Source organism: Mytilus edulis, chromosome 2, assembly GCF_963676685.1.
Source record: "Mytilus edulis chromosome 2, xbMytEdul2.2, whole genome shotgun sequence".
NCBI classification, from domain to species: Eukaryota; Metazoa; Mollusca; class Bivalvia; order Mytilida; family Mytilidae; genus Mytilus; species Mytilus edulis.
In genome coordinates, this window is record NC_092345.1 from 63632960 (window position 1) to 63749986 (window position 117027).

Below are 117027 nucleotides of genomic sequence, written 5' to 3' on the forward strand. Positions count from 1 at the left end.
CTTTAACAGAATAAACAACATGAAAAGTCAGGTAATCTTATTTTTTGAAACTTTAGAATACATGATAGCATTTTGCACATAACACAATTATTAGTACTGATTGAAAACTATTAAAATTTTAGGTCAAGAAGATCCCGAACAAGATCCAGAACACCAGACAGAAGGTACAGACTTATCACAATAACACCAAAATGTTTAACAGTATTATGTAATAACAACACATAAACATAAAAGTGGATAACAGAAACGTCCAATAATATTACACAATAGAACAGACCACATAAACCAGCTACTCCCAACTCGATAATAAATGGACAGGGAAAGACAAACAACACATGTTCTAGATAGATTGACTTGGGACAGGCACAAAATGTTGGGTTAAACCAGTTGTACAAGCACACACAACAGAATAAATTATAATTTTAACATGTTACAGTAAAGGAAAACATACTGCTATTTATGGATACTTGGGAATATATTGGTTACAATTCTGGGTTATATTCTCTATTGTGAATAAGGATGTTATATAACTGTGCTACTAGGTTTTTGTCGAGCCTGCAACTTTTGTTGCAGAAAGCTCGACAAAGGGATAGTGATCCGGCGGCGGCTACGGCGGCGGCTACGGCGGCGGCGGCGGTGTTAGCTCACTTCTTAAAAGCTCTATATTTCAGAAGGTGGAAGACCTGGATGCTTCATACTTTGTATATAGATGCTTCATGTTACAAAGTTTCCGTCAGTCACATGTCCAATGTCCTTGACCTCATTTTCATGGTTCAGTGACCACTTGAAAAAAAAGTTCAAATTTTTTGTAATGTTGAATTCTCTCTTATTATAAGTAAAAGGATAACTATATTTGGTATGGGCGTACCTTGCAAGGTCCTCATGTCTGTCAGACAGTTTTCACTTGACCTCGACCTCATTTCATGGATCAGTGATCAAGGTTAAGTTTTGGTGGTCAAGTCCATATCTCAGATACTATAAGCAATAGGGCTAGTATATTCGGTGTATGGAAGGAATGTAAGGTGTACATGTCCAACTGGCAGGTGTCATCTGACCTTGACCTCATTTTCATGGTTCAGTGGTTATAGTTAAATTTTTGTGTTTTGGTCTGTTTTTCTCATACTATATGCAATAGGTCTACTATATTTATTGTATGGAATGATGGTAAGGTGTACATGACTAGCGGGCAGATATCATGTGACCTTGACCTCATTTTCATGGTTCAGTGGTCAAAGTTAAGTTTTTGAGTTTTGGTCTTTTTATCTAATACTGTATGCCATAGGTCAACTATATTTGGTGTATGGAAATATTTTATGATCTTCATGTCAGTCGCGCAGGTTTTATTTGACGGTGACCTCATTTTCACGGTTCATTGCACAGTGTTAAGTTTTTGTGTTTTGGTCTATTTTTCTTAAACTATAAGTAGTGGGTCAACTATATATGTTGTATGGAAGCATTGTTAGCTGTACATGTCTGCCTGGCATGGTTCATCTGACCTTAACCTCATTTTCAAGGTTCATTGGTCTTTGTGTAGTTATCTTGGTTAAAGTTAAGTTTATGAGACAGTTGTAATAAAACTAAGCTTTATACTTAGGACTATCAACATAATATCAGTGATTAGTATAGAAGGCGAGACATTTCAGCGTGTGCACTCTTGTTGATTATACAGAGAATATGTAAATTAAGATTTAATATAGATCACTAAAATCTGGAGAATCCAATTAAACAACAAGAAATATTAATTTTAACAGCTCTGTACATATTTCTGTATTAGATAGCAAGTATGTTGGCATTTAACATTAGTGGATCATTATATATATAATGTAAAATGACATACAAATGTTCGTGCATGCAGAAATTCGTTCTTGGACCAAAAAATACAGTATACAGTACATTTCTAACTAGTCTATTTATTTTATTTCCAGAAGATCAAGATCAAGATCTTATGACAGAAGGTAAGTTATATATACATCATTCTAAAAATTAGTTATCTATACAAACAATACTGATACAACTGTACTTGTAAAAAAACAATAAACAATAAAGCTTCATTTAGAAACTTGCAGTAGTTCCAGATTATATTTCTACAACAATTTCCTGTCCTACATGTAATATATGTATAAACGATAGTATATAATGTATAATACCACATAGCATGGATTCATTGATTTTCGTGGATTGAGGAAAAGTTGCACTTTCATGGATATTTGATTTTATAGTTTTGCCAATCTTTGAATACAAAGCCTATAGAAAATTTGTAATTCGTTAAACAGGTATATTCATGGTTCACTTTACCAACGAAACCAACGAAAATTGGTATTTAACGAATAATAATGAATTCACTATGTTTTTGTCGAGCCTTCGACTTTAGTCGAAAAAGCGAGACTAAGCGATCATAAATTCCGTCGTCGTTGGCGGCGGCGTCCACAAATATTCACTCTGTGGTTAAAGTTTTTGAAATTTTAATAACTTTCTTAAACTATACTGAATTTCTACCAAACTTAGACAGAAGCTTGTTTATGATCATAAGAAAGTATCCAGAAGTAAGTTTTGTAAAAATAAAATTCCATTTTTTCCGTATTTTACTTATAAATGGACTTAGTTTTTTTGCCAGAAACAAAACATTCACTCTGTGGTTTAAGTTTTTAAAATTTTTATAATGTTCTTAAACTATCCTGGATTTCTACCAAACTTAGACAAAAGCTTGTTTCTGATCATAAGATATTATTCAGAAGTAAATTGTAAAAAAAAATTCACTTTTTCCGTATTTTACTTATAAATGGACTTAGTTTTTCTTCCAGTTAACATTACATACAGTCTGCAGTTAAAGTTTATAAAACATTTATTAGATTCATAAACTATCCTGGATTTTTTACCAAACTTGGAAGCTTCTTTCAATCAAAAGACAGTATCGAGAGGGAAATTTTTATTGATGTCTTTCCTCATTTTTGTTGAGTCTGCGATTAACAGCAAAAGTAGGCGAGACACTGGGTTCCGTGGAACCCTTACGAATTTTATTAGATAAAAGTCAAAGTGGTCCTTTTCATCAAACTGGATATAAAAAAAACTAATTTACTGCATTGAACTAAGATTGTGTAAATGTATACTTTGAAATTACAAAATGATTTCTGACCTTAATAACTTTTTATTTTTATCTAGCAGGAGGTCAAGGAGCAGAAGTTACAAAAGGTAAATATCAATACTTTATAAATTTACTAAAAAGTACTTCATCTTTTTATCAAATGCAGATAAAAAAATAAGATGCATTAAAAAGATATCTCAAATGAAAGAATGCTGCTATACAAGGATTTCCGGAAATTTTTTCACCTAATTTCGGTCATTTTGAGATAACTTAAAAGTTAGTGCCTTTTTTCAAAAAAAGATTGTCAACATCACATTACTGACTTATGCTCATATTGGTAGCCTCGACGATCTTGCTGTTGCTTGCATCACATTTTCTTAATGAATTTTCCTACCATTTCCCTAAAATCGTTCAAGAGCAATAAAAGTAAAGGCAACAGTTTAAAAATTAAATTATAATGACTCAAAACGATAATTTTCTCAGACAAGGCTTCCGTTTCTTCCAATTCTGAAGACAAAATTGAAACCGGATGTTTTGGGAAATTCTAAATCAAGCAATTACAGACTCATTTCCGAGTTTAGTCTTGTTTATCAAATTCACAGGAAATCATCAGCTTTTTATTTTTTTACCTTTGATAGCGTTTGAATATAACTTAATTGATAATACTTGCACTTGCTTTATTGAGCATGAAATCATTTTGAATTTACGATTTAGTGTCTAATCTGCAGAAGAGGATTTCGACATGCGTATTACATAGTAAACAAAGCATGTGTGTTAGTCAATAGTGACAAAATACTTCTATCTACGTAAATTAAATCATGTTTAATTTAATTTTAAATTAGAATTGACAATTGTCTTAGCTCAAAAGTAATTTAATAATGAAGACAGTTGTTATGGATTTTAATTTCTAAACAAAATAAGTTCTGAGCTTGTAATCAATAGCCAGGTGTGAATTAAAATCACAGGTAAAGAGATTAACGATCATTAGCCAATACTTTCTCAAGGCATTAATATAGTTATTAGGAGGGCCCACAGGATTACAACACTTTACTGGAGTGGCAGTTTTATTACAGGAAAGAGATAACAAAACAAAAAAAAGTTCAAAATGGCGATTTAGAAACTCTATCTCAATGAAATGACCGAAATTATTCCTGATGAAAAATAAAATTTGTCCTAAATCTAAATTCCATGTTTAGGACAAACACTTTCAGTTTAGGACATGACTGACAAATATGACTGTTTCCAGACCCTTGCTGCTATACATGTTTTAGCTACATAGTAGCTGCACTTTGGTGAATGTTTATTTAAGAATGCCATCAGTGTATATAAAGGATCAAGATTTTAGTGAATTGGATAAGGTTAAGGTCTAAAATATAGATCAAATACTAAGACAATTTATTCTAATCCATATATTTTTGAATAGTTCCTTTTAAAAAATGTACTTATGAGGGGGGGGGGGGGTTAGAAGGGGTCCTGATCCCAAAATCCCAGGCTTAAAAACACAAAATCCTGAGATCCGGAATTAATAAAAATTTAAATCCTGACATCCCGAAGTTGAAAAAAAAAGATACCGGATCCTGAAAGGGTCAATCCCGAAATCCAGAGCTTAAAAACACCTGATCCTGGGGTCCCGATAAAGGTCCTATCCCCCCTCACTTATTACATCACAGTGTTTTCATAAAGATGATTGGTGATCTTGATCTTTGCCATATTTTTATAATGCAGTCTAAAAAAGAAATATTTTGAACTCTTATTTTAAAGTCCATCTACTTTTTGCAGGAGGTCATACAGTAGGTCAAAGAGCAGGTCATATGACAGACAGAGAAGTAGAGACAGGTTTGTTGAGGATATTTGTTAGTTTGATAATTAACAGCTTCTGTAGATTTCAGTCGGAAATGATTTTCAATTTATCTTAATATTTGTGAGAAAATCGTAAATTTAAAAAAAAATCTTTGAAACTACCATGGAAAATGGTACCGAACTTCACCTAAATGTGTCTTAATTGTATCTGTTGATTTGATCTATTCACAAAAGGCTGCTACAACTAAAAATAGAACATCCAGGGAATTTTTTAAAAATAAATTATACAAAACCAGACAAATTAGAAAATATAAGTTCTACACAGTAATATGTCCAGATTTTTCTGTAGTCTTTATTGATGGTACTAGAACACACCCAGGCCATTCATTAGGAGGCGGTACCCGGTACTTTTACCCTCCTATGCTATTGACAAGTACCGCCTAAATGTAGGAATTTTTATATAAGATATTCATGGAATAAATTGAAAAGTACCACCTAGAAACGTGGAAAGTACCAGTCAACATGGAAGATAATGAAACCCGTGCACACCCGTGATATCGCGGGTCCGTGACTGAATTAAAGTATATAACTATGCGCAAGCCTTATTTTAGTATTAGTATTGTCATCTGATAAAGTCATGCCGATTATAAGATGCACAGTTTTCTCTGCTTTCAAATCTTTCTGTTTGAACCCGTCGAACTGGAACTTACCAATTATTGGTAATATTAATTATTTGGAAAACAAAAGGTCCAGGAATGGAGTATTTTTTAATCAACAGCATTGTCCTATATTAGTTATAAATGAAGTTGAATTCTTTGATTCGCTGTTTTACGTCATGCCCGCTAACAAATTGAAAACTGTACCTATACGCCTTATTTTTAGTCCAGATTTTTAGTATTCGTATTGTTATTACTGTCTTACTGATTAAAATACTACAGTATTAAGGTAACAATTTGACAATTTAGTAGTGTCAATCCTGTGATTATGACCCGTGTATTTAGCATATTAATCCTGAATACACCGTTTGGTGGTGTGCCTGTCAGATGCGGAATGTACAGATAAGGTAATATGTAACAGGGGAATATACTATTGGTATTGGTATCGGACTCGACTCGGAACTTCTTACTTATTGGCAATATTAATTACGTGGAAAACAAAAGGGCCTTGAGTGGTGTAATTTTTAATCTACACCTTTGTACTATATTAGTTATATATAAAGTTGAATTCTTTGATTCGTCGTTATTACGTGATGACGGCTGACAAATTGGACCTCGTAATTTTAGTATTATAGATGTATTGCTTTTTTACAGATCACGTTCATACAGTCGATCACCATCACCAAGGGAGAATGGAGCACCATGAATATTTAATGGACATTATAATCATCTTGGATACATGACATTTCATTGTTATATAAGAGGAGAACAAGTTCAAAATGTATAGAATAAGAACATAGACAAGAAGCCAAAAGTTGTTTTATTTTATGTTTTACATGTACATGTTTTATGTTAGGTTTCATCAAAGAAAGAATATCTTTGGACAATTTTTACATGAACAGCTTATTGAGAATTAAATTTTGATGGGTAAAACATTTACAATAAAGCTGTACAGTTAAGTGACTTACAAAGTTTATGTTTTATGTTGACTATATTAGAGAGCTGCTCACGATAAAATGAGATGTGATTGCCAATCAGACAACTATAAAACTAAGTATAAATGGAGCAGATTTTACAAAACTATATTTCACTGTATATTATTCAAAAATTGAGCAAAACCCAAACAGTATAGACAGCTATAGGGATGTACTGAGGTAAAATTAAAAAAAATCTAGAAATTAAGATTGATATTGTAAGTTGGAAAAGCATTAGTTAAGGAGCAAATTAAGCTAAAAATTATTGATAGTTTGTTGCGCCCCTTTTGAGATATTTAATTTGAATTAAATGGCAGGAAAAGGCTGATTTGACTTTAACTTCTTATTTGCATCGGTTTTATTTGGGTTTCAAATCAAAAGAGAAGAAATCAAAATCTGCTTTAATTTTAGTAAATAACCTTAATGAGGTAATGAAGTCTTATATGAAAAGAAAAATGGGTGTTATGAGGCAAGATATTTTACCCAGTATGATAGGAAAATAACTACAGTCTGGTGTAACAGCATAACATCAGAACAAACTAAATTCTTTTGGAAATTGCTGAAATCTTTAGATGACTAGGATTCAGGGGGAAAAAAGCATACAAGCAAGAGACACAAAATACCTATCTAAGAGTACTCCCAGCTACTGAAATCTAGTCAACGAATACATAAATCATGTTCCAAAGTAATCAGTACAAATGATCCAATAGGTATACTGTAAAGACATCATAAACAGTCTGTGAACAGCATAATTGATTGCAATACAATAATCAGTATAAGCACATAATATGAACAAGATTTAGGATCATAGGTGTATTGCAATACATATTCTGCTATGTTTTAAATTATCGTAAACAAAATCAATATTAGAACCTTTAAAAGATCTCACCAGTTTTAAATTGAGTTGTTTCTATGACAATTTGGGAATAATCTTCTGTTAATGGTTGGAGTAGTAGTTTGTATACACAGAAAAATTTCATTGATAATCATACATAATAAAGCATATTCAGGACATTGATTTCTAAAGGTCAACTGTGTCAATAAGCCTTGCAACTTTACTGTAAACCATGAAATGAAGATAAACTGAATCATTGTAATGAAATCTGCCATTAGACTGCAATCACCTAACTTTTATCAGTCAACTAAATTTTATACATGAATTAATTGTAGTGTGTACATACTAGTTCGGCATAGTTCATCTGAGCTTGATCTCATGTTCTTCGTCCTTGGTCAATAATAAGTTTTTGTGATATATGTCTATTGTTCATATAATTAAATTCTTTAATCATTGGATCAATTTTAGATGCTGTATAAAATGATTATGTCAACATGTCTGTCTTTATTTGACCTTAAGGCTTTACATCATTTTAATGGTTGGTCAACATTGAGTTTTCAGGATGGGTCCATTCACATGCCATAACTATTTTTTGTGTACACAATTATTTTACAGTGTACATGTCTCTCTATCTTAAGTTTGTTTAATATCTTTCCCAGAAACAAGCAGGTCAACGAAATTGGATGTATATTGCCTGGCTTTGATATATTTTAACCCTCACAAGACACAACATACTGTAAGCAATTTGAGTGCAATTCAGATCTTTTAAATGATACTGGTACTTATTATAGATGCCTTCCACAAGCGGATGTGTTGCTAATAAGTTTGGAATGTCTGTCTGCAAGGTGAAGATCACATAATTTATGTCAACTTTGCATGACCCCCAATTCTCTAACATACAAAGTTGTATCTGACAGAACTTTTAGAAGCCTGGAAGTATAACAATTATGCTTGAATTCTTGTTGCCCATGTACCTTAAAAGGGTACTTTGTTAATAAAATTGAAAATTGTATTTGCAGGGTCATGTTAATACTTTGCACATTACGATGAATAGAAGGCACATTGTGTATTAACTTGTGATCTTTGCTGGAAGTATATGATGCTTTTAATGTTTATCCTTATTTGCTCACTTTGGGAAAAATCGTAAGCTGGCATCTGTCTTTTGTCATCCTACTTCAACTAGAAAAATGGGGAATGTGTATCTCACTTGCATATAACCACATAAGGGGACATCACTCAAGAATTGGTACTTGTTCTGAATTTTGTGGTGATAAGCTTTAATTATAAGTTTCACAACATTTGGTAGCAGCAAAAATGAAGAAAGAGAATGCAAACAGAAAATTTAGAATTTTTATGCCCCACCTACGATAATAGAGGGGCAATATGTTTTCTGGTCTGTGCCTCAGTTCGTCTAGCCGTTCGTTCGTTCGTCCCGCTTCAGGTTAAAATTTTTGGTCAAGGTAGTTTTTGATGAAGTTGAAGTCAAATCAACTTGATACTTATTACACATGTTCCCCATGATATGATCTTTTTAATTTTAATGCCAAATTATAGTTTTGACCCCAATTTCATGGTCCACTGAACATAGAAAATGTGTCAGAAACCTATGTTGTGTCAACTATTTAATCACAATCCAAATTCAGAGCTGTATCAAATTTAAATGTTGTGTCCATACTTGCCCCAACTGTTCAGGGTTTGACCTCTGCAGTCGTATAAAGCTGCGCCCTGCAGAACTAGAGTCTTTATATATAATAGTATGTGTTGCTCAATTAGGTCAATGTATATTTTTAACAATGGACTCTCTCCAACATTGTAGACTAGAATGTAATTAATGAATAAAATTGCTGATCATAACATGATACATGTAGTAAGGTAATGCAGTCCTTAAACCATTTCACTGATATCATTACAGAATCTTCTGTAGAAAAGAATAAACACATACACTTGTGTAGTACAAAATATTTAATGATACATCTTTTCATTTCATATCTTATTTGAGAATAAATTATATATTCATTAAAATACAATTCATAAATTGTCTGTTGCCCTGAGAAATGAATTGATAAAAATACAATAATGAATTTACAGCAATATAAAAATCTATTGCAAAGTTTAACCAGATGTGGATCCACGATTTTGAAAAAGGGGGATCCACTTTTCATAAGGAACCCCCCATAATCTGCCCCTGGGAACAACATGAATGTCCCTTTCTGTTCACTTCATCAAGAATTATTGACTGTTAAAAAAACTTTATGAAACTCGATTTGAAAGGGTAAAATATCCTTATGGGTAAGCTCATATCTATCTGTGCAAAAACTATGTGTAAAACCCCAATTTGAAGGTCAATTATGTAAATTACCAGTATATCAATTTAGACATGCTTATGACTAATGCTAATGACTTCCAAGTGACGTCACAAATGAAATTTATGTACTAAAATATGCAAGTAATATCATTTGTATTCATTATTAATAAATTACTTTATGTCTGTCATGCTTTTCTAAAATCCTTTACCTTTACCTTCATGCTTGGTTAAATCACTAGTATACAAAACTTATAAAAAATATTTGTCTACTACATTTGAATAAAGAACATGTTTTCTTTTAATCAAATCCTTCTAGTATTGTTATTTAAATTCATCATTTTAATTCACATAATTATAACACTAAAAACAAATTGGGAATGTTTTTTGTCTAATTCTTTTTTACAAACTTATACTATAAGGTGCATGTATCTCTCCTATTTTAAGATTAATTAGACAATGAATTCCCTGAGTATATAAAAGAGAAAACAATGTACAGAGGAGGACTGTAAAAATCAAATATACCCTAAACTTATATGAGGTACTAAAAATTTATATGAAATAGAAACTTGTTCTCATTATTGATGATACATTTGCTGCTAGGGGACTACATGGATTAGGAATTTTATAGAAGTCTATTACCACTATGGTAAGGTTCAAGAAATGCCCTGGTCATTTGTAGAAAGGAAAGAGTTCATTCTCTAACTTGAATTGCAATACTGTGGATTCATTATCATTTGTTGGATACTAATTTTCGTGGTATCGTGGGTACAGGTGAACCACGAATTCAAATGTTAAAGGAACAACATATTTTCAATAGGCTTTGTATACATTGCAATACCACGAAACCAAATATCCTCAAATATGTAATTTTTTTTCACAATCCCCCTCTGAACCAGTAAGCCAGTACATGGATAGAATGTTACAAGCATTATATACAAAAGGCCCTTAAAAATAAAATGTTTAGACTTTATTTCTTCTTTTGTGGTTTTGGAAGAATGTCCATGTATTTACATATAATGGATAGCATAACTTCATCTGCACCTCCTCCTATAGATAACAAACGAAAATCTCTGAAACAAAAACAAAAAAAATTATGGTATATAGTATATTCAACTAATATGTTAAACATGAGAAGTATCAATATGTGACTGCTAATATCTCTATACCTTTGTAATTTTGTTTGTGAGAATAAAGATATGTATCATCATATTCCTATCAAGATCATAAACGAATATTTCAAAACCTTTTTTTACAGGGAAATGTTTATAAATTATTGTTTGACATCTGAACATTTCTTTGTGTGCTGGTATTTTTCAATATTACAATGTCCTGCCATTTTTCAATATCACAAGGACCATAACTCCTGAATGGTGAAAGTAAATATCGTCAATATCAAACTTCACCTCCATTTTGTCATTAGTAACAAAATATTGAAATTTGAAAAGCTTTGGTGAAACAATTCATGAGTTACAGCATGGACACAACTGGAAACACCATTTTTCAATCTTTCAAGTTTAATTACTTCAGAAAAGTGGAAGTGAAAATCATCAATATCAAACTAGACTTCCAATTTTTCATCAGTAACAACATATTTAAATTTGAAATTCTTTGGTTGAATGGTTCATGAGTACATGCATGGACATTGTTTGGCAGCCGCCTGCCTCGATGATTGCCCACCTGCCCACCCACTGTACATCCCTTAATCAATTACCGATTTTGACTTTGTAAATCCAGTAAAAAAACTAGCAAAATTACTGAATTTAAGGTAAATGCAATTAGTTGTAACAGCTACAAATGGGTCAAAAGTGACGCTTACACACAAACTAAACAAGATTGAAGTTAACTGTAAACTTCACATTTGTATTTATACAATGTCATGTTTTTTTTTATTACTATCAAGTATATAATAACCAAGTGATAAAATGTTTAAAATCTTACCTGTATAATCTACTGACTAATACTTCATTTGTAAAGCCCATTCCTCCCCAGAACTGTAGACAGTTATCTGTAGTCTGACGACTTAATCTACCAGCCTTTAGCTTACACATTGATGCCAACATTGTAACATCATGTCCTTGTATATACTGACCTAAGATCAAAGTTTTAAAATTATTAAAAATCTGGCACTAATTATATCAAGCATTTCACTTCAGTTAGTATTATTCAAAACTCGTAGAAGACAATAAATGATAAAAAATTGAAATTTGAAATTCATACTTTCAAGCTACTATATAAATAACACATAGCTTAGAGGTTGATAGAATAGATTGGTACCCAGAGAAAACATTGTTTACCACAGGGAAGCCAAGGTTCACAATGCCTTTTCAAGGGATACCAACCTACTCTATCTACCTCTCAAATTATAAACATGATAAAGGTATTGCAGATCATCATGAATATATTAGTGCACAAGCATTGGTAAAAAACATTGCATCATATAAAAGTGACAAGTAGTACTTGTCAGTGCATTGCCTTTACCAGATGAACGACTCATCTGTTTTGGTCACATAACTGTGATTTGTTGTTTAATAAATCATGTTCAACAATTAGTAGCCATATATATGAATAACATAAACAAAACTTTAAAAAGGATGGTGAAAACAAGAGGGAAATTTTCATGTTTAAAAAAAACCAGAGCTTTTTCCCTTAATAACATACTTTCTATCAAGTTTTTACTATCAATGAAAATGACTTACCGGTACTCAATTATTTTTTAATCTTTACTGCTAGAAAGAAGGATTAAAATGTCATTAATAATTTCAGATGTCTATATAATTATAATACTGCTTGCTAGTAGAGTAGTAGCTTATAACTACAATTAGCTTACCTACAGCTCTGTACAACATGGACCTCAGACTTTCAACTTCTGTAGCAAGCTCTGCTAGTGTGAAGTGAACAACTTGATTGTCTAAAATAGACTGACCAAAGGCTTTTCTATCTCTTGCATAGTCTGCAGTTAGTTTGATTAGAGTATCCAAAGGAACTAAAGCTGAAATTTAATTAGCAAGAGTTGCATTATAAAATGGTTAGGTTACATTATGAATGCAATAAAATTTGTGCAGGTAAGTTACAGTAATAAATTGACATATATCAATACTTATAACCAATGCAAACTTAGTCAGAAGCCTCTAATTCAGTGGTTGATGTTTGTTGCTAAGTTATTATATATTTGTTTTTTTCGTTCATTATTTTGTACAAAAACTAAGGCCTAAAATTTTTCATTTGTATTGTTTAACATTTGTTATTTTGCGGCCTTTTATAGCTGACTATATGGTATGGGCTTTACTCATTGCTGAAAGCTGTATTGTGACCTATAGTTGTTAATTTCTGTGTCATTTGGTCTCCTGTGAAGACTTGTCTCATTGTTTGCTTTCAAGATAAATTGTAAGGATAAAAATCATATTTTTAACTAGATGTGTCAAAGCAACACGAATGGCACCGTCTCCAAAAATTGAAAATCTGCAATTTCAATAACACATGTGGACACAAACATGATGGATGTCTCACAAAAATCAGCTCAAAATCTGGAGGCGTATAAAAAAAATTCCATATAACATTGTATAACTGGAATTTTCAACAATTTTCAAATTTGTAAACCCTTAATTTTGGCAAAAAACCGCAGAGTGGAACTAATAAAATTGAGAATGGAAATGGGAACTTACACTTGATCTGTAACTCATTAAAGTTAACTCACATACCAAAAATCAGCCCAATATCTAAAGGCGTTTAGCAATAAAAATCTGTATAACTGTGATTTTCAACAATTTATCAAAGTCTAAGGCCCGTAATTTCGGCAAAAATTAACGGAGCGGAACCAAATTTAAACTTGATCTGTAACTTATCATGGTCAACTGACATACCAAAAATCAGCCCAATATCAGTAGGCATTTAGACAAAAAAATCTGTATAACTGTGATTATCAACAATTTATCAAAGCCTGTAATTTCAGCAAAAACTAGCGGAGCAGAACAAAACTTAAACTTAATCTGAAACTCATCATGGTTAACTTGCATACCAAAAATCAGCCCAATATCTGAAGGCGTTTAGAAAAAAAGTCTGTATAATTATTTGTTGTGGAATGACGGACAAGGGTAAAACAATATGACACCAACAACTTTGTTGTGGGGTAAAAAAAAGTCGTCAATCAAAAGAAATCAAAATTTTGATGTAACTATGTCATGGATGTATATGTTTTGTACAAGATGTAAGTTTGTACAAATTGTAATTTGTACAGGGTTTTTGTACAAGTTATAAGTTTTTTTGACAACTACCTTCTTGCAACAGTTAATAAAAATGTATTTTTTAAAATGAATCAGTTTAACCCTTTACCCCCAATCCCGCCTGTAGGCGTGATGGCGACAACCATTCTTTGATGGCCTGTATGACCCTCCATACCTTTTTTGAACTGCCATGAGAGCAGGGACTTCAACCAAGCAGTTCATGGTCCATAACCTCTTCTCAGACGTCTGTTTATGAAAATATGGCACTTTGAAAGCCGTTTAAGAGTTCAAAATCGGAAAAACGTGAAAAGTAGCCAAAATCAGGTGGGGGTGGGCATCTTTTGATGGCCACTACGTAACTGGTAGTCATTGTAGGTATAAACTATTATCGTAAATTCATGCATAGGTGGTATAGGAACACAAAGAGGTATCATATGGCCAATAGGAAACTAGTCTGTAAAATCTAGGTCACCATTTTGTCAAAAATCCGTAAAAACAGACATTTAGGCAGACCTGACTTAACAATATTAATTCGCCAGCAAGACACTTAAGTCCCATAAACTCCCAGTTAGCATGAATGGACTGCTGTATCTATAGGGGAAGACTTGAATGACAAAGAAACAAAGTCTAGTCAATGTTCACCTCTCAAGGTCGTTTTAAAATCGGAAAATAGATGGAAAATGACCATTTTTCAGTGGGGGTGGGTTCAAACCCACGAGAAAATCTTCCATCTCCCGACCCACCCCCGACCCATTCCATCCGCCCCCAAATCTCAATATATAGTTTAATAGATGAGCATCAGTTACTGCATCAAGAGTCTGCTAATTTGCATATAATTTGCATATGATTGCAAATTTTCGAAAACGCCTTATTTTCCAGAACCCTTAGGGGCGAATGAGTTAATGTCTTAAATTCAAATCTAAACTTCAACTTAACATTTAGTGCCATTCTCATTGTCCACAAACTGTAAATGATGATAGGTGAATGGTTTTAATTATGTTTTTATTTTTCTGCTTAGGTATACTGAAATTATATCCATAAAAAGTCTTGTATGTTCTTAGAATGTTTTTTATATCAATGCTAAGTATTAGAATGTATCATGTAGTTATGGAAAAATTACAGAAATAGTCAAACAAAAGACTGTGCTTGCATCATCCATTTATGTTAAGCGGGTCATAAAACTCTAATAACTTGTACAAAAAATCTATACAAATTATAATATGTACAACATTACAACTTGTACACAACATATACTTTAACCAGGTGCTCCGCAGGGCGCAGCTTTATACGACCGCAGAGGTCGAACCCTGAACAGTTGGGGCAAGTATGGACAAAACATTCAAGCGTGATACAGCTCTGAATTTGGATTGTGATCAAATTTTTGACATTACATGGGTTTTTTTTACACAAAACAAATGTCAAGATTTTACAAATCAATTAAAGATTTCTTCTTCAAACTTTTTAAATCTAAAATTAAATAGTTGACACAGCATAGGTTTCTGACACAGAATGAATGTGGTCTAATGAACTTAAAAGTTTTTTTTTGCCTTTGAGCAATTCACTATGCTGTTGAATATTAATCCTCTCAAAAAAATGTTTGAAGAAATTTTCTTTTTATTTATGAAATCTGAAATGATAAAAATTTAACCCCCCCCCTTTTTTTTCACATCCCCGTTTCCCTTTCTCCAAAACTGATATCAATTCAAATTTCTAATGGAGTTTGCAACAATAACTACTCTTTTAAATACATCATAAAATATTAAAATGTAAAATAAAGTGCTTGTTATCACTGAATGGTAAAGATTGGTTGGTAGTAAAAGTGAATATACATTGTTTATTGTATAAAACAATAAAAAAAACTTCATCAGCAACATTTTATAATGGCAAATTTCCAATGAAGTTATTTACATAAAGTTATTGGCAAATAAAAATAGAAAATGACATCATAGTCATGTCTGGCAAATGTCCAACATACATTATCTAAAAACATTTTAGATAAGATAAGGAAACTAGAGGGTCCAAGGACCCTGTGTCGCTCACCTGATATTTTTATTTACAATTGTTGCATGATAAATGCAACTGTTGTACTTTTGTTTAGTTTCAGAGATATAATACTAAAGAGTGCATTTGAAACCTATGTTTTATTTCAGCCATGTGGGCAGGCAGGGTCATCATACACAGTGGTCCCTGGATATCCTAGTGGTGATTTAAACCAAGTTTGTTTAAATCCGACAGTTGTTCAGGGGAGAATTTTTGTAAAATTTATCTAACAAGAAATGCAAAGTAATGAGAAAGTTGTGAAGTAGTTTTGTTGTTGCGCAACCCCCCCCGCCTTTGCCAAAAAAAACAAAAAGGTAATAAAAAATTATCATATATGGGCAATCTATCCTATAAATGATTTCTGCAAAATTCAGTTGATTGTGCAACGGTTGTATAGCCAGCTGAGGTCGTTAAAAACTCTCTTTCTTTTGTTGTTGCAGATAGATCTTGACCTGATAAACAATTTTACCACATGTCAGATTTGCTCTAAATGCTTTGGTTTTTGAGTGATAAGCCAAAACTGCATTTTACCCCTATGTTCTATTTTTAGCCATGGCGGCCATCTTGGTTGGTTGGCCGGGTCACCGGACACAATTTTTAAACTAGATACCCTAATAATGATTTTGGCCATGTTTGGTTAAATCTGGTCCAGTAGTTTCAGAGGAGAAGATTTTTGTAAAAGATAACTAAGATCTACGAAAAATGGTTAAAAATTGACTATAAAGGGCAATAACTCCTAAAGGGGTCAACAGATCATTTTGGTCATGTTGACTTATTTGTAGATCATACTTAACTGAACATTTTTGCTGTTTACAGTTTATCTCTATCTATAATAATATTCAAGATAACAACCAAAAACAGCAAAATTTCCTTAAAATTACCAATTCAGGGGCAGCAACCTATCAACGAGTTGTCCGATACATCTCAAAATTTCAGGGCAGATAGATCTTGACCTGATACACAATTTTACTACATGTCAGATTTGCTCTATATGCTTCGGTTTTTGAGTTATAAGCCAAAAACTGCATTTTACCCCTATGTTCTATTTTTAGCCATGGCAGCCATCTTGGTTGGTTGGCCGGATCACCGGACACAATTTTTAAACTAGATACCCGAATGATGATTGTGGCCAAGTTTGGTTTAATTTGGCCCAGTAGTTTCAGAGGAGAAGATTTTTGTAAAAGATAATTAAGATTTACGAAAAATGGTTAAAAATTGACTATAAAGGGCAATAACTTCTAAAGGGGTCAACAGACCATTTTGGTCATGTTGACTTATTTGTAGATCTTACTTTGCTGAACATTTTTGCTGTTTACAGTTTATCTATATCTATAATAATATTCAAGATAATAACCAAAAACAGCAAAATTTTCTCAAAATTACCAATTCAGGGGCAGCAACCTATAAACGGGTTGTTCGATTCATCTGAAAATTTCAGGGCAGATAGATCTTGACCTGATAAACAATTTTACCCCATGTCAGATTTGCTCTAAATGCTTTGGTTTTTGAGTTATAAGCCAAAAACTGCATTTTACCCCTATGTTCTATTTTTAGCCATGGCGGCCATCTTGGTTGGTTGGCCGTGTCACCGGACACAATTTTTAAACTAGATACCCTAATAATGATTTTGGCCATGTTTGGTTAAATTTGGCCCAGCAGTTTCAGAGGAGAAGATTTTTGTAAAAGTTAACGACGACGGACGCAGGACGCCGGACGCCGGACGCCAAGTGATGAGAAAAGCTCACTTGGCCCTTCGGGCCAGGTGAGCTAAAAAAGCTTCATCAGCAACATTTTATATTGGCAAATTTCCAATGAAGTTATTTACATAAAGTTATTGGCAAATAAAAATAGAAAATGACATCATAGTCATGTCTGGCAAATTTCCAACATATATTATCAACTACTATTCTATACAAAGAAAGATAACTCCAATTGAAAATTAATTGCTATTGCACAATATTGTGCAATTAGATATTTCTTGCTATTGTACAATACTGTGCAATTGAAAATTTCTTGCTATTGCACAATACTTGATATGGAATCCTGATTTGGACCAACTTGAAAACTGGGCCCATAATCAAAAATCAAAGTACATATTTAGATAAAGCATATCAAATAAGCCCAAGAATTTAATTTTTGTTAAAATCAAACTTAGTTTAATTTTGGACCCTTTGGACCTTAATGTAGACCAATTTGAAAACTGGACCAAAAATTAAGAATCTACATACACAGTTAGATTTGGCATATCAAAGAACCCATTTATTCAATTTTTGATGAAATCAAACAAAGTTTAATTTTGGACCCCCATTTGGACCAACTTGAAAACTAGGCCAATAATTAAAAATCTAAGGACATTTTAAAATTCAGCATATCAAAGAACCCCAAGGATTCAATTTTTGTTAAAATCAAACTAAGTTTAATTTTGGACCCTTTGGAACTTAATGTAGACCAATTTGAAAACGGGACCAAAAATTAAGAATCTACATACATAGTTAGATTCGGCATATCAAAGAACCCCAATTATTCAATTTTTGATGAAATCACACAAAGTTCAATTTTGGACCCTTTGGGCCCCTTATTCCTAAACTGTTAGGACCAATACTCCCAAAATCAAACCCAACCTTCCTTTTATGGTCATAAACCTTGTATTTAAATTTCATAGATTTCTATTTACTTATACTAAAGTTATGGTGCAAAAACCAAAAATAATGCTTATTTGGGCCCCTTTTTGGCCCCTAATTCATAAACTGTTGTGACCTCAACTCCAAAAATCAATCCCAACCTTCCTTTTGTGGTCATAAACCTTGTGTTAAAATTTCATTGATTTCTATTTACTTATACTAAAGTTATTGTGCGAAAACCAAGAATAATGCTTATTTGGGCCCTTTTTTGGCCCTTAATTCCTAAACTGTTGGAACCAAAACTCCCAAAATCAATCCCAACCTTCCTTTTGTGGTCATAAACCTTGTGTCAAAATTTCATAGATTTCTATTCACTTAAACTAAAGTTATAGTGCGAAAACCAAGAAAATGCATATTTGGGCCCTTTTTGGCCCCTAATTCCTAAAATATTGGGACCAAAACTCCCAAAATCAATCCCAACCTTCCTTTTGTGGTCATAAACCTTGTGTTAAAATTTCATTGATTTCTATTCACTTTTACTAAAGTTAGAGTGCGAAAACTAAAAGTATTCGGACGACGACGATGACGACGCCGCCGCCGCCGCCGCCGCCGACGACGACGACGCCAACGTGATAGCAATATATGACGAAAAATTTTTCAAATTTTGCGGTCGTATAAAAAAAGCATATTGATGAAAAGAACAGGCTAATCAATCTATTTCAGGACCACTTATAAACAATCAGTTTGTTTCAAAATGATATTATCTAATCTGAAGATGGAAGCAAAGAGCTCTTGTAAACTGCTATTTGTACTATAAATTTCAGGGAAGCAGAAAATTTGAGACCAATATGGGAGTTACAAAATTTTATATCAGACCTCAATGTTAAGGAGATTGGCACCACACAACCATTGTCAATTTGCTAAATAGACATACCAGCAGCAGTTGCAAAAATTCTCTCTTCTTGAAATTGTAACATCTGATATGTAAAACCCATCCCTTCATCTCCAATAATATGACTTGCTGGAACTCGAACATCTTCAAAGAATATCTGTGCTGTGTCTGAACTTCTCATTCCCAATTTGTCTATCGTTTTTGCAATAGTTATGCCTTCAATGTAAAATAATTATCTTTTATAAGAAAATATGAATAAAGAACAGTTCAAATGAAAGAAGGTAACAAATATAAACTACAAAAAGAATACAACAAATAAGTGTATGTCTCTGAGATATATATGTAGGACTCGGAACGGCAATGGTACTTCGAACTGCGATGATCAAGCTGAAGTGCAATGGTCCACGCTGAAGTGCGACGGTGACATTGTGACGTTAACTTGTTGATATCTACGCTGAAGTGTGATGGTGGTTGAGCTGTAGTGCAATGGTCTTCCTGTCACATTGAGTCAAAAGCAAAATGTACATGAGCTGTTAAAATGAAATCACATAATTAAGATTTGAAAAAAAGTAGCTGCTAGCTTGGCATTTGGAAGATCTTTAAATTTCTGTTCAAGTCAAACCAAAGACTTTAAATTTTGATTTTTTTAATGTAATTTTAAATTTGCCAATTCTGCCATTAGCATGCAGTATTATAGAGTCAGATATAGGGTGTTCAAAGGCGAAATGAAAACAAATATTCAGCGTGTATATCTATATGATAAACTAAGCAGGGTTCATTTCAGTATATCAAATGTGATGATAAAACTTAGAAATTGATCAAAACAATTATTTCTATTTATTATTTTAGGAAGTACACGTAGGGAGCAGTCATGTAAATTTCGGCCTACTATGATGCAGACAATTAACACTATAACTGCAATAAAATAAGACTAGCGCCACAATGTTCTTACAAATCAGTATTTATCTCGGGATTAAACAACCGCATTAACTTGATTAACAAAAACATTGCTAATACTCTCAACTATTATTTTTTCTTTTAAATTGTCCACATAAAATCCTGTGAAGCTTACTTAAAGATAAATCAATAAATCAATATAACTATTTTAAATTATATCAGTATACTTTATTTCAGTGCAATAAGTTTACGGCATAATTCCAAAAATTGTATAGTCCATTTTCTGACCAAGTTCATCAAGTTTCACTTGCCTGTTTCAGCCTAAGTGCTCTTTCTAATTTGCTGCCTGAATGGTTAAAAATATTCTGTTCGGGACTTGAATCGTTCGTTTTTGTTATCGATCGTTTTTTTTCTCCTTCATACTCTTCGAGCATGAAACCTTCATCTACAAAACCTCCGACTTACAAATCAATACTGTATTTAAACGTTATATTGGAAAACGTCACAATACTTGAACATCATGCAAAACCATCACACTTCAGAGAAAGGACCATCATACTTAGGCGTGGACCATTGCACTTCAGCGTGACCATCGTACTTTCGCGTCTCCATCGCACCTCAAAGTCTTACATATATACCACTTTATAAAGCATAAAACCATTATATGTAGTCAGAAAAATAATGTTAGTGTTCATGTTTCAATGTTTAGCAAAATATTGTCCTATCAAATATTGTTCCGGAAGACTTTGACCTTATATCATGACATCTCGTCCCATTTTGATTCCATTAGAAATTTTTCCATATACAGACAATATTTCATAAATGGACAGTATGAAATTTTGTTTGGTTAAAGAGAGGTAATCAAAACTCAAAATAAATTTTGTATATTGAGACAATATATCATAGATGGATAGTCCTGAAATTTGTCTCAAAAAAAACTCTCATGAAAGGGAGGTAATAAACATTATTTGATATTTTGGATAATAAGATCATTTAGGTGTTTTATTTGAATAATATCAACAAATAAACCTGTATAATTAATTTATGCAGCAATTTATGGTTATAAACATCCTTTTTATGAAATATTCCATAAATGCTCACAATTTCATGGCCTCCTATATCTGTGGCAAGATATAATTTAAATGACAAGAAAAAAAAACATAGACAGAATTTCACAGTGAAATATTGTCCAAAAGGAGGTGACAAAAATTTCATGGACAGATTTTGTAATGAAATATTGTCCTGGACAGTATTTCATTAAGAAATAGTGTCTGCAGGCAATATTTGATATGAAATTATGTCCAATGGACCACATTTCATGGCAGACATAATTTATGTTATATCAGTGCTGTGTGTTATATGACATTACAATGGTTACTTAGCCAACGCCTTATTAGTATCTGATGTCAGACTTAAGTATCTGGAGCTACAATAGTCTCCTAAAATCCAGAAAATCAAATCTCCTACCAACTTAATTGCCAGTTTCATTCTTCTTTTTTTCAGATAATTTTTGTTGTCTGAGGTTGTTATCTCATATTTGATTCCTGTATCTCCTCCTTCCATTCATATTCTATTTTCATGAGAAAATCTACATAACTTTTCTTGTTCGACCCCACTTAAATTAATACAGTAAACATTTAGACAAATCTTAGTTCACCTGGTAAATTCATTGGTAAACAAATCAGAGACTTATTTTGATGAGGTTTGCCTTCTGATGTATTAGCTAGTAGACACATCCAGTCTGCTTGTGTTCCATTTGTTGTCCACATTTTACCACCATTTATAATAAGATCACCATCCTTCTTCACAGCAGTTGTTTTAAGGCCTATTATTTGAAGAAATAATAATTTAGCTTTTTGTAGATGATTAGAGACTTTTTTTATACATTTCTATGATGCCTTATACAAAGTAGAATCAAAGTAAATATAGGAATACTGCCTTCCAGGAATCTTGTTCACAAATCAATACATAACTCTGCTAATAATTCATCCATCCACTTAATAAAATAAAGACCACCAGCTTCTAAAACTTACTTTAATTAAACCTCAACTTGTGTCATTTTTGTTTTAATTTGCTGGTGCTTTAAAAAGTAAAGAAATCAGAAGCAATTAAGTCTATGCAATTTCAGGTAAAAATGTATAAACTTATATTTTGAATTTGAACTACATTCTGTTCAACCTATTTTGGCTTTTTTAAAACTAAAATATTTTGTTTTAGACAAGAAATTTATATGATCATATGTGAGACTATTCAGATTTCAGCATCTTGTAATTTTGTTCTCTGAACTGGAAAAACAAATTAACATTAATGTTTTCTTGAGTTTTCAAATTCATTTTAATGTATGCTACAGATTTGATTTTTCCAGTCTAATTTATAACAATAAGTTATCTTAATCAACTTTACAGCAACTTTTAATGAGACCTTTTTGTCTATATGATTATAAATGCCTAGATTTACAATGGATTGTTATTTCTGTGTATCACTGTATATCCAATCCACCTTTATTATTTTCCAATTATCTGATATTGATCTGATTACCCTTTTCTATTTTCTATAAAAATGTCCAAACCTAAAATATCATATCCTTATTACTTTACAATCCTAACAAACCTTGGCAAAATTAAACTTACTTGCTACATCTGATCCTGAGCTAACTTCACTAACTCCAAGACATGCAACTAAATCACCACTAATAGAGGGTGCAAGATATTCTTTCTTTAATTTATCACTTCCAAATCTGTAATGGATATAAATTTTGTATTTTATCTTCAATCAACATTGCTTTAAATCCACTTGAAATATACAACATGTGCAATGTGCTTTTGATAAATGTACCAGGAACGGTCTTTTTTTTATTTTGAAAAGCAAATACTCATATATAAAATCCATTAAAAATGTTAAATAAATTTGAACAGTGGCGATTATAAACATGCCTCAACTACCATGTAAGGCTAGCATAAAAGGATTTCAAGAAGTCAGCAATGCATTTTTTGAGATGTTTTTTTCAAACTGATATTGATAATAAAATTTAATATCAACCATTTCTCTTCATACACAACAATATGTACCTCATCACTTTCTTTTTATACTCATAAATTTATGAATGTTACAGCTAATTTCCTACTGCTTGTAGAGTAAAACTTTGGTAGGCTTGCTTGCTCTGTTTGTATAATGGTTTATGCAAGCTTCATAATTAACATTGACATCTTTAAACAATATATATAGGCATAATTAAACTATATATTATATTTGAATTTGGTTGGACCTTATTCCAAATACAATTGTACATTATACAAACAAAGCAAGCAAGCTAACCAAAGCCTTGTTTTACATGCATTAGGATATTAGCTGTAACTAGTTCATATTTTTTGTCTTGACATGTGATCTCTGTCTTTTATATACCAGGATATGCATTGAAGAATAGTGAATGTTAGTCAATAAATATTATTAGTGTTTTATAAGTAATTTTACCACAAAACTGCAAAAGTGACAACATGATTAATAACCTACTCACCTAGCCAAAGCAGGAGTTGCCATATCACTTTGAACACCTATGGCCATGGGTAAAGCCCCACAGTTGATGGTACCTAATTCTTCTGCCATAGCACAGCTGTAAGAATAATCCAAACCCAGACCTCCATATTCTTAAAAATATATTATAAAGCAACTATATGGACACTTGAAACTGTTATGCATAATAACAAGTTGTGTCTTAAATATATTAGTTTGTCTGCAGTCAATGTATAGTTTATCAGAAATGCAGTTAATTAATTTTAAAATGATTTTTTTGACAGGTTTAAGAGAATGTATTGCTTTTACACACTCAAAAGACACCTTAATGAAGACTTTCACTGTCTATACATGTATGTGCTCATATTGCAAGTTTTACATGTATAAAGTATTTCAGACCTTTTTTTTTCAATCAGTACTTAAAAGTTTATCTTATTGAAATCTTATAGAGATACATTGCTCCTTGTTCACTTACAATCTTCAAAGTAAACACTAAAGGCTTCCTCATGCCTATTTAATTGATATTCATGTAAAATCATTTAAAAATCAAAATAATTCTATTGAATCTTTTGATGGCAATACTAAGTAGCTTATCATCATATGAAAAAAATTTAATTCATGCTAGTATTTTATATACCACAGATCATTTGAACACAGAACCTCTCCATATTATGCTTGAACTGTTGACAATGAATTATTGTGTTTTCTTTCTTCAGTAAAATTGGTCATCCATTTGGAATTGGGAGTTTGGAATTACACTGGAACTTATCATTTTAAAAAAATGTATGTCCTGTTCTATAATTATCTTGTACTTCATGGTAGCCCTTGCATGAAGGATGTCATAAATTACATCTATGGGCAGGTCCAACCAAAATGTACTGCTAACTTAGACATTAAAATGCTGTTAATGCACATTGTGGCAAGATTTATACACATATATATATATCTAGTTAGTCATACCTGTTGGTTTTGATACACCTAAAATACCAGCATTTCCAAGTGTCTTGAAGACTTTGTGTGCTGGAAAAATTCCCTCAGCTTCCCATTCATCTACATAAGGATTGATGTCTTTATCAATAATCTGAAGGAAAAATATAGAATATAAAATTGTTCATTTTAAAATATTTGAATCACTGAGGAAACTGCTTTCACTAATTATATTACAGGTGTGGTTGATTTCCACCCTACATGGTGTGAGTGGTAATAGAAAGTGCACCATCAAGTAGATTTTGTTTTTGTTGATATGTCTTGTCAGTTAAGTTAAGCCATTTCAATTGATATTTTATAGTGAATGTGTCTTTAGTTCTAAGCTGTAATGTTGTACACTACTATTTTAAGTTAGGATGAAGGTAATTCACTAGGAGCCTGTTAAAACGTTTAAACCCATTAGCATGATCATCATGATAAGTGACATGCAAGTATTAATAACTCAATGCATTTGTTTGCACATCTTCTAATTGAAGAACCTGATGTTCAGGGGTTGTCGTTTGTTGATGTGGTTCATAATTGTGTTTCTTGTTTTTCATATAGATGATAGATGGTTTTTCAGTTTGAATTGTTTTACACTTGTATGACTAGATAGGGACCCTTATATATATAGCTAAGCTGCTTGCTGCGATGTGAACCATGCAAGGCTTTGTATTGAAGGCTGTACTTTATTTGATCTATAATTGTTTACTTTAAAACATTGTGACTTGGATGGAGAGTTGTCTCATTGGCACTCTTACACCAAATCTTCTCATTTATTTCTATACTGTTAAAACTGCTTTAATAAGGTATCCGATCGTTCCGGCCCCAAACTGATGGGCCCCAAGTCGATCCGGCCCAAAGTCGATCCGGCCCCAAGTCGATCCGGCCCCATAATAAAAAATGAATAAACTATATTCACTTTATATATTTGTCACAAATTTGAACAGTATAAACGGAATTTGCAAAAAAGTGTCGATGATAGACGACAACAGATATATAAGTGAAGTATTGGAGTACCAGTTAAAGAACTATTTTAAATCGATACGAAACTGAGTGTTATTGTGTCTGTGTGTATAGCAGTTCAAGAAATATTTTAAAATGTGAAGATATTTTCCATGTTGACTTTGAATGTCATGGCGATTTTTTTTTATTTACTTCTCACACAGAGTAGCTATAAATAAATATTTACAGTCCAATGAAACCGTTCAAATTTAACTCATCATAATGTCTTGTTTAACCAAATCATTAGTCTATAATTGGTTTGTTAATTCAACAATTGCCTGATGATTGTGAACTAAGGTAATGCCACTGGTAATCACTTAATTCAATCAAAGCCTGATTAATTAAAGGTACGTAATCAACAAGGTCTTTAAAGTTTGATCTTTTGTTTGGTTTCCGCCCAATAGTGTCCCATATATGCTCGATATGGTTCAAATCCGGGCGACGATCCGGCCAAGGAAAATGAACCGAATTCCAATGGAACAATGCATCTTCCTCCACAATGCTAATTTCCAACTTTAGCGAGATCTGCACTACATTGGATACGGAAAACTGTGTGTCTGTTCGTAAGCAAAGGTCTCCGAAATGGTCTTATCGCACGATAACCAGTAGCGATGAGTCGCTCTCGAACAGTTCTTGTTAAAAGGCTCCTGTATGCCCACCACTCTCTTTTTAGGATTGTATTGTATGCAATGGGTTTCCTTCTGACCAACCTTCATTATGCTTGATTTTCCCTAGCAAATGGTTTAGGGGGTCTTCTTTATCTCGGAAGGTCTTTAACATCGTTTAGTGCCTGATTTTTATTCTCAAAACGACTTATAGTGGAATGGTGATGACCAACAATATGTGTAGTTGTTACAGTGACATCTCTGCTTCTCTCATGCTGATAATCTGCCATCTTGCTGCAGTTTAGAGTTGTCGAGAACCCATTACAAGGTGTCAATTACATAACTTTAAAAACTTGGTTATTTAAAGTGTTGAAAACAATGAGGATAAAAACATCTGTTTTGCTGTTTACGGGTACAGTAGCTGCATGTGCAGATAAAAACTTATCTAGTCGATATTTATTTATTAAACTCAGGTGATACTTAAATAATGTTTAAGTTGTTCTATTTTACCAAATTATATCACAAAAAAATAAAAAGTGTTTTTTTAATTTCAATTTTAATTTGGTGTTGCAATACTTTTTTCCATGTGTATAGTTGTTTTATACTCATCTAAAGAAAATATTTTTCAAAGGCCTTTTTTTATTTTTTTTTAACGTACACCTTTTACATTATAATAACCAGATGCTCCGCAGGGTGCAGCTTTATACGACCGCAGAGGTTGAACCCTGAACGGTTGGGGCAAGTATGGACACAACATTCAAGCTGGATTCAGCTCTAAATTTGGATTGTGATTAAATAGTTGACACAGCATAGGTTTCTGACACAGAATGAATGTGGTCTAATGAACTTGAAATATTTTTTGCCTTTGAGCAATTCACTATGCTGTTGAATATTAATCCTCTCAAAAAAATGTTTGAAGAAATTTTCTTTTTATTTATGAAATCTGAAATGAGAAAAATTTAACCCCCCACCCCCATTTGTTTTCACATCCCCCTTTCCCTTTTTCCAAAACTGATCTCAATTCAAATTTCTAATGGAGTTTGCAACAATAACTACTCATTTGAAAACATCATAAAATATTAAAATGTAAAATAAAGTGCTTGTTATCACTGAATGGTAAAGATTGTTTTAATTTATCAGTTGGTAGAAAAAGTGAATATACATTGTATATTGTATAAAACAATGATTTAAGTTGATTCAAATACTATTCTGGACAAAGAAAGATAACTCCAATTGAAATATTAATTATATATCTGTATTGTATAAAACAAAGATTTAAGTTGATTCAACTACTATTCTGGACAAAGAAAGATAACTCCAATTGAAATTGCAATTAGATATTTCTTGCTATTGCGCAATACTGAGTAATTGAAAATATTTGCTATTGCACAATACTGTGCAATTGAAGATTTCTTGCTATTGCGCAATACTGTGCAATTGAAAATTTCTTGCTATTGCACAATACTGTGCAATTGAAGATTTCTTGCTATTGGTGAATACTGTGCAATTGAAAATTTCTTGCTATTGCACAAAACTAAATATAATAATTTTGGATCCTGATTTGAACCAACTTGAAAACTGGGCCCATAATCAAAAATCTAAGTACATGTTTAGATTCAGCATATCAAAAAATCCTAAGAATTCAATTTTTGTTAAAATCAAACTTAGTTTAATTTTGGACCCTTTGGACTTTAATGTAGACCAATTTGATAACGGGACCAAAAATTAAGAATCTACATACACAGTTAGATTTGGCATATCAAAAAACCCCAATTATTCAATTTTTGATGAAATCATACAAAGTTTAATTTTGGACCCCGATTTGGACCAACTTGAAAACTGGGCCAATAATTAAAAATCTGAGTACATTTTTAGATTCAGCATATCAAAGAACCCCAAGGATTCAATTTTTGTTAAAATCAAACTAAGTTTAATTTTGGACCCTTTGGACCTTAATGTAGACCAATTTGAAAACGGGACCAAAAATTAAGAATCTACATACACAGTTAGATTCGGCATATAAAAGAACCCCAATTATTCAATTTTTGATGAAATCAAACAAAGTTCAATTTTGGACCCTTTGGGCCCCTTATTCCTAAACTGTTGGGACCCAAACTCCCAAAATCAAACCCAACCTTCCCTTTATGGTCATAAACCTTGTGTTTAAATTTCATAGATTTCTATTTACTTATACTAAAGTTATTGTGCGAAAACCAAGAATAATGCTTATTTGTGCCCTTTTTTGGCCCCTAATTCCTAAACTGTAGGAACCAAAACTCCCAAAATCAATCCCAACCTTCCTTGTGTGGTCATAAACCTTGTGTCAAAATTTCATAGATTTCTATTCACTTAAACTAAAGTTATAGTGCGAAAAACCAAGAAAATGCTTATTTGGGCCCTTTTTGGCCCCTAATTCCTAAAATGTTGGGACCAAAACTCCCAAAATCAATCCCAACCTTCCTTTTGTGGTCATAAACCTTGTGTTAAAATTTCATTGATTTCTATTCACTTTTACTAAAGTTAGAGTGCAAAAACTAAAAGTATTCGGACGACGACGACGCCGGACGATGATGCCAACGTGACAGCAATATACGACGAAAAATTAAAATTTTTGCGGTCGTATAAAAATCATAAACATTAATGAATTACAATTAATGTATATCTTTATTTTTATTCCTTATAAATATTTTTTTTATTGGGGGCCGGATCGACTTTACATATGGGCCGGATTGACGTGGGGCCAGATGGACGTGGGACGGATCGACTTGGGCCGGATCGACGTGGGGCCGGATCGACCCGAAAGCTTTTAATAATAAGTGATACATTGATTCACAAATTCTGCATGACAACATGCACTGAATAATGCAGTATAAATATTTTGAAAGTTCTGTTATATCATGAAAGTATTTTAATTGCATTGGAAACATTGTAATTTATTTCTGAGCATTTTTGTGTTTATATAAATGTAAACAACTTCACTGGGGTAAAGCTGATGACCGTAACTGCATTCACGGTCATCTCAAGATGTCGGATGAAAAATTAGGTCAGTTTCTGTATTGTCTGTTTAAGTGTTTCTATATCATTTTCTTTACAAATCATACATTGAAACGATGTAAATTTATAAAAGAATCACTCGAAAATCACTAATTACTTCCGAGAAATGTGCATGAAACGGGAAATTCGATTTGAAAAAATCGTTAAGATGACCGTAAATCATAATCAAAATATTTTCAAGATGACCGTAACATAAAACAAGGATGACCGTGATTGGTAAAAAGATGACCGTAACTTGTAAAGGATGGCCGTAATTTGTAAAGACTGACTGTAATTTATATACCTAGACGACCGTAACTTTTATAGGATGACCATCAATTCTAAGAAATATCCGTATTGTATTCAAAGCTTTTTTGTTGAGTTTGTCGATCTCAATAGGGGCACGGTAAGCGGATATAAATATGTTTCATAAATTTCTTTTTTTAAACTATAATATAATTGGCCACATTTAGGATTTATAACAATGATAGTAAATTGCATGTTTCTCGTAAACAATGAAATATTTATTGATATCGACGTTAAAATTTTAACACTAATTGACAGCGATACGACGAAAATTTGAAGAAACATGAATGTGTCCCTAGTACACGGATGCCTCATCTACACTATCATTTTCTATGTTTAGTGGACTATGAAAATGGGATAAAACTGTAATTTGGCATTAGAATTAAAAAGATCATACTATAGGGAAAATGTGTACTAAGTTTCAATTTTATTTAACTTGAAGCTGGACAAACAAACAGACGAACGGACGAACGTACGCACAGACCAGAAAAACATAATGCCAATAAATGGAGCATTAAAAACATTAATAATACATACGAATATTTGGTAATCGAGCCCATGTGTATGGTTCCAGAGGAAGCAGATTAACATCTTAATTTGTCTTGGTATATGCAGGCGGAAACTTTTTTGAAATAGAACAAAAGAATCGAAGCTCTGTGTGTATCGAGAAAGCGATAAATATTAACTGCAATGTTTGATATAGTAACAAAATTCTAAAAAGTTAATAGAAACAAATAAAACGACTATTTTCTTATTTCAAAAACACCATTTGCATAAGTTTTCAATGTATCTATTACATAGTAATGCAAAACAATAAGATATCAAGTCGACGACATGGTTCTTATCGGGGCCTTTTATAGCTGACTATGCGGTATGGGCTTTGCTCATTGTTGAAGGCCTTACGGTTACCTATAATTGTCAATGTTTGTGTCATTTTGGTCTTTTCTGGATAGTTGTCTCATTGGCAATAATACCACATCTTCTTTTTTATATATAGTATCTATAAGTTGGATGTAGAAAATGCATAACCTCCGATTTTTTTTATCACGGACGGAGAACATATCAATATTATAGTTCAGGAATTTTCGTGTCTGCCCTTCCATTATGTGAATCAAGAAAAAATTCCCCAAAACAGGTAACGATTGTATCGAAAAGAGAAAAATCGAGTGCACCTTTTTATGTTAGGGCATGTTTGGGTGTATATTTTGTCTTTAAAACGTACAAAGCAAGAGTATTTTATATAGCATCTCGCTTCAGATTCTATCATTATTATATATCAAAGCTACAGGTTGACTTTATAACGTAAAAAAATGACAGTACGACAAGATGAAATATATGGGTCAAGTGAGATACTTATCTAATGAATCACAAAAACAGAGTAGGTGTGTTCGAATAGCTATTTTTTTCTAAAAGTACTTGACGACAGTCTTTTAATTTGGATGATGAAAATGGATATCTTCGAAAAAATATGATTTTCCTGTGTGTGATAACTAGGGTTTATAATCTTCAACCACTAAAATTGTTTAGTCTGCCCTTCCACGAAATATTTAATTAGAATTTTTTTAAATGCCTAAGAATTTTCAAAAATTCCATCTGACATCCGAACATCTAAAGAAAATATTTTTCAAAGGCCTTTTTTTATTTTTTTTTAACGTACACCTTTTACATTATAATAACCAGATGCTCCGCAGGGTGCAGCTTTATACGACCGCAGAGGTTGAACCCTGAACGGTTGGGGCAAGTATGGACACAACATTCAAGCTGGATTCAGCTCTAAATTTGGATTGTGATTAAATAGTTGACACAGCATAGGTTTCTGACACAGAATGAATGTGGTCTAATGAACTTGAAATATTTTTTGCCTTTGAGCAATTCACTATGCTGTTGAATATTAATCCTCTCAAAAAAATGTTTGAAGAAATTTTCTTTTTATTTATGAAATCTGAAATGAGAAAAATTTAACCCCCCACCCCCATTTGTTTTCACATCCCCCTTTCCCTTTTTCCAAAACTGATCTCAATTAAAATTTCTAATGGAGTTTGCAACAATAACTACTCATTTGAAAACATCATAAAATATTAAAATGTAAAATAAAGTGCTTGTTATCACTGAATGGTAAAGATTGTTTTAATTTATCAGTTGGTAGAAAAAGTGAATATACATTGTATATTGTATAAAACAATGATTTAAGTTGATTCAAATACTATTCTGGACAAAGAAAGATAACTCCAATTGAAATATTAATTATATATCTGTATTGTATAAAACAAAGATTTAAGTTGATTCAACTACTATTCTGGACAAAGAAAGATAACTCCAATTGAAATTGCAATTAGATATTTCTTGCTATTGCGCAATACTGAGTAATTGAAAATATTTGCTATTGCACAATACTGTGCAATTGAAGATTTCTTGCTATTGCGCAATACTGTGCAATTGAAAATTTCTTGCTATTGCACAATACTGTGCAATTGAAGATTTCTTGCTATTGGTGAATACTGTGCAATTGAAAATTTCTTGCTATTGCACAAAACTAAATATAATAATTTTGGATCCTGATTTGAACCAACTTGAAAACTGGGCCCATAATCAAAAATCTAAGTACATGTTTAGATTCAGCATATCAAAAAATCCTAAGAATTCAATTTTTGTTAAAATCAAACTTAGTTTAATTTTGGACCCTTTGGACTTTAATGTAGACCAATTTGATAACGGGACCAAAAATTAAGAATCTACATACACAGTTAGATTTGGCATATCAAAAAACCCCAATTATTCAATTTTTGATGAAATCATACAAAGTTTAATTTTGGACCCCGATTTGGACCAACTTGAAAACTGGGCCAATAATTAAAAATCTGAGTACATTTTTAGATTCAGCATATCAAAGAACCCCAAGGATTCAATTTTTGTTAAAATCAAACTAAGTTTAATTTTGGACCCTTTGGACCTTAATGTAGACCAATTTGAAAACGGGACCAAAAATTAAGAATCTACATACACAGTTAGATTCGGCATATAAAAGAACCCCAATTATTCAATTTTTGATGAAATCAAACAAAGTTCAATTTTGGACCCTTTGGGCCCCTTATTCCTAAACTGTTGGGACCCAAACTCCCAAAATCAAACCCAACCTTCCCTTTATGGTCATAAACCTTGTGTTTAAATTTCATAGATTTCTATTTACTTATACTAAAGTTATTGTGCGAAAACCAAGAATAATGCTTATTTGTGCCCTTTTTTGGCCCCTAATTCCTAAACTGTAGGAACCAAAACTCCCAAAATCAATCCCAACCTTCCTTGTGTGGTCATAAACCTTGTGTCAAAATTTCATAGATTTCTATTCACTTAAACTAAAGTTATAGTGCGAAAAACCAAGAAAATGCTTATTTGGGCCCTTTTTGGCCCCTAATTCCTAAAATGTTGGGACCAAAACTCCCAAAATCAATCCCAACCTTCCTTTTGTGGTCATAAACCTTGTGTTAAAATTTCATTGATTTCTATTCACTTTTACTAAAGTTAGAGTGCAAAAACTAAAAGTATTCGGACGACGACGACGCCGGACGATGATGCCAACGTGACAGCAATATACGACGAAAAATTAAAATTTTTGCGGTCGTATAAAAATCATAAACATTAATGAATTACAATTAATGTATATCTTTATTTTTATTCCTTATAAATATTTTTTTTATTGGGGGCCGGATCGACTTTACATATGGGCCGGATTGACGTGGGGCCAGATGGACGTGGGACGGATCGACTTGGGCCGGATCGACGTGGGGCCGGATCGACCCGAAAGCTTTTAATAATAAGTGATACATTGATTCACAAATTCTGCATGACAACATGCACTGAATAATGCAGTATAAATATTTTGAAAGTTCTGTTATATCATGAAAGTATTTTAATTGCATTGGAAACATTGTAATTTATTTCTGAGCATTTTTGTGTTTATATAAATGTAAACAACTTCACTGGGGTAAAGCTGATGACCGTAACTGCATTCACGGTCATCTCAAGATGTCGGATGAAAAATTAGGTCAGTTTCTGTATTGTCTGTTTAAGTGTTTCTATATCATTTTCTTTACAAATCATACATTGAAACGATGTAAATTTATAAAAGAATCACTCGAAAATCACTAATTACTACCGAGAAATGTGCATGAAACGGGAAATTCGATTTGAAAAAATCATTAAGATGACCGTAAATCATAATCAAAATATTTTCAAGATGACCGTAGCATAAAACAAGGATGACCGTGATTGGTAAAAAGATGACCGTAACTTGTAAAGGATGGCCGTAATTTGTAAAGACTGACTGTAATTTATATACCTAGACGACCGTAACTTTTATAGGATGACCATCAATTCTAAGAAATATCCGTATTGTATTCAAAGCTTTTTTGTTGAGTTTGTCGATCTCAATAGGGGCACGGTTAGCGGATATACGTGTAAATATGTTTCATAAATTTCTTTTTTTAAACTATAATATAATTGGCCACATTTAGGATTTATAACAATGATAGTAAATTGCATGTTTCTCGTAAACAATGAAATATTTATTGATATCGACGTTAAAATTTTAACACTAATTGACAGCGATACGACGAAAATTTGAAGAAACATGAATGTGTCCCTAGTACACGGATGCCTCATCTACACTATCATTTTCTATGTTTAGTGGACTATGAAAATGGGATAAAACTGTAATTTGGCATTAGAATTAAAAAGATCATACTATAGGGAAAATGTGTACTAAGTTTCAATTTTATTTAACTTGAAGCTGGACAAACAAACAGACGAACGGACGAACGTACGCACAGACCAGAAAAACATAATGCCAATAAATGGAGCATTAAAAACATTAATAATACATACGAATATTTGGTAATCGAGCCCATGTGTATGGTTCCAGAGGAAGCAGATTAACATCTTAATTTCATGAATTTGTCTTGGTATATGCAGGCGGAAACTTTTTTGAAATAGAACAAAAGAATCGAAGCTCTGTGTGTATCGAGAAAGCGATAAATATTAACTGCAATGTTTGATATAGTAACAAAATTCTAAAAAGTTAATAGAAACAAATAAAACGACTATTTTCTTATTTCAAAAACACCATTTGCATAAGTTTTCAATGTATCTATTACATAGTAATGCAAAACAATAAGATATCAAGTCGACGACATGGTTCTTATCGGGGCCTTTTATAGCTGACTATGCGGTATGGGCTTTGCTCATTGTTGAAGGCCTTACGGTTACCTATAATTGTCAATGTTTGTGTCATTTTGGTCTTTTCTGGATAGTTGTCTCATTGGCAATAATACCACATCTTCTTTTTTATATATAGTATCTATAAGTTGGATGTAGAAAATGCATAACCTCCGATTTTTTTTATCACGGACGGAGAACATATCAATATTATAGTTCAGGAATTTTCGTGTCTGCCCTTCCATTATGTGAATCAAGAAAAAATTCCCCAAAACAGGTAACGATTGTATCGAAAAGAGAAAAATCGAGTGCACCTTTTTATGTTAGGGCATGTTTGGGTGTATATTTTGTCTTTAAAACGTACAAAGCAAGAGTATTTTATATAGCATCTCGCTTCAGATTCTATCATTATTATATATCAAAGCTACAGGTTGACTTTATAACGTAAAAAAATGACAGTACGACAAGATGAAATATATGGGTCAAGTGAGATACTTATCTAATGAATCACAAAAACAGAGTAGGTGTGTTCGAATAGCTATTTTTTTCTAAAAGTACTTGACGACAGTCTTTTAATTTGGATGATGAAAATGGATATCTTCGAAAAAATATGATTTTCCTGTGTGTGATAACTAGGGTTTATAATCTTCAACCACTAAAATTGTTTAGTCTGCCCTTCCACGAAATATTTAATTAGAATTTTTTTAAATGCCTAAGAATTTTCAAAAATTCCATCTGACATCCGAACAGACAATATTTTTAAGTTGAATCAATGCAGACAAGATCATTAACTAATGCTCATTAGCTAGTAGATACATTTGTCTTTTAAAATATAACTGACATATAACGATCGATCGTAATGGTGCTATGTGGATAAATTTATCAGTTTTCAAGAGCAAATTGGCAGAGCGTCATTCCTACAATGGCTTCCATTTCTACGATTGTGAGCATGAACTGGCGTAATGGGGAGATAATTTTGATTAAGTAGAATCCTGACTGTATGAATAACATTTCTGTATACATTGTATATACAAATTGACAACGTTCCGCCTTGTGATACGCTTTTCGTACAATACTATTTCAAGGATCTACTTTGCTGGAGCTCACCTTCACTAGTTTATTCGAATGATATTTTCAAAATATTTCTGTTATTTTATTTGCACGACAAAATGAAAGACGATATAATATCAATGGGTGTACATGCATTTTTTTTTTGGCATTTTTAAAAATGTGTATTTATTATATGTCATTAAAAGGAATCCCAGAAACAAAAAAAAAATCTTATGTCGAGCAGTTGAACTGTGCACCGCATTTTTTTCATTATGCTTGTAAGGTGTCATTTTATCGCGCTTTTGTAGCATGTTTTCCCTTCCTGTTCATTTGCATGTCTTTTGGCAAATTCATTTTAAAAATTAAACACTCTACCGTAAAAAAAAGATACATATGGTAATCTTTGCATTTGAAGCACGTCTTATTTTCTTCTACCTATAGGATAAAACTCTCATATTAATATGTGTATACCAACACGATTAATCATTTGATACAAAAAGATAGTTATATAAATACGGATATTTCTTAGAATTGAGGGTCATCCTTTAAAAGTTACGGTCATCATTTACAAATTACGGTCATCTTAAAAGCAGTTACGGTCAGCCTTGTTATGAATCGCTGATTCCGTTACGGTCATCTCGATTGTGATTTACGGTCATCTTGGCGATTTTTTCAAATCGAATTTCCCGTTTCATGCACATTTCTCAGAAGTAATTAGTGATTTCCGAGTGATTCTTTTATAAATTTACATCGTTTCAATGTATGATTTGTAAAGAAAATGATACAGAAACACTTGAACAGACAATACAGAAACTGACCTAATTTTTCATCCGACATCTTGGGATGACCGTGAATGCAGTTACGGTCATCAGCTTTACCCCAGTGAACTTGTCTATATATGACCAAAGTCCAAATTTATTTTGAAGTCAGTTTCTGTTACCTTTCTTAACGTAGCTCGAAGTTCATCGTGTTCAGAAGTGTATATGTGCTCCTTATTATCAAAGCATCTGGGACTTGAGGCAAAATTTCTAGACGATGGGTTTAAGGCCAATCTTTGTCCAAGACCAGAACAAATCCGTCTGCACACATTGGCCATTTTTGTTTACATGTTTACATCGTCTGCACTAAATATTAGTGTATTCGTCATTTGAAGTAATTTCTATAATTAATAACATATGCGTTTTTCCTGCGAATTTACTGAATGTTGCTAATGTACTTGGTAATTTTTTTTTCTTTCTTAAAATTCCACCTGGGCAGCTGATCAAAGAAGGTCAAGGAGACGGATGCAGATGTGAGGTCAAAAATTAGGATGTCAAGCTGCACATGGCCTAAGGTTCTTCTTTTTGGTGATTCATTGACCCAGGTAAACACCAAACGGGGTATTAGTAGTATATATTCGAGTATGTCGGCACGCTGACTTTACTTAACGTTGCAATTTTGATATATGACGTCACAGACAAGCAGGTGCCCGTATTTCACTATAAATTTAATTATTTGTGACGTTTTTTGTTGTTGGCATGTTGTATAAATTACAAAACGTTACAAATAAAGGACTGATAGTCGTTATACGAACATTGACAACAAAACGATAACCCTGGGACTATATAATAACTTAGTATGATCACCCCGTATAACCCCGATACAAATGAAACCGGACGTTGACGCGTTCGAAGCGATAATCAGGACAATATTTAGGATGACAACAATTTGGAATGCCTCTCTAGAACTTATTTGAGTATATATAAATATGTCAATGTGCATGCTAGTTTATTTATTCAATTATACAATTGTTGTTAGTTTTAGATATTGCATAGAACGTTTGATAAAACTGCCAGATGCAAAACGCACAGACATGGTGCAATTTCATACGTTTTATGAGATAAACAATGCTGAATATCTTTTCGTGCATACACCTTTGCGTATTAATACCTTAAGCAATAACAAATAACTATACTTTGAATTACTACGTGCCTTCAAATGTTCCCTAGAACTAAGAATAAACGCAATATCATAGTAAATAAGTTTTCTCTTACTGTATTGTTCGTTCGACTAAATGTGTCGCGTTCGTTGTGCGTTTTATAAAAATCACTGTACAGTTCGTTGACAAAAATCGTCACAAATCACTTTCTTGTCAAGGTATTCGAGATGATGTCGGCGACCCTTTTTTCTGTATTTTATTGTAAATGTTTATCCGTTAAATTAGTCAAAATAGTTGAACTTAAATCACCAGTCACCCAAAGCCAAAATTGCAGTGTTTAACCAGCGTACATCTGATAGGAATGTTTCTATTGAAAATTGGGACTTTCAACGTTATTCCAGATGAAATGAACAGTTAATAAATATATTCCAGAGGAAATAAAGTTTCAAAAAGTATAGAACAGTCATTAAAACATTAATGACTTCCTTTTCACAATTTGAGGCTCTTCAAAATGCTGATGTTGGTCCAAATTCGCATAGACGAAAGCAGACATAGGAGCTCGTTGAACTTAGTTTGCCGAATGCCTTAGATGGCATTCCAACTGCTTTATCTATGGTTGGTTTTTTTTTGTGTTTTTTTTTTTTTATAATACAACTTTCCACCAAAGTTTAAATGAAGTGGGTGAATAAAGCAATTATTATAGTCCAATGTACAACATTTAACAGTGAGGAAAACCTATACCATACAGTCGGCTATAAAAGACACCAATATAAAAAAAACTTTTTGAGAGGTCCATAAATGGCCTGTTGAAAGGCAACATTTGTGTCCTTATTCAATATACCTCATTTTATCCAGTGGCAGTCCAAACTTCCCTGACGCAATTCCGGAGGGCCTCCTTCCAGGACCTACATGTAGTATGTGTTGCTACTTTGTGCTTATCTTGAACGTTAAGCAGCCAACAATCATATATTTTACGTACGCGTGTCATTAACAAATAAAGGGGTCCAGAAATTGTTAAGTATCAACTGTGAAACGTTTCAATTTTTTATTGATAACTATATATTAATTAAGACATGATAAAAGAAACAAAGCAAATGTCTAAGGTTAGGTTGATGGTTGATGATTGATGCTTTGCTCAATTGCATAATTTACCGATGACGCCAAAGGTAACTGGGGCATATAAATATGGTCATTTTGGTCTTCTCCGAAATAAGTCAAAATCTAAATGAAATGCATATGGGTGGGTATAGACTTCAAGGTGCTTAAAGTACCAGAATTACCAATCATGTAGATTTTTGCATCACAGTAGAAAGACTGTAATGTTCGAGGAAACGAAGCATAATCTTTATACCTTAAAAATTAAACAAACAAAAAAAAACATAATCGAAGAAAGCAATTCAGTTAATATTAAGAAGTATCTCTTCATTTTTATATCTTTACATTAAAGAAACTGTATAACTATTGACGACTATAAGTTACATGTTCATTGTATACACATATTCTCTAGCCTTAATGTAACTCTATTGTAATCTATGACCCCCTTGGACCCGCCTCTGAGATTCAGGCCAAAAGCCTATAATCCATTAATTGTTTTTGATTGCCGTCTACAACTTGTCGCAAGAGACCAGACGACACAAAAATGAACAACTATAGGTCCCCGTACGGCCTTCAACAATGAACAAAGCCCATACCGCATAGTCAGCTAAAAAATCACACAGAAATGACAAATGTAAAACAGTTCATAAGAGAAAACTAACAGCCTAATTTTTGCAAAAAAATAGTGAACACAAAAATATATATAACCACTGATTACAAGCTCCTGGCTTTAGACAGGCACATACAGAATATGGCGGGATTAAACATGTTAGCGGGCACCTAACCCATCCCTAACCGTACATTGACTGTCGTATGGTAAACATTTTCTAAAATGCTATCAAATTAGATATTCGGACGTGTGTATCTATATGCTTAGTCATATTTGCATCTGTCGAGTTAATGTATTTCTACCAATTCAACTTTCGTATACATAAGGATTTTTTTTTACATGTACAAAATACCTCCAAGAGTGTTTCGACAATACAACGGATATTATGGGTTGCTGTCTGCATGTTATGGTGGTAAATTATTTATATTTTAAACATGCATATTGGTTATAATCATATCAAAGCATTATTTCATACACTCCAAATTCATTGACAAACGCAATATTGTGTCAACGAAGCGTACAGTATAAAAAGGTGTAATGACAACGAAGCGTACACAACTTAAAAATAAAGACACTTTTAAACGTGTATTTTTTTGTTTCTAGACACAACACAAACATACGGCCTTTATAAGTTTGTTAATTTTAACTATGAAATTTTCAAAAATGTATGTTATAAAAACTATGAGGTACAAAAAACATTAAGTTTTGAATATTTAAAAATACCAAGCACGTTTTATCATTGATATCGTTGTGCGTTATTTGATGTTTGTATATAAAAATTCCACATATTTGAAAACCCCTTAAGTAACTAATGAGTATTATGGCAAAGAATATATTGGAGCAAAATATCCGAAGAATAGATATTGGATTTTTTTTAAAAGTATTAATTTCTTACTGTCTGAAATCAGTGTTACACGATGTGTTCGATTCGAACGCGTCAACGTCCGGTTTCATCTGTATCGGGGTTATACAGGGTGATGATAGTTCCAGTCACTATTAAGATCTATTTATAGTGATGAAAAAGGCATATTTTTAATGGCTTCGACGTGCAGAAATGGAAGATATTTTCTATACTTCGTAAAATGTGAATATTTTTTTCGGCAATTTTTAAACCTAATTGGATAAGCTTTCGATTAAATGTAATTCCAATCCTGTATCAACCAATCAGAAGCCGTATAGGATTCTATTCTGTGTACCATATTGGTAAAATGTAAACAAATAATTGCGCTCTTGTAACCTGCGTTTATGTCTATAGTATAGTCACTTTAAGACAAATTACTGGCAGTTTTATATGATAGGATAATCAAAAGTGTGAAGTGGCACTTGTTTTTGTTAACAAAAAGCTGTATAGATAAAAAGGCGTCCCTTTATTAACTGAAGTGAAAATGAACATATAATTTTCGCTTAACCAAGGATTTGTATAGTATAGTTTACTATACAAATCCTTGGCTTAACAAATAATAAGTCTCCATGCATGATGCATGATATGGTTGCCACTAGTCCAAATAATTATGAGGTCTGGCAAGGCAATTTTAATTTTCGTAGGTAGGTGTCCCAAAAAAAAAATAGCCTTGCCAGATGTCATAATTATTTAGACTAGGTTGCCACTAGCAATTGAAAGCAAAGGAAGATCAGAAACAATTTTTTTTTTAATATGAATGGCTAGAAATTGTTTGTTCCAATAACCTATTGATTCAGGAATACATGTATATTTAAACAATTTTATTTTTTTTTAAATTATATATTATCAACAGACAACTTATAATTTTTCCATCTTAAATATAATTAGGCAGATTTCCCCTGGAAACTTTGTTAAATTTAAAAAAACCTACTGGCATGGGCGGATCCAGCAATTTAAAAAAGGGGGTTCCCAACCCAGGACAAAGGGGAGGGGGAGGACAGGGGGTACCCTTCTCCCACCCCTCTTCTCCTTTCTCCTACCCCTCTTCTCCTTATTTTTTTTTTTTTAATTTACCGGAAAAAAGAGAGATATTTTATTTTTTCATATTTTATTTTTTTTCCAACTTTTTCTCCTTTCTCCCAGCCTTCCTCTCCTTTCTCCTACCCCCTTTCTCCTTTCTCCCACCCCTTTCTCCCTTACCCCTGTCCTCCCCCTCAAAGGGGAGTTCCAACTATATGTCCCCATTCAAATGCATACCTGTCAACCTGTGACGATGAAAATGCAGGTCATGACCTGCATTGAAGAATCAAATCTCAGGTCATAACGCGTACGAACTTTTTCGAGCTGAATTTCAGTATTTATGGTACATTTTCTTATAATGTATATCAAAGATACCAAAACATCAATGCATGTTCACTTGGTTAAGTCATTTTAAATCTTATTTATTATTATTTCATTACACTTTTAAAGATTTTTATTAACTTGTGTATCACAGTCTTATGTCCTTTACTTTTTGTCATCATCTAAAATTTATTTTGTCAAATTATTTTTAAAATGAGTCTACTAGCCTTTAAACATACCATGTAGAGGTATTACATGAATATATATATATGGTGGTGTTTAACGACCTTGACTGGCTATACAGCCCTCGCACGGTCGATTCAATGAATATATATGTGGTGGTGTTTAACGACCTTGACTGGCTATACAGCCCTCGCACGGTCGGTCGACGAATGTCAAGGAAATTAGACTATGATAAAATATAGTAATACAGTTAAAGGAAGTATAAATGTAAAAAATAATTTTCAACTTTTTTTTAAAAATTGTATAAAGGTATAAAAATAATGAAAAGTTATTTTTCAATATGTATTTGAATTTTATATTATTATGATTTAATCTTTTTCACCCATAAAACGTAAATATAAGGAATAATTTTGAATGGTGACAAATAAGGGGAAGTAACTCTTAGTTGAAATATCTTTGTAAAACAACAGGGCAATTTATTTACGACCTAAAGCTAAGGTAATTGGTGTTAATCAACAGTGTGTTTGACACCAAAGCTGTCAAGTGAAGCCATGCACTTAATGGGTCACTTAATTTGACAGTTTACATAGCTAGATGAACTGCATGTTCATGGAAGAATTACGAATTTGCCGGTATTTCAAAGGAATATTACTTATGTCATGAAAATCAATCTCAAGGCTAAGAAATACGGGTGAAATCGGGTCATTTTCGGAATTTCCGGGTTATATCCGGGTGATCCCTCAGAATTGTGAAAATCTCGGGTCACACCCGCAGAATCCGGGTCAGTTGACAGGTATGCAAATACATTGATCGTCCAAAAAAGGGGAGGTTCCAACCCTCCCCCTGGATCCGCCACTGACTGGCATTCTATACCCTTTATTCTTTAAGAAACAAATACTGTAATATTTCTTCCACATGTAAGTTACAATATCAAGGAAGATAAGTCAGAAAATCTTTAAAAAAATATATGAAATTTGACAAAGGCCAGCCAATGACAGGGTTACTGATAATAGTCAGGGACTCAGCCACATGGACATGTGACAGGGTTAAATCATTCAAAAAAATCTCAATCCTTCTTATTCTTGTCAGATCAGTGGACCTACACAATGAACCATAAAAATATACATTAAATAATTATAAAAAGGAAAGAAAACTAAAAAAGGGTATAAAGATAACAAACAAAAGTACATTGAACTTTCAACAAAATAAATCTGCACCAAATTATATGTTCCATTTTATTGAAAGCTAGAGCTGAATATTTGTACCTAGCATTGCAGTCTTGTAAAAGTCTAAAATGTTCAATGCTTTCCCAAATAGAGACTTGCCATATTTTCATATGTCATCATCATTGTTCAAGGTCTTTGTTTGAATGGTTAAGTAATTTTTTTAGATAATATTTTTCCCTTGCATAACTGTTCAACATGTTAGGTCGATATATATTTATGTAGAGAAAAGAATTTTTTGGTTTGGGCTTCCACTCTTTTCATTTTTTTGAGATTATCTTCTACACTACTTGCAGTATTGATATATAGACTTTTTATAAAGATACAATCAAGGACCAGATAAAAAAAAATCATAAAACCTTAATGGGCTGTATATCCTATACACTGTTGGTTTCCCTTTATAGAGATTTCTATGAAATAAGTAACCAAAAATGTCTCACCTGAAGAAAGTTTGGCCAAAGTTGATTCTTATAGGCAGTTCTAGTACCCAGGTGAGTCTATAACTACTCCTCTGTATTATGAGAACTAATGAAAATAAATCTGTGCCTTGACCAGATTTTATTGCAGCTATTCAGCATGTTCAGTTTAACAAGTAATATTTTGTTATAAAAATCAAAAACTAGAAGTGAGTTTTCATGTGATACATGTACGTATTGTGTGTTGTATAAACAATAAATACATTGACATTTATAATATGTTTCAAAATGTCAGTGAGAAGAATAAATCAAATTTGTAATTCATTTATCATGTTTATAAACTTTCTATTCCAACATTACTTTAATCTCGTTTATTAAAAAAATGTTTTAAAATTAGAATATTAAATGAACCCACAGTATTTCTTTATTTTCAATGATTGGTCAAGATTTTTAGTTTTTTTGTGTTTAAAAATTCCCAAATGGAACTTTGTGAATGTGAACTTTAAAAATACTTGCAAGTGTCAAACCTTGATTTTTTGTTGTTTTTTCTGTGATAGTCCACTATTTTACACAATGTATATCAGGCTGCTCCAATGTTTCTTCGTCCTGCTTCAATGTTACTTTACACTGCTCCAATGATCGTTCTCACTGCTCCAATGATCGTTCGCACTGCTCCAATAATACTTTACACTACTCCAATGATTGTTCTCACTGCTCCAATAATACTTTACACTACTCCAATAATACTTCACACTACTCCAATGATCGTTCTCAATGCTCCAATAATACTGTACACTGCTCCAATGATCGATCTCACTGCTCCAATAATACTGCACACTACTCCAATGATCGTTCTCACTGCTCCAATAATACTTCACACTGCTCCAATGATCGTTCTCACTGCTCCAATAATACTTCACACTACTCCAATATTCTTTCACACGTATACATATACTGCTTCAATATTACTTCACACTGGATGTAAGATTTAAGTTCAGAATGGGGGTTGCTAAGTTATGAAAAGATGACCTTAATTAATAATTTTCTTGAATAACTAGATCAGCAAGATTTTTGTACTCAGACTCGAGAATCAACCAATCAAAATACAGGATTTTGTGTTTTCGAGCATGATTTTTGTGCTCCAAGCACTGAGCAAAGTTTTATGATTTCAACCCCTGATTCACAATCTGAAGCAGAGTACTCATGATTATGTAGACTTTTTTTTTATAAAACTTAGAAAATCCAATTGTACTACATCAGTACAATCTAAATCAAAACATGTCCTAATTTTTAGTTACATGTACCATACTATATGGCAGTATTGTATATACTCCTATTGATAAACTGTAGACAAAAAATTGGGCTCTGATGGAGAGTTGCCTCATTAGCAATCATACTACATGTATATCTTATTATTTTTATGAAGTGTCAAACAATGCCTCATTGCAAATTATATTATATTTTAATTTTTTTATTATTATGTTTCAGTATAGTTTTTCTGCAGATGGCTGCTGGGGTAGCTTACTTGCCAATTTCCTACAAAGGTTTGTGAAGTTCTAAAATGGCATGATCCTATCATAAGGCCACCCTTAACATATATTCTTTATTTTCCCACCCATGCCTTCAAGGGTTGGAAAGGTAGGGTGGGATTTTATTTAGACATAAGCTACATGTTTTAGACAAAAAAAGGAGATTAGTGCACAAATAAAAATTTAAAAAAAAAAACTAAAACGATTTGTGTCATTACATGTTTCAGGTATGTAGGCAACTTAAAACTAATGTTAATTTATATTTGCTGTATTTATGACAAATTCCATTCATTAAATTCTAGATTTGAACGAAAACATGGAAAAAGAAAGTTTGCCAGTATTGCATTAAAGGGAGATAAAAATGTTGCTTTGAACTTATATTAGTTTTGTAAAACTATAGATTGAATATCCTAAATGTGAAAAAAACCCAATTCAGTTATCTCAAAATGAATATTTAAGTAAGTTTTATTTGTGTATTTTGTAAAATAATTGTTATTTATATTTTAGGAAATGTGATGTTATTAACAGAGGATTTTCTGGATACAACACAAGATGGTGCAATAAAATGATTCCATCTATTTTAAGCGAGTTTGATGCTAAAAACATTTCCATGGTTACAGTGTTTTTGGGTGCTAATGACTCTAATCTTCCTGCCAACATACAGCAGCATGTTCCTTTAGAGGAATTTAAACAGAACATATTGGAAATAGTTGAGAAAATACAAGTAAGTTACCCTTGAGGGATTATTATGATCTTGTATTTATATTTCATACTACACTTTAATTACATTTAAACTTTAAATTAGAATTTTTGTGAACTCAGATGTTAAAAATAATTATTACAAATTACAATGTAGTTTTAGAATCATAGAATTCATGTCCTATTTGTGTTTGAGAAAGTCATCAAAGACTTATATAATATTTGCCTGGATAATATTCAAGATGTGAGGAATATTTTACCAAGGTTCGCGACCGATCATTTATTTTTATTTAACAATATAAATTCACTTTCAACATTTTTCTGCATCTAAGAGGGTTATCATATGATTTTGCTACACATGTAGTTCTTATTCACATGAGCCTTAAATGCATGGGCATTCAAAAATTGTTTTGCTGGTTGAAATTTGGTAGAGATATCATTTTTATGTAGGTAGTTTAGTATCATAGAAAATAATGTAAGCTATCATCTTTCCTGATAATATACTGACCTTTGTAATCAGTCATAATATTATTCTTGTGGTCCAAATGAATGAAGACTTCATAATTATAGGCTAAAGAGGGGAAATAAATCAACAAAACCCTGAAATCAAATATCCAACAAAATGCCATTTTTCCTCAATCCACAAAAATTGATACCCATGGGATAAATGAATCCACAGTACTTAGTGCACTTGGATAATACATTTTGTATTTCAGAAAGGAAAGGACTATACTTATTCCATGTTGAGTTCACATGGCCAAAAACTTGTGGTATAATTCTTTTGGAAGTTTTAATTATACAAACAATTGTACCACCGTAAACTAAGAGGCATACATTTTCTTGGAGTGGAATACTATGATGATCACAGGGTCTAAAGTTCAATAGACTACGCAACTGTACATAAAAGTTTTAGAAAAATTTTTGTTTTGTGTTTGTTAGACCTTAGGCAACCCTAGAAGACTTCTGTAGTTATTATGTCCATGACAGAATGGAAATCTTAAATCCTTTTTAAGGAGACATAGCTTAAGGTAGCACTAATTGTAAATGGCTTGCATCTTTAATTCTTTTTGGAACCAATTAATTGATACATATAATAAATATTCAAAGCACACAATTATTCTCTTACTTGGTTGACAACAACTAGTCTATGTTTTTTGTAGGTGCATGCAGTATTTGGTATTCTTATTTTAAGTCTATATTATACTATTTTCAGTCCCATGGTGTGCCTAGAGAAAAAGTAGTTATTATAGGACCACCAGCCAGTAACATTTCAGCTTGGGAAAAAGACTGTCAAATCAATGGTAAGAATCCCTGGTAAATATGTCATTGGTTTCATTTACCGCAATTTTGTGTTGATACATAGACAATATTATTAGTTACACAGTGTGCAATTTTCCTAATACGAGAATTTATTGGGTAAATAAAATAAATATAGGGTGAGGCACAGCCAAACCAGATATGAATTTTATCGACCCAATAGATTCTGTGTTAGGATAATTGCACACTGTGTAATGAATTTTTGGCCTGATTTTGTTATATTGCAAATTTATATTTTCAAATTCAATTATTAGGACAAAATCAACGAAATATATTTTGATATTTAAGCTTAAATGATGAAAAATGAAAAATTTTAGGACTATAAAGCAGCTAAAAAAAGTAATTTTAAAAGTTCAATGATATGAGAGATTATTCTTATTGATGTTATAAAAAATGGTATTGAAATTTTTTAGGACAATAGCAGCCAATTAAATTGCAAGAAACTACTCTAAAACAGGATAAAAAATCTGAAGTGTTGATTTGAAAAAAAATTCATGTTTGCTTTTCTGTAACCATTGCTTTTCTTGGTAAAATTATAGGTAGAGTGTGCACCAAGAGTAACACAGAAACAGCCAAATATGCAAAGGCTTGTGTGGAAGCTGCCAGGGAATCTGGATGTTGTTCAGTAGACATGTACACAGAAATGGTGAAAGAAAAAGTAAATAATCCTTTACATGCTTTATATGTTGTAATGCATTTGGTTTAAGTACACCATGATTTATTTTCTATTTCAATGACTATAAATTATGGCCTCTCTGTGCATCCATTCATTCATCCCTTTAAGCATGTATTTTGATAACTCACATGAAAAAAAAGAAGAGGTTGTTTGATTGCCTATACGACAACTTTTCACCAGAGATCACACTCATGATGTAGAAGATATTAATGTTTACTTGGAATTTAAATTACTGTAAATCTCACAGAATGTTAGTTCCATGGAAACAATGTCTCTTTTGATTTTATTATATTCCGCTTTAGTTTTTTCCCAAAATATAATTGGACTTTCATCATTAAAATGTCTACAATTGACAACACACAATAGAATTTTTATATTTGTTGTATTTTTGTGTAGAAATAATATCAATAGACCATCTATGTTTTAAAGATTGCCAGTAAAAGTGAAATGACATTAATAGTTCATAAGAAAATACATACAAGTTTAAAGCCGGTATTTTTGAAGATTTTTCCATCACTCATGTACAATATAAAAGGAAGAATTACTATTTTTAGGACTGGGAAAACATGCTAAATGATGGCCTTCATCTTTCATCAAGAGGTTGTGAATATTTGTTTGACCTATTGAAACCAGTAGTTACCAAGGTAACAGCAGAATTGCCTATATTGTATCCAGATTGGAAACAGGTGGATACTAATAATCCAGAATTACCCTTCAATGGAAAATAAAACTATCACTGAAATAATATATGATTTAATCGTTATATATAAAAAGCTATTCGAACAGATATTTTTTTATAAAGCATATATGTATATGAACAAAAGTGTCTTTTTTTTATAAAGCATATATATATGTATATGTACAAAAGTGTCTTTTTTTTATAAAGCATATATGTATATGAACAAAAGTGTCTTTTTTATGATATCTTGCATTCCCACACTAGATGGGTTGTACTCTGCTCTGAAGTCACTTAGTCTGAGACTGCTCTGCAATCTTGACAGCCTATTTTGGGACTTGCTGGGGACCATTGTGAAAGAGATCTTCAAATATCAAGGCAATCTCTGACTTAATATTACCAGTACTCAGATTTCGAATCAAGGAACTGATGGCTAGATATTCAGTTGGGAACTTCATAATATAGAATTTAAACATGCAAGTGAGCTGCCAGACAGTCACTTCCTGTTTGAAGATATGTTGAATTTCCACTGTGCATGAATTTTTGTCAACGTCTAATTGGGAGTTGGGGTAGACATTACACATCATCATGAACTTTTCTTGTTTATAAATATTGACAGGAAAAGAATGGAAACCACTTATTTTGTAGTCATATATTTCTATTTTGAACTAGATGCAATTTAAATAGCATTGACTAATGTAAATGTAATTAAAACATTTAAAACAGCTGTTAATTTTTTGTTCTTGAAACAAATGGTTTTGATTTGATAATGGCTAGATATAGTAATTCCGGCTATTTTGCAATTAATGCTGTCTAATTCCAATTAGTATGGAATATAAAGATGTGATACCCATTCAGAAACTTGATTATAGTATTGCTGGTATGTGGTATGTTCCTTCTTGCTCTTATTCTTGTCAGTAGTATTGCTGGTATGTGGTATGTTCCTTCTTACTCTTATTGTTGTCAGTAGTATTGCTGGTATGTGGTATGTTCCTTCTTGCTCTTATTCTTGTCAGTAGTATTGCTGGTATGTGGTATGTTCCTTCTTGCTCTTATTCATGTCAGTAGTATTGCTGGTATGTGGTATGTTCCTTCTTGCTCTTATTCTTGTCAGTCAGAAGTATTGCTGGTATGTGGTATGTTGCTTTTTGCTCTTATTCTTGTCAGTAGTATTGCTGTTGTGGTATGTTCCTTCTTGCTGTTATTCTTGTCAGTAGTATTGCTGGTATGTGGTATGTTCCTTCTTGCTCTTATTCTTGTCAGTAGTATTGCTGTTGTGGTATGTTCCTTATTTCTCTTATTCTTGTCAGTAGTATTGCTGGTATGTGGTATGTTCCTTATTTCTCTTATTCTTGTCAGTAGTATTGCTGGTATGTGGTATGTTCCTTCTTGCTCTTATTCTTGTCAGTAGTATTGCTGGTATGTGGTATGTTCCTTCCTGCTCTTATTCTTGTCAGTAGTATTGTTGTTGTGGTGTGTTCCTTCTTGCTCTTATTCTTGTCAGTAGTATTGCTGGTATGTGGTGTGTTCCTTCTTGCTCTTATTCTTGTCAGTAGTATTGCTGGTATGTGGTATGTTCCTTCTTGCTCTTATTCCTGTCAGTAGTATTGCTGTTGTGGTGTGTTCATTCTTGCTCTCATTCTTGTCAGTAGTATTGCTGGTATATATGGTGTGTTCCTCCTTGCTCTTATTCTTGTCAGTAGTATTGCTGGTATGTGGTATGTTCCTTCTTGCTCTTATTCTTGTCAGTAGTATTGCTGGTTAGTGGTATGTTCCTTCTTGCTCTTATTCTTGTCAGTAGTATTGCTGGTTAGTGGTATGTTCCTTCTTGCTCTTATTCTTGTCAGTAGTATTGCTGGTATGTGGTATGTTCCTTCTTGCTCTTATTCTTGTCAGTAGTATTGCTGGTTAGTGGTATGTTCCTTCTTGCTCTTATTCTTGTCAGTAGTATTGCTGGTTAGTGGTATGTTCCTTCTTGCTCTTATTCTTGTCAGTAGTATTGCTGGTATGTGGTATGTTCCTTCTTGCTCTTATTCTTGTCAGTAGTATTGCTGGTTAGTGGTATGTTCCTTCTTGCTCTTATTCTTGTCAGTAGTATTGCTGGTATGTGGTATGTTCCTTCTTGCTCTTATTCTTTTGACTGTTTTATTTATTGTGTTTGTTTAGTTAACACTTCAATGTAAATATAACGGAATTTGATGAGACTGTCATCAAAGTGAGAGGGTTAACTCTATAAAACCAGGTTTAATCCACATTTTTTTACATTTGAAAATGCCTGTACCAAGTCAGGAATATGACAGTTCTTGTCCATTCGTTTTTGATGCGTTTTGTTATTTGATTTTGCCATGTGATTATGGACTTTCCCATTTGATTTTCCTCTAAGTTCAGTATTTTTGTGACTTTACTTTTCATTCTTGTCAGTAGTATTGCTGATATGTGCTGTGTTCTTTCTTGCTCTTATTCTTTTCTGTAGTATTGCTGGATAGTGGTATGTTCTTCTTCTTCTTGTCAGTAACAGTTTATTTAAAAGACATTTGAAGCAAACATTTACTGCAACACAAGAGGTAAGACTTTATTTTTTCATAGTTAGAAATTAGTTGCATTACATGCCTATTTGGTGTTATAGTATGTCATTGATTATTTTTGGTTAAATGAAATATGTAGTAAGACATTGATTCTAATACATTTTACCTAAGATTATATCATAGTCAGAATTAAGGGCATTTCTGCATATGCACTATTACATGTGGTATACCCCCAATCTACAGAAACCAAAGTCATAAGTCGATTTGAATGTAAGTCCATCTGCTACTCTGCTTGAAAATATACTAAGAAATACGAGTGCAAATGGATTGAAAACAATATCAACCACATATAAGGTGTGTCTTTATATTGAATGGTGTGATGTTACACTATTGTTTGAGAAAAGGGTGAAGGTTGGTACCTATTAAAACGTTTAAACCTGCTGCATTTGTTTGGACCTGTTCTATGTCAGGAATCTGGTGTTTAGTAGTTGTCGTTTGTTGATGAGGTTCTTAAGTGTTTCTCGTTTTTTTATATAAATTGGACCGTTGGTTTTCCAGTTTGAATTGTTTTACGCTAGTCATTTTTAGGGACTTTATTGCTTGCTGTTCGGTTTGAAACAGCCTGAGGGCTTAGTGCTGAGGACTGTACTTTAACCTATAATGGTTTACTTTTACAATTTGTGACTTGGATGGAGAGTTGTCTCATTGGCACTCATACCACATCTTCTTATATCTTTTGAGAAGATTTTCTGTTATATCAATTTTAAAAGTCTACACTTGTGACCCTTGATTTTCCAAAAGAATTTATAGAAAATACCTGTTCAGCTATTATGGAGACAAATTTAATAGTACGTTTCCATACGGTTTAAGTTATTTGAAAATCACAATTACCCTCAGTATAGAATCATTTGTTAAAAACTATGTTATGAAATAAAAGCGTCTGGAAAACTCGTCCTAAATCAAACTTGGCTTAGAACACATGTGAATTTAATAAGAATAAACATTGAAAATGTATTAAAATTTACTCTGATCTATAAAGATATCTTGAAAGATATGTTTACAGTTTTGGTGTGTTAGAGAACTTTGACTGTGAATGCATGGCTGTGAAACGCATCATTGTAAATATAACAGAATTTGATGAGACTGTCAACAAAGTGAGAGGTTTAGCGCTATAAAACCAGGTTTAATCCACCATTTTCTACATTTGAAAATGCCTGTACCAAGTCAGGAATATGACAGTTCCTGTCCAGTTGTTTTTTTATGTGTTTTGTCATTTGACTTTGCCATGTGATTATGGACTTTGCGATTAGATTTTCCTCTGAGTTCAGTATTTTTGTGATTTTACTTTTTGATATATATATTTTATTACGTTTTAATTTATTAGTCCCCTTCAGATGAAGTCAAAGATTGCCTTAGGTTTGCACTCTCTATCTGGTTATCCGTCAGTCTGGCAAATCAGTTTTCCACACTTTTTTTCGTTATGCTTGGAAGATATTGATTTGATATTTGGTGCATTTTTTTTGCAGTCATTTGGCCCCCACTTATGAAAAATTATGGATCCGCCACTGATTACATTTATCATATATAACGGTATATATGTCGTGTAAAAGTTGCAATTTTGTACAGGTTATAACATGTACAAAAATTTTGTACATGTAATAATTTGTACAATGCAAAAATACAAGTTACATTAACATGTACAATAGTGCCTCATACATGTTATAACATGTACAAAATATTGCTTGAAAATGGTTTTAACTTGTACAAAATTTGAAACCAAAAATATGTTTTTATTTTTACAACACATGCCATTAACATCAATAATATTCAATCATTTTTTTTTTTTTGTTATTGTCCATTCATGTTAGTCTGATACCTTTTTGATACAGTTAATGACCAGTTTAATGGGGTATTTTTTATAATTACTTCATACCTTAACGACTTTTAAAATACACATGTATTCAATAAACATTATTCGGTATTCTTAACTGGCATTTAAACAGAAGAGACTTAGAAGCAATATTTGAAGCAAGTTCTGTATCCAATAATAAAGATCGTGAAGACCATTTTACCAAGACAGAACATAATACAGACACTGAAATTGAAACTGACAAAATAAGGTCAGAGACGGATCGACATTAATACTGACACAAACACTAAAACTGATTGTGAATTAAATGGTCATGATTCAGCAGACAACAATGAACAACAATTGAGTAAGAAACAGAAACAATGGTAATTGAATGAAATGATGTGATGTGTGATGCTAACATGGTTGGTGAGGAAGTTTTAGCATGACATCTACTGGTAAACTACCCCGAAAGAGGGCACTTCCTGGTGGGGATATTCTTGCTGTCAATACCAGTGAGGGTTTTATTTGAAAATGTAAATATTGACATCAAGTGTGCACGAAAGAGGGACCTTTCTGGCCAGCAGTTACAAGCTGATGCCTTGATAAAAACTGAATAACTAGATTAACTGTTATCTCCCAAGGTGATAACGTAAACATTCCTATTCCGTCCATTGATATATGGGTCCTGCCGATGAGAAAAACAGAACAGGTGTTGTGATGAAAATGAATGAACATGGCAACTATAAAATTGAAACTAAAGACTTAGTTGGACAAATAAAGGAATACTTGAGAAGAAACCATGTTTAATTTCTTGCAAATACAACTTTAAATGTGTCTGAAATCCCAACGAGTGATATGAATGTGAGGGCAAGAAAGGCAGTTATGTCTGGTATGTGCAAATGTAAAAGAATGAAAGTTTTGTGCAACTTAAAGGTGTCACATTTCTCTGTCTTGTAGCAACAAATAAAAAAACCTTGTTTCTAAAATGTATGAAAATTAGGTATTTTATGCATGCTGTAAATAATGCAGCTTTTTTTGCATTTGATTATTGTTCTTTACTATTTGATAATTTCAATCGTGAATGTATATTATGCAAAAAAACACAATATCTATGAACAACAAATTATTTCCACAACAAAAAACAACCAATACAAGACCTTCAAATTCAAAGTATCCAATTTCCATCATGCAAAACGCGTACAGTAGAGAATAGAATATTTTCCCCAAGAACAATAACCGACTAGAACAGACTGCTACAACAATATAGCATGTTATAACCTAGAAACAACTGCTACAACAATATAGCATCATTATTGCACATCAGTAGTCTCTTTCAAAACTTCAATCTCAAAACATCAATGTTAAATTCTGCTATTCACATCAAACTAATTTTAAATTGTATTTATGTAATTTTCATTTTTTCCTCTATATATTTTTATTTTGTCCAAATTAATCTATGTCTTGCTGTCAGTTATCCTCCTGTGACATAATCTTCAATTTGTTGAAGTAGGTCACTATATGGTAGATGAGGGAGCAAAAGGGGCTCCGTTAACATGTTAAAAACACCTCCATTTTGGCAAAAACAGTTAACAAAAAATGCAATGCTGATAACAATGAACACATCAGTGGGTTGAAAACAGTTTAAATTTAGGCAGTGGTTATTTGACCGGCACCGGCAAATTTGCTATTTAGCCGGCTCTGATTAAATTATATCAAGTGGAATTAAAGCATAAGAATAATAATTAAATATATATTTTTTTTAATTTAAAAACTTTTGTTACTTTTGCTCATATAAACACTTAAACTTCTTATCTAAAAATTTGAAAAAAACTTTGTTGCGTACACATCGAATCTATTAAGAATAGAAGTGAAGTAATAAGATAAATTAAAAAGTAAAATACAAATATGATAATAGTCACTTTGTAGCTAACACTACATTCAGAAAACTAGTATACTCTTTTCATTTACGGAATCAGCATTGTGATTGTGTTGCCGATGCAATGGCAGAATGGTTTTTCAGTACCATGAAAAGACTTGAGAAATACAATTATAATCAAGCGATTATCTAGCATTGGCGGATCCAGAGAGGAGGGTTCCGGGGGTTGGAACCCCGTTTTTTGGACGATCAATGCATTTGGATGGGGACATGTAGTTGGAACCCCCTTGTCTGGCTTGGTCTGATGAACATAAACCGTAAAAAATAAAAATTTCATCGGACACATTTTTTTCAGTCAATTATAATTGAGAATTAAAAGTTGAAAAAAAGAATTAAACATAAAGAAATGTAATTGCATTTATGAATTATGTATTTTCTCATTTAAAAAATATCTTGTAAGTTGCACAAACGCTGTTCCTTATTATCCAATCTAGCTCAACCCAATACACATTAGACGTTTGTTTTTCTCTAATCAAGTTATTTTTTTCTTCAAATTTATTTATCATATGTTTAGTTTCAAAAGTTGATTTTTAACTGCTGAAAATATGATTTTTGTGACGTCATGTTGAGCACAGGGACTCGGTTAACAGATTAAAATTTTGTAAATCAATGTTTTAAATTCCTTTTTTATTATTTCCTGTCTATTTACATTACTTTATTAACGTATTTAACGTTGCCATCACTATTTCTTTGTTTTCTGGCAATGTGCAGTTTACTATCCATATCCGTATACTGAAAATAGGATTAGTGCTATCAATTATATTTTGAATAAGATGTAAGTATTCGCAGACATACTTTTATTCGTCTAATAGTCCGAGTTAGTTATGGGCCGATTTTGTTGAAGTGCGAGTTTGTAATGGGCCGAGGTTACGGGGGAGTCTTACAATCAAACTCTTTTATATTAAAGGGTAGAAATGTGTAATCGTTGCTAAGCCAAATAAAACAAAAATGGCGGGTGTGTCGAATGGACAAGAAACAGAAAAGTTTTACCTCCAGAGTATCCTTTCTGCATTTAATGATTTTAACATAAATTTATTTACGATGGCTGAACCCAAAAAACTGTGTTGTTATAATAGTTCACGTGACACATTAGCAATTTTTAACATACAATGTATAATTATGTTTTCATTGTTGACTGTTGACTGTTGTGTTGAATAAGTTTTAATCTTTAAAAATTGACATTAGCAAAATACAGCTGAAGACCAAAAGAGTAAATACGTTTATTACTTAGATTTAAACGTCCCATCACCTCTTCATTTTTATATTTTTTCAAAAAGTCCAATAACCCCCTGTTCGTTTTTTAAACATTTGTTAAAATCCATTTGTTAACTCATTTATGAAATTGAGAATGGAAACGGGAGCGTCTGAACACCACCTAGGCCGCCTTGGTGCACTAAGCTCATGAAACTGCACTAAGCCCATGATGGGATGGTGCTATGAATGAAAAAAACATACCATCGGACGTAGTTTTTCATGAAGATAATGTATCTGAATTTTTTAGTCATTAAAAATTGTAGTTAAGTCGTAATTTGATTTTTTCTGTCATCGAAGGTTTTGACCGACGGCACGTGCCAGTAATTAACCAGGTAATAAAATCACTGATCCATGAAGAAATAAAGAAACATAACAATTACACGGCTTATATATAATTACACCATTTTGTTTGTCGTGTTATTGAGTGTATTTTGTTTTTGTAGGATTTAAAACAAAACTTTGTATTTCATTCTTTTTTTGTGTGTATTTAATATGTTATTTTGACTTTATGATACTTTTATTTGTTTTTAATCAATACTTCGTTGTCTTTCGAAAGTGCACAATAATCGACTATTATCATAAATTCATATATTAATATTTCATCTTGATAACTATCAACAGATAAGAAACATATAGTTTATAAACATATGTAAGTAAGTAAGTAAGTAATTATGGATGACATTATCAATAAATAAATAAATAAATATAACAAAGAGTCACAAGCAAATATAAGTTATGATTTGTCTATATACACGTCAAAGATTTAATATCTTGGTTTTGTACGACACAGTCTTGGTCTTTTGTTCTGATTTTGTTTTTTTGCTAGTCTTTGCGGGAGTGGGATTTCAAAATTAGTGTTCACTGCTCGAACGACTCGGGCACTGTTGGTTGTTTTGCAGTCTTTCAGACTACGCGAAATACGTCGGACAAATCCGGTGAATAATGGATCGGTCTGGTAAAATTTTGTTGAATTCCGGTCCGAATGTCCGGTGTTTTTTTTCATGGAACATTCTAGCAAAATTGCCAAACGATCTCAAATTCATTTTCATCTTTATTATTCACCACAGCGATGTTTATTTTGTTCAACCGCTAGCTTTATGCCGAACATCGACAACCAGTAATGTGTAAATCCGGGTAAAAACATATCTGACTGTCAAAAACAACAATGGCACAACCGGAAATGTAAATAAAACCGGATCAGATTCTGGGAACGGATAAGGATAATTCCGGGTTTGCCGATTTAAATACAATAAATGAATAAACATCCAAGCAGATCACAAAATTTAGCTATGAAATATAACCACAAGAATTGAAAACCAAAAGATATATGAAAAAGAAAAGAAACAGGAAATAATATTTTATACAGAAACTCTAGTAAATTATGTTTAGTTCACAAACATTGTCAAAATCCAATAAAATGGGACATTACTCTTCACTGAAATGCATTCAAGCAATTGTGCACAACTTTCATAACAATATCCCCTCTTGTTACATCATTTTGTTTTAATTTTTGCATTTCGGGGAGGAGTAGGGCACAACAAAGTCATATGTTTGTTGTTTTTTGTCGGATAATATACAATTAGATGTAAAAAAAAATTGGTCTGGTAAAATTTCATTCGGTCTGGTAAAGCTAGGATGCTTACCAGACCGAATGTCCTGTAAAAATAAAATTCATTCGCGTAGTCTGGTCTTTCACAAGTTTGAGAAAAAGTCTATCTTTCTGTTCTGGTGTTTTAGACAACCAACACTGTAGTGATACTTTATGACTTGTGTAATTACCGAAATGTTCATAGTTACCGGTCCCATATAACGCTCTTTTCAAATCAGCAAAATGGACTCTTGTGATGTCATGGAGGTTAGTGACTAGGTCTTGTAGACTTTGTGGCTTCCAATTTATCGACTTTTTGAAAACATGATTGATGGACTCACAATTATTATTTGTCCATAAGCGGTCCTGGTTTTTAAGCTGTTTCATTGGGACACTGACATGATCAAAGAGTCTATCTTTCAGATGAGCTTTAAAATAAAAGGCAAACAGTGGATATTTTTCAGCGATTTCATTTGATTTGAGGTCAAATTCTACTGAATCATCTGTTGTAACAAGTCCAGTAGACCCAACAGTATGCGTTTTCTCATCGATTAAGGTTGTATTGCTCGACCTTTATTTGCTTTTATCTTCGCCGTTCCACTATGATCTCTGAACAGTGGTGGATATTTGTCTCATTGGCAATCATACACTATCTATTTATATGAAATATAAATTTAATAATAATTACCTCTTGCAGAATTTCAAGCGGTCTGTCATACTTGTTGAAAATGGGTTGCATTGAACCCCAAGGACGCCACATTTTAACTCTTATATTTGAAATAAGTCTGAATTGTAATTTGTGTCTATTCGTGCAAAAATTGAAACAGTAAATGGGGAAGAATAAAAAGAAAGAAATAGACAACAATATACTCCGCTTTGAGTAAAAGCCAATTTCTATTGTTTTTACTATTATTTCCAAAAGCGTAAACAAACACTTTTTCCAAATATTTTTTTCCCAACAAAGCACCAAAGAAAAGATCAACAGCCCTTTTACCATTACTAATTAAGAACAAAGAAAATAATTTACTAGTTAAAAAATAATCCATCAGAATTGATTGGATCAATTAACAAGGTGATCAGACATTACACAAGTAGAGCGCGTGTCACGTTAAAAATGTTAATAACTTTTAAATCTCTTTATATCATCAAACCAACTTTTAACATATTTTTTTTAATATAATGATTTATCTAAATTAATGATCTTGGTGCATATTTAACCTTTGCTTCATATCCTTAGTGCAGTATTTATAAATTCGTTAAGCTTCGTTGGATTCAATCAACAATGTGACAACTGGACACATTACACAAAATCGGCGCGTGCCATATAAAACGTTAATAACTCTTTTATTTCTGAATATATTTACACCAAAATTTAAGTATATGCTCTTTATTCAAATGTGTATCGTACTGAATGACCTTGGTGCTTATTTGACTGGTCCATTATGGGCTTAGTGCACTTCCTGGAGCTTAGTGCACCAAGGCGGCCTAGGTGGTGTTTAGACGTACCGAATGGAAACGGGGAATGTGTCAAACTGAAAGAGACAGGTACCCTGCCAAAAAGCGGTATCAGGTCTGTTAGCCCAGATAGTCAATTCACCCTGGGATTATTCTCCCTACTTAGTTATATTTAATAAGGGTATTTAACATGTTTAAGTTTATTAAACTTATTCAAATATTTATATGATGCAAATTCTTGAAATCATGAAAACACATGGAATTATCTAAAATTGATGGCTATTTTTGGGGCATTAATTTTTCATAATATTAATAATAATTCTCACTGATAGTTGTATTAAATGTCTTTGGTTAGTTAAATTGATAATAATAACAACATTTAGTTTTGATAAAATTGTCAGCTAAGAATGAGTAAAAACAATGATGTACGAATTGTAAAACATGGAAAGGATTTATAAGTTCATTTATTATATATACATGTACCTTCATAAATTGACTAGAATTATTAAAAGTTTGTAACAAATATCAATATAGATAAATACATTGTATTTCAGTATTCTTCTAGTATACAAATCTAAGGAAAATAATTATTTAGTTGCACAAACTTAAACATACTCTGTACAATACTGTACAAATAATAAACATTCTGCAAATGGACAAATATTAAAAAAAAGCAGGGCAAATGGACCCAGAGCGAACAGGTATTAGGACCAAAAGCTGCAAGTCGAACATGAATCAAGGCAAACGGACCTGGATTCCCAAAAAGCAGAAAACGTCCATTCTAATTAAGGGTTTTTATATGTGTGTTGAGGTTACTAGAGTCCACCCTCACAGTTTTTGAGCAAGATTAAATTTGTCACACCTTGATTCTTGACTATGAGAATGCAAGTGACACTGTGACAGCTGAGGCAACAGCTAGATTAGGCAATTTGTTCTGGCCCTTTTGACAGTGTTTAGGAAAATATAAACCCTTACAATATTCTTCTAAATTGGAATTTTGAAATCAATTGTTTATTATTATTTATGTATACCATGCAGAGATAGATTTCTTAACTTTGATTTGAATGTTTAACTTTTAAAGTAGCACGCATTTGTGCTTAGTTTCCCTAGGTCAGCTAAAAAATAATGTTTAAGTGCATTATATAATCATGGACGAGCTGATGACACACATGAATGTAACTTAAGTCACATAATTAAGTCAGTACCTGTTTGTTTTGCATTTTTGTTTTACTTGAATTTCAAGATATAAATATGTAGCTTCCCTTTTTGAATTGCTGCTAATACTTATAAAGCAAATTTGATTATGTTCATGCATATTTATCTACCTTAACTCCATCATCAGAGGAACAGTTGACAGTCGACTCGGATGATGAGTATGAGTATGAAGAAGTACCTGTCGATGAAGATTTTATTACAGCCGGTAAGAACTTTGTTAGGTATTTCTATTGTTCACAATGATTACAAACTGTTATTACAGATATTCTGTAAAGAAAAAAACAAAATACATGCAATGAACTGAAAACTTGAATCTGATCATTTTTATGTAAATGAAAAGAGGTCAAAGTACCACACTCACACACACAATTGCACATTCAATATGCTGTGCATGTATTGTATTTAATTTGTTTCAGCAATACTAATATGAAGGGTCACAGTTAAAGTCTGTCATATTCTTATTATGCACCTAAATAATTAAGTTCAACATTTTTTGTATGTTCTTCATCTCTATTTTACAGTTATTTGTCTTTTTCCCCATTTTATATAGATTTGGATGAAGACTTAGATCTTGCAGTGAGAACTATCAGGGAGGCAGAAGAAGAAAAAGATGCAACTGTAATTTGATTTTTTTACATGTAGATAATTTAGAAAATGCAAATAAAGTAAAAATTCTTTTTAACCTGTTCTTCCATATGAAAGTTTCAACTTTTTGTGACTCTATCATTTAAATTCTTTATGCAATGATATGTAAACTTTGATTCGCTGATATCAACTTTATAAAAATTTATCAAAATGCTGAGTCATCTAGATCTAATTGTATTAATCATGAGTAACCACATTATTATGAAAAGCAAATTTTGACTGCTGTAAGAGGCTGACAGATAGGAAAACAACAGTATACATAACTCAATTGCTTTATCCTAGCTGACAGATTGTCTTAAAATTGGGGCTGTTTATGAACTTTCATGAAATGTACTCATCAATACATAGCTGACAGATAGGAAAACAACAGAATACATAACTCAATTGCTTTATCAAACATTTTTTGTGTATTTTTATTTATTTCAACTTGAAATTGTCTTAAAATTGGGACTGTTTATTTTTATGAACTTTCATTAAATGTACTCATCAATACATAGCTGTTTGTTTTTTATATGACTAAATTTAGCCAAGACATTTAGTGAAAATAATACTTTTGAAATACACTTGTGTATAGAAGATAATTATATCTATATTGTTTAGGTAAAGAAAGGAGAACTACCAAAACCCTCAGTCACAAGACGAGCTGAGGTAGTAGATGATTATGTTAGGAATTTTTTGGTAAGGATGGGAATGAATAGGACTCTGGACACATTTCAGACAGAATGGTGAGTTTTTATATTGTATCACTAATAAGCTGATTGCATTGATCATTGTCCAAAATATACTTTTACAAATAACTATGCCCACCTTATCAGATTGTATCAGTGTCCCTTATATTAGATTAGAAATTCTAGATCTTGCTTGGTCACACTTACTAGTGACTTCCGAGTGAGCCCTGCTGTTGGGGTCAAGTTCACAGACTATGAATTTATATTTTATAATACCTATAATGAATTGATATCCTTCTCTTATCTTGTAATACATGTACTTGCTTATTTCAAAGTTATATTTCACACAATTGTTGCAAATTAGGTGAGAAGAGAAAGACCAGCTAAAGGTCTTAGTATGAAAATTTTGACAGATCAGAACCTAAGGGGGTCTCAAGAATAGAAATATTGTCAGTTGTTTTTCCTCATTCTGGCTTAAAGGCCAATGTTAAGATACATTTGTACCTCTGCATAAATCTTTAAATTATAGAAAGTTTTGTTAAAATGTTTATTGCGTTTAACAAATTTAATGTAGGTATGAGCTGCAGCAGAGAGGATCACTTCATGCTGAAGATATTGGTGTTGTCCCTGATATGTATGGCAGAAATCAAGAATTAGATAACGAAGTTAAATTCCTCAAGAGAGAAGTAGAAAAATACAGAGACGCAGCTATGTAAGATTTCAACACTTTATAATAATCTATATTAGAGAGGTAAAATTTATAGAAACCAAAGCCTAGTTACTTGACAGTTTCAGAAGAGGCCATTTTGAATTCAGAAGTACCTGAAGTCTAAAATTGTTTTTAAAAACAGAAAAAAAATATTTTGAAAAAATGCCATTAATTTGTTGTTTTATATGGCTTGTGTATAGTAGAAGATGGCTATTGTGTTTTGCAGTCTGTGGATCCTTTGGTCTGCCCTTTGGTTTCATCATTCCCCATTCATCCTGTGCTATAAAATTGAGAATGGAAATGGGGAATGTGCCAAAGAGACAACAACCCGACCGGGTCAACCATAGAGCAGACAACAGCAGAAGGTCACCAACAGGTCTTAAATGCAACGAGAAAATCCCGCACCCGGAGGCGTCCTTCAGCTGGCCCCTAAACAAATATATACTAGTTCAGTGATAATGAACGCCATACTAAACTCTAAATTGTACACAAGAAACTAAAAGTTGAAATAATACAAGTTTTAATTTGGTTGAAGGAAGTTTTGAGATACATTGACAAGACACTCAGATCATGATCATTATGAAGTAAACTGACTAATGTCTACCGCGATTTCAATTAATTAATTTGACCCAGATTTCTTGATTCACTGATCATTGCAATGTGATAGACTAGTTCAAGCAGGACATTCAAAACTATGTTTTAAGGTATTTTAAAAGATTAGCAATGGAATTTCAGTAAACTTTTCCTATCCTTCAGTTTGTGTAAGCGTATATTAACAATAAGTTACTGAATTGAGGTAATGCTTGTTGTTCACTTTTCTTTCATATTTACAGGAATGCAAAAGAAACATACGTTAAAATTAGAAAAGAGAGAGACTACCATAGAATGCACCACAAAAGAGTTGTGCAGGAGAAGAATAAGCTTATAAATGATATCAAAAGGTATAGTATTCAGTATTGGGTTATTTTTTTTCAGACCAAAAGGTACTGTTTGGAACTGTAATGTCATGTTTTAAAAATGGTCACAAAATTCCTGCCATAAGTTACTAACAATATGATTAATCTAAATCAACATCTGGGAAAGAGGTTTTGCCAAACAAATATGTGACTTATTTGGTCTGTTAAAACTTAGGCAAACTTAAGTCAGAGGTTGGTCAGATATAACATTTTTCTGGAATTACTGCAAAGACCATCTTACATAAACATTATTTATACAAACTTTTCTTTCTTTGTTAAAAAAGATTGAAACTTTGTCCTCCAAAAATGTATAAAAGCTGAAGCTTCAGAAATCAATATGATAATATACACAATGCTTTAAAAATGTAAATTATCTTTGAATTTTAGATTAAAGAGACATTATCAGCAGTATGAGCCTACATTACAGCAGTTGAAGAAGAAATATGAAGTTGCCATGAAAGAGAAAATGCTGTCCAAATTGGAAAAAGACAGAGCTGTTGGTCAAGTTTCTGGATTACAAAATACATTGAAAAGTATGGAGTCCTTCAAAGGCGGGTCTGCTAAACTGTCTCAAGGTAAATCTTTAATCAAAATATTTTGTTTCCATGTTCTGTAAATGCTATAAAAAGATTATGTTTCAAATATAAAATAATTATTTTTCCTTTACTACAGTTTTTATCAAGCCATAACAAAAAGGAATGTGTTTCAAACTATATACAATATGGTTTGATTTGTTTTTTATTTAACACTAAGAAATGATCATAAAAATGTATTAAAGAATATTTTATCAACATTAATTAAAGATATGCATTGGACACATTCCCCATTTCCTTTCTCAATTTTTTTCACATATGAAGAGGTTTTTCATTTTGATACTTAGCAACAGGTGAATGTGTAATATATTACATGTATAAGAGAAAAACAGAAATTTGTCATATTTCAAATAAATAATTGTGTATGTGAGGAAAAACAACACCTCAAAAGAGTTTTAAATTCAGCTTTTTTTTAGTTGCATATAGAGAAAAATTCAGTCAATGTCATTGACACAGCAACCCAACAATAATAACAAACATCTATGCAATAAACTTCATAATATCTTTGGTAGATAGTTGTCTCATTGGCAATCATACCACATTTCTTTATTTTTATAATAACTGTACATTCATTGACAGGACAACTTCTAATGATGCTAATACTTTCATCTCAATGTCTATTACTTTTGCTACATGCAACTCATAGATGTACAGAAATATAATTTCTATTTAAGGTCCTACTACCAGCACTAGAAGGGGTGTATACCAGACTGACAGTGAAGGTAGAGGGCCAACACAAAGAACTTTAGCAATGGAAAGAGAAATGTGTGATGTAGGAAATGAGCCAGGTGATTTTAAAAGATATCCAAATGTAAGTAATATCTATTAATCGATATACTGGCATTAATTAAATTACTCCTTATATAATTATTCTTTGTTTTAAATACTTTCTTGAAAAGATCAGAAAATATTCCAAAACTGCTGGTTTCTTAAAAGATATAAAACCTTTTACTTATTATACTAGATACATTTGAGTACTAGAAAATGATAAATTAAAAACTAAAATGTGCAGCAAAAACAACTATATTTCTCTGTTAAAAAATTGCCTGATTGGTTGATGGTATTAAGATTTTGAGAGTAAAATTGTATTTTTCTATGATAAATTTGATTATCCTTTCATATGATTTTGATATTTAGGATACTGAGTTTCCAGTGGATACAGGAATTAATCCACAGCTGGCAAATGTGAAACGTACCAGCAGTCATCTGTCAAGGACAGGAGGATTTAGACTATCAAATACATTTCAAGCTCATTCCCATCCAGTCAGCTGGTATGTATTTTCTTGTTTTGATTAAAGGTATCTCCCACTAGCCTGCATTCAGTATGTTATTAAAAACATCTGACAGTTAGTTATCTTCAATTTGCCTGAATTTTGAAAGTTATTAAAAAATCTTTGACAGTTATCTCCCATTTGCATGAATTCTGTATGTTCCTAAAAACATTTGACAATTATCTCCCATTTGCATGAATCCTATATATTTTTACAAACATTTGACAGTTATCTCCAATTTACCTGATTTCTTTATGTTATAAGAAACCTTCGACAGTTATCTCCCATTTACATGAATTCTGTATGTTCCTAAAAACATTTGACAGTTATCTCCCATTTGCATGAATTCTATATATTTTTACAAACATTTGACAGTTATCTCCCATTTGCCTGTGTGTTCTTTAAAAAAAACATTTGACAGCTATTTCCCATTTGCCAGCATTCTGTTTGTTATTTAAAATCTATAACAGTTATCTCCTATTTGCCGCAATTCTGTATGTTCTTAAAAATATTTGACAGAACTTTCTATCCAGTTGGATTGTTGATATTTTTTTTGTATCTGATTTATATTACAGCTGGCTTATGTTGTGATTTTAGTAAGTAACATTGATAAAACACTAAAGTATTTGCATTTAGGTTTTTTATTCACCCTGAATGTTTTGATTTTAAATACTAATACCCTTAGTTAACCTGGTAAGTCTTAGAATTTATTTTTATTTTTAGTGTAAAACTACATCCACGTAAACCAATTTTGGCCACTACAAGTGATGACCACCACTGGAAGATGTGGTCAGTACCTAGTGGAGAAATTATAATGACTGGAGAGGGACATACTGATTGGGTTTCTGGCTGTGATTTCCATCCTTCGTAAGTAAATAATTTGTTGGCATTATAAAAACATTTGTTATTAATTGTAATGTAGAAAATGTAGAAATGGAAGGAACTGAACTATTTGGTTTGATAAATTTGTCACATTTTAGCAATAGGAAATTGAGGGGAAAGATAAAGAACATTGTCTGCTACAATGTAGACTTAATTTAACTAGCTAAAATTCTCTCGGTAATGAAAAACAGAAACATTGTATGCTGTCATGCTATTTTGCATAAAACACTTTAATATGCAGTTTAACATCTAAACAAATGTTTGTTGACAATTTTTATGGCATATTACAATTAAGATATGATACAACCATTTACTATCTTTCTTTTATATTTCAGTGGGTCTAAGCTGGCTACATCAAGTGGTGATACAACAGTCAAAGTGTGGGATTTCTCTAAAGCAGAATGTGTACATACATTTACTGACCATACACATGCAGGTACAGCATATTAGGGGAGACAGTTTTAATGCATATCTGTATTTTAATATCATTTTATTTTCTAACTATTCCTGTAATTGAAATAAATTTATTAAATGTCTAATGCCATCTTAAATTTAAAAATTGTTGAAATGTTTAAAGATCATATCTACAAATTCATAAAATAGACAAGGAGTAGCTGCTTTAAATATATTAACATTATATGAAGGTTAAAAACAAATACTACCCTGTATTCATTCTGTTATATTTGATTGAAGTTGATCAAAGTAGTCCATGTGCATTGTAGTAATATTTGGAATGATTCAGTTTAAATATCTCATTTTATTCTTTTGTTAGTTTGGGGCTCTACATGGCATACATGTGGTGACTTCTTAGCTTCCTGTTCAATGGATATGACAGCCAAAGTTTGGGATCTAAACAGTTTACGTTGTCGTTACACACTCAGAGGACACACAGATTCAGTTAACAGTATAGAATTCCTGCCTTACTCCAACACACTATTAACCTGCTCAGCTGATAAAACTATATCATTATGGGATGCTAGAACTGTGAGTTATTATTGTAGGCTATATTTAAGCTGAAACTTGTAAACAGTCAGATCATTATATGATCTTCTGTATGCATTTTGTCAGGAATTGAAGTCAGTATTAAGTAATTTGATAACTCAGCTTATTCATACTGTGCATTTAAGGCAATTGATGTCTAGTAATGCTGCAACTGGATCTAAGGCACTCTGACTATTCTAGCCCTGAAATCATCTAGTGTTGGTATGGGTACTATGTAGTCTCTAACAAAGGCGGGCCCTTCAACAGTAATGTATACAAGTTAAGGGAATTGGATTCCACAGTCAACTCAGCAAGCTTAGAAAAATGACAATAATCAACATAACTTAATGGACTTCTAGCAGTGTTCTGATTGTTTATTATAAAAATCCTCTTGCTTGGGTTTATTTGTAGATTTCTTATAATTTCAAATTCAATGAGTCTGGAAATTGCACAATTCCATCTATACTGGGAGATTTTGCACCTTATCACTTGAAATTTGCTTAGGAGTCCTAAAACACCAGAATTATGACCTACCATATCTATTTTCAATAAAAGTAAAATGAAAAATTTATGAAATTGATATTATTTAAAAGATAAAATTCAAGTATAAGAATGGAAAAAAACATTAAATATACACTTTTACATTTTTTCAACTAAAAAAATTAAAAGAACTAAAATTAAAATTACTTGAACTTAAAATATTACTAAAGAAGAAATAATGATGATGAACTTTGTTAATACTTAAATCACTGCTTATCCATCAATAGTGTTACTAATTCAGTTATATTGCAGTAAGGATGATTGCTAAAATTTTATCACTTTGTTTATTTTAATTTTAACAGGGATTATGTGCTCAGACATTCTATGGACATATGCACTCTGTGAACTTTTCAACATTTAATTTGAGGGTAAGTAGCTATATATATATAGTTTCTAAAGAACAACTATCTCCATTTTAATCTGCAATAGAAGTCACATAGACATAGTAGAGAAATACCACTAAAGAATCCAACCTTTGCTGGCTTCTTGTCTGCAATTGGTTAGCTTTTATTTTGAAGGTTCTTTTTCAATTTAAAGAAAGTCTTCAAAATAAAACATTGATTAAAATTGAGAAAGGAAATGGGGAATGTGTCAAAGCGACAACAACCCGACCATGGAGCAAACAACAGCCGAAGGCCACCAATGGGCCTTCAATGTAGCGAGAAACTCCCACACCCGTAGGTGTCCTTCACCTGGCCCCTTTAAAAATATGTTTACTAGTACAGTGATAATTGACGTCATACTAAACCCCGAATTATACACAAGAAACTAAAATTAAAAATCATACAAGACTAACAAAGGCCAGAGGCTCCTGACTTAGGACAGGCGCAAACTTGCAGCAGGGTTAAACATGTTTATGAGATCTCAACCCTCCCCCTATACCTCTAGCCAATGTAGAAAAGTAAACGCATAACAATATGCACATTAAAATTCAGTTCAAGAGAAGTCTGAGTCCGATGTCAGAAGATGTAACAAAAGAAAATAAATTAAATGACAATAATACATAAATAACAACAGACTACTAGCAGTTAACTGACATGCCAGCTCCAGACCTCAATTAAACTGATTGGAAGATTATGTCTTCATCATATGAATATCAGGCCCAATCCCTCCCGTTAGGGGTTTAGTATCATACTATCATAAAATATATGAGAAGAACATAACCTGTGTCATGCCAGCAAATGTTTTTTAAATAAATGTGTTTAGTTCCAATGCAAAGACCCTATAAGTGAATCGATATTTAAGCCAAAATATGCAATATTTAATGACCTGACAACAGTATCGTAACTATATCCCGTTTGAGGTGAATACTGACATTTTTGTGCTTTGTAAAGAATAAAAGATTGGATGTGAAATACCTGAACGTATTAGTTTGGTTCATTAACTGTCAGTTTTTGTCTTATTTGAATTATTCATAATTGTTCAATCATTTAATTGCTGATAAAATTATGTAAAATTAGATTTTTAGAACAATTACCCCAGCATTAAAGTTATTTGTTTGTTTGCAGGGTGATACTGTTGGATCATGTGATTCTTATGGTGTAGTAAAATTATGGGATGTTAGAGCAAATGCACCAATGATAAGCCTGGACGTTGGACCACATCCAAGTAACAGATTAGCATTTGATCCCACAGGTTTGTGTTAGATTTTATTTCATAAAAACAGAGTCAAGATATATTACTCATCACTTGAAAACATTGAACATTTTGTAATACTGTAAATTCAGAAATTATTGCTAAAAATCCGTCAGGGTTATAATCACAATAATTTTAAACTCCAATTTTGAATTTTTTTATAAGAATTAAACAGCATTTTTCTCAATATCGCAAAAATTAAAATCACAAAAAATCACAATTTAGTCTAAAATGAAAATCGCATAACAAATGCATGCAATATTTTCTGAATTTACAGCACTGAATCAAATATGTCAAGGTTTTGAATACATGGGAGATATAGGTTATTGTTGGAGACATTTTCTCATATAATACTATTCAAAATATTAATTGTATTTAAAAAAAAATGGATGTTTGTACAAAAAAAACGCTTAGTAGAGCAGAATATTTCTACAGGGAATATCGGTTCATGCAGTAAATAACAGATCACAACCATAACAAAAATAAAAAAATAAGTAGGTATTCTAAATAGATAAATTTATAGCAGTGGGCAGAATTACAAAGCAAATTCTGGTATTTCAAATCATAAAATATGTATATCCCTATTCTTCTTTAAAATAATCTATGTTTTTATTATCCAATATATGATGATGTTTTCTTGTGATCTATGTTTTTGTACTCCAATCATAAATATATTGTGTTAGTTAGTCTTTTCATGTATGTATCAATAATATTCAAAGTTGAATAATTGATTTTTTAAAGGAAATTTTACTTTGATTTGTATATATGAAGAAACATGCAATCTTATTGGACTTGAATTATTCAATTGAGAATTTGACTATTTTGAGTACATGTACATTTTGTTTAAACTGATAAATCAATATTTTCACAATATCAATTCCATAAAGTATGATAAGTTATCTGTCAAATACAGTTCCTATTCACTTATTAATTATTGAAATCTTCCAATACAATAGGTACAGTGGTAGCAGTAGCCAGCAACGATAGTACTGTTAAAATGTATGAGGTTGCCTCTGGAAAGGTATGTACTTAGTTTATAAAATCTTTTTTAATCAGATGATGCTCTTGTTTTTCATATGTTGTTTAGTGATGAGAAAAACTTGTTCTTAACTAAACTTGCTTATGTTTAAAATACCAAGTTTTGATGCAATTACGAGTAGACCTTGATTTAGTTTAAACATATTTTATTTTTCAAATGACAAATGGATCAGACACATTTTTAATTTGAAGGTCAATTGGTATAAAATACTCTCAGCAATTGATTGGGCAAAAAGAAAGAATTCACTTGTGCCTTTGTAACAAAGTTAATTTGAATGATCCATAAGTCATTTATGGTACATATAATATATTAAATCAGATGCAAACGGCTAAAGTAAATCCATATCATTAGAACTTTAAACATTTGTATAAGATGAAAAGTTATGTTTTGTATACAAGTGTACACAAATTTTGTAGTCTTAATTAAAACAAGACATTTGAGTTTACTTTATTTTAATTTTCCAGGTTTCATCACTAGTGGGACATGAAGATGCAGTACAATGTCTGGCCTTTGACCAGAATGGAGAATATTTAATATCTGGTGGAAGTGATTGTACTGTCAGGATCTGGTCCTGAACATTGGAGTGATTGACATTATTTATTCTGTCATTTTGTCAGTAAATTAGACCAAATATAGAAGGAAATGTGAATAAATAAGAATGAATAACACATGGATTTTTAAAGATTTGAGGAAAAATACTTTATCTGGAGTTGTATTGATATTTAAAAGACTGCATTTCTCTATTTATTTGTTATTTTTTTTTTTATCTTAATGTGAGAATCCATATTATGTGATATTTTATATGAATGTTCAAGATCTTATTTGTTTTAAATGATGAAGAAATGTGCTTGCACATATTTATTTAACTTATACTAAAAAAGTATGTTTGAATTTAAGTACTTTTGTTTATATTTTAAAAAATTATACGAAACCTTTTATATGTGTTTGTTATTTTCTTTTTTTTGCCAGTAAGTTGATCATCAAAGTTTTAGATCAGATTGCACAAATACAATCCAATACTGGCTTGTCAACTTTTTCAGCCATCGATCTTCTTAATCTGACTTAGTGAGTGATTTCAAGCATCAAAATATAGTGAGAGGATTATTCCATGATCCTTTTTTTGGCAGTTTCAAGCAATTTATTAATATTTGATCAGATATTGAATTTTCATTGATGATGTGCTGTCTATTACCAGACTATAATTCTACTAAAACTACTGAAGTTACAGAAAGTGGTTAGGAATTTATAGGTTTAATAATGTGTTCTACCTACAACTATTTTTTTTTCACAGATTGCTTGTTAAATATGTTTCTCTTCTTCATAAGCAATGTTAAATTTAAAGGTAGCTATGCAAAGTGAACCAATATTTATCCTACCCAGGGTTATCAACACTGCTTACATTTTTCCTTTGAATGCAATGGGACATATTGTTTTTTCCTTTGATACTTTTTATTGTTCCTCTTCTTATACAATTGTGTTCTTTCACCATAGTCTTTTGAAATGAGCTTTTGATTACTTTCCATGTTGGTACATCACATAGAGACAATATCTTGTGTATCATTTGGTCCTAATTTTAACCTTAATTTCAACTTAATATTTAAAGGTTAACAGAAAAAAAAATTCTGAGACTAGTGTCTGTGTTTTTTTAGGTGAAATTAATGCATCAGGTACCTCACTTTTTATGCCCCACCTATGATAGTAGAGGGTTATTATGTTTTCTGGTCTGTGCCTCTGTCTGTTCATTCGTCTGTTTGTCTGTGCATCCATCCGTCTGTCCCACTGCAGGTTAAAGTTTTTGGTCAATGAAGTTTTTGATGAAGCTGAAGTCCAATCAACTTGAAACTTAATACACATGCTCCTTATGATATGATCTTTTTAATTTTAAAGCCAAATTAGACTTTTGACTCCAATTTCACGGTCCACTGAACATATAAAATGAAAGTGCGAGTTTCAGGTTAAAGTTTTTGTTCAAGGTAGTTTTTAATAATGAAGTTGAAGTCCAATCATCTTGAAACTTAGTACACATGTTTCCTATGGTTCCTTCTTTCTAATTTAATGCCAAATTAGATTTTTTGCCCAATTTCACGGTCCATTGAACATGGAAAATGATTGTGCCAGTGGGGCATTCATGTACTTTGGACACATTCTTGTTTTATTCTGACAAAACTTTCATTATTCTGACAAAACTTTTCATGTTCACTGTGAGTTAACATCATCTCAGACATTGAGCCTCACTGTGATATTGGGATGAAAAATAATAAGAAAAGAAATATTCCTATTTTAGTTTGAGCAGGATAAAAAATTATGTTAAATTAGAGGTTCACAAGAGACTGTGTCACTCATGTAGATTTATATGCTTTTTCAACAATTGCCACTCGCAAACATTGACTAGAATGTAAATTAATCATGACTAAAATCTACTTATGTTTAATTGTGTTCTGCTGAATATTTTTGACTGATTACGTTTTTTCCTTTCTTCTACATATTTTGTACAGAATGAACAAAAAGTCAGATTTGTCATTTAAGAGAAATAAATCCTATAAGGAAAAGATTCATAATTTTAACTATGTTAACAGTTTTTGCTGTTCACATTTTAATATTATCCAACAAAGATGAAAAATATTTATAAAAATTATCAAAGAGCAATATTAAGTCTAGTAAAGAGTCGACTGACATTTTTGGCAATGTTGAGTAATCTTTTGATCTTGTCTTGCTTACACGTTTTGTATTTAAACTTTTTTCTTTCTATTATAGTATATAAGATAAAAGGCAAACATGAATAAAATTGGTAAAGTTCGTCATTTAAGGGCAATAACTTCTATAAGAAGTAATCTTAAAGTTTTGTTTTAAATGAACAGTAGGTAGATCTCAACATTTTTGCTACTTTTAGATTTTCTCATTCTACATTAGTTCAAGATAATATACAAAATTCCTCTATGTTCTATTGGTTGCAATGTCTGCTATGTTGGTTGGCAGACAGTTCTTTTTAAACTAAGATTCCACCATGATGATTATGGTCAAGTTTGGTTTTAATAGGCACAGTTGTAAATGATTTTTGTAAAGTAAACTGGTCAATTGTGCTAAAAAAGAACAGTGCATTCATTGATGTTTTTCATCCCAAACTCACAATGAGGCTGGGCAATAAGAAATAAAAGCTCCAATCTCACAGAAAGTTTAACGCAACCCTTAGGAATATTTTTGGTAAAATTTCTTAAATTTAAGCATACAAATAGGTATAATGTTAAAAAAAATAACAGCCCAAGACAGGCAAATAAATCTAGCATATGCTGTCATAATATGACAAATTCAATTTAGTCAAAAATGATATAGATATTTAGACAACCACTTCCAGGACCAATAAGACATTTGATAGAGTCAGTTTATGCACAAGGCAAATAGTTTACATAGAGAGACAGCTAATGTCACTAGTAAATAGTTTATAACTGTTATAACCTGACAAATTATGTATGCTTTCAGAATTGAAATGATTTTTCGCTCATCTGGCACAAAGGGCCAAGTGAGTTTTCTCATCACTTGTTGTCCATTAACTTTTACAAAAATCTTATCTGAAACTGCTGAACCACATATAACCAAACTTTTCCACAATCATCAATTGGGTATATAGTTTGAAAATATGTTCTCTGACCCTTATTATAAGTAAAAGGATAACTATATTTGGTATATTATGCAAAGTCTACATGTCCTTCAGACAGGTTTCAACCAACATCGACAAGTCTTCGAATTCAAGTCTCAGATAATTGTAAGGTGTAAATTTCTGCATAGCATTGTTAATGTGACCTTGACCTCATGTTCGTGGTTCATTGGTCAATGTTCAAATTGTATTAGATGTCAATTGTATTTGGTGTATTAGGATCATGATATGCTTATAAGGTCTGCATGTCCGTCTGGCTAGGTTCATATGATCTTCATCTCATTTTCATGATGCATTGGTTAATGTTTTTATGTTGTACTTGTTCTGTTTCTAAGGTACTAGTACAATAAACAATAGGACCACTTTATTTGGTGTAAGGAATGACTAAGGTATACATAAGGTATGTCCCGCAGGGTTCATCTGACCTTGGACTTATTGATGATCACTATAACTGTATTATAAATTTTAAATGTCTATTTCTCCTTGTGTGAAATGATATCATCTGAATATCCGTCAAATTCCTAGGACACAACATGTATCGCAAATAAAAGGTATCGACACAGGTACAGGCAAAGTTCTAAGTCACGTTTAGCTCAAATTAAAGATATTTACCGCACTTAAATATAGAACTAGGATCACGTATTTCTAGGGTGGTGATAGAAAGTGAGGATGAGCTCCAACCTAAAATAGTCTTTGAAATGTTCTCGTCCTTTTTTTTCTTTTCAATAGATTAATGCATCACTTAATACGTATTGCTATTTAGCCGTGGCGTTGTAAGTTTATTTTCGACTGTGACATGGGTTTGAATGTCCCTCTGATATCTTTGGCTTCTCTTATCAGTAAGTCTGATCTTATATCATGTTGATTTATTTTAGCATTGTCAACTTTTCTTATACTGCTTATTTAATCTTTACAATTGATCCGTTAGTGGTGTTCTTACTGGAAAAAACACGGTCTACTCATCAGTTGCAATTAGACTTTGAACTTTCCCTATCTGTAAATACTCTTTGACTCTTGTCTTTTTATTTATTGTGTTTGTGTTTGTGCTTAGTACATAGTCATTTCTAACTGATCTTTATAATTTGTTCTTAAGTTTACTTATGTTGTTACACCGTTACTGATATACATTCCTAATATGCCTTCCTAGGACATAAAATTGCAATTGTGGACCAAAATATTTTTGTAAAAAAGGGGGCCCTTATAAGGGGGCCACTCTCGTAATGCTTTGGTGATTCCCTATATAATCTACCCAATTTTCCCCACAAAAATATGGGCTGCCTCCTCCTCCCCCCAATGCCCCACTGGATCCGCTTATGAACTGTAACCATGTGGTTGCCTTTGTCATTCGCTAACGCTTTTAGTTCTCCTCGTTGTTTTGTTTCCATCGTTATTTTGAACCTTTTACAGCCTACTAAAGGCATTAGGCTCATTGTCCAGGCCATAACTTACTTGACTTGATCTACTTCGTCCCGTGTTATCATCATTATGTAGGGAATTACTGAAGCATGACTAGAGGGAGCCTCAGTCTTATGCAGTTAGTGGGCCCACCCTGATGAAAATTTCTGGATCCACCACTGCTGCATGGTTTACAGATACCTTATGTTACAAAGCTTCCGCCTGTCATATGTCCATTGTCCTTTGACTCATTTCCAGAATTTAGTGACTGCTTGAAAACAATTTCAAGTGGTTTCTTAAGTGAAATACCTGAAATACCTTCTTATTATGAGTAATGCGATAACTGTTATTTGGTATATATTGGTTCCTTTCAACGTCCACACGCCCTTCAGCATGCGACCGCATTTCATTAATCAATGATGAAGATTAAAATTACGCATACATCAGATACTAGTACTGTGAGCATTAGGTCAACTATATTTGGTGTATGGGAGTGATTGTAAGGTGTAAATGCCCGACTGGGAGGTTTTGATTGAGTCAATTGTCAATGTTAAGATTTTGTGGTTTAATCTATTTCCTTAAGAAACTATTAGCGATAGGACAACTTTAATTTGGTTTTAGGAATGATTGTAAGGTGCACATATATTTATGGCAAACATGGTTCTTCTGGCCGTAACCTCATTTTCATAGATCATTGGAAATGTTACGTTTATGGTTTCCTTGTAGTAAAAGCTTCATATAAACAAGAATTCTATGACGAGTTAAACAGGCAAGACATTTAAGTGTATGTACTCTTATTATTTTATATTTTAATCATTTCGCTATATCTGTAGTGTACGGCAGCCGCATCACCGAAAATGCGCTATTTATCATCAGAGGTTTTACTTGTGAATTACTCGAAGGTTGCGAGTTGTGGGATAAGATCTGACTACCAATCGAGGACAACCGAATTACTCATTGATTGTTTAGGGGTTTCTGTTCTTCAATTCCCTGTTTTAGTGGAGTGTTATTTTTGTCATTTTGATCATGGTGTTGTCTGTTTACAAAAAAATCTACTTCAAATAATTTCACGACTCACAACACATTGTCTTTGAATTAGTCAATAACAAAAACAAGTCTGCACTTTAATAAGATGCCTTAGTGATTTATTTTAATTTAGAACCAATTCATAAATATGTTGTTACGTGATAGTAATATCAGCACATGAATAAAATGTATATAGAGTGCCAGTGGCATCTAAGGAATTTGTTTTGTAAACAACTTGTACAATTCCATGATGACCATGATAATTGTCTGGAATCATCAGATTTTTTGTGTAGTTCTGTTGTTTATTGAGGTGGTCATCGTTCACCTTGACTGTTTGAATAACCTCAAAAGGTACCGCGTCTCTAATCAATGATACTTCCATAATTCCGGGGTTCTTCTGATTATAATGGCTGAAATTTTTCTGCCATGTAACAGCAACATTGGTACCTTTCTGGTAGCTTGCAGAAGGCTTTGCATCTGCATCCCTTCCACCACAAGGTGCTGTTCTTAGATGACAGTCAGGATTAGCAGGAGTCAGAGGATCAGCCATACTGCCTGAAATAAGATGTTATTAATTGTGTTGCTTCTCATTGTTCGAAATAGGATTCAGAATAAAGTCTTAAACTAATAAGAAAATGAAAGTAAATTATAAAAAATGAAGATTTTATAACATATTTTTATTAAGATAAAAAAAAAGATATAACTAGAGTTTTGCAGAACATTTTATTTTATATTTTAAATCGGTCAAATATGCATATTTATGATGTTAACAAAGAACGAGATGTATTATTAGTATATGAATCATTTGATGTTCTATTAGGCTAAATTCCGGCAGAGACAATGGGACTTATATCACCTTAAACCACTCCCATCAAGCACTTATATTGATATCCGCCAAACATTAAACAATCGGTGCTTCTATAATGATCAAAAAGTAAAATAACAAAAATACAGAACTGTGAGGAAAATTCTAAACGGAAAGTTCCAAGTAAGCAAATGACAAATTCAAAAGCTCATACGAATGGATATGCCTGACTTGGTATAGGCATTTTCTTATGTACAAAATGGTGGATTAACCCTGGTTTTATAGTAAGCTAAACCTCTCACTCGTATGACAGTCGCATACAATTCCATTATATTGTCAACGATTTGTTAACAAACAAACAGACATAATAGGTAACAGTATAAAAATGTGGGTACAGCAGTCAACAGTGTGTTATAATCTTAATCACCAAAACACAAGCAAATATGTCAACAAGATAAACAAAAAGGCATATAGACAAAGCACATAAGAAGTTAAACGTCAGTACCTAAAATGTATACTTCAAAACCATCGTGCTGTATTTGTGATGTTCTTCATTAATTCATCAACTTTATGCTCAGACAGTGGTGACGATTTACAAAGTCTGAGTAGCAGATGCTAGCTCTTGAATACCGAATGAGTTGGGAAATGTATATCCTATATGCAGGTGAAGTTTGTATATTGCTACTAAGGTGGGGGGGGGGGGGGGGGGGGGGGGTTGATAATTTCAAAATCAAAATCATATCGTTTGTCATAGATTCTGGTACTGAGATGACCGATTACGTAAAATTCGAGGTAAAAGTCTAAAATAAGACCGAGGAAGTCGTGTCTGTTGTTTCTTTAATATATAGTTCTGAAGGATATAGTAATGGAACCCAATCAGAAAGGTTTTGAATGTTAATACAAAGAACATCCTCAAAATTTCTGAATGTGAAATTAAATGATCACGCTTCTTTGATCTTCTTGTTTTGTGTCTGAAGGAACTCCGACGTATATGAAAATAAGAAGTTCAATATCATAGGAATGTCGACAATTTATTGAAAAAGTCTACTTACAAATTCAACAAATTTGTTTTCAATAAGAAACTCAAGCACACTGATAACTTTTCCCTCTGTGTAGCATGTTAGACCTTTTTGTACACTATAAATAAAACGTTCTGTTTCGTATCCCAAAATCATAACTTTTGATAGAACTTATTTAAGAGAAAGATCGAGATTTAAAATTATCCAGAACTTCTTTTTTAAAATCCACTTATGGTTAATACCACTATGCGAATACACTAAGCACCAACGATGGCTTTTTTTTTTTTTTTATCTATTTTATAAATGAGTGTACATACCCCTCTGATGAGGTTCTAATAAACAGAGGTGGGCTGAACATGCTCCAAGGAAACCAAGCAAAGCTACCACACTTAACATGATGGAAACGACTGTCTAGTTCGATGGAACTTGACCTATTATAAACGCATATGTATCATGAACTTATGAACTAACAGATAACGAAGGATTGTAAAGTAGAATTGAACGAAATAAAAACCACATTCGGGAATACACATCTACAACTGCTAATTTAACTGAATGATAACTTTCAATTCTGTTATATATTTTTATTTGTTTATTTACCAATAAGTTTGATTTCCTGATATTCGAAGTGATTTCAATTACTTGATGTAAGTAATTTGCCTACGTATTCCTTTAATTTCGAACATAGTCCTTGAAAAGTAATCAGATAGTAAAGAAAATAAATGAACAGAATAATTATTGGAATTATTTAATATAGTTCAAAATCATCATTTTGGATGGAGATTTGAACAATATGACTGCCCATCATCTTATAGAAATGATTTTACAGCACAATTCCAATTCAAACTCCGAAGTTTTACATTGAATTATAAGCCTGGAAATACTATTATTGTTCAATGCAATAGCTTATTTATATTTAAGAATCTTCAACTATATAGAACGTTTTGTTCAAAGCACTCACGTAATTTCATTCTATATACAAAATCAAGTCGGATGTGTGTTATGGGATTGTTTGGAAAGGAATTTACAGTAAATTTACTATTTTGTAATGTAGCAGAAAACTAGAGATTTTTTAACTGAAACTAGCAAGTTTTTAATGCAGATACGATTTCATCTTATGGTATCTTTTTTTTATGTAAAAAAATGTTTTCCTCAATTTATTTTCGGAAGGAGTGATATAAATTCAAAACACGTTGATATAACCTCTCCATCCAAAAGTTTAAACAGTTAACAATAACAGGTCAAAGTACGGCCTTCAGCACGGAGCCGTTAAATCCACTTTTACTTGTCGAACTAAGACCAACATTTGATAATGAATCATGCAGATTATATAAATTGGTCATTGGCCCTGAACAACAGAGTCATCTGAAAAAGAACAGGTCATATAAAGTAAGTCTGTCTTGTCTCAATTACTTGCTTATCAATTTTTGAATTTAGAAGTGACGATGTAATAAGTCTACATCGAAGTTCCGACGTGCTGTTTACTCGAATGAACACATCCTGTGATATCTGACGAAAAAAGAAAAGATTGTTATTTGATTCTGCACGTCCAGTGTTTGACATTTCAAAGACTGGACGTGCAGAATCACATTACAATCTTTTCTTTTTTTGGGATGACAATGCAAACGGTAACTCTTTTAGTCAGCTACAAATTCAAATTCAAATTCAAATATATTTTATTGCTAATCAAAGCGCCCACAAGGAGCAGAACAATCAACATTAATTACATACAAATGATTACAAGTGATTCAATATGATTAACACACAATGTTATAAAAAAAAAATAAAAAAATAATCAAACCAAAAAATATTTACAAGAATACAACAAGCACAGTGTTTAATAACATAAGGGGGTGGCTGGGCATTTTTTATATCTATATATCATTTAAGGAAACTTTCCTATATGAGGATAAATTTTCCAATAATTCTCCGAGTTTCTGGAGTATGAAAGTATCTTCAGAGGACATTAGCCAAATAAATTGTGATTTAATATCTAAACCACTAAAATTTTTAAACCGTTGTTTTATTTCATTTAAAAAGTTGAAACGAATATTTGAAAGTTTGTGGCACTGAAGAAGAAAATGAATTTCATCCTCAACCTCAGTACCGCACAATTTACAGATACGTTCTGACACTGTCAGATTTTTGTACCTTCCCCTCTCAATCTCTAAATCGTGAGCACTGATACGGAATTTTGTTAAATAATGTCTATATCTAAAATTTTCCTGCAAAAGGTAATTTTCTAAGCAAAATCTGCTTTTAAAAAGTCTATAAGTTCTGAGCTTGTTACATGTATACAAAGTAACTGGGTCAGATATATTATTTGGTTTAACTATAATAGAAAGTAGAGTCCATTCATTCCACCAAGTACCTAATACGGTGTTCTTTAAAAAGGTAGAAAAATGATATCGCAATGAAAGCCAAATTTCTGTCGGCAGAATATAATTGTTCTTTCAGACACACATTAATTCCTATTTGTATTTGATGCCCTTCGTGCACATCACGAGAAATGCGACATGGCTCAAATATGTAATACGTAGTGAAATTGGCAAATCGAATGATCGATATTGTTGGGGTGGGTGGGGGCTATCTAAGTTATTAGCACACAATAGTGAAAAGTGAATGAAATAATGGAAGCATTTGTATCTTCAAATTTTAAATCGACAAACTCAAATATTTACGGAATATGATGCTCAACTTTCCCCATAGCCATGTCTGACGATTGCAATTACTACACAGACGATTCCCATGTAAACTCAAGAGTCATCCATTGTACAGCTGCATATGCTTGATTGTTGTATTCATACCAAATATAACTATTTGGGATACTTCTGTAATGATTTTTCATTGACAATACAAATCCATCACTTGTTAAATCATATATAAGAACACGATAAAATTCAGCTATGTCTGGTGGATAACCATCCGAATAAACGCACAGCGTTTTATCGACATTTAATTTTGATCCAACCCATGACGATACGACATCTTCAAAAGTAAATCTCGTTTGATACTCTCTGCCGTTTACTAAATTCTCTGTGGTGTACCATGTGACATAAACGAATGACGCCTTCTGACAATGTATTTCTGAGTTTTCTATTACATCCATTGTTGACAACTCTGCTATTTTCTCCTTAATAATGAGATAATCCGTCACTTTATTTCTTAGATTATCGAGTATAAGTCCATCTGGAAACAGAGGCGGATACCTTCTCAATTTTTCAGCTAAAGGTTTTATTCCAAAATAGTCTGCTTCTTTTAGTACTCTCTCGCGAGTACCAGATGGAGGCATGACATTTTCATCTCTTAGAAACTCTAGAATATAATGAAAATATTTTCCATTTCTGTCTATAAAATAGTCTCCATTCCTATCTGCATCTAACTTGTGTCGTCCGCTGAACATGGCGCCCAACATAGAATCTGGATATTTTGTTAAGGTTGATAATCTTGTTGTGAATTTTTCACCACCAATATTTAGGCCTACGACTTTAGGGTACTGAAAATGTAAGTGAAACAATACTTTTACATTAAATTGATAACCAAATCTCTTATTTCAGATGATGCAACACAAATGTGAAACTTTTTTGGATTCGAGCGTCACTGATGAGTCTTTTGTATACGAAACGCGCGTCTGGCGTATATATAAAATTAAGTCCTGGTATCTATGATGAGTTTATTTATATTCAGATTGTACGACAAGTATTTCTTGAATAAATAAGAGGCACCAGTAAGAAACTACGAAGAAATAGAAACACTTGTATATTTACTTCAGTCATGCATCTTGGTACGCATGCAATTAACCACACACAAACAGATTTGTGTCAAAATATTCAAATCCTTACGCACTTGCACACCTACGCACAATTCCTTAACTCATATAAGTACATAAAAGTAAAATATGTAGACCGATAATGTCCCAAAGTGACAACTTCTAGTACAGTGAAAATCGACGCTACACTAAACTCCGAATCATACAAATGAACAAGAATTTATGTACACACAAGACTAACAAAGTCTAGAGGGTCCTGGCTCTGGGGTTAAACATATTTCGTGAGATCTCAACCCTCCGCCTATACATCTAGCCCATGGTGATAAATTTGGAATGCAAACACACACAATAAAACTCAGTTTAGAAACTTCAAAATCGCTGTTTAACAGAAGAAACAAAAGAAAATAACAATGAATGACATAAATTGACACTCGCCGCGATATAGCCTTGTTGTGCTAAAGCAACCAACAATCATAAATTGACAAAGGGATAATAGAAATTACTGCCATGTAATCTTCAGACTTCATAGTTAAGCATACGGAACTGTCTCTTTTGTACAAAACAAAATATGTTACATTAGTTTGAGTAAATCATAGAAAAAATTCATTAAAAGCTAAATTGATATAAAAAAATATCCAAAACGTACATTTCAACGTTCATTTACAAAGTATAATATTTAGTAAAACTGTTTTAAATATTAAGATAAGTTACATATTTTACTTATTAAGAAATTTAAGATAGACGTTATGCACAATGCAGGGTTTTCGTTTTTTTTTTGTCTCTAGTGGATAGCTGTCTCATTGCCAATCATACCGCACTCTTATGATACGAATCAAAAACAACCCCAGTAATATGGGATGATAACATTACGTTAAAATTAGGTAATATTCATCACATTTATCAATCCAGAAACATTTTACCTGGTTGTTTATTTGGTTAATAACCTGTATACTTGATTTAATTTTTATTTCACCAAAATTCGGCTAATTCCATAAAACGTTAAATGTTAATTTGCCTGTGATCAACATATCGAATATATTTAAAAAGATACCTCATTTTTCTCCATGACACTGTATGTTGATATCTACTGTTGTGTCCAATACATATGTTCACGAACAAACTCAATGTAAATTTGCATTTTCTGGAAATTATAATTGATAAAATCCATTTTCAAAACCAATGTTAGAAAAGCTACAATACAGCAGGTGTCAACTGAAAAATAGTATGTGCATGCACCATAGTTGCTTATTGTCATAATCTACTTGTATTCTATTTCAACTGTGTATATCTAAAAATCCTTAAGAGAAGATATTCAATATTTTAAAGTCTTTGACTGGAACCAGTTTACCTTTTAACTTTCTTACACAGAACATTCAATGCGAAATTCTATACTTATCCAATAAATTAAAGATTAAAACAAAACAGGTTAGATAATTACTTTATTGCCCAAGTAAGCAGACTAGGTCGCTTTTAAATTATTATCTTAGTATAAGCACATCTTGAATGTGGACTGACTGGAAGATTGGCTTATAGAGAGAATATCTACATTTGTGACTCGACTATACAATTACAAACATACTGTGTACCATTTACGTGACAAGTTTTGTTGTCTTGCAAGTAACATAATAAGGTACAGGATAGTTGCTGAATGTCTGAATAGAAGTGCCTTCAGTTATACGATTATCCTACTAGTGTGGATCTAGCCGGCGTTAATATTCATGAGGCTAGCCGTCAATAATATTCATGAGATCAAAACCGCGTTCGATGAAATGTTTTGGGTAGTTATTAGATTGTGACAATAAAATAACTTTTGCTGTTAATATCCAATATGGTTATGCTATTTATAGCAATATAAAGTAATTAGGAAATAGTAAGCCAATAGGTGTCTTCTGCAAGGTCCGCGTCATTTAAAATGAAAGTAAATGAAAAGTTTAATTGCATTGCCTCACACAACACAAAACAATTATGAACATTAAAATGTTGTTATTATTGAATCAATGTAAACTATAGTAATTAAAACAAGATGATTAAATATAGGGTAATTAAATGGAATTAATTGTCATATGGGCATTCCATAATCTGTTCGTTGTCTACAAATATAGTCCAATTCTAAAACTAAAATATACAATACATACGATAGTATCACACAATTAAAAAGATCAGAAAAACAAGAAACATAGTTTGTTGAAGGAATATAATAAACAGAAAAATAGAAACTGTCAATTACTATTTCAATGACATAATTCTTCAAAATTACGGAGATCAATAAGAGTCTTTAATCTCAACATTACCAGTCCATTTAATTGCCTCTAAAATGTCCCATAGCACTTATGCCCTAGACCCGTACGAGTTAGTCAGAAAAGGATAAGGGGGTACCCTGGTATATCACAAATTCGAAAATGAACTATTGCCGGCTGGCCAAACGAAGAGATTCTCCACGTGGGCAATGATACCAGAGGAAGAGGTACTTATTGCCTTTAAAATGGCCCATAGCACTTATACCCTAGACCCGTACGAGTTTGTCAGTAGAGGGTTCAAAGGGGGGATATGGTATCCCGGATACAACGAATTCGAACTGAACTATTGCCGGCTGGCCAAACTAAGAGATTCTCCACATCGGCCATTATACCAGAGGTAGAGGTTGGTATTGCCTCTAAAATGGCCCATAGCACTTATGCCCTAGACCCGTACGAGTTAGTCAGAAAAGGATAAGGGGGGTACCCTGGTATATCACAAATTCGAAAATGAACTATTGCCGGCTGGCCAAACGAAGAGATTCTCCACGTGGGCAATGATACCAGAGGAAGAGGTACTTATTGCCTTTAAAATGGCCCATAGCACTTATACCCTAGACCCGTACGAGTTTGTCAGTAGAGGGTTCAAAGGGGGGATATGGTATCCCGGATACAACGAATTCGAACTGAACTATTGCCGGCTGGCCAAACTAAGAGATTCTCCACATCGGCCATTATACCAGAGGTAGAGGTTGGTATTGCCTCTAAAATGGCCCATAGCACTTATGCCCTAGACCCGTACGAGTTAGTCAGAAAAGGATAAGGGGGTACCCTGGTATATCACAAATTCGAAAATGAACTATTGCCGGCTGGCCAAACGAAGAGATTCTCCACGTGGGCAATGATACCAGAGGAAGAGGTACTTATTGCCTTTAAAATGGCCCATAGCACTTATACCCTAGACCCGTACGAGTTTGTCAGTAGAGGGTTCAAAGGGGGGATATGGTATCCCGGATACAACGAATTCGAACTGAACTATTGCCGGCTGGCCAAACTAAGAGATTCTCCACATCGGCCATTATACCAGAGGTAGAGGTTGGTATTGCCTCTAAAATGGCCCATAGCACTTATGCCCTAGACCCGTACGAGTTAGTCAGAAAAGGATAAGGGGGGTACCCTGGTATATCACAAATTCGAAAATGAACTATTGCCGGCTGGCCAAACGAAGAGATTCTCCACGTGGGCAATGATACCAGAGGAAGAGGTACTTATTGCCTTTAAAATGGCCCATAGCACTTATACCCTAGACCCGTACGAGTTTGTCAGTAGAGGGTTCAAAGGGGGGATATGGTATCCCGGATACAACGAATTCGAACTGAACTATTGCCGGCTGGCCAAACTAAGAGATTCTCCACATCGGCCATTATACCAGAGGTAGAGGTTGGTATTGCCTCTAAAATGGCCCATAGCACTTATGCCCTAGACCCGTACGAGTTAGTCAGAAAAGGATAAGGGGGTACCCTGGTATATCACAAATTCGAAAATGAACTATTGCCGGCTGGCCAAACGAAGAGATTCTCCACGTGGGCAATGATACCAGAGGAAGAGGTACTTATTGCCTTTAAAATGGCCCATAGCACTTATACCCTAGACCCGTACGAGTTTGTCAGTAGAGGGTTCAAAGGGGGGATATGGTATCCCGGATACAACGAATTCGAACTGAACTATTGCCGGCTGGCCAAACTAAGAGATTCTCCACATCGGCCATTATACCAGAGGTAGAGGTTGGTATTGCCTCTAAAATGGCCCATAGCACTTATGCCCTAGACCCGTACGAGTTAGTCAGAAAAGGATAAGGGGGGTACCCTGGTATATCACAAATTCGAAAATGAACTATTGCCGGCTGGCCAAACGAAGAGATTCTCCACGTGGGCAATGATACCAGAGGAAGAGGTACTTATTGCCTTTAAAATGGCCCATAGCACTTATACCCTAGACCCGTACGAGTTTGTCAGTAGAGGGTTCAAAGGGGGGATATGGTATCCCGGATACAACGAATTCGAACTGAACTATTGCCGGCTGGCCAAACTAAGAGATTCTCCACATCGGCCATTATACCAGAGGTAGAGGTTGGTATTGCCTCTAAAATGGCCCATAGCACTTATGCCCTAGACCCGTACGAGTTAGTCAGAAAAGGATAAGGGGGTACCCTGGTATATCACAAATTCGAAAATGAACTATTGCCGGCTGGCCAAACGAAGAGATTCTCCACGTGGGCAATGATACCAGAGGAAGAGGTACTTATTGCCTTTAAAATGGCCCATAGCACTTATACCCTAGACCCGTACGAGTTTGTCAGTAGAGGGTTCAAAGGGGGGATATGGTATCCCGGATACAACGAATTCGAACTGAACTATTGCCGGCTGGCCAAACTAAGAGATTCTCCACATCGGCCATTATACCAGAGGTAGAGGTTGGTATTGCCTCTAAAATGGCCCATAGCACTTATGCCCTAGACCCGTACGAGTTAGTCAGAAAAGGATAAGGGGGGTACCCTGGTATATCACAAATTCGAAAATGAACTATTGCCGGCTGGCCAAACGAAGAGATTCTCCACGTGGGCAATGATACCAGAGGAAGAGGTACTTATTGCCTTTAAAATGGCCCATAGCACTTATACCCTAGACCCGTACGAGTTTGTCAGTAGAGGGTTCAAAGGGGGGATATGGTATCCCGGATACAACGAATTCGAACTGAACTATTGCCGGCTGGCCAAACTAAGAGATTCTCCACATCGGCCATTATACCAGAGGTAGAGGTTGGTATTGCCTCTAAAATGGCCCATAGCACTTATGCCCTAGACCCGTACGAGTTAGTCAGAAAAGGATAAGGGGGTACCCTGGTATATCACAAATTCGAAAATGAACTATTGCCGGCTGGCCAAACGAAGAGATTCTCCACGTGGGCAATGATACCAGAGGAAGAGGTACTTATTGCCTTTAAAATGGCCCATAGCACTTATACCCTAGACCCGTACGAGTTTGTCAGTAGAGGGTTCAAAGGGGGGATATGGTATCCCGGATACAACGAATTCGAACTGAACTATTGCCGGCTGGCCAAACTAAGAGATTCTCCACATCGGCCATTATACCAGAGGTAGAGGTTGGTATTGCCTCTAAAATGGCCCATAGCACTTATGCCCTAGACCCGTACGAGTTAGTCAGAAAAGGATAAGGGGGTACCCTGGTATATCACAAATTCGAAAATGAACTATTGCCGGCTGGCCAAACGAAGAGATTCTCCACGTGGGCAATGATACCAGAGGAAGAGGTACTTATTGCCTTTAAAATGGCCCATAGCACTTATACCCTAGACCCGTACGAGTTTGTCAGTAGAGGGTTCAAAGGGGGGATATGGTATCCCGGATACAACGAATTCGAACTGAACTATTGCCGGCTGGCCAAACTAAGAGATTCTCCACATCGGCCATTATACCAGAGGTAGAGGTTGGTATTGCCTCTAAAATGGCCCATAGCACTTATGCCCTAGACCCGTACGAGTTAGTCAGAAAAGGATAAGGGGGGTACCCTGGTATATCACAAATTCGAAAATGAACTATTGCCGGCTGGCCAAACGAAGAGATTCTCCACGTGGGCAATGATACCAGAGGAAGAGGTACTTATTGCCTTTAAAATGGCCCATAGCACTTATACCCTAGACCCGTACGAGTTTGTCAGTAGAGGGTTCAAAGGGGGGATATGGTATCCCGGATACAACGAATTCGAACTGAACTATTGCCGGCTGGCCAAACTAAGAGATTCTCCACATCAACCATCATACCAGAGGTAAAGGTTGGTATTGCCTATAAAATGGCTCAGAGCACGTATGCCCTAGACCCGTACGAGTTAGTCAGGAAAGGATAAGGGGGTACCCTGGTTTATCACAAATTCGAAAATGAACTATTGCCGGCTGGCCAAACGAAGAGATTCTCCACGTGGGGAATGATACCAGAGGAAGAGGTACTTATTGCCTTTAAAATGGCCCATAAAAATTATACCCTAGATCCGTACGAATTTGTCAGTAGAGGGTTCAAATGGGGGGATATGGTATCCCGGATACAACGAATTCGAACTGAACTATTGCCGGCTGGCCAAACTAAGAGATTCTCCACGTGGGCCATTATACCAGTGTTAGAGGTAGGCATTTCCTCTAAAATGGCCCATAACAATCATGCCCTAGACCTGTGCAAATTTGTCAGCAGACGGTTTAAAGGGGGATATAGTATCCCGGTGTACAACGAAGTCAAAATGAAATATTGCCAGCTGACCGACTAAGATAATCTAAACGTGGACCATATTAGCAGAGGTAGAGGTAGCCATTGCCTTTAAGATGGGCCATAGCACTAACCCTGATTGCGTTGTCAAACATATCAGATGTATGGAATAATGTTGCCTCGAAAATTACCCATGGTTCTTATGTCCTAGACCCGTACCTGTTGAACAGCTAAGGGAAGTACTCTTGTATATCACAAAGACCAAACTAAGAGATTCTCCTTGTGGGCTAACAAAAAGATTAGCGTAGGTGTTTTCTCTAAAAAGGCCCATGTATCGTATATCATAGATCCGTACGTATTGGTAGGAAAAGGGTAAGGGAAGTACTCTTGTATATCAAAATATTCAAACATACTTTTACTTGCTGGTCATTTTAAAGGTAATTAGTACCTTAACCTCTGTATCATGGTCCACGAGGAGAATCTTTTAGTTTGACAAGTCGTCAATAGTTCAATCCGACTTTGAGATATATAAAGGTGCCCATCTTTCTCTTTGCTGACTAGGTCGTACGGTCTAGGGTATAGTAGTATGGGTCATTTTAGAGGCAATTCCTATTTCTTCCTCTGATATAATGACCCACGTGGAGAATTTCTTAATTTGGCTATCCGGCAATAGTTTTTTTCGACTTCGTGATGAATCGGAGTACCACAACCCTTGTTATCCCCTCCTGACAAACTCGTACGGGTCTAGGACATAAGTACTATGGGCCATTATACAACTACTACATATACCTCTTGTGTCATGACCCATGTGGAAAATGTCTTTGTTTGGCCAGCTGGCAATAGTTCATTTCGACTTTGTGATATATAAAGGTACCAACCTTATCCTTTCCTGGCTAAGTCGTACGAGTCTAGGGCATTAAAGATTTTTGTCATTTTTGAGGCAATGGATACCTCTCCCTCTGATATAATGACTCGTGTGAATAATTCTTTCTATTCAAGCTCTAATGTCAACATGTCACACATGTTACAATGAATATGGGCAGCGAGAACGTTGCGTTTGTGATTTTGCTCTTAACATACTTGGGCCGCACATGAATTACTTTAAAATAAATGAAAGTGATCACAACATTAATTATTAATAAAATAAATTACTAGTAAAATTTTTAATTTATATGTAAAATATTTAACAGCCCACGGTTTAAATTCATTTTAATGTCCATATGCTAATCACACGTTATCATTTAACTTTTCACGATTTATATTTAACACATGTTAGTCTATGTTTTTATTTTCGTCTTTTCCTCACTCTGAGCTGCTATATTTTCAAGTTCCAAAGAATTCAAGTTTGATGATTGGTCTAGATATCAAACCAGTTTTTGTTCGAATTATGGCTGATCGTGTAAGTCCATCTTTGCCGTAAAAAAATTTGTCACTGATCGCCAAAGTCCAATTTACTCTAGATACATAGTCCTGAATCTGAACTACATATTTTCGACGTTAATGTTCTATGTGTTTCGATCTGTGTACCGGTAATATTTCCTAAGCGAATTTATGTATTCCTGCTTCCATCTTTTTATGTAGTTTTTAAGAATTAATGAAAGATTAATTGATTGTCTAGCCAGTTACTGGTTCATGCGTAGTGTCTTTGGTTCCTGGTTGTAAACTACAGTCTTTAAGGCCGTTATACGGTAGCGTCTTGGTCCGTTTTCAATATAATAAATGTGACGGAGTAAGGGGTTCGTCGTCCGCGTTTGATCCGATGAAACGTATGTTAGTGGGCGATCACTGAGTAAACGTTCTACTTCAGTCATTATCGTGTTGAGTGTTTTATTGTCCATATGTGCTCGTTTAATTCAGTTTTTCGTTATTCCTCTCAATCTCTCCCACCATCCACCGAACAAAATTGTTCCATAAGGATTAAGCTTCTCGGTTACATGATGATTTTGATAAATGTTCAATTTCTTATGCTCTCGCATCATACAAATCATTTACAAATACTAAACGTGATGCATGGAAGAAGTCTAACAAAGCTCTTTGTTAATTAAAGCTCGATATAATATTGTCAACATAAAAGTATTTCTTTAACATTGCTGTCCAGTCTGTTGAATTGCAGTCAAATGTTTACGTATAACAGCATTTAGGATAAACGGAGAGAAAGTTGCTCCAAATTATACTGACTTGAATCTGTTTGCGGTTAGTTGACTATTTGGGTCATCCGGGTTACTAAGCATAAGAGAATCTGGTAACATCACGATCCTCTTCATCCAGCCCATAATAAGTAAGGCTTTTTCTATACCTGTCGAGACGGCGTATTTGTGCATTCTAAATCGGAGAAAAATTCCGGTTAAATCATTAAAGTTTGGCCAAAGATCCATCAAACAATCATTTAAGCTTAGATTAATAGGTGAAGGTTTACAGCTACAGTCAAATACAATTCTGATTGGCGTGGTTGACGACTTTTTACGGAAATGATGGTGCGGTATGGAATGAACAATTGTTTTGGCTGATCGTTCATCAACTCTCTCGATAAATCTACGTTTTTCTTGTTCATTAATAATTTTTCCGTTTTTCTGTAAAAGTGTAAGTTTACGATTAAGACGCTTAATGACATTTTTTGTTCTCCGTTATTCAATACTTCTGTTGTCTAGTAAGGTGTGGTGTTCCTCCTTACAATGTAACTTATCAACATATCTTTATGTTTCCATATGGTAACCTCTACCATTTGATTTATATACATCTTGGAATTGTCTGTTTTCAGATTTGTTGTCACTATTACTTATACTAGCAGCTTCAACTTCCATAAATTTCTCCATTATAAAAGTTCTACTCTTCAACTCTGTGACCTACTAATATGTTCATCATTGACGTAAGTGTGTGATCTGGATTTGCAGGTATTCAATTGATTGTGCCGGACAGAAGGTTACGGATTTCCGACTTGACGGTAGTAGGTCCTGTTCCTCATACTATTCTATCATCGACAATTGACCAGTAATAATCGAATTAGATATAATTCAATAGAGAATCTTCAACCATTGGGTCATGTGAGACCGGATGGTCTAATTTCAAGCCAAACAAATACTTTAAATTTGTTATATTACGTACATAAGTCTTCATTGGTACAGCTATTTCTGGTACAATCAAAACGTTGATAGGTAATTTGCCGTTGTCTGTGCCATCACTTGTGTCACAAAATCCTGACAAGTTTATGGTCTTCTGTCTGGTAATTGTCAAATCAAGCTCTGTAGCTTATTTTTCTGTGATGAGGGCATCTGTGCGCCCTTGTCAAATAATGTGTTTGTGTAAGTACATTGAATGCCCGAACTTACTTGTGCTACGACAGTTTTTAGTCTGTGTCTGTGAGTGAAGAACTGTACCCGTTTTCTTCGCGGTGTGTTGTGTTTACTGAATTGTGTTACTAGTAATATATTCATTAGTGTTACTCTGTTTTTCATCTTTTTAACCTCGTCTTTGCATAAACTAGTATGCTGCTTTATTTTACATTTCCTGCAACTTTTGTGTGATTTGCAATCAGCTATATTGGGGGTCAAAGACAGTTAAAACATAAACGATGCTGTTTAACAACAGAAATATTTGCTGTTTGATCAATTATTTTAGTGCAATTAAGGGGAAAATGTGATTCGTTACAAAAGTACACATGATTTTACGTTTATTTGTGTTGATTTATTTTGTACGTACCTTTGCATTGGTGTGACATGCTGCTGTAGTGGTTTAAGTTTCCGTATGATCAGAGGAATTGCCTCTCTCCATAATGTTGAGTTCTTGAGATAGTATATGTAGTAGTTCATTTAATTGCCAACTATTTGATTCATGGTGTCTTGTAAGATTTATGCGTACGTCCCCGGTAACTTTTTCAATATGATAGGGACCAATAATGGGTCATATGTATTCTCTGTCTGACCAAGGGATTCTAAACCACGTACATATGTTTCAATTTTGTCGTAAAAAATAACGTAAGCTCTTGTATGAAGGTATGTAAAATTATGCATTCATGTACGTTTGCGTGATGTTGCGAACTTGTGGCATTTGTGTTTAGCGTTGATGTTTGTACTTAGATAAATTTTGCTATTGGCTGTATTTTTTTTCTAAATTAAATAAATAATCATCAGAGTTAACGATTTCTGTTTCGAAGGTTATTGGAATCAACAAGTTTTGTGCCGCTCTCCCCATTTTTCGTCGAATTTCTGGAATATTCCGGAGACGGCACTACTATGTCCTGCTAGTATCGATTTCAGCTGTAAATTCATCCTGGTCACTTGACACCAATATCGTTAAGAGGTTCACTTGACACCAATATCGTTAAGAGGTTACATCGGACAACTATATAGCTAACAATAACAAAAGTGAATAGAATGTATGTATATCTATTTTGACTCTATTGTCAACACGTGACACTTACGTAACATTACAATGATTAACAACAGCGAAAACTTGATCAATTACTCCTTAACATATTGTCTAAGTATCGGTACCCAATACGATTGTAATACGTAAGTAAGCGTAGCATTTAGTCCGAATTAAGTGAACGCTCGTGTGCGTCTGTCACTATCAGTTTGGTAAGTAAATGATTCGCAGGTAATAAATACGGAAATTTGGTATTCTCTAAAATGATTTCGCTGTGAATCCTTCCATTGCATCTCAAAAAGCTACCGTCATCTATGAAGAGTCACAATTGTCTAGTGCTAGGATATTGCCTTGTGTTTTTATCTCAGATGTTTGGTATATCGGTATATTTGTAGTTAAATATGAACCGCTGAACGTAAGCAGTTACTCAAATCACTTTCCTGAAAATTTCAATATTTCCAATTGTCTATAACGTTACTGATATCATAGTGATCAGTATGAACTTCATTGTTTAGAAATTCCTCGTCTTCGTTTTTTTCTGTAATTGTCAATACCGTTAACTAATTCTGTCTTTTTTAAAGGACACTATCGATGTATTGATCGACGTCAATTCCTCGTGTTAAGAGATTGGTTGGGTTGCATTCTTTTGGGCAATATCTCCATTAATGCTGATTTTGTAGATTTTGTTATTCCTCGCGCTCGATTCACAATAAATCGTTTAAACAGTTTCGATGATTTAACCAGTGCAATACTATACAGCTATCCGACCAGAAAGCCACGTTTTTACATTAGAAGGTCGATTTTACATGAAAAGCTAGTCTAGTTCCAATAACTGCGGCCATAAGTTCTAGTTGCGGTTATGTAAGGGTTTTCCCTTGCGCTAATCTGCTTTTTGCAATCACTAACGTAATTTCGGTTCCGTTGTTCAGATAGTCAGTCGCAAAATACGTGTAGTTCAAGGTATACCTAAGATTAGATGAAACAAAGGAGAATACAAAATTCGATCAAGTAGAAGTCATTACAACACTAGGAAAACTTGTGCAAACACAAACATTGTTTTAGGACTTGAATGAACAAATTCTAAAGTTAACGGAACCGGAAGATGTGGTAAATTAGATTATTTCATTCAGATGAATTTTCGGTTAATATGATAACCTTGATTTGACACGTACGTAAGTTCATACAAATGTCCAAAATCCTGCAGTCCCGTCACATTGAATCAAATACTAAAGTACTAGAACGCACACTTTAAATCCAAAAACTATACCGTTTGTTTCAACGCAAAACATAGCAAACCTACACAACGCACTGTCGTTTGAAAACCAGTTTGCCCAAGCCATTCTCACAATCAACACGCAATAAAGTACATTTCCTGCAACTTTTAATCAGAGTAACGTACCAAAACTTACGCTTCCAACTTTCGAAGGCACGATTTCAGAATGGCAAACCTTCTGGGACTCATGTGAGTCTTCCGTACATCTTAACTAGTTACTTACAAATATACAAAAGTGTAACTGCTTGAAAGCTCATGAAGTAGAACACGAAGCACTAGATTTAGAAATTCCTTCGCCTATAAATCAGTAAACAAGCTTACGAAGTTTTTTACGATCAAATTGGAGGTAGCGTCAAGGTCTAGAAACTTTGGGTAAGACACATGAAACATACGGCACACTACTTCTTCTCATTATTGTCAACAAATTACCCGTTGAAGTCAGAAAATATCTCGCGCGAGGACATAGAACAAAAACGTTGGTATAACGGACCTCCCTGAAAGCATATTAGACGATATCGTTATACCGGACACAGGATAAAAGAGTCGACATCCGAAATTGGTGAAATCTAAATCTTACAAGAATATTAAGACTAGACCTAGCGTTTACTGTCACGAAATACATCCACCAACTCATTGCAGTAAAACAGCCGACACATAATGCCGTATGAACAAATTTGTTATCTTTAACTACCTTGGTATACACAGACTAAACGAATGTAAATCTAAACGCACATTGTAATGAGAAACACCACACAAACTAATGTAATGCACGTTAAACCCACTATCTTCGAATTCGCCCAACGTTCAACTCGTGAATGACATTGATGATACGGAACATAATACTACTATTTTGTATTCTCAACGGACAGAATTGCAATCGAATGTACTTTTGAAAACTGCCGTGGCACAAGTAGGCTCAAATCAGTTCTTTATCGATACGGATAATTCTTTTTGACGAAGGAGGGCAAACATCTTTTGAAACGCAAAACTTAACTAAATTTACAGATAGCGGGAACATAAATAATATATTAATCGGCATTTGGAGGTGCAGAGAAAAACGTGAGACACATAGAAAAGTCAACAATCTATCTCAAAACCGATGTAGGACACGTATTGTCAATCAAAGCACTGATAGTACAGATGATCGGCATGCCTATACAGAATCACATACGTAATATTGATACACAGAACGGTTATTTGCGTGGTTTAAAGATAGCGCACACGGTGACAAAGCACGATTCATTCGAGATATCGTTGCTGGTAGGCGCATATCACTACGGGGACATTGTTAACGATTATATAGTCCGTGTAAACGATCCGACCGCCGTGAAATCCAATATCGGATAAATGCTATCGGTACTTACATACGGTAAGAAAACAAACACGTCGAAGACTAGTATGTGTAATGTTGATAAAAGGGATGATTTTTCATTTCCTATCGTTAATTATCCGTTTTTAGATGGTGACGTTCCCTTGTCACCATCTTACGGTGTTTATATATCTCAACTTGTACGATTCGCTCGTGTATGTAACAATGTTTTAGATTTTAACGAGAGAAATTTATGTATTACTGAAAAATTATTACACCAGGGTTTTCGATATCACAAACTAGTCAAAACATTTACTAAATTTTATCATCGGTATAAAGACATCATTCGTAAATATAGCTCAACATGCAGACTTCTAATACGTTCAGGTATTTCACATCCAATTTTTTATGGAAATATTCTTTATAAAGCACAAAGGTGTCAGTATTCACCTCAGAAACTTACAAAACCTTTGAATAGACTTATTAAGAAGGGATATAATTACGATACTGTTGTCAAGTCATTAAAAATTGCATATTTTGGCGTTAATATTGAGTCACTGATAAGGTCCTTGCATCGGAACTAAACACATTTATTCTAAAAACAGTTGTTGGCATGACACGGGTTATGTTCTTCTCATATATGTTATGATGGTATGATACTAAACCCCTAACGGGAAGGATTGTGCCTGATGTTCATATGATGAAATCATAATCTTTCAGTCAGTTTAATTGAAGTCTGGAGCTGGCATGTCAGTTAACTGCTAGTAGTCTGTTGTTATTTATGTATTATTGTCATTTTGTTTATTTTCTTTGGTTACATCTTCTGACATCAGACTCGGACTTCTCTTGAACTGAATTTTAATGTGCGTATTGTTATGCGTTTACTTTTCTACATTGGTTAGAGGTATAGGGGGAGGGTTGAGATCTCACAAACATGTTTAACCCCGCCGCATTTTTGCGCCTGTCCCAAGTCAGGAGCCTCTGGCCTTTGTTAGTCTTGTATTATTTTAATTTTAGTTTCTTGTGTACAATTTGGAAATTAGTATGGCGTTCATTATCACTGGACTAGTATATATTTGTTTAGGGGCCAGCTGAAGGACGCCTCCGGGTGCGGGAATTTCTCGCTACATTGAAGACATGTTGGTGACCCTCTGCTGTTGTTTTTTATTTGGTCGGGTTGTTGTATCTTTGACACATTCCCCATTTCCATTCTCAATTTTATCTAGTATCACACAAAGTTAAAGAATTCAATCTGGAGAGATTTTGGAATTTAGATTCAATAGGAATAAATAGTAGGGAGGTAGACGAAGACGACAATGCATATATTTAAGTCTATCAGGACAGATAAATTGAGTTCTGAGAAAACAAATATTCCGCTATGTTACCTTGAAAACGTGATGAATTGCCTATAAATTAAGCAGTCACGAACAGAAGGACAGAAAACGTCCTTCAAAGACTTACTCAAAACTCAGATATGTCAAAGAAGTACGGGAACATTATACAAGAACAGGAACGAAGAGGATTCATAGAGAAGGTAGATGAAACAGATGAACTTAAGAAAAGTATCACTACATTCCTTATTATCCTGTACAGAAGGAATCAAGCACTATGCCTATCAAAATTGTGTACAACTGCATTTGTCGACATCGCATAATTCGCAAAGTTTGAATGACTGATTTGTATGTGGACAACATTCTGTTAAGTTTACAGAACGAGGGTGGGCTGACTATAAGGAAGGGAGATCAATGATGGAGGAAACTGGATTCTATCTACGATCCTGGACGTCAAACCGTGTGGATATACGTAAGCTAGCTAAAACGGAAAAAGTACTACTATATGCGGACAAAACACAAAAGTACTTGGTATGTTATGGAATAGCTGATTCGATGATCTGATGAACCAGAAAGTAATACGGCCGCTTTGTGAAAAATTGTGCAAATCATGCTACAGGAATAAAATTTGGCAGACTCAGCTCAGCTGTTACTCTTTTATTCAAGATAAGGAGGCATTTGAAAAAAATGTCTCACATCCGGTAAAAATCTTAAATGGCCGACATCATACTTAAATCATTCAAATATCAGAGGCTAGTGTAAGTGTGTGAAAAGCAGTTTTTATCATGCTGATATAATAATATTTGGAACAAACCTTTGTTATGTACTACTTTTGGATATTTTATATAGATTAGATGTCTTTTAAAACCCTACTTTCGGTAAAATCCGACATGGCGGACATTGTACTAAAATAAGCTTATTTTTAAAGGAGGGTATTGCTACTATCATTAAATTGTTCAGGAACCTTTCTTTGATGCTGCTAATGGATACAATACATAAGACATATGTCTTTAAAAGCATTACTTCCGGTTATAGTCAAACTGGCGGACATGAAACATCATTATTTTACTTTAATATTCAACTTAATTTCAAAATGTAAAGAAACTGGGTTTTTTTTTGTGCTGGTCAGTTACCATTTGGTTTTGGCTTTAAGTTATCTTCTAAACCACCTATTGTATTCTATAGATAATGATTAAATACAAAGCTAACACTTCCGGTATATAAAACCAATTTGGAGTAAATTTCAAAGATGAGTCCTCAGTCCATATCTTCGAAATAGAGCTTTTATTTGGATAGATTGATGAAAATAAGATAAAATCACTGTAGTACTAAAACATCTTTAAAAGTACAGATCATTTATGGCCGCAAATATTCACAATCGGAAAGCTGATTTTCCTCATTTACTAAGACAGCGGCGGTATTGGTTTTTACATCAATAATGTACAAGCTCCTGATAAGGTGAAGAGGCCTCACAAAGAGTTGTCCAAAGGGGTTCCAATGTTTCATATTTTCCCCGCCATTATAAGCGTCTGGAATAGTAAGCATAGAAACCAAATCTCAAGCTTGTTACTCATCCACACCCGCCATGGTATATTGCACGTTTTACATGATGAAAAACATTAGACCGAGTCGTTCAAATATCATCAATAAGTCTTTCCACTTTCAAAAACATGTTTTCTTGCTTCGTAAACCCTATCTGATAAGTTTGTTCGATCTTACTACAAAACCACGTATCGTTTTATCAATGGCATTATCAAATCAATATCTGGTGATGTTGGCTGATCAATCATCATTCTAAATCATTAAGTCACATCTTCAAACGCCATCCATGTCAACAACGAAGTTTCCTTTCAAGTAAACGTGCACTTGAAAGGTCACGGATAGATTATATCTAAGGCTTTTTCCACTTCCAAATACAAGCCAACGTTCATCTGCCCCCATGTCACGGAATAATGACACAGCAATGACAGCAGCATCAGTATCGACTGTTCAAGTCATGAGTCAGTTAAGTCTGTGAATCACTGCATCAGACACATGTTTTTTTTTGTATATTGATTCTATAGTATAAGCCTATTCATTTTAACATGGGGCTAAACTTGAAACACCATCATGTGGTGAATAACACAAAACATCCTCAGCATTTGTTGCTACAACTAACTCTTCCTCAAAATCTATTGAGCAAGCGCCTGTGAATAAAAACTAAAAAGTTCTTTCTTAATGTCGTCATCTCTCAGAAAACTTTACCAATTTTGAGATTTGTTTCGACTCTGGATTCGTCTTTGTATTCTCTTACCCCTAAGTGTATTTCTTTTTTCTTGTGGCAGCATTCAAACTACCGGTATTGTCTATATATGCATTCATCCACTGTTACAGTTTCAAGTTGTTTCATAACGAGTATGCTGATAGGGTATTATGCCCTTATCTTAAAAAGCATGAAACTATTATGATAAAGTCTTGGATGCATATGACAGTTGTAGCAACACATGTTCAGGATATTCTATCTTTACCGACGTGATGCGTTTCGAGTTAAACACCATATTAATACATATGTATTAAAAGGCTGACACTAGAATCATGCGGTGCAGTGAAACACAAAATTAAACAAGTCATTATTCGAACAGTTGTTACTGATGATGCTGTCATTACTGTTTCGCTATTCCGTGACATAGGGGTAGACGAACTATGGATTGTGTTTAAGAGGAGGAAAAGCTTTGGATAAATATAAATGACCTTCCAAATGCACTCGCGATTAGGGATCACACACAAATATTGTGATCCATTTTCCGGTTGTGATACGGTTCTCTGTTTTCTTGAAAAGGGGGGAAAAGACTGTTTGGGAGACATTGATAGCATTTGAAGATGTGACTTTAACTTAAAGAATGATAATTGATCCACCTAAATCACCGGTGTTTACTGTAAGATAGCAAAAAATAATCATATGGGGTTAGCATGGTTAACAAAGCAAGAAATATCTATTTACGCAAAAGGGTAGGTTAATTGAGGTTATCAACTTAGTCTAGTCTTTTCCAGCATGCAAAATGTACAATATACTAAGACACGTGTTTAGGGGACGAGCCTGAAATTGGCTCGTATGCTACCAAGTCCAGGCGCTAATGGATGACGACGGGACAAAGAGGATCACTTTTAAAAAACTCTTTCTGAGGGCTCATCATGTTGTCAGAAGCTTGCACATTGTGGATGTAAGAAAGGTTGTCACGGTTGTTTTTATGAGGAAAATCAAGTCTCCCGTGCCCTGCGTCTTGTGCATGTGGTGGTAACTGGGAATTTACAAGTTTTTTTTGCCAAATAGTGGTAATTTTTAAAAGGTTTAGTACTTAAGTGATTTTATTTTGATTAAATCAATCTATCCAAAGCTCTACATCGAACATATGGAGTGAGGACTCATCTTTGACATTTACGCCATATTGGTTTTTTTTTACCGGAAGTGTTAACTTTGTATTTCAATATTAACTACAGAATATGATAAGTGGTTTAGAGGATAAATTAAAGCCTAAAGTTGATGACCACCACAAAAAAAAACTACTTTCTTCACATTTTGAAAAAAAAATAAATATCAAAATAAAAAAATGACATATTTATGTCCTCCATTTTGAATATTACCGGAAGAAAGGATTTTTAAGACATATATCTTATACATTGTATCCCTTGGAAGCATCAAAGAAATGTTACTGTACAATTTAATGATAGTAACAATACGTTAAAACACATTTCAATCCCTCTCCCTAAAAAATAAGCTTATTTTAGTCAATGTCCGCCATATTGGATTCTACCGAAAGTAGGGTTTTTAGAGACATTTTATCTATATAATATATCCAAAAGTATTACATAACAAAGGTTTGTACCAAATATTATTATAGCAGCATGCTGATAGATCCTTTTCACATACTGTGGATTCATTATTATTCGTGGGATACCAATTTCTCGTGGATTTCGTTGGTACAGGCAAACCACGAAATTTGATGTTCAACGAATGACAAATTTTACAAAGGCTTGTACTAGTATGCAGACTTCGGTAAAACCACGAAATCAAATATCCACGAATATGTAAGTTTCCCTGAATCCACGAAAATTGGTACCCACGAAAATAAATGAATCCACAGTACTAGCCTTCTATATTGGGCCGATTAAAGTATGATGTCCGCCATTTTTTATTTAACCGGCAGTGAGACATTTTTTTCAAATGCCTTCTTATCTGAAATAAAAGAGTAATATTTCAGGAAGGTCTATGCCAATGTTCATGCTTATATCAGGATGTGCACAACTCGTCTGAAATATACTTGTGGCCGCCAAAGAACAAATAAGCTCATACAGGATCTATGGAAAAGTGGATTGAATTGGGATAAACACGTTTCGGAAAACTCTAAGGATTACTGTAGCAAGCGACTTTGAGAAAGCGACACACAACGTATTTCCGAGATATTATTTCTCCGGTAATTCTATTTCGGAATAGTCTGGTAACAGCGCTTCTGTCTTCTGTTCTCCGATCTGACTGATTTCATTTTTTCGAGATCCGGGTCACGGTATCATAAATAAAGATGATAGTTAAGGCAATATGTACTACAACATCTGTTCAGCCAGTACATTAAATATACATATTCGTATTCCAAGGCGAAGTCACTGACAGTACGACGTCGACAATGGACAAGTACAATAAATCGGACGTTATGCTCCCGCGATAGGTTAACCAATAATGGCTAACGTGGAGAATCTCTTAGTATGGCCAGTCAACAATAGTTAATTTTCATTTTTAACCCTCTTCTAAAAAATCTTACGGGTCTAAGGCATCAGTGCTTTTATCCATTTTAAAGGTAATAACTACCTTTGTCCCTGTTATCGTGGCCCTAGTGGAGAATCTTTTAGTTTTGCTAGTCGGCAACAGTTCAATAAACCCCTTTCCCTTTGCTGACTGACTCGTACGGGTCTAGGGCATAAGTGTTATGGGTCATTTTAGAGTCAATATCAACTTCTACCTCTGGTATAATTGTCGATGTGGAGAATCTCTTAGCTTGGCCAGCCGGCAATAGTTCAGTTCGAATTTGTTGTAAACCGGTATCCCATTTCCCCACTTTTAACCCTCTACTTACTTACTCATACGGGTCTAGGGTATAAGTGCTATGGGTCATTTTAAAGTCAATAAGTACCTCTTCTTCTGGTATCATTGCTTACGGGGACAATATCTTCGTTTGGCCAGCCGGATATAATTCATTTCGAATTTGTGATATACTTGGGTACCCCCTCCTTATCCTTTCCTGACTAACTCGTACGGGTCTAGGGCATAAGTGCTATCGGCCATTTTAGAGGCAGTACCAACCTCTACCTCTGGTATAATGGTCGATGTTGAGAATCTTTTAGTTTGGCCAGCCGGCAATAGTTCAGTTCGAATTCCTTGTAAACCGGAATACCATATCCCCCCTTTTAACCCTCTACTGACAAACTCGTACGGGTCTAGGGTACACGTGCTCTGAGCCATTTTAAAGGCAATAAGTACTTCTTCCTCTGGTATCATTGCCCACGTGGAGAATCTCTTCGTTTGGCCAGCCGCCAATAGTTCATTTTCGAATTTGTGATATACCAGGGTACCCCCCTTATCCTTTCAAGACTAACTCGTACGGGTCTAGGGCATAAGTGCTATGGGCCATTTTATAGGCCATACCAACCTTTACCTCTGGTATGATGGTCGATGTGGTGAATCTCTTATTTTGGCCAGCCGACAATAGTTCAGTTCGAATTCGTTGTAAACCGGAATACCATATCCCCCCTTTTAACCCTCTACTGACAAACTCGTATGGGTCTAGGGTATAAGTGCTATGAGCCATTTTAAAGGCAATAAGAACCTCTTCCTCTGGTATCATTGCCCACGTGGAGAATCTCTTCGTTTGGCCAGCCGGCAATAGTTCATTTTCGAATTTGTGATAAACCAGGGTACCCCCTTATCCTTTCCTGACTAACTCATACGGGTCTAGGGCATAAGTGCTATGGGCCATTTTAGAGGCAATACCAACATCTACCTCTGGTATAATGGTCAATGTGGAGAATCTCTTAGTTTGGCCAGCCGGCAATAGTTCAGTTCGAATTCGTTGTATCCGGGATACCATATCCCCCCTTTGAACCCTCTACTGACAAACTCGTACGGGTCAAGAGTATAAGTGCTCTGGGCCATTTTAAAGGCGATAAGAACGTCTTCCTCTGGTATCATTGCCCACGTGGAGAATCTTTTCGTTTGGCCAGCCGACAATAGTTCATTTTCGAATTTGTGATATACCAGGGTACCCCCCTTATCCTTTCAAGACTAACTCGTACGGGTCTAGGGCATAAGTGCTATGGGCCATTTTAGAGGCAATACCAACCTCTACCACTGGTATAAAGGTCAATGTGGAGAATCTCTTAGTTTGGCCAGCCGGCAATAGTTCAGTTCGAATTCGTTGTAAACCGGAATACCATATCCCCCCTTTGAACCCTCTACTGACAAACTCGTACGGGTCTAGGGTATAAGTACTATGGGCCATTTTAAAGGCAATAAGGACCTCTTCCTCTGGTATCATTGCCCACGTGGAGAATCTCTTCGTTCGGCCAGCCGGCAATAGTTCATTTTCGAATTTGTGATATACCAGGGTACCCCCCTTATCCTTTTCTGACTAACTCGTACGGGTCTAGGGCATAAGTGCTCTGGGCCATTTTAGAGGCAATACCAACCTCTACCACTGGTATAATGGTCAATGTGGAGAATCTCTTAGTTTGGCCAGCCGGCAATAGTTCAGTTCGAATTCGTTGTAAACCGGAATACCATATCCCACCTTTGAACCCTCTACTGACAAACTCGTACGGGTCTAGGGTATAAGTACTATGGGCCATTTTAAACGCAATAAGGACCTCTTCCTCTGGTATCATTGCCCACGTGGAGAATCTCTTCGTTTGGCCAGCCGGCAATAGTTCATTTTCGAATTTGTGATATACCAGGGTACCCCCCTTATCCTTTTCTGACTAACCCGTTCGGGTCTAGGGCATAAGTGCTATGGGCCATTTTAGAGGCAATACCAACCTCTACCTCTGGTATAATGGTCAATGTGGAGAATCTCTTAGTTTGGCCAGCCGGCAATAGTTCAGTTCGAATTCGTTGTATCCGGGATACTATATCCCCCCTTTGAACCCTCTACTGACAAACTCGTACGGGTCTAGGGTATAAGTACTATGGGCCATTTTAAAGGCAATAAGGACCTCTTCCTCTGGTATCATTGCCCACGTGGAGAATCTCTTCGTTTGGCCAGCCGGCAATAGTTCATTTTCGAATTTGTAATATACCAGGGTACCCCCTTATCCTTTCCTGACTAACTCATACGGGTCTAGGGCATAAGTGCTATGGGCCATTTTAGAGGCAATACCAACATCTACCTCTGGTATAATGGTCGATGTGGAGAATCTCTTAGTTTGGCCAGCCGGCAATAGTTCAGTTCGAATTCGTTGTAAACCGGAATACCATATCCCCCCTTTTAACCCTCTACTGACAAACTCGTATGGGTCTAGGGTATAAGTGCTATGGGCCATTTTAAAGGCAATAAGAACTTCTTCCTCTGGTATCATTGCCCACGTGGAGAATCTCTTCGTTTGGCCAGCCGGCAATAGTTCATTTTCGAATTTGTGATAAACCAGGGTACCCCCTTATCCTTTCCTGACTAACTCATACGGGTCTAGGGCATAAGTGATATGGGCCATTTAAGAGGCAATACCAACCTCTACCTCTGGTATAATGGTCAATGTGGAGAATCTCTTAGTTTGGCCAGCCGGCAATAGTTCAGTTCGAATTCGTTGTATCCGGGATACCATATCCCCCCTTTGAACCCTCTACTGACAAACTCGTACGGGTCTAGAGTATAAGTGCTCTGGGCCATTTTAAAGGCGATAAGAACGTCTTCCTCTGGTATCATTGCCCAAGTGGAGAATCTTTTCGTTTGGCCAGCCGACAATAGTTCATTTTCGAATTTGTGATATACCAGGGTACCCCCCTTATCCTTTCAAGACTAACTCGTACGGGTCTAGGGCATAAGTGCTCTGGGCCATTTTAGAGGCAATACCAACCTCTACCACTGGTATAAAGGTCAATGTGGAGAATCTCTTAGTTTGGCCAGCCGGCAATAGTTCAGTTCGAATTCGTTGTAAACCGGAATACCATATCCCCTCTTTGAACCCTCTACTGACAAACTCGTACGGGTCTAAGGTATAAGTACTCTGGGCCATTTTAAAGGCAATAAGTACCTCTTCCTCTGGTATAATTGCCCACGTGGAGAATCTCTTCGTTTGGCCAGCCGGCAATAGTTCATTTTCGAATTTGTGATATACCAGCGTAGCCCCCTTATCCTTTTCTGACTAACTCGTACGGGTCAATGGCATAAGTGCTATGGGCCATTTTAGAGGCAATACCAACCTCTACCTCTGGTATAATGGCCGATGTGGAGAATCTCTTAGTTTGGCCAGCCGCCAATAGTTCAGTTCGAATTCGTTGTATCCGGGATACCATATCCCCCCTTTGAACCCTCTACTGACAAACTCGTACGGGTCTAGGGTATAAGTGCTATGGGCCATTGTAAAGGCAATAAGTACCTCTTCCTCTGGTATCATTGCCCACGTGGAAAATCTCTTCGTTTGGCCAGCCGGCAATAGTTCATTTTCGAATTTGTGATATACCAGGGTAGCCCCCTTATCCTTTTCTGACTAACTCGTACGGGTCTTGGGCATAAGTGCTATGAGCCATTTTAGAGGCAATACCAACCTCTACCTCTGGTATAATGGCCGATGTGGAAAATCTCTTAGTTTGGCCAGCCGGCAATAGTTCAGTTCGAATTCGTTGTATCCGGGATACCATATCCCCCCTTTGAACCCTCTACTGACAAACTCGTACGGGTCTAGGGTATAAGTCCTATGGGCCATTTTAAAGGCAATAAGTACCTCTTCCTCTGGTATCATTGCCCACGTGGAGAATCTCTTCGTTTGGCCAGCCGGCAATAGTTCATTTTCGAATTTGTGATATACCAGGGTAGCCCCCTTATCCTTTTCTGACTAACTCGTACGGGTCAAGGGCATAAGTGCTATGGGCCATTTTAGAGGCAATACCAACCTCTACCTCTGGTATAATGGCCGATGTGGAGAATCTCTTAGTTTGGCCAGCCGGCAATAGTTCAGTTCGAATTCGTTGTATCCGGGATACCATATCCCCCCTTTGAACCCTCTACTGACAAACTCGTACGGGTCTAGGGTATAAGTGCTGTGGGCCATTTTAAAGGCAATAAGTACCTCTTCCTCTGGTATAATTGCCCACGTGGAGAATCTCTTCGTTTGACCAGCCGGCAATAGTTCATTTTCGAATTTGTGATATACCAGGGTACTCCCCTTATCCTTTTCTGACTAACTCGTACGGGTCTAGGGCATAAGTGCTATGGGCCATTTTAGAGGCAATACCAACCTCTACCTCTGGTATAATGGTCGATGTGGAGAATCTCTTAGTTTGGCCAGCCGCCAATAGTTCAGTTCGAATTCGTTGTATCCGGGATACCATATCCCCCCTTTGAACCCTCTACTGACAAACTCGTACGGGTCTAGGGTATAAGTGCTATGGGCCATTGTAAAGGCAATAAGTACCTCTTCCTCTGGTATCATTGCCCACGTGGAAAATCTCTTCGTTTGGCCAGCCGGCAATAGTTCATTTTCGAATTTGTGATATACCAGGGTACCCCACTTATCCTTTTCTGACTAACTCGTACGGGCCTTGGGCATAAGTGCTATGAGCTATTTTAGAGGCAATACCAACCTCTACCTCTGGTATAATGGCCGATGTGGAAAATCTCTTAGTTTGGCCAGCCGGCAATAGTTCAGTTCGAATTCGTTGTATCCGGGATACCATATCCCCCCTTTGAACCCTCTACTGACAAACTCGTACGGGTCTAGGGTATAAGTCCTATGGGCCATTTTTAAGGCAATAAGTACCTCTTCCTCTGGTATCATTGCCCACGTGGATAATCTCTTCGTTTGGCCAGCCGGCAATAGTTCATTTTCGAATTTGTGATATACCAGGGTACCCCCCTTATCCTTTTCTGACTAACTCGTACGGGTCTAGGGCATAAGTGCTATGGGCCATTTTAGAGGCAATACCAACCTCTACCTCTGGTATAATGGCCGATGTGGAGAATCTCTTAGTTTGGCCAGCTGGCAATAGTTCATTTTCGAATTCGTTGTATCCGGGATACCATATCCCCCCTTTGAACCCTCTACTGACAAACTCGTACGGGTCTAGGGTATAAGTGCTATAGGCCATTTTGAAGGCAATAAGTACCTCTTCCTCTGGTATCATTACCCACGTGGGGAATCTATTCGTTTGGCCAGCCGGCAATAGTTCATTTTCGAATTTGTGATATACCAGGGTAGCCCCCTTATCCTTTTCTGACTAACTCGTACGGGTCTAGGGCATAAGTGCTATGGGCCATTTTAGAGGCAATACCAACCTCTACCTCTGGTATAATGGCCGATGTGGAGAATCTCTTAGTTTGGCCAGCCGGCAATAGTTCAGTTCGAATTCGTTGTATCCGGGATACCATATCCTCCCTTTGAACCCTCTACTGACAAACTCGTACGGGTCTAGGGTATAAGTGCTATGGGCCATTTTAAAGGCAATAAGTACCTCTTCCTCTGGTATCATTGCCCACGTGGAGAATCTCTTCGTTTGGCCAGCCGGCAATAGTTCATTTTCGAATTTGTGATATACCAGGGTACCCCCCTTATCCTTTTCTCACTAACTCGTACGGGTCTAGGGCATAAGTGCTATGGGCCATTTTAGAGGCAATACCAACCTCTACCTCTGGTATAATGGCCGATGTGGAGAATCTCTTAGTTTGGCCAGCCGGCAATAGTTCAATTCGAATTCGTTGTATTCGGGATACCATATCCCCCCTTTGAACCCTCTACTGACAAACTCGTACGGGTCTAGGGTACAAGTGTTATAGGCCATTTTAAAGGCAATAAGTACTTCTTTCTCTGGTATCATTGCCCACGTGGAGAATCTCTTCGTTTGGCCAGCCGGCAAAAGTTCATTTTGGAATTTGTGATATACCAGGGTACCCCCCTTATCCTTTTCTGACTAATTCGTACGGGTCTAGGGCATAAGTGCTCTGAGCCATTTTATAGACAATACCAACCTCTACCTCTGGTATGATGGTCGATGTGGAGAATCTCTTAGTTTGGCCAGCCGACAATAGTTCAGTTCGAATTCGTTGTAAACCGGAATACCATATCCCCCCTTTTAACCTTCTACTGACAAACTCGTACGGGTCTAGGGTACAAGTGCTTTGGGCCATTTTAAAGGCAATAAGTATTTCTTTTTCTGGTATCATTGCCCACGTGGAGAATCTCTTCGTTTGGCCAGCCGGCAATAGTTCATTTTAGAATTTGTGATATACCAGGGTACCCCCCTTATCCTTTCCTGACTAACTCGTACGGGTCTAAGGCATAAGTGCTATAAGCCATTTTATAGGCAATACCAACCTCTACCTCTGGTATGATGGTTGATGTGGAGAATCTCTTAGTTTGACCAGCCGGCAATAGTTCAGTTCGAATTCGTTGTATCCGGGATACAATATCCCCCTTTTGAACCCTCTACTGACAAACTCGTACGGGTCTAGGGTATAAGTCCTATGGGCCATTTTAAAGGCAATAAGTACCTCTTCCTCTGGTATCATTGCCCACGTGGAGAATCTCTTCGTTTGGCCAGCCGGCAATAGTTCATTTTCGAATTTGTGATATACCAGGGTACCCCCCCCCCCCTTATCCTTTTCTGACTAACTCGTACGGGTCTAGGGCATAAGTGCTATGGGCCATTTTAGAGGCAATACCAACCTCTACCTCTGGTATAATGGCCGATGTGGAGAATCTCTTAGTTTGGCCAGCCGGCAATAGTTCATTTTCGAATTCGTTGTATCCGGGATACCATATCCCCCCTTTGAACCCTCTACTGACAAACTCGTACGGGTCTAGGGTATAAGTGCTATGGGCCATTTTGAAGGCAATAAGTACCTCTTCCTCTGGTATCATTACCCACGTGGGGAATCTCTTCGTTTGGCTAGCCGGCAATAGTTCATTTTCGAATTTGTGATATACCAGGGTAGCCCCCTTATCCTTTTCTTACTAACTCGTACGGGTCTAGGGCATAAGTGCTATGGGCCATTTTAGAGGCAATACCAACCTTTACCTCTGGTATAATGGTCGATGTGGAGAATCTCTTAGTTTGGCCAGCCGGCAATAGTTCAGTTCGAATTCGTTGTATCCGGGATACCATATCCTCCCTTTGAACCCTCTACTGACAAACTCGTACGGGTCTAGGGTATAAGTGCTATGGGCCATTTTAAAGGCAATAAGTACTTCTTTCTCTGGTATCATTGCCCACGTGGAGAATCTCTTCGTTTGGCCAGCCGGCAATAGTTCATTTTCGAATTTGTGATATACCAGGGTACCCCCCTTATCCTTTTCTGACTAACTCGTACGGGTCTAGGGCATAAGTGCTATGGGCCATTTTAGAGGCAATACCAACCTCTACCTCTGGTATAATGGCCGATGTGGAGAATCTCTTAGTTTGGCCAGCCGGCAATAGTTCAGTTCGAATTCGTTGTATCCGGGATACCATATCCCCCCCTTTGAACCCTCTACTGACAAACTCGTACGAGTCTAGGGTACAAGTGCTATGGGCCATTTTAAAGGCAATAAGTACCTCTTTCTCTGGTATCATTGCCCACGTGGAGAATCTCTTCGTTTGGCCAGCCGGCAAAAGTTCATTTTGGAATTTGTGATATACCAGGATACCCCCCTTATCCTTTTCTGACTAATTCGTACGGGTCTAGGGCATAAGTGCTCTGAGCCATTTTATAGACAATACCAACCTCTACCTCTGGTATGATAGTCGATGTGGAGAATCTCTTAGTTTGGCCAGCCGGCAATAGTTCAGTTCGAATTCGTTGTAAACCGGAATACCATATCCCCCCTTTTAGCTTTCTACTGACAAACTCGTACGGGTTTAGGGTACAAGTGCTATGAGCCATTTTAAAGGTAATAAGTACCTCTTCCTCTGGTATCATTGCCCACGTGGAGAATATCTTCGTTTGACCAGCCGGCAATAGTTCATTTTCGAATTTGTGATATACCAGGGTACCCCCCTTATCCTTTCCTGACTAACTCGTACGGGTCTAGGGCATAAGTGCTATGAACCATTTTATAGGCAATACCAACCTCTACCTCTGGTATGATGGTTGATGTGGAGAATCTCTTAGTTTGGCCAGCCGGCAATAGTTCAGTTCGAATTCGTTGTAAACCGGAATACCATATCCCCCCTTTTAACCTTCTACTGACAAACTCGTACGGGTCTAGGGTACAAGTGCTTTGGGCCATTTTAAAGGCAATAAGTACCTCTTCCTCTGGTATCATTGCCCACGTGGAGAATCTCTTCGTTTGGCCAGCCGGCAATAGTTCATTTTAGAATTTGTGATATACCAGGGTACCCCCCTTATCCTTTCCTGACTAACTCGTACGGGTCTAGGGCATAAGTGCTATAAGCCATTTTATAGGCAATGCCAACCTCTACCTCTGGTATGATGGTTGATGTGGAGAATCTCTTAGTTTGACCAGCCGGCAATAGTTCAGTTCGAATTCGTTGTAAACCGGAATACCATATCCCCCCCTTTTAACCCTCTACTGACAAACTCGTACGGGTCTAGGGTACAAGTGCTATGAGCCATTTTAAAGGCAATAAGTACCTCTTCCTCTGGTAGCATTGCCCACGTGGAGAATCTCTTTATTTGGCCACCCGCAATAGTTCATTTTAGAATTTGTGATATACCAGAGTACCCCCTTATCCTTTCCAGACTAACTCGTACGGGTCTAGGGCATAAGTGCTCTGGGCCATTTTATAGGCAATACCAACCTCTACCTCTGGTATGATGGTCGATGTGGAGAATCTCTTAGTTTGGCCAGCCGGCAATAGTTCAGTTCGAATTCGTTGTAAACCGGAATACATTTTAAAGGCAATAAGTACCTCTTCCTCTGGTATTATTGCCCACGTGGAGAATCTCTTCGTTTTGCCAGCCGGCAATAGTTCATTTTCGAATTTGTGATATACCAGGGTACCCCCCCCCCTTATCCTTTCCTGACTAACTCGTACGGGTTTAGGGCATAAGTGCTATGGGCCATTTTAAAGGCAATGATATAAATTGTTAATGTTAAGATTAATGACTGAGATTGGTCTCCGTAATTTTGAAGAATTATATGTCATTGAAATAGTACTTGACAGTTTTTATTTTTCTGTTGTTTTTATTTCTGCAATTAACTATGTTTCTATTTTTTCTGATCTGTTTAAATAGAAAATACTGTCTGTATTGTATGTTTTAGTTTCATGATTGGACAACGAACAACGAACAAATTATGGAATGCCCATATGACCATCAATTCTCTGTAATTCCTAAATTTCTATACTAGTATTCAATCATTTTTTTTATTTATTGTAGCTTACATTAATTGAACTATCACAAAATTTTAATAAGAACTGTTTTTTACTTTATTTGTTTGTTGTAATGTCCCATTAAATTTCTATATTTAATTATATTTATTTCAACTTGTTATTGCTTCAGTTTACATTATTTCTCTTATCACAGAATGTTAAAAGACCATTACTTTGTTTTATATTGATGGAAGCATTTGCATTGTTTTTATTACATTTACAATGTTATTTAAAGACGCAGACCTAGAAGTCCTTGAAGAAGACCAAAAGTTAATTTAGTAAACGCGGACCTCGAAGAAGACACCCATTGACATGCCTGTTTGAAGTAATATCACATATAAATAGGAACGTTATTTAATCATAGTTATCGTTCATAGTTTCTAACAACACTTCTTCGAACGCAAGTCATCTCATGAATATTATTGCCGGCTCATGAATATTATTGAAGGCTGGCCTCATGAATATTAACGCCGGCTGCTATCGACGGCTAGATCCACACTAGTGATTATCCTAGTTAGAAATATATAGAGTAGTTCTAATGAACAAGCATCAAAATTTTTGATTTTACGAAATAGGATTTCAATCATCATGGGTTGGTAAAGATCTTGAATAGTTTGGGGTGTTTTTTCTTCTATATCCTTCAATTTTTATAGGCTTACTTGTGACAATTAATCAAAATTTATTTAGTTTGTCGGAACAGTTTGGACTTTATTGTTGACCCCTTTCTTTTTACTTGTAAAAGTGATTTCGTTTATTTCAATGTTTGCTAGGAGGAAAACATCTTTCAATGTTATATTGTAGCTCAGATTAGTTAGGTGCTTTCAAAGCTCTTGTAATCACTTTGTCATTTGTGATGGAATAAAAGGTGGAACAAACGCTCTATTCCTAAACCCTGGAGGTTGGTATTTTTTTTTATAGTAGTGTTGACAATTCGTGGTAATAGCTATTAGTGAATTTTCCTCTATACGTTCTAAACATGTCTATAGACATAATTAAATTACCATACAGTTAACCTGCATGGATGCAGTTCATCATTTAATTTATCGTGAAGACCTTTGACTACTAAAGTTGCATGCAATGTGACATTATTGAACTTAAATATCAAAACAGTAAACTGTAATAAACCTAAAGTATGTGTATGTAGCTTTGCGAGACCCGGACATTCCTTTAGGTTTCAATATCTGTCTTTTTTATGTTTGATATAGAAATAGGCGAATTATATAGAGAAACGAGAATAACATCGGACGGGAGCAGGTTCATGGATTTTATCTTTCTAAGATCATTCATGTAGAAATGTAAATTTTTGTATGTGTTCTAGCAAAGGAAAGTATATAAATTCAACAATATTCTCCGTTGAAAGATACTTCAGATAAATCAGATTTAAAACATTGTGTTTGGCAACATTTAAAAACTTCCAGTTTTCCTGCTAAATGGAATGACATTTTCCACACGTATCTGTCAAGTTTTTAGTGTATTTTTTACTTAATTTGAAGATTCAGATTCTTATTTCTCCTAAGGTCATTTATCTGAAAGTCTGTGTTACGCTTGTATAATGTAACACACTTTTTTTCATGTCTGTTTTTGACGAGTTCTACAACGTATATTTCATTGGATGATGAATAAAAGAAGATTTGGGAACGAATGGAGATAAATGAAAATCGCCGAATTTTATTTCACCATTGACAATTTCTTAAATCGCACACTTCCTGTGATTAGATATCTATGAACTTATTTCATTTTGTTTTTCCAAACCCATTTTTATTGTTAGCAGGCGCTCTTGCAATGCCTGCTTAAACTATGTTTGGCATATAAACAACTTAATATTGCATACCCAGATATGTTAGCGATGCAAAACATTCAAAGTCAGCAGACTATTACGGAGGAGCCGAACAATCTTCATAATTATGATATGTGCCTATACTGGTACAACTGCATACCATATACCATTGAAAAAGAGAGTCAAAAGTTAGTAAAGGGACATTCAAACACATAAGTGATTTACAATTAATGATTCTACTTAACTGAAGTAATCACAAACTTAGATATTCAAACTAAGCAAAATTGTTAAAGTGACTGAGAGGGCAGGGCTTAACTATTTCATTGGAAATTAGATGTACAATGCTATTGCAAATGCATACGAAATATTCTTGATTTACCATTAAGTGGCTCGTTCACTTAAAACGTACTTACCTATTCACAAAACGCCTACGAAGTTATAAAAAGGGAATGTAGGAATTAATAAAAATGTTGGACAGTTCAACGAACTTCACAAACTGCAAACTTCCACCACCCGACTTCTCCGAAAAAAAGACATATCAACAAAAAATAAACTACAGGATATAGAACAAGATAGCCGAACATGTGATGATTACGTTCAACGGCGTTGACAGGCGTTCACAAAACCAAAAAATGTAAATTACCAAACGGCAAAATATAACATTTACCCGCGCCTAGTGTACTTGATTATAAATCTGATACCTTTGATAATTTTGATTGTTGTTATCAATTGTTATTATTGTGATTACTAAATGTTAAGGAATAAATCCAATATACCTGCATGTCATTTTTATCAAAATGTTGAACACTTAATCAAAAGCAAAATCTAAACACCGACAAAATGGTGCTATTTTGAATCGTCCTGAACTTGCTATCAGTAGTTTGCTTTTGAACTAAGATATCTATTTTTTGACGATTTGTCATGAGGCCTTGCTCTTTCATTACGACTTTACAGTGATAATTGACAACATAAAGACAAACATTATAGCTCAACCACATAACCATGTCCATAAACAAAGTCTATTCAATCAGCTTTTCAGTTGATTGACAAAGTAAAAACTCCTGTATGCAGACTTCGAACAAAATGGAAAACATCATCTATATCCTGGTTCACTAAAATCAAAATCTACCAGTTTTACTATATGGTGAAGAGGTATTGAGGGTTATAAAAGAGGGGCGAAAGATACCAGAGGAGCAGTCAAACTCATAAATCGAAAATAAACTGACAACGCCATGGCTAAAAATGAAAAAGACAAACAGAAAAATTATAGTACACAAGAAACAACATAGAAAACTATAGACTGAGCAACACCAACCAAACCAAAAACTGGGGTTGATCTCAGGTGCTCCGGAAGGGTAAGCAGATCCTGCTCCACATATGGCACTCGTCGTTTTGCTCATGTTATTACAAACCCGTTAAATAGTCGTATTCGGTAGGTCACATTAATGAAAGGGAAGGGGGATGTAGTTACGACGTATAAGAAACATATCCGATATAATCTATGAAACGGTTATTCCATAACGGTCAACCAACTCGTGTGATGGCGTCCGTAGAATGGATGACTCCAACTTCACCATTTTGAAGGCTTGGTTTAATAGCTTCCTTGTGAGCAGCAACCCTCTATCATGGAAATCATGATAGGAAATACAAGCGCGGAAATATCGTATCATTTGGGAGATATATACTCCGAATGCAGGCGCTGCAGAAATATTGCTACATAGAAATAGAAAGTTTACAATTAGGAAGCTAAATTATAAAATATGACTTCAACAAACTGTCATCGTACCATAATACGTGTCTTCGTAAAATTTACAAGATCTTCTGGCAAAAAAACAATAAGTTATAAAGACCTATAGATACAACCTGACCTTACAAATAGACATCAGAGCGTAAATTAAACAAAGGCGATGCAAATTGATTGTCTAAGTTCTACGAAACGACAAACATGACATACTTACAAGTATAGCTCTCCGATGGACACCAGTCAAATATTCCTGCATTTTATTTTCATCAAAATGTTAACCCCTAAATCAAAAGTAAAGCTAAACACCGGCAAACTATTTTTGATCGTCTAGAGCTTACAATCAGTTGCCTGCTTTTGAACTTAGATATCTATGTTTTTACCTTTCGTTATGAGGTTTTGCTGTTTCATTTCGACTTTACACACATTGATAATTTACTGCGCTAGGAACGAATTGATGACCTCAACTCCAGGAGCATGTTCATTACCAAAGTCATTAACCTGGTCAATATGCGTTTCAGTTCTAACATACAGGAAATTGGATGTAGAATACAAACCTTTGGCAATGAGAGTTTCTGATACATCTAATTTTGGATTCGGTGCGGTTCAAGGCTTAATATATCTTTTATATACTTGTTACTTATTGAAGATCGTATGGTGACATCAGGTTGCTCTTTGGTGGTTTGTTTCGTGGAGTTGTTGTATATAGGTTGCGTATGTCATAGATAACTGGTAGATTGATTGGTTGATTGGTAATTGCTTGACGCCGCATCAGCACAGAAAGGCTATATCACCGCAAGACATTTGAAAGAAAATGTAACCCTCTTTCGGAAAATGAATTAAGGTCATCACTCAAAACATTTTACGGTCGCCATCATGAGCCGATTGGCCATTACGGCAAAAGTGTGTCAGAAATCATATCTGATATTCTTCCTCTGTCATAATTACCTTCCATCATCACCGAACTGTACAAAGAAATAACACGACGGGTGCCGTATTCGGTGCAGGAAATGCTTACCCTTCCAAATACGGGGCGCCGAATGGGACTCTTGTAGTTTTGTACTCAAAATTCAATTTTGTACGGACAAAAGTGACTTTTGTTCAACAAAAATGAGTTCAGTTTAACAAAATTTGTATCATACTACAAATTTAAAATTTTGTCATACAAAATTATCTATCAGCGGACAAAAGTCACTTTTGTCATGACAAAATTCATTTTTGTTACACAGACTTGAATTTTGTTACCTAATTTGAAAATTGGGCGACAAAAGTCAATTTTGTATTCAAATTAATTTAGTTTGGTTTCTGTGAACTAATTTGCATACAAAATCGACTTTTGTTACACAAAGTTGACAAAAATGAATTTTGTCTCAACAAAATTGACAAAATTGACTTTTGTCTCAACAAAATTGACAAAATTGAATTTTGTCTCAACAAAATTGACTTTTGTCTCAACAAAATTGACAAAATTGACTTTTGTGAGACAAAATTGACTTTTGTCTCAACAAAATTGACAAAATTGACTTTTGTCTCAACAAAATTGACAAAATTGATTTTGTCTCAACAAAATTGATTTTTGTCTCACGAAAGTCAATTTTGTCACATAAAAGTCAATTTTGTTGTTACAAAATTGAATTTTGTCGTCACAAAAATGAATTTTGTCGTCACAAAATTGACTTTTGTCTCAACAAAATTGACAAAATTGACTTTTGTCTCAACAAAATTAACAAAATTGACTTTTGTCTCAACAAAATTAACAAAATTGACTTTTGTCTCAACAAAATTAACAAAATTGACTTTTGTCACAACAAAATTGATTTTTGTCTCAACAAAATTGACAGAATTGACTTTTGTCTCAACAAAATTAACAAAATTGACTTTTGTCTCAACAAAATTGACAAAATTGAATTTTGTCTCACAAAATTGAATTTTGTCTCACAAAAGTCAATTTTGTCTCACAAAAGTCAATTTTGTCTCACAAAAGTTAATTTTGTCTCACAAAATTGAATCTTACCTCACACAATTGACTTTTGTGATTTAATTTCCATATCAGGTAACAAAAGTCAATTTTGTATGCAAATATGTTTATATTTGCATACCTTTTAGACAAAATTGACTTTTGTCATGACAAATATGAATTTTGTCTACAAAAATGAATTTTGTCATGACAAAAATGAATT

At 34.2% G+C, this 117027-nt stretch overlaps 6 protein-coding genes across 12 annotated transcripts in view; 3 read left to right on the forward strand and 3 right to left on the reverse strand.

The window, feature by feature from the left end:
* LOC139512650 (serine/arginine-rich splicing factor 10-like) overlaps positions 1–6497 on the forward strand; it is an 11456-nt gene extending 4959 nt beyond the window's left edge. For 2 of the 4 annotated variants that reach the window (XM_071300419.1, XM_071300421.1), the window contains 5 exons: positions 123–164; positions 1926–1955; positions 3160–3189; positions 4862–4918; positions 6193–6497. In XM_071300419.1, coding sequence (XP_071156520.1) covers positions 123–164; positions 1926–1955; positions 3160–3189; positions 4862–4918; positions 6193–6244 — 211 coding nt within the window. In that variant the 3' untranslated portion in view covers positions 6245–6497. The remainder of the gene's footprint in view (positions 1–122; positions 165–1925; positions 1956–3159; positions 3190–4861; positions 4919–6192) is intronic. The other 2 variants (XM_071300420.1, XM_071300422.1) reach the window with 2 other exon arrangements.
* Positions 6498–9388: 2891 nt separating this feature from the next.
* On the reverse strand, positions 9389–37158 carry LOC139512652 (probable acyl-CoA dehydrogenase 6). The gene is made up of 9 exons (XM_071300426.1): positions 36949–37158; positions 24793–24913; positions 23837–23966; positions 22953–23059; positions 21980–22147; positions 19468–19641; positions 12480–12641; positions 11591–11741; positions 9389–10722 (listed from the first exon to the last, which is right to left on the reverse strand). The coding sequence occupies exons 1-9, from the start codon at positions 37102–37104 to the stop codon at positions 10620–10622; spliced, it is 1272 nt and encodes a 423-aa protein (XP_071156527.1). The 5' UTR covers positions 37105–37158; the 3' UTR covers positions 9389–10619.
* Positions 37159–37259: 101 nt separating this feature from the next.
* Positions 37260–49318, forward strand: LOC139512653 (isoamyl acetate-hydrolyzing esterase 1 homolog). 4 transcript variants are annotated; one of them, XM_071300427.1, is made up of 7 exons: positions 37269–37371; positions 43684–43770; positions 45184–45239; positions 45732–45948; positions 47137–47224; positions 47780–47898; positions 48471–49318. In XM_071300427.1, the coding sequence occupies exons 2-7, from the start codon at positions 43711–43713 to the stop codon at positions 48642–48644; spliced, it is 714 nt and encodes a 237-aa protein (XP_071156528.1). In that variant the 5' UTR covers positions 37269–37371; positions 43684–43710; the 3' UTR covers positions 48645–49318. The 4 variants fall into 4 exon arrangements, with proteins under 4 accessions (XP_071156530.1, XP_071156528.1, XP_071156531.1 ...); XM_071300428.1 differs by lacking the exon at positions 37269–37371 and adding an exon at positions 40870–40940; XM_071300429.1 differs by lacking the exon at positions 43684–43770 and having other exon boundaries at positions 37260–37371.
* A 6432-nt stretch (positions 49319–55750) lies between these two features.
* LOC139512654 (sperm-associated antigen 16 protein-like) lies at positions 55751–71274 on the forward strand. Its single transcript, XM_071300431.1, has 16 exons — positions 55751–55902; positions 60545–60622; positions 60968–61035; positions 61663–61787; positions 62305–62442; positions 63273–63380; positions 63783–63970; positions 64663–64799; positions 65126–65259; positions 65983–66126; positions 66477–66577; positions 66914–67125; positions 67965–68030; positions 69171–69297; positions 70254–70318; positions 70801–71274. Exons 1-16 carry the CDS (start codon positions 55854–55856, stop codon positions 70909–70911), a joined length of 1851 nt encoding a protein of 616 aa, XP_071156532.1. The 5' UTR covers positions 55751–55853; the 3' UTR covers positions 70912–71274.
* Positions 71275–74586: 3312 nt separating this feature from the next.
* LOC139510957 (uncharacterized) lies at positions 74587–78704 on the reverse strand. The gene is made up of 4 exons (XM_071297514.1): positions 78551–78704; positions 76568–76964; positions 75438–75486; positions 74587–74706 (listed from the first exon to the last, which is right to left on the reverse strand). The coding sequence occupies exons 1-4, from the start codon at positions 78627–78629 to the stop codon at positions 74587–74589; spliced, it is 645 nt and encodes a 214-aa protein (XP_071153615.1). The 5' UTR covers positions 78630–78704.
* A 1822-nt stretch (positions 78705–80526) lies between these two features.
* On the reverse strand, positions 80527–83202 carry LOC139512655 (BTB/POZ domain-containing protein KCTD6-like). The gene is made up of 2 exons (XM_071300433.1): positions 83054–83202; positions 80527–81729 (listed from the first exon to the last, which is right to left on the reverse strand). The coding sequence occupies exons 1-2, from the start codon at positions 83066–83068 to the stop codon at positions 80965–80967; spliced, it is 780 nt and encodes a 259-aa protein (XP_071156534.1). The 5' UTR covers positions 83069–83202; the 3' UTR covers positions 80527–80964.
* Between the last annotated feature and the right edge of the window lie 33825 nt (positions 83203–117027).

Bases quoted from the DNA above. Each gene is read 5' to 3' on its own strand.
- LOC139512652 (XM_071300426.1), bottom strand. From the start codon at position 37,104: ATGGCCAATGTGTGCAGACGGATTTGTTCTGGTCTTGGACAAAGATTG. The intron at 22,148-22,952 runs GTAAGTTTAATT...TTCAAATAATAG, and splicing joins CTCAGGATCAGATGTAGCAA to GCCTTAAAACAACTGCTGTG. The intron at 11,742-12,479 runs GTAAGCTAATTG...CTTTGATCTTAG, and splicing joins CATGTTGTACAGAGCTGTAG to GTCAGTATATACAAGGACAT.
- LOC139512653 (XM_071300427.1), top strand. From the start codon at position 43,711: ATGTCTCACCTGAAGAAAGTTTGGCCAAAGTTGATTCTTATAGGCAGT. The intron at 45,949-47,136 runs GTAAGTTACCCT...TACTATTTTCAG, and splicing joins AAATAGTTGAGAAAATACAA to TCCCATGGTGTGCCTAGAGA. The intron at 47,225-47,779 runs GTAAGAATCCCT...GTAAAATTATAG, and splicing joins AAAAGACTGTCAAATCAATG to GTAGAGTGTGCACCAAGAGT.
- LOC139512654 (XM_071300431.1), top strand. From the start codon at position 55,854: ATGGCGGGTGTGTCGAATGGACAAGAAACAGAAAAGTTTTACCTCCAG. The intron at 61,788-62,304 runs GTGAGTTTTTAT...AATTTAATGTAG, and splicing joins GACACATTTCAGACAGAATG to GTATGAGCTGCAGCAGAGAG. The intron at 67,126-67,964 runs GTGAGTTATTAT...TAATTTTAACAG, and splicing joins CATTATGGGATGCTAGAACT to GGATTATGTGCTCAGACATT.
- LOC139510957 (XM_071297514.1), bottom strand. From the start codon at position 78,629: ATGTTAAGTGTGGTAGCTTTGCTTGGTTTCCTTGGAGCATGTTCAGCC. The intron at 76,965-78,550 runs GTATGTACACTC...ATCTTATTTCAG, and splicing joins ATTAGAACCTCATCAGAGGG to GCAGTATGGCTGATCCTCTG. The intron at 75,487-76,567 runs GTAACAACATAT...GTCATGCTTCAG, and splicing joins TGTGCTGATATTACTATCAC to TAATTCCCTACATAATGATG.